General features: G+C 34.2%; 21 protein-coding genes, 2 long non-coding RNA genes and 3 pseudogenes across 34 annotated transcripts; 15 read left to right on the top strand and 11 right to left on the bottom strand.

The window, feature by feature from the left end:
- Nucleotides 1-5,683: 5,683 nt before the first annotated feature.
- Nucleotides 5,684-8,551, top strand: LOC110639105 (tyrosine-protein phosphatase DSP3). Its single transcript, XM_021789929.2, has 5 exons — nt 5,684-6,170; nt 6,533-6,626; nt 6,995-7,052; nt 7,203-7,246; nt 8,000-8,551. The coding sequence occupies exons 1-5, from the start codon at nt 6,016-6,018 to the stop codon at nt 8,252-8,254; spliced, it is 606 nt and encodes a 201-aa protein (XP_021645621.1). The 5' UTR covers nt 5,684-6,015; the 3' UTR covers nt 8,255-8,551.
- A 2,227-nt stretch (nt 8,552-10,778) lies between these two features.
- On the top strand, nt 10,779-11,455 carry LOC110639110 (protein METHYLENE BLUE SENSITIVITY 1). Its single transcript, XM_021789934.2, has one exon. The coding sequence runs from the start codon at nt 10,922-10,924 to the stop codon at nt 11,234-11,236; it is 315 nt and encodes a 104-aa protein (XP_021645626.1). The 5' UTR covers nt 10,779-10,921; the 3' UTR covers nt 11,237-11,455.
- A 13,463-nt stretch (nt 11,456-24,918) lies between these two features.
- On the top strand, nt 24,919-26,079 carry LOC110639120 (F-box protein At3g07870-like). The gene has a single exon (XM_021789950.1). It carries the CDS (start codon nt 24,919-24,921, stop codon nt 26,077-26,079), a length of 1,161 nt encoding a protein of 386 aa, XP_021645642.1.
- Nucleotides 26,080-26,364: 285 nt separating this feature from the next.
- Nucleotides 26,365-33,785, bottom strand: LOC110639121 (probable WRKY transcription factor 2; annotated as a pseudogene).
- Nucleotides 33,786-35,082: 1,297 nt separating this feature from the next.
- LOC110639106 (GCN5-related N-acetyltransferase 1, chloroplastic) lies at nt 35,083-35,978 on the bottom strand. The gene has a single exon (XM_021789930.2). It carries the CDS (start codon nt 35,808-35,810, stop codon nt 35,247-35,249), a length of 564 nt encoding a protein of 187 aa, XP_021645622.2. The 5' UTR covers nt 35,811-35,978; the 3' UTR covers nt 35,083-35,246.
- Nucleotides 35,979-36,541: 563 nt separating this feature from the next.
- Nucleotides 36,542-39,486, top strand: LOC110639123 (pentatricopeptide repeat-containing protein At1g62930, chloroplastic-like). Of its 2 annotated transcripts, XM_058128854.1 has the most exons (3): nt 36,542-36,706; nt 37,686-38,255; nt 38,414-39,486. In XM_058128854.1, exon 3 carries the CDS (start codon nt 38,420-38,422, stop codon nt 39,314-39,316), a length of 897 nt encoding a protein of 298 aa, XP_057984837.1. In that variant the 5' UTR covers nt 36,542-36,706; nt 37,686-38,255; nt 38,414-38,419; the 3' UTR covers nt 39,317-39,486. The 2 variants fall into 2 exon arrangements, with proteins under 2 accessions (XP_057984837.1, XP_057984836.1); XM_058128853.1 differs by having other exon boundaries at nt 37,686-39,486.
- A 3,620-nt stretch (nt 39,487-43,106) lies between these two features.
- Nucleotides 43,107-44,495, top strand: LOC110639111 (pentatricopeptide repeat-containing protein At1g62930, chloroplastic-like). Its single transcript, XM_058128855.1, has one exon. The coding sequence runs from the start codon at nt 43,159-43,161 to the stop codon at nt 43,849-43,851; it is 693 nt and encodes a 230-aa protein (XP_057984838.1). The 5' UTR covers nt 43,107-43,158; the 3' UTR covers nt 43,852-44,495.
- LOC131169587 (pentatricopeptide repeat-containing protein At1g12300, mitochondrial-like) lies at nt 43,970-44,552 on the top strand. The gene is made up of 3 exons (XM_058128772.1): nt 43,970-43,983; nt 44,061-44,147; nt 44,246-44,552. The coding sequence occupies exons 1-3, from the start codon at nt 43,970-43,972 to the stop codon at nt 44,550-44,552; spliced, it is 408 nt and encodes a 135-aa protein (XP_057984755.1).
- A 2,129-nt stretch (nt 44,553-46,681) lies between these two features.
- On the bottom strand, nt 46,682-48,637 carry LOC110639107 (putative 4-hydroxy-4-methyl-2-oxoglutarate aldolase 2). The gene is made up of 2 exons (XM_021789932.2): nt 48,471-48,637; nt 46,682-47,323 (listed from the first exon to the last, which is right to left on the bottom strand). Exon 2 carries the CDS (start codon nt 47,321-47,323, stop codon nt 46,823-46,825), a length of 501 nt encoding a protein of 166 aa, XP_021645624.1. The 5' UTR covers nt 48,471-48,637; the 3' UTR covers nt 46,682-46,822.
- A 531-nt stretch (nt 48,638-49,168) lies between these two features.
- On the bottom strand, nt 49,169-52,564 carry LOC110639102 (isopentenyl-diphosphate Delta-isomerase I). The gene is made up of 6 exons (XM_021789927.2): nt 52,241-52,564; nt 51,250-51,305; nt 50,740-50,831; nt 50,280-50,382; nt 50,037-50,174; nt 49,169-49,749 (listed from the first exon to the last, which is right to left on the bottom strand). The coding sequence occupies exons 1-6, from the start codon at nt 52,516-52,518 to the stop codon at nt 49,496-49,498; spliced, it is 921 nt and encodes a 306-aa protein (XP_021645619.2). The 5' UTR covers nt 52,519-52,564; the 3' UTR covers nt 49,169-49,495.
- A 2,513-nt stretch (nt 52,565-55,077) lies between these two features.
- On the bottom strand, nt 55,078-58,130 carry LOC110639099 (receptor-like protein EIX2; annotated as a pseudogene).
- Nucleotides 58,131-58,729: 599 nt separating this feature from the next.
- On the bottom strand, nt 58,730-59,638 carry LOC131169646 (uncharacterized). The gene is made up of 2 exons (XR_009140535.1): nt 59,600-59,638; nt 58,730-59,507 (listed from the first exon to the last, which is right to left on the bottom strand). It is a non-coding gene; the product is annotated as an uncharacterized LOC131169646 (long non-coding RNA).
- An 835-nt stretch (nt 59,639-60,473) lies between these two features.
- Nucleotides 60,474-63,261, bottom strand: LOC110639100 (putative pentatricopeptide repeat-containing protein At1g12700, mitochondrial). Its single transcript, XM_021789925.2, has 2 exons — nt 60,905-63,261; nt 60,474-60,641 (listed from the first exon to the last, which is right to left on the bottom strand). The coding sequence occupies exon 1, from the start codon at nt 63,020-63,022 to the stop codon at nt 61,265-61,267; it is 1,758 nt and encodes a 585-aa protein (XP_021645617.2). The 5' UTR covers nt 63,023-63,261; the 3' UTR covers nt 60,474-60,641; nt 60,905-61,264.
- Nucleotides 63,262-63,824: 563 nt separating this feature from the next.
- Nucleotides 63,825-68,175, top strand: LOC110639101 (uncharacterized). Its single transcript, XM_058128852.1, has 8 exons — nt 63,825-63,989; nt 64,607-64,630; nt 65,169-65,274; nt 65,373-65,441; nt 66,136-66,629; nt 66,989-67,250; nt 67,525-67,733; nt 67,851-68,175. The coding sequence occupies exons 1-8, from the start codon at nt 63,985-63,987 to the stop codon at nt 67,915-67,917; spliced, it is 1,236 nt and encodes a 411-aa protein (XP_057984835.1). The 5' UTR covers nt 63,825-63,984; the 3' UTR covers nt 67,918-68,175.
- A 1,153-nt stretch (nt 68,176-69,328) lies between these two features.
- LOC110639137 (riboflavin biosynthesis protein PYRR, chloroplastic-like) lies at nt 69,329-72,955 on the top strand (annotated as a pseudogene).
- Nucleotides 72,956-81,865: 8,910 nt separating this feature from the next.
- On the top strand, nt 81,866-87,892 carry LOC110639138 (probable protein phosphatase 2C 33). Of its 3 annotated transcripts, XM_058128851.1 has the most exons (7): nt 81,866-82,522; nt 82,940-83,358; nt 84,816-85,205; nt 85,299-85,416; nt 86,713-86,936; nt 87,049-87,550; nt 87,637-87,892. In XM_058128851.1, the coding sequence occupies exons 2-6, from the start codon at nt 83,104-83,106 to the stop codon at nt 87,538-87,540; spliced, it is 1,479 nt and encodes a 492-aa protein (XP_057984834.1). In that variant the 5' UTR covers nt 81,866-82,522; nt 82,940-83,103; the 3' UTR covers nt 87,541-87,550; nt 87,637-87,892. The 3 variants fall into 3 exon arrangements, with proteins under 3 accessions (XP_057984834.1, XP_057984833.1, XP_057984832.1); XM_058128850.1 differs by having other exon boundaries at nt 81,867-82,522; nt 82,945-83,358; nt 87,049-87,892; XM_058128849.1 differs by having other exon boundaries at nt 81,867-82,522; nt 87,049-87,892.
- A 1,267-nt stretch (nt 87,893-89,159) lies between these two features.
- On the top strand, nt 89,160-91,616 carry LOC110639140 (uncharacterized). The gene is made up of 5 exons (XM_021789970.2): nt 89,160-89,363; nt 89,706-89,932; nt 90,318-90,398; nt 90,505-90,855; nt 91,229-91,616. The coding sequence occupies exons 1-5, from the start codon at nt 89,213-89,215 to the stop codon at nt 91,364-91,366; spliced, it is 948 nt and encodes a 315-aa protein (XP_021645662.1). The 5' UTR covers nt 89,160-89,212; the 3' UTR covers nt 91,367-91,616.
- Nucleotides 91,617-91,904: 288 nt separating this feature from the next.
- LOC110639139 (aspartic proteinase 36) lies at nt 91,905-99,310 on the bottom strand. Its single transcript, XM_021789969.2, has 11 exons — nt 99,112-99,310; nt 98,752-99,007; nt 98,039-98,168; nt 97,632-97,879; nt 96,584-96,808; nt 95,545-95,707; nt 95,374-95,447; nt 94,955-95,045; nt 93,905-93,980; nt 93,289-93,360; nt 91,905-92,142 (listed from the first exon to the last, which is right to left on the bottom strand). The coding sequence occupies exons 2-11, from the start codon at nt 98,973-98,975 to the stop codon at nt 91,994-91,996; spliced, it is 1,452 nt and encodes a 483-aa protein (XP_021645661.2). The 5' UTR covers nt 98,976-99,007; nt 99,112-99,310; the 3' UTR covers nt 91,905-91,993.
- A 1,937-nt stretch (nt 99,311-101,247) lies between these two features.
- Nucleotides 101,248-103,218, top strand: LOC110639141 (thioredoxin F-type, chloroplastic). Its single transcript, XM_021789972.2, has 3 exons — nt 101,248-101,698; nt 102,527-102,626; nt 102,766-103,218. The coding sequence occupies exons 1-3, from the start codon at nt 101,337-101,339 to the stop codon at nt 102,898-102,900; spliced, it is 597 nt and encodes a 198-aa protein (XP_021645664.2). The 5' UTR covers nt 101,248-101,336; the 3' UTR covers nt 102,901-103,218.
- A 951-nt stretch (nt 103,219-104,169) lies between these two features.
- LOC110639098 (uncharacterized) lies at nt 104,170-107,230 on the top strand. 7 transcript variants are annotated; one of them, XR_009140529.1, is made up of 3 exons: nt 104,170-106,243; nt 106,810-106,880; nt 107,036-107,230. XR_009140529.1 is itself a non-coding variant. In XM_021789923.2 (2 exons), the coding sequence occupies exon 1, from the start codon at nt 104,265-104,267 to the stop codon at nt 106,206-106,208; it is 1,944 nt and encodes a 647-aa protein (XP_021645615.2). In that variant the 5' UTR covers nt 104,171-104,264; the 3' UTR covers nt 106,209-106,243; nt 107,036-107,230. The 7 variants fall into 7 exon arrangements, 2 of the variants coding, with proteins under 2 accessions (XP_021645615.2, XP_057984831.1); XR_002491841.2 differs by having other exon boundaries at nt 106,810-106,893; XR_009140528.1 differs by having other exon boundaries at nt 104,170-106,666; nt 106,810-106,893.
- Nucleotides 107,231-108,713: 1,483 nt separating this feature from the next.
- Nucleotides 108,714-116,609, top strand: LOC110639096 (biotin carboxyl carrier protein of acetyl-CoA carboxylase 1, chloroplastic). 3 transcript variants are annotated; one of them, XR_009140526.1, is made up of 7 exons: nt 108,714-109,127; nt 111,625-111,938; nt 112,027-112,354; nt 112,455-112,526; nt 114,820-114,885; nt 114,992-115,110; nt 116,594-116,609. XR_009140526.1 is itself a non-coding variant. In XM_021789918.2 (7 exons), exons 1-7 carry the CDS (start codon nt 108,957-108,959, stop codon nt 115,013-115,015), a joined length of 882 nt encoding a protein of 293 aa, XP_021645610.2. In that variant the 5' UTR covers nt 108,716-108,956; the 3' UTR covers nt 115,016-115,274. The 3 variants fall into 3 exon arrangements, 2 of the variants coding, with proteins under 2 accessions (XP_021645609.2, XP_021645610.2); XM_021789918.2 differs by lacking the exon at nt 116,594-116,609 and having other exon boundaries at nt 108,716-109,127; nt 111,625-111,678; nt 111,772-111,938; nt 114,992-115,274; XM_021789917.2 differs by lacking the exon at nt 116,594-116,609 and having other exon boundaries at nt 114,992-115,274.
- Nucleotides 115,927-117,529, top strand: LOC110639097 (uncharacterized). The gene is made up of 2 exons (XM_021789919.2): nt 115,927-116,545; nt 117,012-117,529. Exons 1-2 carry the CDS (start codon nt 116,036-116,038, stop codon nt 117,069-117,071), a joined length of 570 nt encoding a protein of 189 aa, XP_021645611.1. The 5' UTR covers nt 115,927-116,035; the 3' UTR covers nt 117,072-117,529.
- A 2,000-nt stretch (nt 117,530-119,529) lies between these two features.
- Nucleotides 119,530-120,593, bottom strand: LOC110639125 (pathogenesis-related thaumatin-like protein 3.5). The gene is made up of 2 exons (XM_058128687.1): nt 120,503-120,593; nt 119,530-120,375 (listed from the first exon to the last, which is right to left on the bottom strand). The coding sequence occupies exons 1-2, from the start codon at nt 120,546-120,548 to the stop codon at nt 119,690-119,692; spliced, it is 732 nt and encodes a 243-aa protein (XP_057984670.1). The 5' UTR covers nt 120,549-120,593; the 3' UTR covers nt 119,530-119,689.
- A 2,824-nt stretch (nt 120,594-123,417) lies between these two features.
- On the bottom strand, nt 123,418-124,888 carry LOC110639127 (pathogenesis-related thaumatin-like protein 3.5). Its single transcript, XM_021789954.2, has 2 exons — nt 124,752-124,888; nt 123,418-124,340 (listed from the first exon to the last, which is right to left on the bottom strand). Exons 1-2 carry the CDS (start codon nt 124,807-124,809, stop codon nt 123,631-123,633), a joined length of 768 nt encoding a protein of 255 aa, XP_021645646.2. The 5' UTR covers nt 124,810-124,888; the 3' UTR covers nt 123,418-123,630.
- Nucleotides 124,889-125,702: 814 nt separating this feature from the next.
- On the bottom strand, nt 125,703-127,984 carry LOC110639128 (pathogenesis-related thaumatin-like protein 3.5). Its single transcript, XM_058128686.1, has 2 exons — nt 127,309-127,984; nt 125,703-126,443 (listed from the first exon to the last, which is right to left on the bottom strand). Exon 2 carries the CDS (start codon nt 126,345-126,347, stop codon nt 125,733-125,735), a length of 615 nt encoding a protein of 204 aa, XP_057984669.1. The 5' UTR covers nt 126,348-126,443; nt 127,309-127,984; the 3' UTR covers nt 125,703-125,732.
- A 165-nt stretch (nt 127,985-128,149) lies between these two features.
- Nucleotides 128,150-129,974, top strand: LOC110639143 (uncharacterized). The gene is made up of 3 exons (XR_009140414.1): nt 128,150-128,756; nt 129,713-129,787; nt 129,897-129,974. It is a non-coding gene; the product is annotated as an uncharacterized LOC110639143 (long non-coding RNA).
- Nucleotides 129,975-138,422: the final 8,448 nt, after the last annotated feature.

Genomic DNA, 138,422 nt, shown 5'->3' with positions numbered 1-138,422 from the left:
AAAACAAATTTTATCTATTCCCATGTTAAGTATGTTTCAATCAAAATTTTTCCAAAGCTAACTTTATTCAATTCATGACAAAATAAAATCATAACTAATTTCATTTTCTAAAACTAAACTCATTCATACCATAACACATTTCAATAATTGTTGAGATAAATTCAATATTTGATAAATATAATACAATAAGAAATGAAATCATTTAGTCAAAAGACATATGAAGAAACATAACTGTCACGACCCAACCTATGGGCCGGACCGGCATTAGGACCTGGGCCAGCCTAAAGCTCCCGAGACTCGTAGTAAGCCTAACTATTCATCAACCCAACTCTAAGGTCCATTTGGGCCCAATTTCAAGAATTCAACCGGATAGAGTCCGACCATAACATGGACCATTTAACGGAGAGTTTTTTGACTCGCCCGACCGGTAAACACAATATATAATAAATTGGGGAGCTCAGCTCACCCTCCTCATAATCAAATTATCATAATTCAAATGGGAGCTCAGCTCCCTTATCCAATCCCATCATGCATGCTAAATAATAATTTTACATGTCCAACATAACAATTATATTACAGACCCAATTAAATAAATATTTCTAACACATGCGGAATTCTACGAGTTAACAGAATTATACAAACATTTAAACGACTTGCGAAGAAGAAAAGCAGGTTAACCACAACAATAATCCTCCTGTAGCTTAGAAAAATAATGAACAGGAGTGAGCGTTCGACTCAGAGAGTAAAATATTAATTTTAACCATAATCTCTATAGCTATTTAAAGCTAATGCATCCTGTGGAGTGAAATGCAAAATCATCAATATTTTCACATCATAACAGCAAAAAGGCAATTTGGAGCATCACACATCCAACACTGTCAAATAATACATATATGGGAGCTGATTCCCTATATAGCCTCTTAATCCAACCTCTGCCAGCGAAGATCTCAAGCCGGACTTTCGCTTAATAAACCAAATACGAGGTTCCAGCGAAGATCTCAAGCCGTGTCTACCTCGAAAGACCGGGTCCCAGCGAAGATCTCAAGCCATGTCTACCCGTCCTGTTCATATCCAACACCATACCACACGCACGACAACGCACGCACACTGCTCCAAATTATCACAAACAATACCTATGGCAATCATCAATTTAGAATGCAATATAAAACGTGCCTAGTGTTTAACTACATAGATATATACATATAAGTGATGCATGGGCATGCTTGAACATATAATAATATCTAAATTATAATTAAAATTAATATTTTACTCACAGACTTAACCGCAGTCACTGTGGCGGCTGGGCGGAGGAGGAAGGCTGTCCCGGTTCACCTGATAATTTTATTACAATTATTTAATACATTTGACTCAATACAAACTAAGAAAATACCAAAGATGTCCTAAGTCATGCCGAAAATTCGACAGAGTCTCCCCTATACCTAGGACCTACCTAACCTGCAAAAGGGCTTAAAACGCACTTCTATATCCACAAACCATACACCCACAAATCAATCACATCACACAGTCCCTCCTGGGCCCATCCAAACAGTCATCAATCACAATATGTAAAATTATAATTTAGTCCTTATAATTGACCCTTTTGTAAAAACTACTCAAATGAGCTCTAAAAATTCTAAAACTTTGCCCAGCGGTCCTTAGCAATATTACTAAACTAATGCAAAAGAAATCATAATTTTCTGAGCTACCATGAATATTTTATGGATTTTTAATCCAATTCAAGCACTAAACAATTAAGAAAAAGTAAGGTTCGGGTTTACCTATGCCGATTCCGACCTCGGGAATGCGTTTGGGACCTCTGACAATGGTAGGGTAGCCAAAATCTCGATCCAATTTCGAGACTTTTTCGGTAGCCTGTCTGTCTAGTCGGAAATTCACAAACCTGGGCAACCGTCGAATTTTCGCGAATTGAAGGTACCTACACGAAGTCCACAACACGAGAGTTAGTATATAATTTTTACGGAATTTTCTAAGCTCATTTAGTGCTCAGAAAAATATTACGAAGTTTCGTGAGACCCACCGAAAAACGGTGTCGGAAAATTTTGAAATTTATATTGCCGCGAAGCTCTCGACGAGTGGAGCGCTCCAGTACTCTCGGTTTTCTCGTGGAGTTCACGGTTTGCGAGAAATCTAGCCCAAAAGTCGAAATGGGCTAAAACTTCTCGGACAAAAATTGGACAAACTGCTAGATGAATTTTTGTGTTCTTGGTGTCTATGAAAAACTCTCGAGGTGTAGATATGTTTTGACACAAGATCCGACCTAAACAGTGGCCGGATCGGCCGAATTTTGGCCGGAAAGCCTAAACGGCATGCGTGCGCAGGGGGAGCTTCGCGCGTCATTTCCGGCCGCCTGGAGCATCGGCCGGCTGCAGGGAAGAGCTCGGGCGGCGCGCTAGCGAGGTGGGAAGGCTGGGGTGATGGCGGCGCGGCGTGGGGAGGAAGGAGGAGAGAGAAAATGGGAGAGAGAGGAAGAGGGACGGGAACGCCCGGGGAGGAAGAAAAAGAAGAAGAAGGCCGGTCCGATCGATCGGTCCGATCCAGTCCGGTTCGATTAGGTCGGTCCGATTCAGGATACAAAATTTTAAATTTTTACTCTGCCTTGGGACCAAAAACGAGGCCCAAAAGTTCCAAAAAAATTCTAAAAAACTCAAAAAAATTCATAGAATCTAAATATATTTTTAGTTTTACCACGTGGTCCTTAAATTAATTTTTAAAAATCATCAAAGTTTTATATTTTTAGAAAATCGAACCCATTTCTAAAATCTGAAAAATTTCAAATAATTTCCTAAAATTTAAATAAAATAAAATATTAATATTTACCCACAAAATAATAAATTTAAAAATTTGGGGTGTTACAATAACCAATAAAAATACTAGTTGTGCACAAACCTCTTTGTTGACTAGTTTACTCCAAATATCGATTTTTTTTCTTGAAAATCCATTTCCAGTATCTTTTTCAACTGAAACACACAATTTACAGTATTTCAGTATCATAACTTATAATAAATCCAATAAATAATTCATGTCTATTGAATTCTAGCCCTAATATACTTAAATTAACGTTCTTTAAAATTTGCATTTCGGGATTGCTATTCATGGCACTATTCAAGTCAAAATATTGACTTTCTCATGCTTCATAGGTATGTGAATTCCAATTACGCCCACATACCACATTTTGAGTGTCAAATTTGTTGGTCTTGGTTGTCATTTCAATTTCTAACTCTTCTAAGAGAAATTGCCATTTTTCAGTTTTGATCCCATGTTTTGCATTATTCTATTGGTCTGGTTATTGTAGAAATTTGGCTAAGTGTCCCTCATCAAAGTTGTTCCTTATTGTCTTATCTTTAATTCTCTTTTTGAATCACTCCATTTGGAGTTTTGTAGGCCAAGATATAGTCATTTTACTAAGGTCGGCTAGATTGTTGTTACCCAGAATTTCTGGGCTTGTTTAGGTTCTGGCAGTTTTGGACAACTAATTTTGAGTGGCAATTGCATTTGGTTATGGGCAGAATTTGAGTTGGTATTCTTCATGAAAGTTGCAGTGTTATGTCATACCTTTCCAATGCCACAAAAATCAGGTCATTTGAACCTGCCTAGGCCAAGTTATGGCCAAATGAATAAACACTGTTTATTTGGTCATTTTTGTACAGTGGTAGTGCACATTACCCGGATTTGACTTAATTGTTCACTATCTAAATGTCATTTTCTGGGCATGGTTTCTAAATGAAAATTATTTTTTATGTGTCTAATTTCATTCTCAATTGACCTCACACCAATTGGGTTGGTAAAATTTCAGTTTTGGTCCCTGAAAGGGACCTAGGTCAGGCTATCTAGTAGTGACCCCTCACCAATTCAAATTTGACTTAACTTCTCACCATTCAACACATTCTAAATTACACCATTTAACCATTTTAAATCTCACTTAGGTCAAAGTAAATTAATTTATGAAATTCTCAATTTTTCCCCCCCAAACCCTAAGGGTCAAGAACCCTAATTTTTCTACTTGATTAAATTCTTGCAATTGAAGTGTATAAATACCATCTAAACACTAAATTAAGTTTAATTACACTTTTAATTCCCTCAAAATCCATCAAACCCTGCCCTTTCTAATGTTGGCTGAAATTCCATTAGTCCCTTAATCCTATATTTTTGTTTGATTTTTACACAATTCCTAAGTTAATTCAATTATATGTGCATAAATTTAAAGAGAGAAATTGAAATTCACTACTAACCTCTTTCTTCAATTTCTCAAGCTCTAATTTTTTCAATTTCTTCTTCCTTTTCCTTCTTCAATCTTCTTTTCAAGTTGCAAGGGCAAGGTTTAATTAAGTGAGTTGGGAAATTATGGCTAAATTTGGTGTTTAATCAAGCTCCAAATGAGCTTTAATGATGGTTTGTGAGAGAAAGATGGGAGAGAAGAGAGAGATGTGGGAGACGGCACTAGGAAGAAGAAATGGAGATGTAAATTTTTTTTTTCTTTTCTTATCATTTTATGTCATTATCCCATAATTGTCATAATTAGAAAATATAAAATTATTAAGTCATACTTAGGTCACACTAGTGATGTCATAATTCTTATTTTAATTTCTTTTTCTTTTCCTTTGTTTTCTTCATACTTTTTCAATTTAAATTTATACTTCAAAATTTTCATTTCTCAGATTTTATTGGACAACTAGGTCAGAAGTCACCTCTAGGGTGAGTTCACCAATTTGTCCCTCGCCGATTTGATCCGGTTTATAAATAATTCGATGTTTTTCCTGGAGCCCTGACCTAATTATTTGACCTACTTATCAGCTCTTTTCTGTGATTTTCTTTTTTCCACTGGGATCGTAATAGTCTTTAGGACAGCGATGTCACAATTTCCTGTTCAAAATTAGAGTTAGGACTGACCTCACAGTTATTTCTCAGTAAAGTCAACCATCGCTGTGACCATCAGCTCATTTAACTTTTTATGCATTATTTTTCTTATTTATACTTAACCTTCTAGTCAACGCTATTTATTTTCATTCAGGGCTTTTCTAGGTGTCTTAACATGGTTCTAATCCTCTTAATTGTCCGGACCGACACTGGTCACCGGAACAGTAAAATATATCAGGCTATGCATATAGGGGTGTTACAATTTAGTATTTTTTTCAATATATTCTTCACTTATATTATTTAATTAAAAATTAAATAATTTATATTATAAATTATTTTTAAAATTAATAAATTTTATCTTTTTAATTTATATTAAATATAGACATATTAATAAGTTAATAAATAAATTATTATTTTAAAAAATAACATATAATTTAAAATAAATAAAAAATAAATATATTTTTATGGGATAAAGTCAGTAAATAAATTAGAGTAAATAATATAAAAAAGATTTCTTTCTTTAATATTTTGAATGCTTTAACGAGATTATGGAATATTATTAAAAGATGTGAATTTAATTAAGTACAATAAATTTAATTATTAAATTTTAAGAATTAAAAATTACCCGATAATTACTTAATAGTTATATTTTAGTAGGATTGGATGATGTATTGGTGTTTAATTTGTATGGAATTGTATAATTACTCAAAGAAGGAAAGGTAAAATTAAAAGAAAAGGATAACGGATAACACGTGTCAAAATCACAAAGGATGTAAAGAACATTCTTAAAACGGGACCTACGTCACGTAATCACTCCCATCCCATCCGATGAGCCGTTTCTCAAATCTCTTCTTAAAAACCATCCCTTTCCTCTTCCAACACTGAAACTTAATACATCTTCGACTTGGATTCGGAATCCCAACTGTAAAAACGACCTCGTTTCATTCACTTTCTCCCTCTATTAAAACCTTCTCCACCTTCTCTCCAACAATTGGCTTCTTCTCGTCTCATTGTTTCTGATTTTCTTTTGTCGTTTTTTCGAGGGCAAGTCTTCTTTTTGATTTTATATAGTTTTTGGATCAAAGAGAAGACTTGTTTGTTTTTCGTTCTTGGCCTGAAGAAAGAGGAGAAAAAACGAAAATGGGTTTGATTTTTGAAAGAGATGATGATAATGACGGCGTCGTTTTGGTTCCGCCGGCGAATTTTTCTAGGGTGGAAGACGGCATTTTCAGATCGGCCTTTCCTCAACCCCCCAATTTCTCTTTCCTTGAAACTCTAAATCTTCGATCCATCATGTAAGTAATTTCTTGCATTCATCAACTAAAGATAGGCTTTTAAAAAAAAAATTTTAATTGTTTTTTAATGAATTCCTTTTGGTTCGTGAGATCGGTGAGAGAAAAAAGCAAGAGCAAAAATTTGGAGTTTTTGTAGTTTATTGTCTTTTATATTTTATTTTTATTTTTTTTGAAAAAGAAAAAAGTTACTGTGTTTGGTTTTCGAGAAAGTTCAAATTTTCTTTTGGTTGATACTGATTGGAAAAAGTTTGAAAGAATTAAAATAAGGGCTTGATTCCATGTGTATATACTTTTTTTTTTCTCTCTTTACTGAATGTTTCAGTTGACCAATATGACTTGTTTGTGGTTGGAATTTGGAGCAGATACTTGTGCTTTGAGCCCTATCCACAAGAGAATATGGAGTTTCTTCGTGCTTATAATATTAAACTATTCCAGTTTGGAATTGAGGGGAAGACGGTAATTTTTTTTCTTTTCTTCAATTCTTCAGGGTTGAAAACACATAATATATGTTATGATCTCCACTCCAGCATGCCTCTATTGTGTACTATGCATTTGGTAATAGAGTATCAATGCTACATACGTAGCATTTTGCTGCTAAACAGAAGCCATATCAGAAATTTTGTGCTACTTAAATGCCTCCTTGAAAAAATTTTTGGTCACTTGGGTATTCTTTATTATAACTTCTATGGTAGTTTGGTCATGATTTCTTTATTCTTTGTGCTGATTGTATAATACTGTACTAACAGTGATTATGTCATATGGAGTCTGTTGTTTTTTTGCCCTCTGTTACTCATACTGTTGTCTATAATCATTTGTATCTGCAGGAGCCTTCTGTATCTATTCTGAGGGATACTATAATGGAGGCTCTGAAAGTCTTAATTGGTACTGAAAAATATTAAAAAAAAAATTATTTTCAATTTTCAACTATCAGCTGTTTAGTTTTCTTTATCTTTCTTTTTTTTTTTTCAAAAATTTTTTTTCAACATCTCTTTGCTTGTTATGTTTCTTAATTATGTTTCTTGGTGTTTTCAGATGTGAGGAATCATCCAGTTCTGATTCATTGCAAACGTGGAAAGGTATGTTCAATTCAAATTTGTGTTTTGTGACCTTTTTCTCGTTTTTTACTTCTGTATGTGCTTGATCCTTGTAAAAGTAGCCTAGCTATATGCAACATTGCTGCTTTCAGGATCAATATGTAAAATATTATCACTTATCAGCTTGTGATTAATCATTATATGCTTTTCGTATCATTGTGATACATGCTTCTGTATTGTTCTTCAACTTATGAATTAAACCTGAAGGAAGTTCAGTTATATAACTATATCTTGATACCCCTACAACCAATGATTTTCCTAAACGGTGCTAGTTGGAGAAGTGCTAACTTCAGGAAGAACAGGAACCTCTTCTTACAGGGTATTGAAATAAATTCATTAACATCTGGTAATATGACATTGTGGCATTCAGATAATGTACAACCAGTTTCATTTGTATCATGTTACCATGATTGAAGACCTCTCTAGGCCCAGTTACCCATATGCCTCAGGAATTTGTTCATTGGCCTAAACTAATAATACCTACTAACTCTATCTAATTTAAATATTTTATTAGGCATAACAGAGGTATCAGATCATTTATTTCATATATTTGTTTGGCCTTTTATCTATTGTCAACACTGTATGGTTGATATATCATCGTATATTTTTCTTGTGAAACTCTTCCCTGAGTTGCAATCTATCATCGTATGGATTGCTTACAGTTTGTTTATGATATGATCTTTATAAAAGGATGTTCTGACGTTATACGTTCTATTTTCATTTCCTTTCCTGCAGCATCGGACGGGTTGTCTTGTTGGTTGCTTTAGAAAACTACAAAATTGGTGCTTGCCTTCTGTGGTTGAGGAATACCGACATTTTGCTGGTGCGAAATCAAGAGTTAATGATCTAAAATTTATCGAGGCCTTCGATGTCACATACCTTAGACAGTGTCTTTACAGCATTATCTACCAGTACCATGGATATGGTTCAAACAAGAGGCGTTTGCTTTACAAGGAAGAGAATAAACAGAAGCAAATTAAGTCAAATTAGGAACTGCATTTTAGTTTGGTTCCTAACCATACGCAACCATTCTGTTACGTCATAGATAATCTGTGGCATGTTTTAGAATCTAATTGCATTTATATACAATCTTATCTCTTTGTTTCATGCCCCTTAATTTTTATTTATTTATTTATTTTTGTTACACACAAGGAGAGGCATTGCCAAATTGGCGATGACAGAGATCTAGTTAACCAAAAGTTCTGTATTATAATACAGATTTTTAAGTTAGGATTTAATCTCCATTTTTTTTTATGGATTTTACACTCTTAAATATTAGTTTCACAATTGTGTAGCCCAAAATTTTTTTTCATTTTTCCTTCTGTTAATGCTGTTTGTTGACCACAATGGTGGGATGCCTAAAAAAAAAAAAAAAAAAACTTAGTCAAGTCCAGCGCCAATATTTTGAATATCTAAATATTTACTTTAACAAGTTGAATTTGAGTTCTAAACCTTGATTTTTTTTTTAATCGAGTGGAGTTAACGGTCAGTTAAATTACTATTTAATTTTTCTGTTTCAGTGAATTAATTTGTTAGTATTTATATTTTAAAAAATACATCAATTAATTTATATAATTTAGTTTAATTAACTATTTTATCCTATAATTAATTTTAAACTTATTTTAATTCTTATTCCCTTATTTTTATCCTATCCTCCTTGATTTCTCTTCTTTTCTATCCACACCTAGGGGAGAGCAGTTTTCGGTTTAAACCGAAAAACCGAACCGAACCGATTAATTTGGTTTAATCAGTTCGGTTTTAAAATTAAATCGGTTTGGTTCGGTTTATAATTTTGATAATTTCGGTTAATCGGTTCGGTTCGGTTATTTTCATAAAAAAATCAAAAAAATCGAACCGAATCAAAATTATTAATATATATAGAAAATCAAAAAAATCGAATCAAATTGAATCGAACCGAATCGAACCGAACCGAAATCAAAGAAAACCGAACCGAACCTTAAGATTTTTGAGTTTTGATTTCTAATTTTTTTTGTTTTTATGTTTTTATTATTTAAATTTAATGTTAAAAATATGAAATTTTATAAATTTCGGTTTGATTGGTTTAAAACCGAACCGAACCAATATTTATCGGTTCGATTCGGTTCGATTTTCTCTTATCGATCGGTTCGGTTTTTAAAATTTTTTATTTTTAATTTTAGGTTTTATCGGTTCTGTTTTTAAAATTTTTTATTTTTAATTTTCGGTTTTATCGGTTCTGTTCGGTTCGGAACCGAACCGACCATTTGCACACCCCTATCCACACCCTTTCCTTCCTCATTATCTTTCTATTTTATATGAGTTCCCTATATCCCCTCTCTATATATATAAGTAATTGAGAAAAATTGTTTTGCAGTAGAAGAAACAAAAATAATATCTAAGAAAGTAAATGAAGTACTTAATGATAGAAATACTTAATGATATAATATAAAATAATCACACAAAATATATACTCCTTTTTAGTTAAGAATATGTCTTCTCAATGAATTTTTTTTAAGACATGCTAAAGAAAATACTCTCCTTTTCCCTGTAAATAGGCTCAGTTAAGGATGAAAGAGAATCTCCTCTTCTCTATCTCTACTCTACCTCTTCTCTTCTCTCTCTCTCTCTCTCTCTCTCTACTGTAGCTATACTAGGATTGACAACTGATCTAATTTTTATGGGTATTTAATCCGATCGAGCCCTAATAGGATGGATTTGAATATTATATAATGGGTCTGGAACGGGTTCGAATTTAAAAAATAATACATGTGACGGATTCGGGTTTTACATATTGAATATCCGTTACCCGAATCCGTTTATATAAATACTTAATTAAATATAAAATATATATTTTTTATAATAATATTTATAAATTTTTATATTTTTTATTTTATATAAAATAGAATTTAAATATTTTATGAAATTATTTAATTTTTAAAATATAAATTATTAATCAAAATAATTTTTTTATGTAAAATATTAATTAAAAATATAAAATTAAACGGATTCGAGTTTTTTTTTTTTCTGGTAATAATAATTGGATTTGGGACAGATTTGGATAATTGAGAATAAATTTTAATCAGATTTAGGACGAATTCAAGTTTTGATAATATTAATCGGGTTCGGACTCAGATAATATGATTTTCGCGAGTACCCTATCTGTTGTTATCTCTAAGCTATATCATATACCTTAATATTACTCTTTAACTAAGCGTCGAAAGATTTCATTAGAGACATTCTAAATAGATTTTTGATTATTTTTTTTTAAATGAAAAAATTTAATGAAAATAAAATATAAAATCTAAATAATAAATTTTACTAATATATATGAATTATATAGTAATTTTTCCTTTATTTATCTTTTCCTAAATTAAAGTTTTGATTTGTTAATCCACCTGATTTAGCAAAATCAGGGTTCTTATTTCCATGGCCTATGACCAAAAAAAAAAAGAAGCCAATTAAAACTCTCCACGTGGTCAAATTCACCTGAACTAAGCCCTACATATAATTCACCAATATAACAGATAAGGCTATATATAGTCCTACAACCAAACTCTCTCTCTTCCCCCTAATCATTCACGCTCAATCGATTGCCCAAATAGCTAGGGTTTTTCCCTCCTAGGGTTTTCGCTTTCACCCAAATTCGTCAACCGTCGTTTTTCCGATCACCAGTCAACCATGACAGGAAAGGCGAAGCCAAAGAAGCATACGGCAAAGGAGATCGCGTCAAAGGTCGACGCGGCGACGACGAACCGGGGCGGAGGGAAGGCGGGGCAAAAGGACAGGACTGGCCAAGACAAAGGAGGTCACGCTAAGTTTGAGTGTCCTCACTGCAAAACCACTGCGCCGGATGTGAAATCTATGCAGATCCATCACGATGCTCGCCACCCGAAGACCCCTTTCGAGGAAGATAAGCTCGTGAATTTACATGCTAATCATGTCGCCGATTCCTCTACGTCGCGTCCTGGTGTTAGGGGTAGCTTCAAAAAGTGAAGGGTGAGGACGAAGGTTATAAAGATTACAACTTCCCATGTTTTCTGGTTTCTTTTTTTTCTGGGTACTATTGTGTTTGTGTTTTTGTCTTGCTTTGTGTTGTTGGGAAGCTATGATGATATTAATTCTCAAGGAAGTTTCTAGCTTCTGCTCTGATCGTGCAATGTATATTACATATATTATTATGATATTTATGAAGCGCTTATTCCCTATGGTTAATTTTGTTGAAATTAATGGTTGTTGCAATTGAAGTATTTTGTTTGTAATTTGGTTGTGTATGCCTATAATTATTCTTTGTGGTAGGCAAAGTGGATTATGGTTTGATCTTCAATATTGATTTTCTGCGTGGAGTTAGAATATGCTTACTCTACTATGGATCTTACCCATGCGAACTAATAGGTTTTGGGATGAAGTGACGATCTGCATTAATCTTCTGGCTGGTAGACGAGGAGTGTGTACTTGGCAGAGCAGATTTTTACAGGCTGAACTGATATGAAAAGATCAAATTTTTATTTATAGCCATCGAGTGTTTAAGTGGCCAAAGAAACCTAATTGGGTAATTTGTATAATACCAAATTTCCGATTCAATTAAGAGATTATTTTAAGCAAATTGAGTATGCAATAGGGTGAGAACATATTTTTCAAAGTTGAATCTTAGATTTCAGAGTAAATAAACTAATGCTAATGAGTTACTTATTTGTCTAAGCTTTGCTGTGGATTTGTTTTTCTATGTGCTATCTGGATTATTTTTATGTTGGATGCGCTTTATCCATTGATGGTGGAACATGGTTTTCTTCTTGATTTTGGTTTCAAGTATGGTGATATTGTATTGCTGGCAATGTACAACAATGATTTTTCATAGCTCTCTTCTAACTGCTATGGTGGAATCTGCTTGATATTTGATTTTGTTTTGTAAATTGAGATAATTTGGTTCTCCTGGAACCTGGATGTACATCGAAATAGTCCTATGGGAATGATCATACTAAGTTTTGTGGTCAGCTAGCTAAGCTGCAAACCAAGATTGAAGGATTGAGATCATAATCCTAGAAAATGATGAATAAAAGATTAAAGCCCAAGTGCAGAAAATGCATTGAATTTTATTGTTGAGACTATGCTAGTAAGAGCTAGGTTTATTCGTGTAGAATTGTTTCTCTGACTTTACCTATTCCTTTGTAGATTTTATGTTTAGGGAATGAGGATGATGATATTATTTATTTGATTTCCTTTTGGCTATTGTTCATTAGTTTGTTTTTGACTTTTTATTCCCCTGAAGACTTTACACTAAATGGTGTAACTGCATGCATCATTTTTAAGTTTGAATATGGAGTATTTTATCCATGTTGATGATATAAAGTTTGATTTACCTCTCTTTATAGCTTGTTTCTTTACAAGTTATTTGGATGATACAGAGTATTTGATCTTCAATGTCTCTGTTTATAATCTATATTGTGCTGGTTTTATCTTGTGCCTAAACATGTTTGAACTGCAATGTAGCTCATTCTATACAGAATTAATTAGCCAATCAAATTTATTTGGTAGATTGAATAGAAAATTTAATTGCATTATGGTGTATGAACATAGCATAAAATGTGTAACGTGTTGCAAGAACATCCATCTGACCCAGCAAAAATTCCAACAGAAGAAACCCACCAACGCAAGTGCAGAGAAGCATGGAAGCAAGTAAATAACGTGCTTTTATATTGACTTGTTGAATTCAGAGTTTCAATTTTAGTTAGTTTTATCAGTTGATTAAATCATCACAGACAACATATATTTCAGATTTACTGGAAAAAGATTAATAATGAGGATATTTTGTTTTCTATGGAAAGCCTTTTGACAGTTTGCATGAACACCGTTTAGAATCAAGACAATGTACAGCCCAAGATATGACAGACTCAAAACAAGTCAATCAGCTTATTAGAGTTGTTTTTAAATAATAAATTATATATCTGTTATTTCACTCTACAAATAAAATGAGTCAAATGTCGTGGTCTAACGCTATTTTTTTTTTTAATTTTTTAAAATTAAGGAGAACAAACCTTATCAATTGATTGTTGCCTTATCAAGTTATTTAAAAATCACGTAAGTGATGAGCAGGCCTAACTAGTAGGCTAATAAATACCTGTAATTTACTATTAATGAAGCTAAAATAATGAAAAAAAATTTAAATTAAAAATATAATAGAAAGAGAGAGAAAAAAAAAAATTAAATTAAGATAACAATTTTATATATATGACTCGGTTATTATATTTTTTTATCAGGAGAAGGTTTATTGAAATTAATGAAAATATTTAAATTATTGTACAAAATTGGCTAAAACTAACGATATATAAATGAAAAGATTTTAATAATTTATCAATGGATGAATTTTGTAACACTCCAAAAATTTTAAATTTATTATTTTATGAGTAATATTGATATTTTAATTTTATTTAAATTTTAAGAAATTATTTGAGATTTTTTTTGGATTTTAAAAATTAGGTTTGATTTCCGAAAATATAAACTTTGATGATTTTTAAAAATTAATTTAAAGACCACGTGGCAAAACTAAAAATATATTTGAAGTCTACGAATTTTTCTGAGTTTTTTGAAATTTTTTTGGAATTTTTGGACCTCGTTTTCAGTCCCGAAGCAGAGTAAAAATTTAAAATTTTGTATTCTGAATGGAACCGGCCGAATCGAACCGATCGGATCGGATCGGACCGGTCGAATCGGACCGGCCTTTCTCCTTCCTTTTTCTTTCTCTCCCGCGCGCGTTTTTCCTCCTCTCTTCCTCTCCCTTTTTCTCTGTCCTCCCTTCTCCCCTTGCCGTGCCGCCGCCTCCCCAGCCACCCCAGCTCGCCGGAACGCCGCTCCACCCCTTCCCCACGGCAGGCCGACGCCCCAGGCTGCATGAAAACGCGCGCGAACGCCCCCTTGCGCGCGCGCGACTCCTCGTCTTCCCGGCCGAAATCCGGCCGATCCGGCCACCAATCGGACCGGGTCTTATATCTAAATCCATCTACTCATCGAGAGCTTTCCATAGACACCAAGAACACCGAAATCCATCAAGTGGTTTGTCCAATTTTTGCCCAGGAAGTTTTAGCCCATTTTGATTTTTGGGCTAGATTTCTCGCAAACCGTGAACCCTACAAGAAAACCGAGAGTACCAGAGCGCTCCACTCATCAAGAGCTTCGCGGCGATATAAATTTTAAATTTTTCCGACACCGTTTTTTGGTGGGTCCCACGGAACTTCGCAGTGTTTTTCTGAGCAATAAACGAGCTTAGAAAATTTTGTAAAATTTATGTACTAACTCCCGTGTTGTGGGCTTCATGTAGGTATCTTCAATTCGAGGAAATTCGACAGTTGTCCGGGTCTGTGAATTTCCGGCCAGACAGACCGGCTACCGGAAAAGTCTCCGAATTGGATCGAGGTTTTAGCTACCCCACCATTGTCAGACGTCCCGAGCGCGTCCCTGGAGTCAGAATCGGCAAAGGTAAACCCGAACCTCGCTTTTTCGTAATTTTCTAGTGCTTAAATAGGATTAAAAATCCATAAAATATTCGTGGTAGCTCAGAAAATTATGATTCTTTTTGCAATAGCCTAGTAATATTGCTAAGGACCGCGGGGCAAAGTTTTAGAATTTTTAGAGCTTGTTTGGGCAGTTTTTTGCAAAAATGATCAATTATAAGGACTAAATTGAAATTTTACATATTGTGATGGATGACTGATTTGATGGGCCCAGGAGGGGCTATGTGATGTGATTGAGTTGTGGATATATGGGTTATGAATATAGAAGTGTGTTTTGAGCCTTTTGCAGGTTGGGTAGGTCCTAGGTATAGGGGAGACTCTGCCGAATTTTAGGCACGACTTAGGACGTATTTGGTCTTTTCTTGATTTGTATTGAGTCAATTGTATTAAATAATTGTAATGTAATTATCAGGTGAGCCGGGACAGCCTTCTTCCTTCGCCCAGCCACCACAGTGATTGCTGTCAAGTCTGTGAGTAAAATATTAATTTTAATTGTAATTTCAATATTATTATATGTTCAAGCATGCCCATGCATCACTTATATACATATATCTATGTAAATAAACTCTAGGCACGATTTATGTTGCATTAATAACTGTGAAAGTGCCATGTATGTTGTTGTGGTAATTTGGAGCAGTGTGCGTGCGTTGGCGTGCGTGTGATGTGGTGTGGACTATATGGATAAGACGGGTAGACACGGCTTGAAATCTTCGCTGGGACCTGATCCTTCAGGGTAGACACGGCTTGAGTTCTTCGCTGGGACCCCGATTTGGTTATTAAGTGGAAGTCCGAGCTGAGTTCTTCGCTGGCACAGGTTGGATTTAAGAGAGCTGTATAGAAGATCAGCTCCCATATATTATGATTGATATTACTGGGTGTGTGAGTGCTCCAAATTGCCTTTTTGCTGTTATGATGTGAACTTATTGCTGATGCTGCATTTCACTCTACAGGGTGCATTAGCTTTAGATAGTTATAGAGATTATGGTTAAAATTGATATTTTACTCTCTGAGTCGAACGCTCACTCATGTTCTATATTTTTCCAGGCCACAGGAGGATATTTTTGAGGTTAACCTGCTTTTCTCCTTCACAGATTGTTTATTAATATTTGTGTAATTTTATTAACTCCTAGAATTTCCGCATGTGTTAGAAGTATTTATCTGATTTGGGTCTGTAATATAAATTGTCAATTTGGACCTGTAAACATATTATTTTATGCATGTTTGATGGATTGGATGAGGGAGCTGAGCTCCCATTTATATTTTATGACATTTGAGTATGTGAAGGGTGAGTTGAGCTCCCCAATTGATTATTTATTGTGTTTACAGGTCGGGTGAGTCAAAAACTCTTCATTGAAAGGTCCATTTTATGGCCGGACTCTGTCCGGTTGATTTCTTGAAATTGGGCCCAAATGGGCCTTAGAGTTGGGTTAAGGAATAGTTAGGCTTACTACGGGCCTCGGGGGCTTTAGGCTGGCCCAGGTCCTAGTGCCGGTCCGGCCCATAGGTTGGGTCGTGACAAATGTGGTATCAGAGCTTAGGTTCCAGATTCATAGGGAATAATTGTCCAAAGTGTTGGGAAGGGTCTACTAGGAGTCACATGCGGAAAAATAGGGTCCACATTCGTCTTGCATTGTCATCTTTGCTTCTAGTCTCTGCTTCATATATTGTGTATAAATATGAGTCTATAGAGCTGTGTAATGTGCAGTTTTGAATTTTGTGGGCTAATGCTGCTGAATTTCAGGAAAATGCGTAGAAGCAGAAGAGCTGCCACTGCACCAGAACCAGATGTGCCTAACGAGGTGTCAGCACAAGATGAGCCGCCTGCCCCGAGGAGGCGGGGTAGGAGGCCTGGAGCTGCTCAAGTAGAAGAGCAGCTGCCACCAGTTCAGGATCAGTCTTTTATGGCACAAGGTCCCATGGACCCCATGGCAGCTACTCTAGCTGGGTTGCAGAGAACCATCGATATGATGGCACAGTATATGGTCCACCCTTCACGGCAGCAGTAGTCCACAGCACCAAGAGGAGAACCTTACAAACAGATAATCAATTTTAAGAAGTTGGTGCTTGGTACTTATGATGTGTCAGACGATGCATATCGATTTTTGGATTCCTGCAGACAGGCAGGAACAAAGTTGCAGTTGACTGATAGAAGACTTATAGAGTGTATGCAGCATATCATGGGCCCTATGCCTAGACAATGGATGAATGACTACATATTATCTCGGATGGAGGGTTTGTCGTAGACTCAATTTGTGGAACTGTTCATTAATCGGTTTGTGCCAGAAAGCTTCAGAGATCAAAAGCAGTGGGCCTTTGAGGCCTTAAGACAGAATGGCAGGTCTGTAGATGAATATGCTACAGAATTTCTGGAATTAAGCAGATATGCCCCTACAGCAGTAGCTACAGAAACTATGAAGGTGAAGAGGTTCCTAAAGGGGCTTGACAGGAGGTATGCAAACTTGGCCATGATGTCTGATCAGTCTTTTGATGTGGTGGTTGATCGAGCCAGACAGATTGAGATTAGCTATGCTGTGGATGACAGCGGAAGAGCAAAGAAAAACAGAGCAGAGGGTTCTTCAGGTGTTCCCCACATGGGTACTACGGATAGTGGTGGCCAAACTAATTACAGAGGAAGAAGCAGGAATAAGAGAAGTGGTTTTAGACACAAATCCCGAGGGTTCAGACCAGGGTACGGATCCAGCAGTGGTCATAGTTCAGAGTATAGCAGTTCTGGGTCTGGTTCAGGATCTTCCTTAGCACCTTGTGCACAGTGTAGAAGAGGACATTCAGGACCTTGTATGATGGGTTCAGGAGTATGCTTCAGGTGTGGCCAATCAGGTCACTTTGCTAGGGAATGCCCCGTGTTCAACAAGTCACAGATGGGGTCACAGGGTTCTGTTACAAATGTTCCTCGTCAGTTGTATCCGGGTGCTTCCAGCATGGCAGGCAGTCAGTTCAGTGGCCAACAGGGCCGAGGACAAAGGGACGTGGATTTGGAGGCAGATCAGAAGGTAGAAGTCAGTATCAGGGTTCTGCCACTCAGGGTAGGGGTCAAGCTCGGGTTTTCACCCTGACCCATCAGGATGCTCAGGCTTCAAATGCAGTTGTGGCAGGTATTCTTCTGGCCTGTTCCTATGAGGCTCGTGTTTTAATAGATCCGGGTGCTACGCACTCATTTGTCTCCCTGTGTTTGCCATGAGATTGGGTAGAAACCCTATAACCTTAGAATGTCCTTTGTCGGTAGCTACCCCACTTAGTGACAATATAGATGTAGATATGGTTTTTCTGGGTAGCCCAGTAGTAGTGAATGGAAAGATCCTCCCAGCAGACTTGGTTCCTCTACCAGTGATAGATTTCGATGTAATTCTGGGAATGGATTGGTTGGCAACTCACTATGCCACTTTAGACTGCAGGAACAAAAAGGTGTATTTCCACATACCTGGTGTGGAAGAGTTTAGCTTTGATGGTGATAGGAGCGTGGCTCCATATAACTTGGTGTCAGCAATTAGTGCCAGAAAAATGTTGAGGCGTGGATGTCAAGGGTATTTGGCATTGGTGAGAGATACATCTGTAGAAGGTGTCAACATAGAAAATGTTCCTGTTGTCAGAGAATTCATGGATGTCTTCCCTGAGGAGCTTCCAGGGTTGCCACCAGGAAGGGAAATAGAGTTTTGCATTGATGTTGTGCCGGGTACGAACCCCATTTCAATGCCACCTTACAGGATGGCACCGGCAGAATTGAAAGAGCTAAAGGAGCAATTACAGAAGCTTTTGGACAAGGGTTTCATACGTCCGAGCACTTCACCCTGGGGTGCTCCTGTTCTATTTGTGAGAAAGAAAGATGGGTCATTGAGGTTGTGTATTGACTATAGACAGCTGAACAAGGTGACTGTGAAGAACAAATATCTACTTCCTCGGATCGATGATCTTTTTGATCAGCTCCAAGGGGCTAGATTCTTTTCCAAGATAGACCTGCGATCAGGCTACCATTAGTTGAGAATCAGGAATGAGGACGTGTCCAAAACGGCATTCAGGACAAGATATGGTCATTATGAGTTCTTGGTGATGTCATTTGGACTCACTAATGCACCAGCAGCCTTCATGGACTTGATGAACCGGGTGTTCAAGCCATTTTTGGACCGTTTTGTCATCGTATTCATAGATGACATTTTTGTATACTCTCGGACCGAGGAAGAGCACGTGTGGCACTTGAGGATGGTGTTGCAGACTTTGAGGGAGCACCAGCTATACGCCAAATTTTCAAAATGTGAATTTTGGCTAAAAAGCATCTCATTCTTGGGACATGTGGTTTCTAGTGATGGCATTCAAGTGGATCCCAAGAAAATTGAAGCTGTAACTGATTGGCTTAGGCCTACAACAGTCACTAAGGTGCGAAGTGTTCTGGGTCTAGCTGGCTACTATAGGCGTTTTGTGCAAGATTTTTCCAGGATAGCGGCTCCCCTAACTAAGTTAACCCGGAAGAATGTTCCATTCATTTGGACAGATGACTGTGAGGAGACTTTCCAGAAGCTTAAGGAGTGTCTAACCACCCCCCCCTGTGTTGACACTACCTATGAGTGGTGAAGGATACACCGTGTACTGTGACGCCTCCAGAGTTGGCTAAGGGTGTGTTTTGATGCAGAATGGAAAAGTAGTGGCTTATGCTTCAAGGCAACTAAAGAGGCATGAGCAGAACTACCTCACCCATGATTTGGAAATGGCGGCTGTAGTCTTTGCACTAAAAATCTGGAGACACTACCTGTATGGTGAAGTGTGCGAGATATACACCGACCATAAGAGTTTGAAGTACATCTTTCAACAGAGGGATTTAAACTTGAGACAGAGGAGATGGATGGAGCTTCTGAAAGACTATGATTGCACCATCCAGTACCACCCTAGGAAGGCCAATGTTGTAGCAGATGCTTTGAGCAGAAAATCTTCTGGCAGTTTGGCGCACATTTTAGTAGAGAAGAGACCGTTGATTCATGAAGTACAGGAGTTGATGGATCAAGGTTTAATCCTAGATCTTTCAGATAAGGGGGTATTGTTGGCTCATTTTTCAGTGAGGCCAGACTTGCGAGACAGAGTTAGAGTTTCCCAGCAAAGAGACCAACAATTGATGAAGATCATAGAAAGAGTACAGCAGGGTGAAGGTGGTGAGTTTGGATTTGCCAATGATGGCGCCCTAGTGCAAGGTTTTAGGATATGTATGCCCGATGTGGACAACCTCAGGAATGAAATCATGTGAGAGGCACACTATACACTGTACAGTGTCCACTCAAGTTCCACCAAGATGTACCATGATGTGAAAGATAGCTATTGGTGGAATGGCATGAAAAGAGACATAGCAGGTTTTGTATCCAAGTGCTTGACTTGTCAGAAGGTGAAGTTTGAACACCAAAGACTGTCAGGGAAGCTGCAAGAGCTCCCTATCCCAGAATGGAAGTGGGAAATGATTACTATGGATTTTGTGACTGGGTTGCCTTGTACCACGCGAGGATATGATTCCATATGGTTAATTGTAGACCGCTTAACTAAATCAGCTCACTTTTTGCCAGTGAAGATCACATATTCTGTTGCACAGTACGCCCGACTCTACATTCGAGAAATAGTTAGATTGGATGGAGTTCCTGCTTCCATAATATCTGACAGAGAACCCCAGTTCACTTCTCGGTTTTGGAGAAAGTTGCAGGAGGCACTTGGCACACAGTTGAACTTTAGTACTGCTTTTCACCCTCAGATAGACGGATAGTCCGAAAGGACAATCCAAACACTGGAAGACATGCTTCGCATGAGTGTTTTGGATTTTGGAGGTCAATGGGATGATCAGCTAGCTTTGGTGGAGTTTGCCTACAACAACAGTTATCACTCCAGCATAGGGATGGCACCCTATGAGGCACTATATGGAAGAAAGTGTAGGTCTCCTCTGTGTTGGACGGAAATGGGAGAAGCAAAGGTGCATGATGTAGACCTAGTGCAGTACACTTCAGAGATGGTTCCCTTAATCAGGGAACGACTGAAAACAGCTTTCAGTAGGCAGAAGAGTTATGCAGACCGTAGACGGAGGGATGTGGAGTTTGCAGTAGGCGACTATGTATTCCTGAAGGTTTCTCCAATGAAGGGAGTCATGAGATTTGGAAAGAAGGGCAAGTTGGCACCTAGGTATATTGGACCTTTTGAGGTTACTGATAGAGTTGGAGCAGTTGCCTACCGGTTGGAGCTACCACTCAACCTTTCTCACGTTCATCCCGTATTTCACATCTCCATGCTCAGAAAATACATTCCAGATCCTTCTCTTCTCATGTACTACAACAGGATGTAATAGAGCTAAAAGAAAACTTGACATTTGAAGAGCAACCTGTAGCCATAGTGGACTACCAAGTGAGACAGCTAAGATCAAAACAGATCTCTATGGTTAAGATTTTGTGGAGGAGCCAGTCAGTGGAAGAGTGCACCTAGGAGTCAGAACGGGACATGCGTAGCAAGTACCATTATCTGTTTAATGTGTAATCATGTACTTTATTCTGCCTTGTGTAAAATTCGAGGACGAATTTTCTGTAAGGGGGGAAGAATATAACACCCCAAAAATTTTAAATTTATTATTTCATGAGTAATATTGATATTTTAATTTTATTTAAATTTTAAGAAATTATTTAAGATTTTTTTTGGATTTTAAAAATTGGGTTCGATTTTCCGAAAATATAAACTTTGATGATTTTTAAAAATTAATTTAAATACCACGTGGCAAAACTAAAAATATATTTGGAGTCTACGAATTTTTCTGAGTTTTCTGAAATTTTTTCAAAATTTTTGGACCTCGTTTTCGGTCCCGAGGCAGAGTAAAAATTCAAAATTTTGTATTCTAAATCGAACCGACCGAATCGAACTGGACCGGATCAGACCGGCCTTTCTCCTTCCTTTTTCTTCCTCTCCCGCGCGCGTTTTTCCTCCTCTCTTCCTCTCCCGTTTTCTCTCTCCTCCCTCCTCCCCTTGCCACGTCGCCGCCTCCCCAGCCACCCCAGCTCGCCGGCGTGCCGCCCCACCCCTTCCCCGTGACCAGCCGACGCCCCAGGCGGCCGGAAAACGAGCTCGAGCGCCCGAAAACGCGCGCGACTCTTCGTCTTCCCGGCTGAAATCCGGCCGATCCGGCCACCAATCGGACCGGGGCTTGTGTCTAAATCCATCTACTCGTCGAGAGCTTTCCATAGATACCAAGACCACCGAAATCCATAGAGCGATTTGTCCAATTTTTGCCCGGGAAGTTTTAGCCCATTTTGACTTTTGGGCTAGATTTCTTGCAAACCGTGAACCCCAAGAGAAAACCGAGAGTACCAGAGCGCTCCACTCGTCGAGAGCTTCGCGGCGATATAAATTTCAAATTTTTCCGACACCGTTTTTCGGTGGGTCCCACGGAACTTCGCAGTGTTTTTCCGAGCATTAAACGAGCTTAGAAAATTTCGTAAAATTTATGTACTAACCCCCGTATTGTGGGCTTCGTGTAGGTATCTTCAATTCGCGGAAATTCGATAGTTGTCCAGGTCTGTGAATTTTCGGCCAGACAGACTGGCTACCAGAAAAGTCTCTGAATTGGATTGAGGTTTTGGCTACCCCACCATTGTCAGACGTCCCGAGCGCGTCCCCGGAGTCAGAATCGGTAAAGGTAAACCCGAACCTCGCTTTTTCGTAATTTTCTAGTGCTTAAATAGGATTAAAAATCCATAAAATATTCGTGGTAGCTCAGAAAATTATGATTCTTTTTGCAATAGCCTAGTAATATTGCTAAGGACCGCGGAGCAAAGTTTTAGAATTTTTAGAGCTTTTTTGGGCAGTTTTTTGCAAAAATGATTAATTATAAGGACTAAATTGAAATTTTACATATTGTGATGGATGACTGATTTGATGGGCCCAGGAGGGGCTGTGTGATGTGATTGAGTTGTGGATATATGGGTTGTGAATATAGAAGTGTGTTTTGAGCCTTTTGCAGGTTGGGTAGGTCCTAGGTATAGGGGAGACTCTGCCGGATTTTCGGGGACTTAGGACGTATTTGGTCTTTTATTGATTTGTATTGAGTCAATTGTATTAAATAATTGTAATGTAATTGTCGTGAGCCGATGCCTTTCTTCCTCCGCCCACCGCCACATTGATTCTTAAGTCTGTGAGTATGAGTAAAATATTAATTTTAATTGTAATTTCGATATTATTATATGTTCAAGCATGCCCATGCATCACTTATATGCATATATCTATGTAGATAAACTCTAGGCACGATTTATGTTGCATTCATAACTGTGAAAGCGCCATGTATGTTGTTGTGGTAATTTGGAGTAGTGTGCGTGCGTTGGCGTGCGTGTGATGTGGTGTGGACTATATGGATAGGACGGGTAGACACGGCTTGAGATCTTCGCTGGGACCCGGTCCTTCGGGGTAGACACGGCTTGAGTTCTTCACTGGGACCCTGATTTGGTTATTAAGTGGAAGTGCAGTGAGTTCTTGTTGCACAAAGTTGGATTTAAGAGAGCTATATAGGGGATCAGCTCCCATATATTATGATTGATATTACTGAGTGTGTGAGTGCTCCAAATTGCCTTTTTGCTGTTATGATGTGAACTTATTGCTGATGTTGCATTTCACTCTACAGGGTGCATTAGCTTTAGATAGTTATAGAGATTATAGTTAAAATTGATATTTTACTCTCTGAGTCGAACGCTCACTCCTGTTCAATATTTTTCCAGGTCACAAGAGGATATTTTTGAGGTTAACCTACTTTTCTCCTTCGCAGGTTGTTTATTAATATTTGTGTAATTTTATTAACTCCTAGAATTTCCGCATGTGTTAGAAGTATTTATCTGATTTGGGTCTGTAATATAAATTGTCAATTTGGACCTATAAACATATTATTTTATGCATGTTTGATGGATTGGATGAGGGAGCTGAGCTCCCATTTATATTTTATGACATTTGAGTATGTGGAGGGTGAGCTGAGCTCCCCAATTGATTATTTATTGTGTTTACAGGTCGGGTGAGTCAAAAACTCCCCGTTGAAAGGTCCATTTTATGGCCGGACTCTGTCCGGTTGATTTATTGAAATTGGGCACAAATGGGCCTTAGAGTTGGGTTAAGGAATAGTTAGGCTTACTACAGGCCTCGGGGGCTTTAGGCTGGCCCAGGTCCTAGTGCCGGTCCGGCCCATAGGTTGGGTCGTGACAAATTTAATTATTTTTAATTAAATAACAATATAAAAAGTTTATGATTAAATTGAAAAAAATAAAATGTTTGGTTAAAATTGATAATTGATATAAAAGTTTTAATTTTTTTATCATTTAGCCTATTTAAAAATATATTAATTATCAAGAACCAATTAAATTTAATCATTTATTATTATAATATTAAATTATCATGAATATTTTTGACAATTCCAATATTCCCCACTTCCCATATTTATGAGCTCTTAAATAATAACATTCATCTAATCAAAGTTAAATTAAGCTGCTATTTTCTATTTAAGCGGAAATTTATATTTTTATTTAAAAAATTACGTTGAAAAGGAGTAATCTAAGAATTTTAAATGCATGAAAACTCTAAATATTTAGAATTTTAGTGGCAATAATATATAATTTTTGTTATAATTAAAATTTTAGTAGAATTTGTAACATTGTAAATAATAAAAAAGATTAAGGATATTTTGATAATTCTATTGTTTCCTCTTCTTATTTTTATTTGTTTTATAGATAAAATAAACTTTATAAAAAAATTATGGCAAAGACTCCCAATTATTGTAGTTGTAAAATAGATAAAACTGCAAGAATTAGCGACGCTAATATTACATTTAGTGACAATAAACAACGTAGCTAATGAATATTGTTTCCGCTAAGCGTACTTCTGGGACTTGATATATTTTTAGCGACGGAGCAATTGCATCGGTAAGAGTTGACTATACTAATTTTCATTAGTAAAATACTAACTAATGCATATTTATTAGATAAATTCTTTCTTCCCGAAAGATTTCTTTTCAACGTCTCTTCCAACTCCTAATCATATTGGGACTCTGTAATTTCTATTCATTCAATGTTGAGAATTATAATGGGAGTGAAATTCTGATCCTTATAAAACTTTGTAGAAGACACTCATCGAGCTAAAACGATCTGTAGCCAGAAGCTGAAAGCAGAAACCATGGATTGCTATATTTCAAAACTCTCAAACGACATCGTCGAAAGTATCTTCTTCAAGCTCCCAACCGCAGCTCTGTCACAGTGCAGGGCGGTCTGCAAGTCATGGCGCAACATTATCTCAGACCCTGATTTTATTAAACTTCATTCCTCTTCTTGTTTTAGCCTCCTTCTCTTGATGGAGACCGTCACCAAAGGGCTGACGATCCGTACTTCAACCGATGAAATCTTTCAACAAACCAAGAAGATGGAACTCTTCTGCCTTGAATTTCTTGCAGGTTCTTGCCACTTGGGTTCCCTACCGTGGCTTGGACCCTTATTGTTCGTCAATTCATGCAATGGCTTGCTTTGTCTTAGACAACAATTTCCAGGTATTCTCATAATAAATCCATCGAAAGGTGAGTGCGTAACTCTTCCATGTAGAAACAGATGGTGTTGGGACTTGACCGATGGTGTACTCGGGTTCTGTCTCAAGAGTAAACGATATAAGGCTATTGAGATTTCTTGCAGATTTGGTAAATCTGGAAGATATTGGGAAGCATACGTATACACTCTTGGGACTGCTGATTTTTGGAGAAGCATTGGGGCTGCTCCTTCATATGAAGGTATCTATAGAAGAGATTTTTCAAAGGTATTTGCTAATGGATATTTGTATTGGCTTGACAACTCCCGTGAAAGGTTTGGTGAAGTATTGAGTTTTGATTTTGAAAGGGAGAAATTTGGATCTCTCTCATTGCCTTGTGTGGATATATGGGAAGGCATTGGAGATTTTGGAGACTCAATCTATGCATGCAAGTATGGTAAATATGATGACGATTATGTCTTAGAGATATGGTTGATGAAAGAATATGGCGTGAAGGAATCATGGGCTAAATTGCTTGTGTTAAAATACCATCGGGACTGCGGTAGTTTCTTTCATCTTGAGGTAATAAAGGCTTTGGAAAATGGGGACTTATTGTTGTATAATGGGTTTGATTTCGTTCTATATAACCGTGGGAACAACAAGTACACAAGACTGGATATTCCTCAAGAGGTTCAATTGCATTTTGATGGAAAAAGACTTGATTTAATTGTTCCCAATAATCCAAACGTTGCTTCACTCAAAGACGTGGTGGTGGGAGACAACTTGAAGTTTTTTAAACTCAAGTACAAGACAATGATTTGATATTCCATGTCTTTCTTTGATTATTTAGGTAATTTAATTCATCGAGTAAATAAATTTCTATGTTTTATACTCATTAATATAAGTGAGATTTACATTACATCAATTACTGTTGATATTTTATATTTATTCACACGTGATATTTATTTATTGATTTTCTATGATATACCTTGAGTAATTAAATATTTAGGAAACCCACCTGTAATACTATTGTTGAATTTGAGGAAAAAATGCATAAGAAATGAAGAAATGGTAAATTATAGATTTTACTATAACATAAGGTCCATTTTTAAAATTGAAAACTACGTAAATAAATAGAAATACCTATATTCATTTTCTATACTATATATATGAGAAATAAGTTTACCATAAGAACAGAACTGCAAGAGAAAAACCTTTAATCATTGAATCTTTCAATTCTTTTTTATTTTCCTTTTACCCTTTGACACTACTCTATGAGAAGGCAGGCAAAGCGCAAGTTCTATGATGGGAAGTTATCCGTGATGTGTTGATATAGTGATGATGATGACTGAGATGCATTTACATGATCAGTTCTGGACTGTCCAGTATCATAAACATCATCTTCCCTTTGCTCTATTTTGGGCTTGACCAACGGCTGCCTTGAGCGGAAGGGTTGACTCTGGCATGCCAGAGAAAGATTAACAGATGCATGGATACTTGATGGCAATGAAATTTTGAACAAGTGAGGCAATAGAGCCAGAGTGATGGGTAGTACTACGATTGAACTCAAAAGAGCTATAAGGTATGGTGTGTTTAAAGGTTGGGAACTTCAGTGGATAAATGGATGCAGCTCCAAGCTTCGTTTCATTACTGAAATTTCCAGGAAAACTGGGTCTCAAATAGTCATTGTTAAATGCTGTTTTTCTATCAAAACCAGGTGCAAAATCTTTAATTTGCGTCTCAGGTTTGGTGTTTCGGGTTAATGCCAGGGCAGGCTATGAATTGACAATAACCTGGGTTAAATTGGTACTGCCTGAGTTCACAGAGTTGTTTCTGGCTGCTGGCACTTTATGATCGTGTTTCCCCTCGTATGTTGTTATTACATATTTCAGATTGTGGGAGGCTCTCTCCACATGTTTCCTCACTGAACATCCAGCACTTGTGCATTTGTAATAACTCCTTTCAGGAAATAAGAGACGTTTAAAAAAAATTTAAAAATAACGGCCCCCAATAATAATAATAATAATAATAACAACAACAACAATAATATAACATAACCATATTCTTAGATGAAATATACCAAAATTTCCACTCTCAAAAGTCCTATATGTATCCAATAGTAACCATATTTGCACCTCACCAATGACCCAAATTCAATAGAGGTCCACACAAGAATCTCTACTCCAGTCAGTGCCATCCATTTTAATTGAGAAAACATGCTAGATGAATGCACAAAGACAAAACAGTATAAAATATCAATACCTAGGGTTTGGATTCCCCTTGACGACTTTTTGACCATACATACTTGCTCTGGCGGTGCCCATCGTGAAGCATGTCGACTTCACTTTCTATCTGGACAACTACTCTTGGTTCATGGACAGTTCTGGATGCGAAACTTGTTTCCACCAAGCAGCTCTCTATCTTCCTGAAATGTGAAAAAAGAAATAAATAAAATATAAAGAATTTATCATGTTGTTTTGCACAGCAATAATCACCACAGCACACAGATAAGTACCTTCTTTTTTACTCAGATTCCTCGATATCAGCATCAACTCCAATTGATATGCTTCCCTGAGTGGCCCTATCATCATCATCATCATTGCTAACAAGTGTGGAAGAAAGCTCTGAAGTTTCTGCCTATTCAAATGTGCCCATAGATTTGCCTTGGGTGGTTGATAGCAGATCAGAAAGCTTATTTACAACAGATGTTGAAGATGTCCTTTCCATACCATCAGCCCTCCGATCAGAACCAACTTTAACATCCTTAGGCCCTGGTGATGAATTTTTCAACACAGATCCAACTTCAACTTTGATGCAGGTTTCACTGCCTTCATCTCAGGCACAGATCCATCTCTGGCATCTCATCAAAAGAAGAAGTTGTTCCAACTTGTGCACGGTGATTAGGTTGAGGCTTAGGGTGATTATGGGCACCTTTGTAGATGACTTCCATTATTTGATCATCAGGGGAACGCTCTATCTTTTTCCTTACCTGACAATATGGATGAGTACACTTAGAGTAGCTTCTTGGATTTTCACTGCATTTCGCCTGCTTCTGCCCATATTTTCTCCAATTGTATCCATCCTCTAAATTCCTTCCAATTCCTCTAGCAGGGAATGTCCCTTTCTCTTCCTCCTGAGGATCGTGGGTCCCAACGTTTTCCCTGGGGACGAGTTCCATTTGTAGAGACGTTTGATTGCTAGCCACATCAGCATGATCCATCTGAACATCACTGAAGTTGGCATTTGCAATCATGCCATTTTACACTTTCATGTCAGTGGCAGAATCTCCAGCACAAATTTTTGTGGTAGTGTCCTTTAAGAACTCAAATGGGAATTCAAAAGCCATTGATGATTCTACTGCAACAACTGCTTGACAATCAATATTATTTTCCTGTCAATAAGGGGGAAAAAGCGACACATAAATCTCAATTAAAACATTGATTACATCATATGAAATAACCTAGCATAATAAAATCGTGCCCATGATGCTATAATAGGCAAGGCTACTTCATGTAGCAACAATCAAAATCTCTAAAGCATGTGGATTCATAAATGTCCACTGGAAATATAAGTCACAATGTGAAAAGCTTAAGGTAATAACCATAATATGGCTGTAAATCATTGATCTTGTTAAGTTGGTGTTCTGACAGCACAAATTCAAAATCCACAATGCTGAACCAAAATACTTGTCGAAGTTAACAAGAACCTGATTTTCTAATATAGTAAAATCTGGCACAGGACCAGGACCCTTGTGAGGCTTGAATCTGAAGGAACTAGCACTGCTGCCCTTGTCCACATCAGCAGGAATCACTGTATTCAGAATTGAACTTTCATAATTGAGATGTAATAACAGAAAAGTTCCAGTGGTGGGAGAAGGCTGTTCCTCCCAACCCCCACCCCCCAAAAAAAAACCACAAGAATTTATATCAACCACACATAAGATGGAACTGGAATGAACAACATAGGGTCATCAATAAAATGGGCAATAATTTGGTAATTGGAATGAATGATGACAGAACTAAATCTATGTCATAAACAAACTGAATTCCTTAGAAAACAAAAAGTCCACCGGAAACAATATATTCAGTTATTATCAACCGTTAAAGTCATTCACCACTGCTCTATTTGTTGTTTTGCTATGCTAAACTACATAATGAAACACTAAATCCTAGTCAACTGCTATTTCAAATCTATATATGCATGAAGGACTGCTTAAAATTCACTTGTCAATAAGCTGGAAGTGTATTTTCAACATACCATGTAGACTGACCACATTTCACCACGAACTCAGAAAATTAAAACTGAAAAATGAAAGTTAATGATTGATGGCCGACAATTGTAACTCATTCTGGATTCTACAAAAGGATCAGAGGCAGCACAGATAAGCACCACCAAACAGTTGTGGGTTCAGGAATGAAAACTAGAACTGGGGCATGAAACAATAATTCATATGACGTAAAATGAAGTAGGCATTGATGAATTGCAAACCTAGAACTTCTCATAGATAAGTTTCAGCTAGCCCTTGCCCGGTAGCCTTTGGTTTCAAAGCAACCAAAAACCACAATAAGCAACAGAAACGTGGATTTTATTTAGACACGATGCACGCCATTTAGACAGTAGTTTTAAATTTATACAACTCAACTCAACTCAACTAAGCCTTTATCCCAAAAATTTGAGGTCGGCTATATGGATTCGCTTTTTCCACTCTGAACGATTTTGAGTTAAATCCTCAGAAATGTGTAATGCTTCTAAGTCATGTTGTACTACTCTCCTCCAAGTCAATTTAGGTCTACCCCTTTTTTTCTTTCTATCCTCTAGCCTAATGTGCTCTACTTGTCTAACTGGAGCCTCCGTATGTCTACGCTTCACATGACCAAACCACCTCAATCTCCCTTCTCTCAACTTATCTTCAATTGGCACCACTCCTACCTTTTCTCTAATACTTTCATTACGGACTTTATCTAGTCTAGTATGGCCACTCATCCACCTTAACATTCTCATCTCTGCAACTCTTATCTTAGATGCATACGACTCTTTCAGTGCCCAACACTCACTACCATATAGCATAGCCGGTCGTATGGCTGTACGGTAAAATTTTCCTTTTAATTTATTGGGAATCTTACGATCACATAGAACTCCCGTGGCACGTCTCCACTTCAACCATCCGGCTTTAATCCTATGACTAACATCCTCCTCACATCCCCCATCTACTTGAAGGACTGAGCCTAGATATTTAAAGTGATTACTTTGAGACAGTGCCACTCCATTCAAACTAACTCCTTCCCTATCACCAGTTTGGCCTTCACTGAACTTGCAATGCATGTATTCTGTCTTCGTTCTACTTAACTTAAAACTCTTTGACTCTAGAGTACTTCTCCAAAGTTCTAGCTTCCTATTGACTCCTTCTCGTGTCTCATCTATCAGAACAATATCATCCGCAAACATCATGCACCAAGGAATACTCTCTTGTATATGTTTCGTCAGTTCATCTAAAACTAATGTAAAAAGGTAAGGGCTTATGGCTGATCCTTGGTGTAATCCAATTGAAATCGGAAAATCTCTTGTGTCCCCTCCCACTGTGCGCACAATAGTAGTTGCTCCTTCATACATATCTTTCAATACTTGTATGTACCTAATAGATACCCTCTTTTGTTCTAACGCATTCCATAAGACCTCTCTTGGAACACTATCATAAGCCTTCTCCAAATCAATAAAAACCATGTGTAGATCTTTCTTCCCATCTCTATATTTCTCCATCAAGCTTCTAATGAGAAAGATCGCTTCCATAGTTGAACGACCAGGCATGAAACCAAATTGATTGAGAGAGATAGAAGTATCATGACGTAGTCAATGCTCCACAACTCTCTCCCACAACTTCATAGTATGGCTCATGAGTTTAATTCCCCTATAGTTTGAGCAACTCTGTATGTCTCCCTTATTTTTAAAAATAGGTACTAAAATACTCTTCCTCCATTCATCAGTCATTTTCTTTGAGTTTAGAATCTTATTAAATAATTTAGTTAACCATGCCACTCCCATATCTCCCAAATACTTCCACACTTCAATTGGTATTTCATCGGGTCCACAGGCTTTACCTACTTTCATTCTCTTAAGTGCTTCCTTTACTTCTAAAGATCTAATCCTTCTAGTATAATTTACATTCTTTTCTATTGTTCTATAATCTATATTCACGCTATTTCCATTTTGAATATTATTAAAGAGATCATTAAAATAATTTCTCCATCTTTCTTTAATGTCCTCATCTTTCACCAACACTTTTCCTTCTTTATCCTTAATGCACCTAACTTGATTGAGATCTTGACATTTCCTTTCTCTACTCCTTGCTAATCTATAAATATCTTTCTCCCCTTCTTTAGTTCCAAGTTTCTCATATAACTTTTCAAAGGCCTGTGCTCTTGCTTGGCTAACTGCCTTTTTTGCCTCTTTCTTTGCTATCTTGTACTGTTCATATGCCTCATTATTATCACATTTAGGTAATTTCTTATACCATTCCCTTTTTCTCTTCACTGCCTTTTGTACTTCCTCATTCCACCACCATCTCTCTTTTGAGGGTAGTCCATGTCCTTTAGACTCCTCAAGTACTTTTCTAGCTACTTCTCTAATCTTTGATGCCATCTGTATCCACATATCATTGGCCTCCATATCTAGCTTTCATACTTCGGACTCAAGAAGCTCATTTTTGAACTTCACTTGCTTTACTCCTTTGAACTCCCACCACTTTGTTCGAGCTACACTATTTCTTCTGACCTTACTTGAATTGTTCCTAAACTTGACATCCAAGACCACCAACCTATGTTGACTTGTTAAAGCCTCTCCTGGAATGACCTTGCAATCCTTGCATAGAGCTCTATTTGTCTTCCTGGTTAAGAGGAAGTCGATTTGGCTTCTATGTTGCCCACTTTTGAAAGTCACTAAATGTGACTCTCTTTTTATAAAGTAGGTATTTGCTAGTATTAGGTCGTATGCCATAGCAAAATCCAGGATGCTTTTTCCCTCCTCATTTCGACTGCCAAAACCAAAACCTCCATGAACATTCTTATAACCTTGCCTATCACTTCCTACATGTCCATTCAAATCTCCACCAATGAAAATATTTTCTTCATTCAAATCTCCTACTCTTTTCACAGCTACTACTGCGTCTTTCAATGTCCTGTCTATGATTATACCCACTCCGTTCTTGTTTCTCTCCTTTCCGGTAAACCACAATTTGTACCCTGAATTACCCACTTCCTTACTTTTCTCTCCTACCCATTTAGTCTCCTGAATGCAAGCAATATTCACCCTTCTCCTTTCCAAGGTATCCACAAGCTCCATTAATTTTCCTGTAAGTGATCCAACATTCCAAGTACCAACCCTGATCCTCCTCCTATCCTGCTCCTTCCTAATTGGTCTCCTTCTATGATATCTTCTATTATTTTCTATGTCTATCTTGTATTCTGTTCCACTATTTATTCTATTATATGTCCTATGGACTAACTTCTTTACCCACACCCGTCCATGATGTGGGAACCCTTGCTCACTTAACACCACACCCGGGCGCCGGCATGGCGCATCGCTTTCGGTGAACGCCCTACACCCTTGCATATTTTTATCACTACACCCGGGCTCCGATGTAGCGCGTCGTTAGTAGAGGACGCCCCAACGTTTATATCATTTGAATCCATATCATAGATCATAGGGTGTGACGAAATTTTTACGCTGGTTGTCACCTACCGCAACCCTCCTCCTTTAAATTTATAAATTTCTGTTAATCTTTTATCAACACTACTCAGGAAAACTTCATTCTAAAACCTAAATCACACAACTAGTAAGACAACCCACTTGCTCTAAATAACTTACTAAACACACAGGTGCTTATACAAAGAAGTTTCCCTCTGATAAAAAACAAAGGGGAAAACAACTACGACCATAGCCAGCAGATTCAAATGACATTGTTTTACACGTTAAATTATTGCGACCTCAGATTTCTCCCCTCATGCAAGCACACAAGTAATAAACAATCAAAAAGAATACTCTTTTACCAAACACTCCTTTTCCAAAGACCTTCAAAATTGAGCTCAGAAATGCTAATAATGAAGTTATTGAGTCAGAATTCAAACAATGATATACCAATGGTTATATTAATAAGTTTTCGTTTCAATTAAAAATCTTCCATTTAACTGCATTACCAAGAAAAATTGCAAATCAAAATGATCGGCCAAAAAAAAAAAAGAGAACTTTATCTGAGAATTAGGCAACATAATCGGCGAATCGAGTAGCTCAGTGGGGCTAATCCCGGGCGGAGTAGTTATAGAAGGCGACCCAATTGCCGGCGAAGCCAAGGGACTAGTGGTCCGAAACCTGGCAGTATTAATCCTATCCGCTTTGAACCCGCATTTGGCCGCTCTTCTCTGGGAAATGCTTCCTCTGATAGCATTCTCCGACGCATCATCGGAACTGATGGTGAAAATTCCATTAGTAAAGTTGTCCTTATGAGATGTTTTGGAGGGAAGCTGTAGCGGTGGTAGAATGGGTCCATGGGAGTGTCATTTTGAAAAAAGAGAGAGAAGCTAGAGTTTATGGAGGCTTGTTAATGAAGTTTCTGCTCATTTGATGCTTCAACTAATATCGGTTGCTAATCAGTTACAGCATCAATAACAGATCAACATTAACCACTCACTAATCATGGATTATTTACTAATAACTATCCACTACAATGACTATAACATAAAGGACGTTAAACAAAGGAAAAATAAAAATTAAGCTTAATTTTAAATTAATTGACATCCATTCTATCATTCAATTTTATTAAACTATAAAGATTATACCATCAACTTTCTACCTCTTATTAATTTTCCCTCAACGTTAAAAATTGATATTTCACAAATAAAAATATAATGTAAAACACTATGTAAATGCTACATAAACATGACCTAGTTAATAATTACATGGCTTAATTTTGCAATGATATTGTAATTAATCTATTTACAATGATTAATGGAGACATAGGGTGTCTAATTAACGGACAAGAACGTAAAATTCTGAAAAAAAAAAAAAGAAAGCTAAAATTTAATATGCTTATTATTTTTCATAGGAAATTGTACATAGAAGCGCTAATCACCTGCCCCTCTTATGTGAATATAATATTTTTCAGCCAATGTTATAACAAGTTTGTATGTGCCAACTTTCCAGGATTTCTATCTTTCGCTTCCTTGCTCGTCCCTTCGGTCAGCTGGTTTACTTCCTGTATCAGTTATCCTGCACCTTTTCCCAGTTTCAGTAGTGGCTAGTGTTGCATTGTTTGAATTTCAAATTAATGTCAGCATAAGTCACATTTATGTGTTCAGGGAAGAGTTCCTCCTGTATCTTCTGACTAGTTATCACCTGTGTCCTCTTCTATTTTGTGGCCTCCCAGTACTTTCCAGGATCTAGCTGCTCTTCTCGAAGTACAAGTCCTTTTACTAGCAGGCTTTTGCAAATATGAATTATAAATTATTTGTTTAGGGCCTATGCTAATACAAAAAAAAAAAAAGGATAATGCTTTAAATTAAACCACATATACTGTTGTCTTCACCCACTAATCTGCAGCTGAAAATTCTGATGGCTTGGAAAGCACTGATGGAAAATCTTAAAGCTCTCTCTTCTCCAACTGGCTTTTCCAGTCATGGAGGCTGTGGAAAGCGTGAAATGACCTGATCTTGAATGATAAACAATGGGGAACGCCAGATATTATCAATAATGCAATCCATTAGGAAGATGGATTTATCAGTTGTTGTTCCCATCCAAACCTCACCTCTAGTTCTGCTATATCAATCATCATCTATCTACAGTCAAAAAAGAGAGATGTTCTTACTTTGTTCTGATTAATATAGAGGATACAATGCAAACTTGTTCTTTTCAGCCTGCTATATATTTAATTTATAAACCAATGTGTCAATTTGTAGCACTAAATAACAGAATGATTAGGTAAAAAACTCAAGAATCAAATGTTACTTTCTTTTTTTCTGTTTTCTGGAATACACCATCCCTCGGATCCCATCCGGATCAGCCACAAAACCCAAGGGTCTATAAAAGCCAAGAACCCGGGGCTCTGAATACAAAGCAATGTTCACAATCCCCTTCTTTAACAGCTCCTGTACAAGTCTCTCCATCACAGCCTTCCCTAATCCAATCCCCTGGTACGAAGGATCCACCACCACGTCCCAGATGATGGCATTGAAAACATTGTCCCCTGTAGCTCTAGCAAATGCAACTGGCTTCTGTGTTTTCTTGTGCTCCACCCAGAGGAGCGAGTTCGTGTTCTCCAACGCCAGTTTGATCTTCTCCGGGTCACGCTTGGGGAACCCGACTGCCACGAATACAGAGTTGAGGTGGTCGAGATTAAGGTTGGAGATGGTGCGACGGAGGAGGAAGCCTCGGGACTCCAGGTCCTCGTCGGAGATGGAGCATTTGTTAGTAATGGTGGTGGCGGTGGGGGCGTAGCTGCGGAGCCGAAGGGGAGTTTTGAGGTGGAGAGAGGGTAAAGGATTAGAAATTGTGCCACGTAGAAGCATTTTCTGGTTCCTTCTTTGCTATGTCTCAAGGGGGCGTTAATGGCAGTTGAGACTGGCTTAGGTAGTGGCGGGAACCTGTGGTTGTGGTGTTACCCTTATCTTCGTGAGGATAGCCTTTTAGCTGTCACAAAAGGTAACTCCAGTTTCCCCGTTAAGTTTACAGCAGTTCATGTGCTTTGTCCTTTGTAATTAGCATTTGGTAGGTAATGTTGTTATCTTCAGTTACGGTTGGAACATAACTGAAAGAAAATTATATGATGATATTTGCTTATTAATTATAGAATGATGAAGTTGCGACTTCAAATGGGAGATAGTCCTAATTAAGTAATTAAGTAGGTCAATTTCAGTATTATGTTTAACTTTTTAATTTTTTTTATACGAAATTAAAATTGTATTTAAGAAATAAAATTTTATTAAATAGAATTTATTTAACTTAAATGATATTTTATTAAAATCTTTTGTAAATTAATGATATATTACAATATATTTTACATATTATTCATAACTTCTGTTTGAAATTATTTTTAAAATTGTTTAAAAAAATAAAATATAAGATACATGATATATTATGAAAAAAAACTAATTAAATATATATATTGAGTTTATATTGTATTGAATTTAAATAAAAATTTTATGAGAAAAATAATTTAGAAATAATTAAGAATTTTTTTCAAATAGAAATAAATTTATGAATATATATTAGTTATTTATGTAGTTCAAGAATTAAAATATGAATAGAAATGACGCAAATAGAACTGCCCGCGACTCTGTGGCCACTTCCGAGTGAAAGTTTACAACTTTACGGAGATCGAAGATGACGATGACGGCGAAGCTAAGTTCTATGAAAACCATGTGTTTAGCTTCAGCTTTCAGGAGCTTCCACTTTCGACAATTGGGTACCATTCAATCTCCAATCCTATTATTTACTTATTCTTTCCATTCTTCTTCTAGTTCTAGATCTACTTCCTCTCACACGCATCAAGATGCAAGCTTCATATCTAAATTGACGAGAATCAAGCTACATACACAATTAAGGATTTCATCCAAGGTCATTTCATCCAAGGTCCAATTACTAGAGCTAGAGTTAAATCACTTCAGAATTTAATTTGTGAAATCATAAGGAGCAAGGATTATAAGCTGGAATGGCATGAAGAAAAATGTAAAGGATTAAATTTGATGAAAATTATGCTTAGAAGTGACCAGGTGTCACGTGGAGCATTAGATTACATGGAATAACCTGTGGGCATGCATGCACCAGATCCAAATCCAACTCATGTACATGTATCTGCTGGCACATTTTTCAAGGAATATTCCATCTGTTATAACCACTTCTCTTTTGGACTTAAATGCCCTTATTTGCTGCTGCATTAAATTTGCTTTTTGTAAGGAGTTTTTAGTCTTTTGATAGATTAATTTTTGTTTGGACTTAAAACTCCTTACGGCTGTTACTAAAGTAGGGATATTTTTGTCTTTAGTTTTGAAGCCAAGAGGCTATAAATAAGTGTAATGAGAGAGTGGAGGACACACTTGAATATTAATGAGAGATTGTTTCTGCTCCTCTAGTGAGTAAATTGACTGTTGCCTTTGTTATTGTGAAGCTCGTTAACTTGCGGAGATTCTATCTTACAAGGTTTAATGTGCATAATATTCTTGGTTTATTCATTCTCCATATGAATTAGGTCAAGAATCCCATTTCTGATATTTTCTTTGAATTAGACAACAATCTGATTGTGCTGGTTCAAAGATTCAAATTCATACATATTGATTTGGTTGATTTGGTGCTTTCCATATTGTTCATTTAATTCTTGAACGTGGGTTTTCAAGTTACCAATTACTCGAAGGTTCACATCATAAATTCTATTCTGCTTCTTTTAGGGACGTTGATGATGCCTTCGCTACCTTTAATCACATCATTCTTATGAATCCTCTGCCTTCTATTGTTCAATTTGGTCAATTTTTTTCTGCTCGTCAGAATGAAACAATACCACACCGTCCTTTCCTTGTCCAGAAAAATTGAATCGCTGGGATTCTCACACAATGTTTATTCTCTTTCCATCTTGGTTAGTTGCTTTTGCCGCTTACACCGTGTGGATTTTGGCTTCTCAGTTTTTGGGAAAATCCTCAAATTGGGATTGGAGCCCGACATTGTGACTTTTACTATCTTAATTAACAGGCTTTGTATAGAGGGTAAAATCAATGGAGCAGTAGACTTTCTCAATGATATGGTTGCAGCAGGTTATCAAGCTAATGTTTATTCTTATAATGCGATATTAAGCGGTCTTTGTAGATTTAGGAAAACAAACGTGGCTATTGGGTTAGTAAAGAAAATGGTTTAGAGAGGTTGTGAGCCAAATGTGGTGACATACACTACAATCATGGATGCCCTTTGCAAGGATGAGCTTGTTGCTGAGGCTTTAGACATCTTCTCTCAAATGAGGAACAAAGGTATTTATCCCAATGTTGTCACTTACACATGCCTAATTCATGGTCTTTGCAGTTTAGGCAAATTGAATCAAGCTCTTGCCTTGCTGAGTGAAATGGTGGGGCAGAACATATCACCAGATGTTTATATCTTCAATATTTTGATTGACAATCTTTTCTAGGAAGGAATGGTTTCAAAGGTTCAAGGCATTTTTGATATGATGGTTCAATGGGGCATAAAGCCTAATTTGGTCACTTACAATTCATTGATGGACGAATATTTTCGGCATATCCAAAAAGATGAAGCGAGAAAAGTATTTGATCAGATGGTAAGCAATGGCATAGCTAATGTCATCGGCTGCAACATCTTGATTAATGGGTATTGCAAGAGCAAAATGATTGATGAAGCGATAAAACTTTTTGATGAAATGCCTCAAAAAGGTTTAGTTCCTAACTCTGTTACATATAGTACTCTTATAAAGGGATTGTGGGGAGCAGGGAGGCCTTGTACTGCACTAGATTTTTTCAAGAACATGTGCTCTCATGGTCAGCAGCCAAATATAATAACTTTATCAATTTTGCTCGATGGCTTGTGCAAACAGGGAGATGTTGATGAGGCTCTTACCATCTTCAAAGCGATGGAAAAGAGTCAGTTGAAGCCTAATCGTGTAACCTATAATATTCTTATCAATGGAATGTGCAAGGTTGGGAAGCTTAATGATGCTAAGGAACTATTTTCTAAGCTTTTCGAAAAAGGTTTACAGCCTAATGTTTATACATATACTACAATAATAAAAGGATTTTGCCAAAAAGGGTTACTAGATGAAGCATACAAGGTATTTAGGGGAATCAAAGAGGGTGGACATTTACCAGATGCTTCTTGTTATAATGTGATTATTCAAGGGTTTCTCAGGCATAAGGATGTACCAAAAGCATCGCAACTTATTGATGAAATGGTTGATAAGGGATTCTCTGCAGATGCCACCACTGGCAAATTGGTAATAAAAATATCACGCAATGGCGATCTCATTCTGAGAAAACTAAAAAATCGATCTGAAGGTTCTAAAGATGGGAACGTGAAGTGAGATTTTGAGAGGTCTTTGTTATGTTGCAAGTTATTGGTACGTTAATGATCAATCTATTTTATGAGTACAATTACAATTCCCCTAGTCAGTTGCCTTTGCTTTTTACAAGAAACTGCTTATTAGTACTAACATCATGTTAACGTTGATGAATTTGTTTTATTGCATTGTTATTTTGAGTATTATATACTTTTCAGCTGAATGCTCCTTAGCTTCTTAGGATGAGCTTGTGTGCAAACTTTTCCAGAATTTCTATCTATTTCCTCGTTGAATTAAATCCACTTTCAGCCTAGTTATCTTATACCTTGCACCAATTTCGGTAGTGGCTGGTGTTGCATTGATAGAATTTCAAATTAATGAAAGTAGCCACATTTATGTGTTCAGGGAAAAGTGCCTTCTGTATCTTCTTGCCTGTTATCACCTGTGTCCTATTCTGTTTCATGGCCTCATAGCCCTTCCCCCTTCATTTGCAGCATCTAGCTCTTCTGCTTCAGGTGCAAGTGCTTGTTCTACCATTTAATATAAGGATCTGCCTTAGATTTTACATCTGTTGATGATATAAAATGAGAATTCTGTGTATTTGTAATAATGAATAGGCTGGCATGAATTCCAGTAGTATATAGCATGAATCTGTATGACTCAAAAACCCATCATAGATTAAACCAATAATTAATTATTGTCTGATTATTGTACAGATTATGTGGTAAAAGGTTAGGCTTTTTTATTTATAGCTTATGTATCCTGCAGCCAGCAGTTTTTTTTTTTTTTTTTTTTGTTAATATTTTGCTGTATGGTGATGTTTAGTTGAAATTTTAATATGGGTTTGATTGGAATGTGAGAACTCAAAAACATATATTTAATTATGGATATTGAGTAAATGGACAGTTATTCCTAATACATCACATACAAAAGCAACAACCCAAGCAAGTGTGCATTGGACAACTTTTACCATATATGAAGTCTCACTATAGGACTTTGCCTCAAAGCATTACAACTTATGGTTGATAAACAACTTATTTGATGAAATGGTTGATAAGGCGACAGATGCAAGAGGTTCAGTTACTTTTGCTTTTTGCAAGAAACTGTTTATTAATGCTAACGTTATGTTAAAATTAATGAATTTGTTAATTTTTTTTAATTAAATATTATTTCCTTATGTATAAAAATAATTAGTGACAAAGTTCTTTTTTTGGGGGGGATAAGTAAAGGATTTTTTTATTAAATATGACAATAATATTGTAACCTCACATCAAACTTTATAGTAACACTCTATTCAATGGAGAAACCAAAAACATGCGAATGAAGCTTACAAAGAGACATCAAACTGGTGCGCCTTTTCTGTGGCTTAATTTTTAATCGAGAAGAAATAGTTTTTAAGCAACCGCTCACTCCAAGAACTAATATGAATAAAACCGCAAGCTGGTTGAAAACTCGTGTCAGTGCATTAATCATACCAAACACCCAGTATTTCATGGAAAAACGAGGGATACTCTGGTGAAGTTTCTTTTTATAAGGGAAGTTGAGAAAGGAGAAGTTACTGTTATTCATGACTGCTTAGAAAACTAGCTAGCTTACAGATTTACCAAAACTTTGCCTTGAATTTCCTTGGAGTGTTGGGCTGCTGAAATTTTTGGTTTGATACCGCAGGCATGTTAGCTGTCATATTGAGTTCTGGTTATCATATTTATTTTTGCTATTTTGTTCTACTCAACCAGAAATTTAGGAAAGAAACGTGGGATGTGTAAGTCCAGAGTGGTGGTTGATTGTGAACAGTAAAAGTAAGTATAATTTGATGTACAGCCCTCACGTAAATGGTCAATTTGCTGTAATGAAAGAAGTGATTCTCAGTTGAAATTCTTTGTTTTCTCTGCGTAAGGTATGTCCAGTCTCCCATGAGGTATACAGTAATTAGGGAAAATTGAGAGGCCTCTCAATGTGAGAAAAGAGGATGTGTTATGGCCAGATGAAAGATGGCAACTGGCAGAGCATGGCAGCTCATGTGCTATGTCCTTTGTAATTAGTATTTAGTAGTTAATGTCGTTATCTTTCATTAACGGTTGGAACACAACTGAAAGAAAATTATATGATGTTTGCTTGTTATAGAATGATGAAGTTGCGACCGCATGGCTATGTGATTGTTGAATTAGTTAGGAAAAGCAATTCATGCTAAGTGAGTTCTCTCTTAATTTCAAGATTTTATCAACATTTTTAGCATATTTACTTGCACTAATCATCCAATTATGCCTCTAGATAAAATTAAATACTATAACCTAAATTCATTTCTGGTTCTTGGGAGGTCTGCAGAGATTGATCCATTACTGGTCCTATATAATGGGAAGCCGTAAAAGGGTTTACCAGAGGCAACAAGACATTAATGAAATGGCAGATATCAGCTGTTGTCTATTAATGATATGTTATGGAACAAAATACTTAGATTTGCTCCAAATGATGCAAAGAATTATAAGTAATTTCTACTACTTACTTTTATCAGATTTAATATGATAAGGACATAATGCAACCTGCTAACATAAACTTCAGCAATTTCCCATCAAAGGCTTGCCTCTTCTAACAAAAGAAAAGTCAAATATTTTTTTTAAAAAAAATTGATGGTGTGATGGAATTTGGGTATTGCTCTTTAAATGTTTAATTATAATGTATGAATTAAAACATAAATGTTAGATTATTAATTGAGTATTGCACTTGAGAAGTTGGTAAAATGAATTGTAAAAAGAAAAGAGATAAATGAAAATTATATATTACTAATGGACTTAAACTTATACAAGTTGCAGGTTTTTAAAAAATTATCATTTTTTTTAATTTTTTAAATTAATTTTAATGTGAGTAGTAACAATAATAATAATAAATTTAGAAAACAATCAAGATGACAGTAAAATAAAAATAAAAATAAATTTAAATTTTTATATGAATATATAGTTACTTATGTAGTTGAAGAACTAAAATATCAATAGAAATTGAAGGGAAAAACAAGGCGAGTAAGCATAGGAGGAGATAGATCCTGCATTACTGACCCCATTTTTGGACCAAAACAGAACTGTCCTCCACTCTGTGGCCACTTCCGAGTGAAAGTTTGCAACTTTACGGAGATCGAAGATGATGATAACGGCGAAGCTAAGTTCTATGAAAACCATGTGTTTAGCTTCAGCTTTCAGGAGCTTCCACTTTCAACAATTGGTTACCTTTCAATCTCCAATCCTGTTATTTACTTATTCTTTCCATTCGTCTTCTAGTTCTATATCAACTTCCTCTCACACGCATCAAGATGCAAGCTTCAGATCTAAATGCTTCTTTTGGGGACGTTGATGATGCCTTAGCTTCCTTTAATCACATCATTCTTATGAATCCTCTGCCTTCTATTGTTCAATTTGGTCAATTTTTTTTCTGCTCGTCAGAATGAAACAATACCACACAGTCCTTTCCTTGTACAGAAAAATTGAATCGCTGGGAATCTCACACAATGTTTATTCTCTTAACATCTTGATTAATTGCTTTTGCCGCTTACACCGTGTGGATTTTGGCTTCTCCATTTTTGGGAAAATCCTCCAATTGGGATTGGAGCCCGACATTGTGACATTTACTACCTTAATTAACGGGCTCTGTATAGAGGGTAAAATCAATGGAGCAGTAGACTTTTTCAATGATATGGTTGCAGCAGGTTATCAACCTAATGTTTATTCTTATAATGTGATAGTAAGCTGTCCTTGTAGATTTGGGAAAACAAACGTGGCTATTGGGTTACTAAAGAAAATGGTTGAGAGAGGCTGTGAGCCATCGATGTCCTTTGCAAGGATGAGCTTGATTCTGAGGCTTTAGACATCTTCTCTCAAATGAGGAACAAAGGCATTTCACCTAATGTTGTCACTTACAGAGGCCTAATTCGTGGTCTTTGCAATTTAGGCAAAATAAATCAAGCTCTTGCCTTGCTAAATGAAATGGTGGGGCAGAATATATCACCAGATGCTTATATCTTCAATATATTGATCAACAATCTTTTCAAGGAAGGAATGGTTTCAAAGGCTCAAGGCATTTTCGATATGATGCTTGAATGGGGCATAAAGCCTGATTTGGTCACTTATAATTCATTGATGTGTGGATATTGTCTGCATTGCCAAATGGATGAAGCTAGAAAAGTATTTGATCAGATGGTAAGCAATGGCATAGCTGATGTCATCAGCTACAGCAGCTTGATTAATGGATATTGCAAGAGCAAAATGATTGATGAAGCGATGAAACTTTTTAATGAAATGCCTCAAAAAGGTTTAGTTCCTAACTCTGTTACGTATAGTACTCTTATAAAGGGATTGTGGGAAGCAGGGAGGCCTCGTACTGCACTAGATTTTTTCAAGAACATGTGCTCTTATGGTCAGCAGCCAGATATAATAACTTTTTCAATTTTGCTCGATGGCTTGTGCAAACAGGGAGATGTTGATGAGGCTCTTACCATATTCAAAGCGATGGAAAAGAGTCAATTGAAGCCTAATCGTGTGACCTATAATATTCTTATCAATGGCATGTGCTAGGTTGGGAAGCTTAATGATGCTAAGGAACTATTTTCTAAGCTTTTCGAAAAAGGTTTGTGGCCTGATATTTGTACATATACTACAATAATAAAAGGATTTTGCCAAAAAGGGTTGCTAGATGAAGCATACAAGGTATTTAGAGGAATCGAAGAGGGTGGATGTTTATTAGACGCTTATTGTTATAATGTGATTATTCAAGGGTTTCTTAGGCATGAGGATGTACTAAAAGCATTGCAACTTATTGATGAGATGGTTGATAAGGATGTACCAATAAACAAAGGATTTTGCCAAAAAGGGTTGCTAGATGAAGCATACAAGGCATTTAGAGGAATCGAGAGGGTGGATGTTTATTAGACGCTTATTGTTATAATGTGATTATTCAAGGGTTTCTCAGTCATAAGGATGTACTAAAAGCATTGCAACTTATTGATGAGATGGTTGATAAGGATGTACCAATAAACAAAGGATTTTGCCAAAAAGGGTTGCCAGACGAAGCATACAAGGTATTTAGAGGAATCGAAGAGGGTGGATGTTTATTAGATGCTTATTGTTATAATGTGATTATTCAAGGGTCTCTCAGGCATAAGGATGTACCAAAAGCATTGCAACTTATTGATGAGATGGTTGATAAGGGATTCTTTGCAGATGCTACCACCACTGATTTAATTTACATTTATCGCGCAATAACCATCTCATTTTGAGAAAATTAAAAAATTGTTCTGAAGATTCGAAAGATGTAAATGTGAAGTGAGATTTTGGCAATCATCACCTAACTAATAGATGCAGAGGTCTTAGTTATGTTGCGAATTATTGGTACGTGAATCTATTTCACGAGTAAAATTACAATTGTCCTTGCAGTTGTGTTTGCTTTTTGCAAGAAATTGTTTGGTAGTACTAACATCATGTTAACATTAATGAATTTGTTTTATTGCTATGTTATTTTGAAAGAGTCAAGTAACTCCAGTTTCCTATATATAGTGAGTAGAATGGCTACCCTCCATAAAGGTTTCCAATTCGTTAGTAAGATGTTTTGGTTGCTGGCTTTGTCAAGCTGAACAAAATTTCAGTTGATGTTTTGATAGTTATTTTCTTTTTTGTCTGAAGATTTCACATCTTTGAAGTTTCTACAAGCTCAAACACATTGGCTGAAGCCTTCAGACGTCCTCATATTACAAAGTAATGAAAATTTCCATTTATCAGAGGAACCACATCCAAAGACACCTAGTAATCATTTCATATATATTTTAACTTTTATTGATAGTTTTATTCACGGTTCTTGGGTAGAAGTATTTGGTAAGCATATGAACGACTTAAGATTTGCCCTTTTTTTTTTTTTGGCCTACAGAGGTGCCTTTCACTTTATCTAGTGAGAATCTTGCTCCTACTACATTACGAGCTAATTGTTGGAAAATTATTTCTCTGCAATGCAACATTATGACCCACGGGCTGGGGAGAATTGGTTTCATGAGAGAGGGGCTGAGTGGGGAAATTCTGGTTAATCGTTTTATTTTTTTGACAAAATTAAAAATTCATGCTGGAAATGATAAAAGCACTTAAGTTGATATATATATATATATATATATATATATATATATACCATCATCACATGTGTACGACTTTAGTTCCATTTTTAGTATTAAATATTTTTCAGCTGAGTGCTCCTTAGCTTTTTAGGATGAGTTTGTGTGCATACTTTTCTAGAATTTCTATCTATTTCCTCTTTGAATTAAATCCACAATCAACCTAGTTATCTTATACCTTGCACCAATTTCAGTAGTGGCTAATGTTGCCCTGATAGAATCTCAAATTAATGAATGAAAGTAGCCACATTTATATGTTCAGGGAAAAGTGCCTCCTGTATCTTCTTGCCTGTTATCACCTGTGTCCTATTCTGTTTCATGGCCTCATAGCTCTCCCTCTTTATATGCAGGATCTCGCACTTCTGCTTCAGGTGAAAATGCGTCTTCTACCATTTATTATCAAGGATCTGCCTCTGATTTTACATCTGCTGATGATAGAAAATGGGAATTCTGTGTAATTGTAATATTGATAGGCTGGCATGAATTCCATTAGTATGTAGCATGAATCTTTATGACTTAAATACCCATCATCTATAAAGCGAATGTTTAGTTATTGTCTGATTATTGTACAGATTATGTGGTAAAAGGTTTGGCTTTTTGTTTATAGCTTATGTATACTGCAGGCAGCAGTGTTTGGATTTTTTTTTTTTTTTTTTTTTTTAACTTTCACTATGGGGCTATGCATTTAAGTAGCAAAGCTTCAAAATCTTGGATGGATTAAAGCATAAATACTATTGGTATCTGAATCTATTTCAATATATGTGTAATTATAATGCTGCTTGTTAGTTGTTTTTGCTCTATACAAGAAACTGTTTAGAATTGGTCACAAAAGGCATATTATTAGATTTTAATGTACATTAACATTATTGATTTGTTTTAGTGCAAAATTGTCCTGAAAGAGTAAAGCATATCTCCATTTCACTCATTTTGATTATTGTCATAATATGATTACTCAAGGTTTCTTCAGCAAATGGATTTACCAGGGGCAAGAAGACATTAATGAAACGGTAGATATGAGATGCACTGCTGATACTTGAGCTGTTATCTAGTAATGATATGCTTTTGAAAGAGACACTTAAATTTACTGAAATTTTCGTATTTAGACTGTTTATTTTACAGAAAATACATTTCTTTTTTGTGTTTGGGACATTCCAGATAACTTCATTTAATTGAAGAATAGGGCCTTCATTCTGCAAAATCAAGAGCCACATTTGTAGACACCAAAAAGAGCTTTCAATTTAGTCTAGAAATGCCAAACAGAACACCATACTTCATTCTTGCAAATTTATAGCATTTTACACAATTTTCTAAAATCAAGCACCAGCTCAAGAGGACAAGCTTACAAATAACCATTATAATATAACTTAGTTGCCATGAATGGCTATCTTTACTCAGACAGATAGCTCAGTTCGAGAAATAAGGATCCCATCCGTGTCTGCATAAAGCCATTCACCATCACAGATTCTTGTCCCTTCAATGGCTATGGGTACATGTTTCTCCCCCATCCCCTTCTTATTGGCTTTCATAGGATGAGAAGCTAGAGCCCTAACTCCAATATCACATCCATTAATCTCATCGACGTCCCTAATGCAGCCGTTAACCACTATACCTGCCCACCCGTTATTCTGAGCTTGTACAACAGGATTTCCTCCCAATATTGCACATCGCAGACTGCCACCACCATCTACAACAAGAACTCTGCCATTACCTTTCTCCTCGAGAAATTCACGGATCAGAACATTGTCTTCAAACACCTTAAGGGTCACTACTGGACCAGAGAAGACTTGGCGTCGACCATAAATCTGGAAAATCGGCTGGAGTGCCCGGAGCTCACCACTCACAATTAGTTGTGGATTTGCATCACAAACTTCTGCAGTTGTGACCAGTGCCATCTATACCCAATGCATCCATAATAGAAAGCATCAAATGTATTAGAATGATAGTGGGAAAATTCATATTTCACCATCTTAAACCAAAGGATAACAAAGAATTATCAAAAATATTATCAAATAAATCAATACAATTTTTTCAGTTACAACCATAAGTGCAGTACTTAAACCCCAAGACACTAATCAGAAGTCTGAATCTAGAGCAATTATACCCTCTAGTGCTTTCCTGATACATCCAATAAACAATTTTAGTTAAATAAGTTCAGAATCTCTGCTGCTATGCCACACACAAAAAAAGACAAGCTTTGGCCTCAACTCTAACAATGAAACTGGCATAGCAAAAAAACAATCTATTCAATGGAGAACCCAAAAACATGAGAATGAAGCTTACAAAGAGACATTAAACTGGTACACATTTTCAGTAGCTTAATTTTCAATTGAGAAGAAATAGTTTTAAGTAACCACTCACTCCAAGAACTAATTTGAATAATTCGTGCCAAAGCATCAATCATAGCAAATCCACTATATAAATTATAGATCTTACTTCCAGAAAGGAGCTACATCCAAGAAAAATACCAAAAGATATGAATGCATCCTATCAAGCAGCAAAGCAGGCAAAAGAACCAAATCTTCTTCAAAGATTTACTCCCATATTTCACAAGATATATTAAAATCCACAAGTCAAAGTTTCCTTTCACTTCGTCATTGATCCTGCTTCATTTGACAAATTATCTAAGCCAGCTCAATCTTAAAGTTCTAGTTGCTACTTGCTATAACAACCCATGACTCAAAAATCTAATTACTACAAGTCCAAAATATTAGACAAAAGAAATGTAAAATATGAATATAAACAAGAAATCATAATTATGCCATAAACAAGACAACCTAATCATTCAATCCCACTTCATTTAATTCACAAAGAAGCACAACAGCATAAAGGATATCAACCCACTAACTCATGGAAAGTAAATTCCCGCAAATCTAATTCACTAATTAGATCCAATTTGTTCATGTGAGCAAGATTTTAGTTATGGTTTAAAAAAAATAATAATTTACATTTAAAAAATAAATAAAAATAAAGAACGATCACAGAGCGATTGAATTTAGCTAGTATCTTGAATCTAGTCTGATCGAAAGGCTCAAACTTTACCAGCGATTGAAGCACCAAGCGCTCTCTCTCTCTTTCTGTGTGTGTGTGTGTGTGTGTCTTCTCCGTAAATCTAAGGATTATGGAGAGAGAGTCTAGAGAGAGAGAGAGAGAGAGAGATGATCTCAAGAAGGGAAGTGAATTAAAAAATGCGGTAGAGCGCGTGAGGGGAAAATGATAGTTTTCTTTTATTAGCGAAAAAAGATGGTATTTTTTGAGGAAAAAATAAATAAATAAAAGGACTTATTTATTTTATGAATTGTAAAAAATTGTAAATTACTGAAACTTTATGAATTTGGATATTTGTTGTTTAATTTTGATTATTTTTATGTATAAAATTTGTTAATTATAAATCTTTATTACTATTTAACTTAAATTATACTTTAAAAACTTTAAATGTTTTAACATTTTAATTTTTAAATATATTTAATTTTTAAATATTTTCATTTAAAAAAATTATAAATGAGTAATCTAAAAGAAAAATTGGCATAATACATAAATAAATGATTACCTCATACCATAAGTGTAAAGCATTTAAAAATATTTGTCATTCATTGATTAATTGTTAATCAAAATCAATAACTTAAAAAAGTATTTGCTTTTCTGAAATCTCGAGTTCGTACACCAATGAGAGGTAATCACTGAAAGAAAACAAACAAAATCAAAAGTATAGACATTGGTATTCAAAATAAGCCAATTCCTGATTGAATAGCCAAATCCAACTTGATTCATATCAACACAAATAACAATGTCCTTACCCTGAAAAAAGATTTCCATATGACAAGAAAAGAAAATCCTGAATATAAAGGATGTGCAAAGCTCCTTATTCAGATTTTAAAACATGGAGAAGCAAAATCTACATTACAAAGATCCAAACTGTTCAGCTGCTTTCAGATGACATCTCTAAATTTAACATGACCAGACTAAGAATACTGAATGCCGCAGCAGCAAAGAAATGCTAACTTGGAACTTTTATTTAGATAAAAGCTACAGGTGATGACACGATGAAATTTTGTCGATTATACATCTCAGGTTAACTTGTGAATCGTTTTCATGTCAGCTGCTTCCTTGAGTGTCCCCTTTTCAACGTGTTCCCACCATTTGAACAAGAAATTGTCCACAACTAGTCTAAACCAAGGTGACAACTTTAAACCTTCCTCACCAGCATCCGCTTTCTTCAAAAGCTCCTTCAACTCATCCCGGTTAACATATTTTATATCAGCGACCTCATCAGGGTTTGGATTAACATTAACATCACGAACTATGAAGAGCAGATAATCAACTGCAAATTAATGAGAAAAATAGAGAGTCAATGAAATTCTGGATGAAAACAGTAGCAACTTACATTCTTAAGTATTATCCTGATAAATGAAGACAAGCTATGACACATTAATCATATAAAGCCTACAACATGAAGATGTGAAAGCCCCTGCATATTTTCAGTAGGAATTCAGGGACCACAATGTGATTTCCAAATCAAAGATCAAATAAAACAACTTGAAACATGGCAGGATAAAATAAAAGCAGAATAACAAACAGGTGTAAGATAAATCAAATTTAAAATATTACGTTCATGCTCTCCCCATTTTCCATCAGAAGGCGCCTTGTATAGCATGCGTCCCAGTGGGGTAAACTGATCAACTGGAACATCTTCAGCAGGGATACCAAGCTCATCCAAAAGCTTCCTTTGTGCAGCATTTCTAACACCTGATAAAGGGCGTGAAAAAAATGGAAATGAAAATTATTACTGACCTCCCATCAAAAGCAAGTAGAGTGGGTTTTTCATAGGGATGTAAACATAGAAATATATACCAAGAGCATCCTCATCAATACGCTCAGATTCACGATACAGAGGATGACTGCAGCAAGTGTTTGTCCATACAAGGGGGAATGTTACCTTTGTAGCAGAGCGTTGCTGTCAAGAAAACAAAGAAAAATGTATATTACCTCAACATCTTATTGATTTTCACAAAATAATTGCCAACAAAACATAACTACAAAATATGGACAATCTTCCAGCACCAAAAGCAGATTCTTAGCATAAGAATTCCTGAATTCTTTTAGTTCTATCATGTGGATGTTCCAATCCTCAGGTCTCAAGTTGTCAAATAGCTTATGCAGTTTGCACAAATTCTTCCATACAGAAAAACACACTTAAACAGCATATCCTTTTCCCCTCCAGTTTCTCAATCAATTGTTCAAAAAAAAAGTTCCAGAATCTGAACCCTCATACACAAGCAACTATATTTTAACTTCCATATTGATCACATACCTGAAGGAGTAGCTCATATTTTGAGTTAAAGAGAAATACGCTAAAAGCTCGGTGTAATGAGTTCCCCTTCAAAATATTTTCCCATAAATGACCTGCAAATTAAGAAAGCATCAAATCATGACAAAACCAAAGTGACAACAGCTTTTTAGTCTGTGCCCAAGGTACCCATAACACATGGTACAAAACAGCAAATTTATGCTTCCAAACCAAAGATATGAGGTAATAAGAGTAGCAACCCCTTGAATTACTTGAACATAGAGCAACAAAACAATGGAATTCGAAAATTTAAATAGATTTCAACTTCAAGATTTTCTTTGTTTTCAAGAAAATCGATTGTTTGGATTGCTTTAACTAGCAAGATAACTGTAGTATTATTACATTAAGCAGAACATCCAAACTAATAACAAGATATAAAAACAGGTTAGCTAAATAACTAGATATTAAATCCCCAACAAACTGTGGCATAAAAAAATAACTTACAAAGAGCCATGACAGGAAAATTTCACTTACAACTATATTTGGAAGCATGACCAACAGCACGATCGTTCTCATCTACTAAAATGCATCTGCAAACAATTAAAACAGGATTTCAGAGGCTCAAACCACAAGTCGTACAGTTTGAGAAGAGGGGGGGGGGGGGGGTGGTGAACAGACAAAATAACAAACGGTTGAGGGCCTTTTCCTTTTCCTTTTCCTTTCTGTTACTTTCATTAAACTTGCAACCGCAGTAAAATGACAAGAATCACACATTTAGAAAACTAAATTAACGAACGGCATGAGCCCAGATGTGTAAAAGTGGATCCATATTTTATCCAAAAACACGGGACTTAAAAAACAAACTGTCTAACAAACTCTATTGTCTAACTAAATCAACCGCTTGCAAAATATAACAAGAGGCAAGAGATCTCAAATCTTATTCCTCTATTATTGCTGTTATCCAATAAAAGATCAACCTTTGAAAAGAGCCATAGATTCATTCAACTAAACTCAGCCAGAGATTTTTCTTTTCTTTTCTTTTCTTTTTCTTTTTTTTTTCTTTTTTTATTGTTGAGTAATAAAAAATTGCAGATGGTAAGATCCTTCATTTTTACTTGTGCTACTCAGAAACCAAATTGAACCCAGAAAATGAAATAGAAAAATATAACTGGCAAACAATAAAAGAATGAAAATTAAAGATATAAAAAAAAAACATTTTTTTCTCACTAAAAACTCAAAACCTCTAATCAAACTTTCGACATACAAAGTCAAACCAACACTGTAACACAAGGAGAAACATGTGAAACACAAGGAAACAAAAGAGTTCAAAAGAAAATGCACATAAAGAGATACAGAGTCTCAAAATTCCAACTTTTTTCCATATCAGTTTTGAAATCAATAAAAACAAAGAAACAAAATAATCAATAAATCTACATGAACAGAAAAACCACAAGTATCACATCAAATTAAACAAACAGAAACTGCAAAAACCATGTAAAGAGAAGACGAGAAGTAGGGAACAGACTCATCCTCAAACATGAGGCGTCTCTGGACAGCATCCATGCCAGTATCAGGAGCATCACCCATGGTGGAAGTAGAGGTGGTTGCAGGTGGAGGAGACGAAAATACCCTGGAGAAGGAAGACGAAGAAGAAGGCTTAAGAGCGAGAGGGAATCGAAGGAGAGAGGGAGGAGCAAAATGGGAAGAGAGGAAGTGAGAATAGCGAGGAGAAGCTGAGGACGGAAGATTGGAGGAGAGCCTGGTGGTGGTGGGTGTATTTAGAAGGCGAGAGGCGAGAGACATTTTATTTTATTTTATTATTATTTTGGTTTTTATTCGATATATGGATATGAAGCTTTGGAAGTCTCCGCCAACCCAATGTTGGATGGCTATTAATTTATTTGCTATTCCTTATAAATTTTTTTTAGTTACCATTTTTTTTTTTTTTTGTACATTTCACTTCGAAAATTCGAGAACTCTTTTTCCTGTTTACAATCAAGAATTTTACAATTAAATAAAAATTAAATATAATTTTATGAGGATTTAATTAAAATTTTTTATAAATAATTTATTTAAAAAATATTTTTAAAAATTAACTTTAATATCATAAAATTAAAATTTATTAATCGGTACAATTAATCGGTACAATTAAATTTAATTGTCTCCTTGGAATTTAATAGTTTTAAAAATAATTTTAATATTAATAACTTATTTATTTATTAATTATAAATATTTCATTACAATAGGTAAATAATTTAATTAATGTAAGGTTTTGATTTATTAATAAAATTAATATGAAACGTAATGAGTGCAAATTTATTAATAAAATTAATATTATATCTACTGACTTTGTATTTTAAGACTGTGAGTAGGGGCTGAGGGAGAGAAACAAGTGGAAGTCATAGCCCTTTATGTATATAATTTCTATTATTTTATTATGACATAGGTAAAATTATCTTGATTATTTTTAAATATATAATATTACACCTTTAAAATATATAAATAATAAGTGTAATTAATTATATTATAAATTAATATTACATATGATATTTATCCCTTTTATTATAAAGTCTCATATTTAAATTAAAAAAAATTAGTTGCATAAAAAATAAAATTATATAAATATAGTCCAAGCGGAGTTGTATGAATAATTATTTGGTGGAGCCAGTTGTCAGTTGTTAGTTTTTTTGTCAAATTGTACTATTTGATATTTAAAGTTTGTTACTTTTTGTACTTATTTTACAGTCATTTATTTTTTTAATGAATTTATATATATTAAAATTAGAAATTAACATGATAATTTAATTTGATGAAAATGATAAATTTTCATCAAATATAAAGAATAGAGTTAGCCACAGTTTGGTTCTATGGCAAAGAGATTAGAATCAAACTGAGAGATTTTATAGTTTGGATTTTAATTTCAGTTAAGTCAGACTTTGATTAAAATTAATTATAATTTTTTTTTATATAGAAAAATATGAAAGCAACTCTCCAACAAAACATAATCAATTTGGTCAGAAAATATAGAGGTATTACTTTGTCAACCTATTTTTTCTCTTTGATTTGGTCCCTTTTTCATTAGGATTAGTTAGGTGCCCAAGCAATTTGTGAAGTGAATTTCAACCCTTGATTGATTCCCCTGAACTAAGAATTTTAATTTAGACTTCCAAACGGCCATCCAATGAGTTTTTCATTTTAGGTGTTCATGAAATATTTGGTCAATTTTCTTAGAAAAAAAAATAAATAAAAGTTTGGTCAATTATAAGAGAAAGAGAGAGATCTCAAAAGAAAGTGTTTTTGGAAAGATATTAGCTTTTTCACTTCTCCTGGTTTCTTTTTCATTCTGCTAAGCCTCCACCTGTCTCATGAAAAATATATTTATATTTTTTAATATTAAAAAAAATAAATTAATAAAAAATATTTTTTCAATTAAAAGAAAAATTAAATTATTTTTTAAGAAAAATAATTTTTTATTTTTTAAAAAAAATGTTAAATTTTAAATTTTTTATTTCATTTCATTTTTTTCTCCATTTAAACACTTATTTTTGAAAAAAAAAAATTCTAAACACTTAATAATTTTCCTTCTCTTTTTCTATCTTCCCTGGATTCTCTCGAAACAAACAGGATGTTAACTTATCTTAGATTTTATCTATAACCCAAATTTTCTGTTTAACTTTAGTGGTGATTGTTGGAAGATTGGACTAAAGAATACAAAACAAAAGCAGTTTACAAGAAAAGGTGGAGACAAATCCTTTTGAAGACACCCACGGAAGCTGGGCTCTGTGCTGAAGTTCATCCACGCTTTCCTAGCCTAGAGGCAATTGCCACCACTATCTTCTAATAAAGAGAATTACTAATTATTCTATATATTTTATTAAAATTAATTATTTAATTTATTTATTTTAAAAATATTTTACTTAATTCTTTTATTTTTAGTGTGTGAATTTTTTAACTTATTCCGTTAATTTTTCTGCTAATCAAAGGAGAAAGAATAATAATACCCAATGATTGAAAAGTTAATGAATTTAAGATTACATGAATTAAATAGTTATATTATTTAATTATAAAAACTAAATAATTGAGTTAGAAAAAAATTATTTTAAAATAATAAAAAGACTCAATAATTCACCGGCTTAAAAAAATAAAAGAATTAAATAATATATATATTTTTAAAATAGATGAATTAAATAATTAATTTCATTAAAATACATAAATTAAATAATAAGTTTAAAAAAATATACATAAGGTTAATAATTTTATAAATTTTTATCCATTTAATTTTTTTTTACTCAATTACTTTTTTTCTTTATTTAATTATTTAAATTATTCTATTATGTAGAGTTTTGCTTTGATAAATTTAATCTTATTCAAATGCTTGCGTATTTATAAGTTCACTTGTTATGAGTTTCGAGTTCAAATGCCCAATAAAACTAGATATTTCATAACATAGAGATGGGTTTAGTGCTGCTAATCTACAGCTTAGATTGGTTTCTCGACTCAAAATTTAACTAAGCTAGACAATCATCTAACGCAGACGTCTTGCAACGCTGATTTATTACAATCAATTTAATGAAGAGATTCATAACAGCTATGGATAGCTCCAAAGCTTTTAACATATTATGGAACACCTTCATGCATGCGTTCTCAAGTTCTCTCCATGCACCCTCAACTGTCTTTTCGCTTCAACAACCTCTTAATCGAGCAATTGAGACCCAGAAAAACACAATGACCTCGTCTTTCTTCTCATCAATGAACTGGAAATAAGCAATCCTCCGTGACTTCTTCACTATTAGAGTTCCGCAGACCACCCAAAACCCTACAGGAAATCCTATTCCTATTCCTATGCCTATGTAGAACCACAACATTTCAATACTTTCTTCTTCTTCATCTTTGTTTTCCTCAGGAGAGAGAGGCTCCTCAGTTGATGTTTCATCTTTGTCATCTCTTTGCACTTGGTGGGCAGTGGCGGACCACAAAGTAATGGGTTACCTTCGTAAATGGAAGGATCATTGAAGGTCTCAAACTGGTTAGTTTTTGGGATTTGACCAGAAAGATTGTTATATGAGATGTTCAAGTGATTCAGAAAAGTGATGGAGGCCATGCTTCTAGGGATTACACCAGAAAGATGGTTACTTGAGAGATCAAGAGTTTCAGTCTCTGTAAGTTGCCAATATCAGCCGGAATTATCCCAGTCAAATGGTTCATGGACAGGTTCAAGGTGATCAATCTTGAAAGATTTGTTAATCCATTAGGCATCTCTCCGCAAAGGTTGTTTCTTGAAAGATCTATGCTGTTCACAAGATAAAGGGTACCCTCATAGAAATATGCACGGTTTTTGTCCACTAACCACAATTGCCCCTCATACCAGCTGGAGTCAAGAACTGTAGTCATCCCACTCAAGTTTCCAACTCAGTTGGGGATATGCCCGGTGAAGTTATTCTGCGCTAGGTCCAGTATGTCAAGTAAAGGAAGACTGCATAAATTCAACGGAATTTCTCCAGTAAACAAGTTTGATCTGAAGCTTATAATCAACACAGATGGAAACTTCTCTCCAATCCATGCAGGAATCTTTCCTGAAAATCCATTGTCTCCAAGATCAAGAGTTTCAATGTGTGTACAGTTTTGCAAGGCAGAAGGGAGTTCCCCGGAAAACTTGTTGTTGCTTAGCCTTAAGAATCTTAGTCCACTAAGAGAACCAAAACTGATAGGTAAGCTGCCTGATAAACTGTTGTTTGAAACGTCTAGAAGGCATATATATGGCATACCATTCCAGATTTCAGGAAGTTTTCCAGACAAATTGTTGCTAGAGAGAACAAAAGTAAGCAAATAGCTTAAGTTCGACATCGAGAAGGGGATGGTGCCATTAAGAGAATTATATGAGATGTCTAAATCTCCCAACAAGGGCATTCTTTCACCAAAATCTCAAGGAATTGGTCCGGAGAAGAAATTATTATCTAGATGATATGAACTAACATTTGATGAAAACACTGGCAGAGGACCTGTAAAGTTGTTATAATTCGAGAAGACAATAGCTTGCTGTCGGAACCTTATTGTGCTTGGCATTTCTCCAGTTAACAGATTATGGCTGAAGTCTAGTACATCCAAGAACAAATCCAACTCCCAGAACCATTTTGGTATTGCGCCAGAAATCTTAGCATCCCACACAGCGATGTAGCTTAGCATGTTCTGATTCCTTAGCCACTCGGGAAAGGTGGGGCCAATCATGCATGCATGGAGGTCAAGGTAGATGAGTTTAAAAGGAGGAATCCAATTAGGATTCACATTGAAAACCAAGGTGATGTTTTTTGCCTCCTGAACTATTGTTAACTCCTTCAAGCCTGTGAGATTTGAGAAATGAGCTTCTGTTATGACACCTTCCCATTGATTGTCTGAGATATCCAGTACAATCAATGAAGAGAGTAGTCCTAGACTGACAGGAATTGAACCTTTCATCTGATTTTCAGACAGGATGAATTCTTGTAAGGACGACATGTTACCAATGGATTCTGGAAAGGAGCCAGAAAAGGAGTTTCCCATAAGCTTAAGAAGTTTTAAGCTCCTTAAGTATCCCAAAGAATCAGGAAGAGACCCACCTAGCTTATTGTAGCCCAAATGCATAGACTCTGATCTACAATTAGTGCATTCAGCCAAGCTCAAGATGAAATCATTTATCTCTCCACTAATCTTATTAAAAGAAAGATCAAGCACATGCAAATTGCAGAGCTTTCCTAATTTTCCTGATAACTTGCCTGAGATGAATGAATCCTCAGACAAATCAAGATGTTCAAGGGAGTTTAGTCTTGAAAAATCATCAATTTCACCTTGGAGATTGTTTGAGCTGACATCTAGATAAACTAGATTACTCATGTTGAAGAGCCAAGGAGGTATTGTGGAGTTAATATCATTGTTGGAGAGATCAAGAACCAAAAGGGATGTAAGGTTGTGACGTGGAACAGAGAGAGGAAGATTGGAAAGTCCACAAGTTGGCAAGTGCATTTCTAAGAGTGAAGGGTGCAAGTTTCACAACTTCAAGCCAATAAGCTTGGGCATTGCTAAGATTGATATTTCCCATATTTAAGTACTTCAAGGACAAAAGACTTGACAGCCAATTTAGTTCAATCTCATTGAACCTATAAAGTTTGAGCTCAGATCAAGATATTGCAAGCGTGAAAGGTTTCCTGGAAAATGTTAGTAAAGTTGCGCATGATACTTTTCTAGTGCTTGTTGAGTGTTGAGAGTACCCAACTAGCCATTGTTAAACGCAAGTGGATGTACAAAACCAGAGAAGAAAGAAAAGGGAATGCAAGTGATCAACTAAAAAATAATTTGGCTGCTGATTTTGCAGTCCTGATACCATTCACATTGACTTAGGATCTACCATTCACAGTTTCACGCGATCTATCTGAAAGCGCCATGGAAAAATATATTTTCTAAGTCTTGTGATTTCTTTATTATTTATTATACGCAGAAAAGTTCTAAATAAGGAGAAATTATGTAACGAAGTCATGATTTCATTTAGGATAACTTATATGAAATTATAATTTAATATTGTTTTAACATCTCCACTTTTTTTTCTCTCTCAATGACTGTTATTTTCTTCTAATTTTGAATGACTTTATTTGTTTATTTGTTACAGCCTATTTGAAAACTAAAATTTTATTGAATTGATTTCTTTTTTTATCAATTTTTATATTTGAAATAAAATAATTTCTCTTTTTAACTTAAAAAAAAAATATTTTGAAAAAAATATAAAATTTTGTGAGAATTCAATTGATTTCTTTTTGTACAAATAATTTTTTCCAAATAAAGCCATAATATTCCTGCAGGGAGTCAAAGGTTCATGGTATAATCTCCAAAATTAGGATAGCTAGAAGGGAAGCCTACCAATTACAGTTTCGCCTAATCTTTGGACTTATTCTCTTCAGAATTCTAGTTCTTTTAGTTCTTCACAAATATGATCCTTAAACAATGGAACATGTAATTAATTAAGAAAAATAAGAAAAGAGATTCATGCTAAAGGTACACTATTCACAGTCATCGTTAAATTTATACCAATAAAAGTCGGCTTTCATAGAAACTGTTACAAGTTACAATTAAACAAAGAATTCTAAACCAGTGATAGAAATGATACCATCGTTTCCGCCAACGTTAACCATGCCACTAGGGGTTTCACTTTGAGGATCACACAATAAGTCCACAGTTATACAGTCGATGACATTGCTTGTCACTTCCTCTCTCTACCATTTTCTTCAACAATCAAATAGCAATGTTGGTTTTCCCAATTTTCCACAGACCATTCACAATTGCAGAATAGGTAGAAACATTAGACTTGATATCCTCTGGTCGCCGTCCCATCAAATAATTCTATTGCTTGAGCAATTTGATCTTTACACATATCCAATAATAATATTACAATGTTGAGCTTAAAGGATTCTCCCCAGTACAGAGAATCCAAAGCCCAGAAAGTGCAAGTATCTTCCGCCTTAAGAGAAGAGATAAAATCCTTTTTGTTTTCCAATCGATCAAGATGTAAAGACTATAATTATTATGCAGTTCTTATCAATTCCATTCATTTCAACGGCTGGAACTCGAATTTGTCAAACCAATCTTTAATAGAAGGGCATGTAATTCTAAATAAATAATAAGGTAGGAAAGCAAATCATACCCATTTCCACTTCTTGTTGAAAATGAAAGCTCCTCAAAGCTGAAGCCGGAGCAGCTACTAAAATCATATCATTATTATGATCATTGTCTTTGATCTCCATCCAGAAAGTAGAAAACTGGCACTCACGCTGCTAAAGGAGATATGAGTAAGAGTTGGAATGAAACAAACAGAAGAGATACTAACCCATTCTTTGACTTAAATTAATAATATTTATGTCACCTTGTCTTTAATTTTCTGAAACACTTTTGTGCATGAAAAGTCCGTAATGAGAGTATTAGAGAAAAGGTAAGAGTGGTGCCAATTGAAGATAAGTTGAGAGAAGGGAGATTGAGGTGGTTTGATCATGTGAAGCGTAGACATACAGAGACTCCAGTTAGACATGTAGAGCACATTAGGTTAGAGGATAAAAAGAAAAAAAAGGAGTAGACCTATATTGCCTTGGAAGAGAGTAGTACAACATGACCTAGAAGCATTACACATTTCTGAGGATTTAACTCAAAATTGTTCAGAGTGGAGAAAGCGAATCCATATAGCCGACCCCAAATTTTTGGGATAAAGGCTTAGTTGAGTTGAGTTGAGTTGAGTTTTGTGCATGAAAAACCATCAGTATCAACTTGTAGAAACTATTTATGAAAGTTCCATGAAAGTTCTGCAACAATAAAGGCCTAAACAGGTCTCTGTTAGGGCATGCTAAGAAGGAATTTTTTTCCTCCATTAGTTTTGAGTTCCTGCACGCATATCAATTAAAGACATAATAGCAAAGAAAACTGGGTAGAAGTTCAAAACTTTATATTAGAGACTCAAATTCCAAAATAAGTATAGAAGAGACGCACATAGAAAATAATTAACGATAATCACCATGTCCTTTGTAGATTTCTATGCATGCTGGAAATTTGAGCTAAGTCAACTTGTACAAAATGATTTTAAGGGTAAGTGCAAGCATAGATATTATCAGTACCAATGTTATAAAAAAAGTCATAAATATTCAAAGTTATTGAATTATTCCATAAAATTATTTGGCCATTTTACCCAGAATTTGTGCCTCAGTGGATTACCTGGACATTTTGCTGCACTAAATGAATATGCATAGGAATACTTGAGAAACTTGTTTATTAGGAGTCGACGTTGATGCAAATCAACAAATATGGAATATACCAAATAATGCAGGCATATATTCCACATATGAAATGGCCACAATGCCACAAATCGATAAGCCTCAAAATCTTGGGAAAAGGAATCTCTATTGATAAATTTGCAAAAGCTGTTAAAAAAAAAAGCGGGGAGAAAACAGTAAGATATTAGATGTAGACAATGCTCAGTAACTTTTTCTATTAATAGAGTTTGGATGCTATATCAATTGGCCCTTTGCATTTAGGAAACACTAATTCATTGCAGTGCTATTGTGTGCACAACCTCTAACATGAGGTGTGTGTGCTAGTCCTAACAAATTTCTCTACAGAGCAAAATCAACTAATTAGCAGCATTGTTTTCATGTTAAAAGAGATTGAAGAAAAAATAACTTACAGAAGATTGAAGCTCCTTGCAATTTGTTGCTTTCGTTGAAGAGGCGTTAAATATGAATGTCTCACTTCACCTACCTTGTTCAACATGAGAAAACCCTACTAGCTTTTCCACAACAATATCATCACTAGAAAAAGCTCCACTACCAAGCCTGTTGTGGTTGCATTTGCAGAAGTTCCCTTGCAAACCATCATGAATGAATTCTGCTGCCTTTTGACGCACCATTGTAGTGAAGAAATCCTTGGATAATCACATTATAAGGGCAACTATTTAGTGTGCAGCCATCCTCTTCCATTTTAGAGGACCTTGTCTGCTTCATCTAGTAATACTTCTTAGTAGAAGCTATTGATTATCATAATATGTTCAAAAATCAGGCTGCAACCCTTCAACTGAAAGACCAGAAACAAGTTCCTTTGCAGCTTCAAGCCTGCCAGCTTTGCACATACCACCAATCAGGATATCATAGATCACGTGATTAGGCTTCATCTGGCTCCTTTTCATATCTTCATATAGTGTCAATGCCTCATCGAGATGCCCTTGTTTGCAGAAGCCATCAAGCAAGGTTGAGTATGTTATTATGTCTGGAGGACAGCCATGAGAAATCATTTTCCTGAAAAGCTCTTCTGCAGTATGAGGCCTCCCTGCCTGGCATAAGCCCCTTATGAGAGTAGTATAAGTAATAGAGTTAGGAATTAACCCTTTGTGAGGCATTTCATCAAAAAGTTGCTTTGCCTCTTCTATTCTATCAATCTTACAGTATCCTTTAATCAGGATGTTATAAGTAAGAACATCAGGTGCACAACCCTTGCTGACCATCACATTAAATAATTTTCTGGCCTCGTCAATTTGGTTTTGAAGACAATTTCCATCTATCAATGAATTGTAAGTAACAACAGTGGGCTTTACACCTCTGTGGATCATTATATTGAAAATACCTAGAGCCTCTAAGACCATTCCTTTCTTGCAAAACACATCAACTAATATACTGAAGGTTACAACGTCAGGAGTGATGTTTTGCGTGAGCATTTCATTCAACAAAGTTGAAGATTCCTTCCATTTGCTTGAACTGCAAAGACCATGGATTAAGGAACTGTAAGTGATAACATCAAGCTTCATGCCCCTTTGAATCATTTTACCAAAAAAACCTTGTGCCTCCAAAACAATTCCTTCCTTACAAAGTGTATCAATCAATATACTTAAGGTAACTACATCCGGTGTGATGTTCCACTCTGGCATTTCTTTGTATAGTGTTGATGCTTGCTTCCATTGGCCCAAATTGCACATACCATAAATTAAGGAGTTGTAAGTGACAACTGTAGGTGAAATTCCTCTACTCTTCATTTGAGAGAAGAGCTCTAAAGCCTCAATAACTAGCCTATCCTTGCAAAGGCTGTCAATGATCGTACTGTATGCCACCACCTCTGGCTCACAACCTCTCTCGACCATTTTCTTCATCCAACCAATAGCCATGCTTGTTTTCCGAATTTTACATAACCCATTTACTATCATTGTATGAGTATATACAGTTGGTTGATACCCTCTTGCCACCATCTCATCTAATAGTTCCACTGCTTGAACAATTTTACCCTCTATACATAGTCCATTAATTAAGGTATTCAACGTTACAACCGTGGGCTGAAATCCAAACTTAATAATTTTCCCTAAAACTGAGAACCCAAAACCCACAAGGTGCAAATGGCAGAAGCAATTAATCAAGATGGTCAGAGTATATACATTATATGAGATTCCTAGCAATTCAAGTCTTTTAGACAGGGAAACCACAGTGGCATAATGCTTCATTCTCACGAGCACAGAAAATAACTGATTAAATTGCATAATAGAAGGCAAAGGATTCATACGAAGCATATGATCAAAGGAAGCTAAGGCATCATCTACATTACTAAATGAACCATGTTTGCATTTATCCCTCAGAAAATCGACAAAGCTTGCATCTTTATATCTAGAAGTGGAAGTAGAAGAAGAAACACGGGCGATGGAATTGGTAAACAACAAACTTGGCAATTGAACCATACGCATTTCTATATCTTGTTGAAAATGAAATCTACTAAACGCTGGAGCTGAAGAAACAATGGCCAAAATACTTCGCCGCCTCAGTAGCATCTTCTATGTATCTCTCTACGAAGACAGGCTTGTGCCCATTGCTGCCGCCGGCAGTAGCAGCTAGAGCGAGAGAGATGAAAGGAGAAGAGAGCAATCGGAAAATGTTAGTTACCGTACTCTCCCCCTCTATAGATAAAATTAAGGGAGTAGACCCTAATTTAGGGCCCATAATTTTGGGTCAGGCCTCGCTATGGGTAGACCTGATCAATGGACTCCGATAGCTTATGACTGTTTTGTATTGTCTTTGAACATTCGATAGACAATGTCATGAAAAGGTTATATTCAGAGGAAAGGTCTCTAATGCAAGAAGAAGAATTGAGGTCCAAATATTTGCCGATAAAACTATAACTAAGGAATTCGGTTATTTAACTAATTTAATTATCAAATTAAGATAATTAAACCATAATTAATAAATAAAAAATTTTAAATTTATTAATAAGAACCAAATCAAATTAACTTAATTTTCTCTAAATAATTAAATTTTATCAATCTCCATTATTTCATCTTAATCGTATGATGCATACCCTACTAATGAAGTAATTATATCTTATAATAATAATAATAATAATAATAATAATAATAATAATTTTATATAAAATAGATGACATTTTTCTATACTCAAAATTTAAATATATATGAGATAATAAATTTTATAATTATTATTAAATAAAATAATTGTATTATTAAACTAATAATTTAACGTATGATATTTAATGAATTATTGGTTGTCTCCAATCTCTCTTTATCCTTCAAAAGACCCTCGTGATTTCAAAGCATTTACTATTTTATTTTTAATTATATTTTCTCTTTCTACTTTTTTTCCGCTCTCCAAAATAATATAGTCCAAATTTCCCATTTTCTACTCCCTCTCTCCCCCTCTTCTCAATTCTCTCTCTAAAAATCGCACTTTCCCAAATCCAAGAGACACTCTTCGCTCCTCCGATCCCTTCTCGTCTTGGTTTATGAGGTATCTTCGCTCCTTATCTCTTCTTTATTTCCCTTCACAGATCAATAGGTATCCTTATTTGCCTGTACTTGTGGATATCTTGAGCTTATCGTTGCAACTAGTTCTGGATCTGGTTCTTTGCGTTGCGATTTCCTTAAAAAGATCAAGTGTTAATGTTTTTCATTATAATTTTTGTTTCTTTCCTTTATTGGTTGGGGTTGGTGATAAATTTTCTTATTTTGTTTCGAAAGTTTTGTGTTCTTTGTGATATTATTTTTCTTTGATGATCATATTCACGAGTTATTCTAGAGTTTGATTAGTTGGGTTTTTAGAGCGAAGAAATGAAATGGGATTTTTTTTTTATTTAGCCGAAAATGCTAATTTTGTGCTCCTATCTGATCCATTATTTGATTCGTGAAATTTAGCTAAAATGATTATGGAATAGGAATTTTATTATTTTTCTGATGTTAATTTTTATCATAATCTGTATTATTTCTTTTGTTCGTTTTGCAAATTATCAAAATTTTGATCCAATTTTTGTGAAGACACCTGCTTTGTTTAGTCTCCAAATTATACGAAAAGGTTGACAATACTTACTGATTGCCCTTTTCTTTTATTTTTATTTTTTTTACTTGCAGCTCAAAGGAGAGACCCACTCTTGGGTAAGTTGTTATTACCTGTTCAGTTCTGGTTTCTTCTTCGAAATTCCTCTTATGTGATTCGATCACGGGCTCCCATTTCGTATATTTCATTAAATGTAGTAGCTTATAAATATTTGGTTGTTTCTCGGGGAATTTCACCTTTTTTTATATTTTAAACGAAACTGATGATGATATTGCTGAGAAGCATGGAAAATTACGTGTCTTGTGGTTGTGGCTTTAACTTTTCTTGTCATACTTTAGCCATATTGTTGAAACAGGCACAATCTAGTTGGTTAATGAATCATCAAGAGTATTGATTTTGTTGAATGATGGATTCTGTCACATTGAATCAATGGTTATGAAATTTAAATATGTAATGCTTATTCCCAAATAAAAAGTAAAATGAGTTTGCTACTTTAGCACTTTTGGTTTGTGTTTATAACACAACAACGAATCAAGGATATGGTAGAAATTAAGCAAATATGTCTTGGATGGATTGAGTTCTCTATTTTTATACTTGCATGAAATTTTTTTACTCAAATTTGTTGTCCATGTACAGTGGCACGCGGATTAAGACCCGCAAACGGAACATTGCAGCGCCACTGGACCCTGCAGCATTTGCGGATGCAGTGGTCCAGATTTATCTGGATAATGCTGGTGATTTGGTAATCTTTTCACAATGCATTCACCATATTTTCAGGTATTCTTTTGCAATGTTCAGGTGGTTAATCTTGTTGAAGTGAACAAAGTTCATTATGTGCAGGAACTTATTGCTAAGAGCGTTGAATCTGCAGACCTTAACTTCTCAAGATACGGTGATACCTTTTTTGAGGCAAGTTCATTTGTTTATTATATAAGTTTCAAATTGTCAATTTCTTTTATTTAAGATGTAGATTCACATGGAGAGAGAATTGAGATCATTTTGAGAAAGCTAGATTTGAAGCACATCTAATTGGCATGTAATAATGCTGAGAATAGCAAATTTTCCTTTGTGGCGTACTCATAGATGTAAAAAGCATCATGTAATCGAAACTCAAAATAACTGACAATTTTTATCCTAAATTATATGCATTGTCTTTTGCGGTAGTGGAGCTCTGTAGCATCATGGTTCACATGATTCTGTAGGCTAGATTTGAATTGGAAGTTAAAATTGATCATGCTTTCCTCAAGTTGGATAATACCATCTGGAGAGATGGTAAATAGTAGTAGTTAGTCATATTGGAATGTGAGTGCCTTATTGATGCTGGTGCTGCTGCTTTGGTTGTCTCTGCTTTTACCAGCTTTCTGGTGATGTACTGAAAATGTGATTAGATACTTATCATTCTTTATATGTGTGTATGTGTGTGTAAAAGTTTAAATTTTGTTGTTAGGTACTGGCTGTTCTTTTTGTGGGGATAGATATGTGCAAACTTGTTGATTTTCCGATATCACTTGTGCTTCTGGTTTTGTTTTCCCCTGTTCTTTTCTTTTCACAGGAGGCAAATACCTCAAGTTCTACAAGAATCTAATTCATTGTATATGTGCAGGTTGTTTTTACAGGAGGCCGTACACAACCTGGCACAACAAAACCTGATGAGGGGGAGCGCCATCCTTACTCTATAATAGACTGTGAGCCTAAGCGTGAAATCATCTTACCATCTGTAATTTACATACAGAAAATTTTGCGCCGCAGGCCGTTCCTCATAAAGAACCTTGAAAATGTTACACGAAGATTCCTGCAGTCATTGGAACTTTTTGAGGAAAATGAAAGGAAGAAGTTGGCCATTTTCACAGCACTTGCATTCTCCCAGAAACTATCTGGGCTCCCACCAGAGACTGTGTTCCAGCCTTTGCTCAAGGATAATCTTGTGGCCAAAGGGCTAGTTCTTTCTTTTATAACAGACTTCTTTAAGGAGTATCTGGTTGACAATAGCCTTGATGATTTGATTTCAATCCTTAAGCGGGGTAAAGTGGAGGACAATCTTCTGGACTTCTTTCCATCTGCAAGGCGCTCTGCTGAATGTTTCTCTGAGCATTTCACGTGAGTTTTTTTCCTTACCTTTGAATCTAATTTGCTACTTGATGGTCTTCTTACAGATTTTCTGTATACATATTTTTAAAGTATTTTTCTATGTCTGAAATGCAATTTGACTATTTTTTTCAATACTTCTTTGAAGTCTGTACAATTTGTGTGAATTTTTGTTGCATTATGTACCTGTATAAAATTTGTACATTGTTGAATGCTTTTGCTTTGCTTGAGTTGATTATCATTTTGGCCAGTCATATGATGCTGACCTTTACTTGGTTTATGAGTTACACCTTCCATCATGTTTCACGATATTTTGTGTTGTTGATACATAGCCTGGAAGTTATTGATGTCTACTCATTGTTGATTTTCAGCAAGGAAGGGCTTGTGCCTTTGGTTGAATACAATGAAAAGAAAATATTTGAGGTAAAACTGAAGGAAATGAAATCTGCATTAACAACCCAGATAGCAGAGGAAGCTGATATAGCTGAAGTTATAGACACTGTCAAGCAACAGGTTAAAGATGCGAAACTCCCAGACATTGAGGTTGTGCGTGTATTATGGGATGTTTTAATGGATGCTGTTCAGTGGTCTGGTAAGAACCAGCAGCAGAATGCAAATGCAGCTTTGCGCCAGGTATGATTTTGGTTCTCTATCTCACACACATTTTTTTTTTTTTTAATGTTAATGCTGTTTCAGTACACTCTGATGAAATGTAATAGAAGGAACTCTGAATTCCATGATCAATATTCCATTATTGTCTGCCATATGTTTCAGAGTTTCTTTGTGAACATGTGGCAAGTGCAGTACAGTAATTCATTGTTTAGCTGCTTGTGACAGTTTGGGAAAAAAAAGAAAAGAAAAGAAAAAAAAAACCACCTTGTTGAGGGGACTGCTTTCTATGATGCAGGTGAAAACATGGGCAAAACTGTTAAATGCCTTCTGTACCAATGGAAAGCTTGAGCTGGAACTATTGTACAAGGTTCAGATGCAGTGCTATGAGGATGCTAAGCTGATGAAGCTGTTTCCTGAGATAGTGAGGTCTCTCTATGATCAGGATGTTCTGGCAGAAGGCACCATACTTCACTGGTTCCGCAAAGGAACAAACCCAAAGGGCAGGTATGCAAGTTTATTACAATCGTTATTATGGTATTTAAAAAAAAAAGGCAGTATTCTGGTATTACTTAGAAATATGGGATATTACATTTGTGTTTTGATATTTTGTTGTGGTTATAGGCAAACCTTTGTGAAGGCCCTGGAGCCCTTTGTTAATTGGCTGGAAGTGGCAGAGGAAGAGGAATAATTGCAGCTGGTCATATGACATTCAGGCTTGTTCCATTTCCTGTTTGCTATACATTCCCGAGATATTAGCTATTTACTCATAAAGCTCTAGCTTTCATAATATTTGTTGTGTTGTGTTGTGATGATGAAATGATAAAGCCATGTATGCTAATTGCTCCCCGCCTTCTCTCACTTGGGATTGTTTCATGTATGGCAATGGTGTTTCCGTGTTTATGTTGGTACTTTGAGTAAATTAATCGCCAGACTAGTGTATTGTTTATTGCTTGGTTGCCTTGAGAGGAGAGGCTGCAAATTTCAGCGACCCAAAAACTCCCGGTTTGTTGGGAAAGTATATAATCGTATGCTGCATTGAGCTCTGTTATTGGTGAAACTTGCATGGACATATCGTGCGGTGCATGTAGGGAATTAGCGATCAATAATAAATTTTTATAAAAAGAAATAAAATAAAAATGAAATTAATTAATTAATTCTAACTATTACAATTGGATATCACGAATTCGTGCTCATAATACAGCTCTTAAGAGTATTGTTAATCTTGATTTATATGATAAAATCATTATTTTCATCATAATCTTGACTTATCTAGTATGGGTATTATAGTTTAAAAAATTATGTAATTCATTTTTAGGCTTAGTGTGTTCTGTGAGAAAAAAAAATATTTTTTATGAAAATATTTTTCAGTTATTTAAGTGTAATGTTAAATTAAAAGTAAATATTATGCCCCAGTTGCTTAATTTTATTAGTGTTTTAATAAAAATTATTAAATTTTAATATTTTTTATAAAATTGATTAAACTTTATTTTGATTTAATAAAAGTAATTAAAGACTTTCAGCTGCTAATGTAGAAGAAGAAATGGGGAAAAAGAAGAGGTTTGACGGTAAGAGGATAGTTGAATGTATTTTACACTGCAAAGACAGCTGTTTAATTAAAAATTTTTAATTTTTAGTTATAATAATTTTTATAAAATTAAATTAAAATTTAGTGAATTTTATAAAAAAAAATTATAAAACAATCATAATGTTGAGTGAACATATGTGATAATTACTTTTAAATTAATATATGTATTTTCACATTTTATATTATATATATGTGTTTTCATATTTTAATAAAATTATTAAAATTTAAAAAAAAAATCATTTATTCTTTCTAAAATAAAATGTTATTTTTATTAAAAATAACTTAATATTTTTAATTAAACAATATTTTTTATTGTTCGTTACTTCAAAATATAAAAAATATAAAAAAATATTTTTTCAAACAAGAATAAACAGAGGCTAAATCTCATTAAGAATTGATTTTATTTATGATTAATTTTATAAAATTAAATTTAACTTTTATTCAAATTAAATACATAAAATATGAAAGCTAATTAAATTTTATAAAATTTCGTGAAAGACAATTCGGATCTTGAATTTGATTTTTTGACTGTCAAACCAAAACCAGAGCCAGAGCCCATTTTCTCGGAAGAAACTTCTGTAATTGGCCTGTTTTCTCTGACGACCCATATTATCTTCTTCTGAGGCCGTCGTTGACGCTGTCTTTCCATGAACTTCCAAGTCCAAATAATGGTTGCAACTTCTAGCAAACCAGACTTACAGAAGGCAATTCGTGGATAGATAGGTTGTAGAATGATCAATTGAGCTTAAATTAATCGCACAAATGGTCTTCTCTCAACTGCTTCCGCTCCTAACCTATTATCTGCTGCTTTATTTCCAATCACTTCCACTCCAATGACGCCGCCTTTATCCGACTCGCTGCCAGTTAGCCAACAAGTCTGCCGGCTACACCTCCCCTGACCCGAATTTCGGTTGCTTCGTTGCAACTTTAACTGGAAATATCGCCGGGCAGGGTTATCTATGAGCGCAGGGGACTAAGCCTGCTGAGGTTCAATCGGTGGAGGCTGCTGCTGGTTGGAGCAAAGGCGCTACTGCTTATTTGAATATGGAGCCCGGAGAGACCACGCTGCTGTCTCTGTTCTTGTTGAGATTTCCTCATAAGCTTCTCATTTTCTCTTCCTTTGAAGTAAATTATAACTGACATGGCAGCAGGAATCCAAGGAATTGATTTTTCTAACTGCGGGGCAGAAGTGATGCCATTATTGTTGGAGGAAATACTGCTCGAAGAGACATTAAGTATGATACATTATTGACACTTTAATTGTTTTCATGATGTGATAATGTCTTGTTCTGTTATGATTTTTGCTGCGAATTTTATTTAGTTATTTATTTTGAGTAAGACCCTCAATTGACTGCTAGACATTGCGGTGGGCATATGCCTATGCGGATTGTAATGTCACAGACGCTTGATCTTCCTGAGGAAGCAAATCTTTGAGATGTGTCTGACGTTTCTACCATAGTTGCAACACAAGGAGGTGAGAGGAGGAGTTTCTCGAAACTACTTGCATCCAAAGGATTTGAAGTGGTGGAGTTTGATGTCTTAATTCCTAGAGAAGTCATGGAATATTTTCACGATTTTGGATATTTATCCGTTTTGTGGGAGTGTGGAGGGACACTTGCTGCCTCTGCTATTTCAGCTGGTGTTTTATACAAGATTTATTCTTTAGTTTTCTACTTTTAATTTTTAACTGTTTTGGGAATATGTGATATGAGATGTAGGTGACTTCCTTTCAGGATATTTACTTGTTAACTGGAAAAGTTTAATGGAGTGATGTCTTCATTTTCATGCAGATATAAAGAAAATTCAAAGTCAGATTTACTTGACATTTCATTAAAAAAAATTGAAGTTTGTAACTCATGCTGGACATGTGTTCATCTTATGCTCATAACTTGCAAATAGGTTTCACTTCAGTTAATGCTACTCTTTGCCATAACTTCTCTGTTGCAGGTTTTTGCATTTGTCGCTCCAAAGATTATTGGTGAAAAGAGTGCACCAACTCCTGTGGGTGAACTGGGGATGGTTGAAATGTCACTAGCCTTGGATTTAATTGATGTTTGCTATGAACAGGTTGGTGATGGTTCTTTGTATTTTCTGTCCATGAATAAATTGTTTTTGTCATGTCTTTATGTTGGAGTTAACTTTTCTTGTTTCTTTCTGTTTTTGGTAATTGCATTGCCTACTATTGTACTGTGTGAACATAAGCTACAAAACCAACCTTGGCTCTTCAGTATTATATTCGTAGTGCAGAATCAGTCATACCTATATGTAATGGATATGTATATCATGTACCATCAAAGTATCCATTTGGAAAGGTTCAGTGAGGAATTTAGACCTAACTGTTGCACTGGATTTCTGTCTCCTAATTTGTCCCCCCATCCCCTGTGTTTAGTTGGTTCTATAATTTCCTAGTGGTTGGTTTCATTCTCTGATCTAGTTTCATACTTTTGGAATCAGCCTCTAAGTTGGTTATTTGATTTTCTTTCCTAATCTGAACTGGCTTAGTCCAACAGGATGAAGACCTGCTTTTTAGTTATTGTTGGGAACATGGATCGTTTATAATTTTATGATTGGCACTCAAAACTTTTTGTAGGAGATTGGATATACTGTTTTGGATAAGAACCAGGGGTTGGGATGACATGGGATTCGTAGATTTTGATGAATATCTGGCCATTTTTTATGAAGACATAAAAGCTTTACATATATGTGTCTTCTGGTGAACATCTTTATTAGCATCTATGCTATTAAAAACTGGGGAACTTTTACATTTTGGACACAGTTCCTGGATATTCCTAGTAGTTGTCTGCTGCTTCATAATTCATAAACATATTCTTGAACTTTCTGTGTTTCATGAGGAAGTCATAGTGTTTTTTTTTTTTTTTTTTCTCTATCCAAGTAACAAATAAATAATGGTGCAAGTCACAGGGAACCAATTGAATCTGATCAACTTTGCATGTAAACTATAATTCCTCATTCAGCCACAATACCTCAATTTCCATTCTTATGGGAAAAATTGTTTTTCCAAAAGCATTTGATAACTATTATTCATTTATTGGGTTGGTATTTCTTACCAAGTCCTTTTATGCCTAGGATGGCTACTTGACTATAGAAAGTTTTCTCTATTAAAACTGTACAATTCACTGTGTCTTGACTTTTGACATGATAACTGAGGGGAAACAAGCCTTAACAATTGAAGTGAACATAACATTAAGCATCTGCACATTTTTGCCATATTATATATGTACAGATTGCTGCCCTGCTTCATAGGTGCACAATTATTCTCCTGGGGGTGTGGCTGCTGAGGGGCTGAAATATAAGGAAAATAATGATAGTGGATGAACCAATGGAAATAATTTAATGAATATTCATTTTGCAGATTTTGTTTCTGCCATTTCATTGTGGTTGTATTGTATTGTGGCACTTGAACAGGTTGGACCAGATATTCTAATTGTGGATTTCTTCAGCCTATCCCGGAACTGACTCCAGTTATCCCATTGGAGGATAAGCCTTTTGCAATTGATTCTACTGTCACTCCTTATGAATCAAGCATCATATTCTTCTATATGACTTGGTATCCTTGTGGGCCTTTTTCTAATTTTTCTCCTTATCCAATTAAAATGGATGATGACGATGGTGATTATGTTACATGGCCAAATGCAGAGCATTGCTACAAGGTATTTGATTTTTATGCATAAATTTTATTTTTTCTAGCAAGAGTTGTGAAATTCTATTGGAAATTTCTGAATTTTAGGCACACAAGTTTCTGGGGTGAATGATCCTGCAGCAAAAGATTGCATTGAGAAGATAAAGTCAGCAAAAAGTCCAGAGGAAGCAGCATGAATTGGGAAGGTCAATCCAGAGGCAGTGTTCTGATATGATGTGTTCCTCTTGTTTTGGTGGAAATTCAGATTGGATTTTTCACATGGGTAGAATCTATCTTTTTCTTTTTCGGCTAGAATGTTGGCTACTTTAGTGAATGTTTGAGAATAGCATTGCATGTCGAATGTCAATATAATCTAGGGTTATAATGTTTTCTTTCTTTTTTTTTTTTTTTTTTTTTTGAGAAATAGGGTTATAATGTTAATAATACAGAAAATTTTGTGCCTTAAATTGTTACATAAATGATATCGTGTTTTCATATCCATATTTGTTGCATGTCTCACTTACTTAATACAAATCATGCACTGATTAAAATGACTCTATTGGTCATTGCAATATTTGTATCAACTGGTTTTTTTTATCAGAAGATATGGATCTTGGGAACTATATTGCTCACTTTTAATCTCTTATACTCCTTTTAATTTGACAGAAGCTAACAGTTCATGTGATGCGTAGGTAAGATCTGATTGGGATAACATCAAAATTGATGTCATGTACAAAGCATTAAAATGCAAGTTCTCTATTTATCCTCATTTGAACTCTATGCTGCTCTCGACTGCTGGATCTGTTCTTGTTGAAGCTTCCCCACATGATCTATTTTGGTGTGGAGGCCAGGAAGGTGAAGGCCTAAATTTTCTGGGCAGGCTGCTCATGCAGTTGAGATCAGAGTTTCTTGGTGAGTGCTTTACGTCAAGTGAAAGCACTTGCTTAGCTCTATAATATATATGGATGAAAGAGTCCAGTCAGTACTGAATATATGCTATTTGTTGTAACATTAATTTTGTGGGATGAGTGATTCGTTCAGAATAAAATCTTCATAATACACAGCATTTTGATCTTAATTTACCCTAATAGGATTGATTTAACAAATGAGGGATTTTGTTGGGATTATTGGGGTGGTGAATACATCAGCAATGACATCAATAAGATCTCTTTTGAAGAAAAGCTGAAATAGTGGCGTCTAAAAGCCATAGCTGTAATATTTTTGCTACTTTTTCTTCCTTTAGACAATCTAAGGTGCAGAAGCATAAGACTAGGAAGGAGTTCACAACTGAATCAAGGGAGACATTACAAAAATGTGGACCAAAATTTTCATAATCTGGAGGCTACTAGATCCGAAACGTGGCAAAATATCTTCTAATTGAACTAAATCTTGATAGCTGCTATAAATTATTTGAAGGCATGGACCACAGAAATAGAAAAAGAGGCTATGACCTACCCTCCCTGCACAAGATAGGTGAAACCAAAAAAGTTGTCAATGAAATCTATAGATATTGAGTGCCATTTATTAGATAAAGTACTACGTCATTGAGGGTGTTTATTAGTAACAAGACTGGCGATTAGGAATTAATGTTATGCAAAGCTGTTGGCAAAAAGTGGTTCCTTTCCACATGAAGACAACTGAATGAATCTTCCTGTTGAAAATTAGTGCTGATTTTGTTAGGCTATTTACTTTTTTGGGTTCAGCTAGATGACAAAGAACATTACAAATGCTTCTAGGAATCTAAATTAAAGAACTCTATTTGCATGGAAGTCTCTTCCAAACTGAAGTTTAGAAAAAGATGAAGGTTCCCTTTTGGATTATGAGCTAAAAAAGTGCTGTTTAGAAGAGCATTATTTAAATATATTTTAAAAAATGGTTAGAAAATTTAACTTTAAATTGATTTTTAACAACTCTAGCTAACATGTTTAAGTAATTTCTTTCTCAACTCAAATAACAATGAAAACATCTGTAGTTATTTGAAGAAAAAATACAATAGAAAAACTTTAATGTACTTTAACTTAAATTTTATGACTTGTTTGGTTCATGAAATGAAATAGGGATCACTTATATTTTGAATTTGTGTCATCTTATTTTAGAAAGTATCTATTTTATGTAATAGTTATTATACATTTTAGAATTTAATTGAAAAATTATAGTATAAACCATAAAATGGTATTTCACATTTAAATTTGAACCAAATTTAAAAATAATTATTCAACATGAAATAGTTATTTATTGCATGTTATTTTGTGAATCAAATAAAGCTTTAAAAATACTCCTGAAAACAAATTACCCAAAATAATGCAAAAGTTTCTTTAGAGTTTCAAGAGATTGTCAATAAAATGTTTAATGTTCATGATGAGAAAAATATTTCAAAATGTTTAATCTAATTATTATTGAATAAATTTATCAATCCAATGGAAAATAGAAAGAAAATGAATGAGTGAGTTGGAATGGTTGTTATAGAAATTCAATCATTGTCAACATTACAATTATCAAAAACTACATTAAACAAATAAAGTTCTATTACACTACAAGCATTACCCTCCAACAATTAATCAAAACCAGAAAACACAATGAGTTCAGTTTTAAAATGGAATTTGGAGTTGTGGAAAGCTATTTATGACTTGTTGTCATCTCTAATCAATTATATATAGCGTAGGCTTTGAATATTCACTACTTTGTTTAATATTTTAAGTAATTGCAATGGATTCCTTTAACAAACATGTTAAGTGCCTTTTAAGTCATTGTCATACTTTGCTATTATATACAATTCATGACATTCAAATTATTACATGCTATGGGCCAGTATTCTAGTTATTATTATTTACCATTAGACTAACAGTTTAGTTATTGAGTATTAGTGCAGTTCTAATTATCAAATTGCCTGGTGACTTAAGATTACACTAATTATATAATTTTTATTTATTTGTTTGAGCAGTTAGAAATTCTTTTTTAACTTTTAGACTTATAATTACTAAAATTGAAGTATTTTGTTTACACATTTTTTAGATAAAATTTTCAAAAGTTAAAACGGTTTAAAATTATAATAGTTTCACTTAAAATTGAGATTTTGAGCAGTTTCTATTGTTGACTGTTACAGCTGACTTTAATTGCTAAATCAAAAATATAATATTTTAAAATGCTGTAGTTTGATTTGGAGGTGTTATGAGAAAATTGTGCTCTGATTTTTTCTTAACAAAATTTTAAAAATAATTAGGGGCACATGATTTGCATGTTAATTACAAATCTTCCCCATGAAGGAATTTGTCCTAATCACGGAAGTTAATTATGTTTAGGGCTTTGAGAGTGACTGCATACCATTTAAAACAAAGGATCTTGGCCCCAGTTTGTCAAAGAGCATTATATTTCCCTGGTTTGACACCTCTGGTAAGTTACCTATTGCTAGCCATAAAGACAATATGGTAACATCTCTAAGTTTGGTAGCAGGAAAAACACATGTTGGACCGCTTACTTTTAATACTGTGGGCAAACCTCTCTCTTTCTTTAATTGATATTGAAGAAAACAGGTGGAGGAAGGAAGAGAAGACTTGGAAAGCCACAATATCTGAAGACTAGAGGAAGAAAAAAGTGAGTTAGTTATGGCAATATTTACAAAATCAGTACATCATCTGAGAACTGAGAAGTAAGAATCTTGCTGCTCTAGCCCTTTAGAAAATTACTTAGATGCATGTAGTTGCTAATATATTTAAGTACTATAAAGATCAACAACTTCCTTATCATATCATATTATGGTGGGCTGAAGATCTTTGATAAAGTATTCATTAATCTTGTTATATCTCAACCTCAAATTGAAATGAAATTATTACATAGTATTAGAGTTGATGCTCTTCATTTCACGCGTCAATCATTAACTTTTTAATTGCAATAAGTTGGCTATACAACGAATCAAAAGAAATCATTGGTGTTAAAATTAAAAGATTTAGGCTTCATTGTTTAGTGGAAAATAATTTATATGTGAAAAATATTTTTCATAGAAACTATTTTCTAAGACTATTATTTGATTGCAATGTTAAACTAATGATAAGTGTTTATATCATCTAGCATAAGTGTTTTCACGTTTTAATAAAATTATCAAAATCTGAAAAATAACTTTTTATTTTAAAAGATAAAGTTATATTTCTTAAAAATGACTTAATTTTCTAATTTTTTCGTATATCCAAATGCTAGAAATGCAAAAAATATTCAAAAAAAATATTCTATGCAAAACAAAAGGATGATCCAAGATTGGATGTATCTCATACTTGTGGGCTTTAAAAAGATTTGATGTATTCAACTTTACTCTATTTTGCAAAAAGACTTATGGGTGGCTGGAATTCATGATCTGCAAATCATAAATAGAATAATTTTACCATTATATCAAAATTACCCTTTAAAATTAAGAGACATTAACCGAAGAAATAAGTACTTTGTAATATAATTTCAAAATTCAAAAATTTAATCAACAACTTACATGACACGTATATTTCTTTATAATTGAAATTTCTTAAGAATATAATCATCTTTTGTCACTGATACTTACAAAGTCCTCTCCCAGACAAGTTCTAGTCACAATTAAACTTAACTGATAACCTATAGACATGACCCCTACTAAACTTGAAGGATCACCAAGTCTTTGTTTGTGTCTTCCTTGGAAATTAAATACAAGAAAAAGATTAATGATAACCTTCATTTCCTGAAGAATAACAATGATTAGAGTGAAGAAATGAAGCTTACAAGTCATTTAGGCTGCACAATATTTGGGTATTGTCTAGGTGTTACCAAGACGGCATTTAGACAAATACCTACCAGAAAACGAAATTGGAAGAATTATGACTCATCAATTATATCACTCCATTCTTGGACTTGAGTGCCTTTAGAGTATGCCCTCCGCTGCTGTGACTCTGACCCGCATAGGAATGACGTGGCCCTTCCATTTCTAAGGAACATGATGATGTGTACCCATGTGGGAAATGCACAACTGGTATACAATTATATGGTTAACAGCCCTCGAGCTAACGTATATTTATTATTATTGTTTTAGAAATCTGCATTAAACTCAACCGATACTAAGCATAGTTATGGTGATGGAATGTTTTGTGAGCTGTGATGATTTGGAAAAAGAAATAAATAAATAAAAAAGTCATTAATTCCTCTAAAGTTGTCTTTAAGAGTAATGTTAAAAGTAAATAATTAAATAAAGAAGTTGGTTATTCATTGCTAAAAACAAAAAGGAAAGTGATGATTAAGCATGGATATCAAAAAAGAACACATAATTAGATTAAACAATATTTAATTATAAATTCATGTGTTTCACGATTCAAGTTAAATAGTAATAAAGTCTAATTAAATGATGTATGATTGTCAATTAATTAATACTAAATTCAAAATCAAAATCAAACGAATTTTGATTAGGTTTTTTTCAAAAAATATATATATATATATTCTAATCCAATTAGGTAAAATGAATTCTTGGAAATTTTATGAATGATTATGATTTTAAAGAATAATTTCCTTTGGTTTGCAAAAATGATTATGATTTTAAAGAATAATTTCCTTTGGTTTGCAACTTCAATTTTGACACGCTAGTCAATTGAAAAACCTCTTCACTGTTTAAGGAGAAGGGCTTACAATTAGAGATTTTTTTAATTATATACCTCTTAATAATAAATATTTTAAAAAATTAATAATTAAAGAAATTATATTTATTGAGAAAATAGAACTCACTTTTCCATTGAAAATTGAAAGAATATAAAAATATAAATCAAGCTATGGATATTACATGATTTTAATAATTGATTTATTTTGTTTATTAATATAAAATATAAGCCCTGATTCTCAAAACCATCAATTGAATTGAATTTTTCTAGTTTTTAAATATTAATTAATAATTATGTTAATTAAAAATCAAATCAAAATCAATTTAAATTAAAATATTATGTAAATATGATAAGATAAATTAAAAAAAAATGCTTATATAATTTGACTATAAAATATATGTTTATAGATAAAATACGAGTGAAAATTTTACATAATAAAATAAATAAATTGTAAATTTTCAAAATCTTTAAACTTCAATTTGAAAAGTTTTTTTTTTCAAAATTTACAATACATTATTGTAAAATAAATAAAATTTATTATTTATATTAATAAAAACCTTGTCAATTTGATTTCTTTATTATTATCATAAATCTCAAAAAATATTAAATTGAAATTAAATCAAATTATATTTTTTGAGAAAAAATTATATCTAAAATAGAAATTTATATTAATAAAATATATAATATTTATGTTGATAAAAAAAAAAATCTTCATCTACACATGGAATAATTAACTACTAATTAGGCCAAAAAAAAATCATAATGAAATAAACTAACCAAGAACTTAGTCCCTTTAACCAAAGCCATGTTTCCATTTACGAATATGTTTGAAATTGATATTAAAATTATTGTTGAAAAATATTTTAATATATTAATTAAATAATATAAAAAAATAAAAATTAAGATATCGTGTGTTATATCCCATGGAAGAGTAGTCAACAACATAATTATTTGATTGATGAATCCATATCGAATGATAATAATCCCTGTTTATATGTATTTCATTTTCAATTTCATCATAAAATCACCAAAGGCAGACTCCATTATACCCTTATCTTACTATTACCTTTTCTAAAATTTATTTATTTTTTTTTAATTTAAGGATCAAGATTTTTGTATATAATTTATACGAGAAATTTTTTTTATATGATTTTAAATGTTTGTTATTTTTATATTAACATGATAATTTTAAAATATTGTTCTCTACATTAAGTTAATATTTTCTCTTCAAATAAAATAAGTGTCCAAATTTTATTAAAAATAAATATTTTTTTAGAAAATATTATTATTTAGTTCATATATTTTGAGTCTGTGAGTTGTTTAATTCTTACTGTTAATTTATCTATTAGTCAAGTTAGTTAAAAAAGAGAGAATAATTATAGATATGAACATAATAATTAATGGATTTAAAAGTATGAAAATTAAATAGTTGTATCATTCAAATTACATGAAATGAACAATTGAGTTAGGAAAAAAAATTTCACGAGGAATTAAAATAGTTCACTGACTAAAAAATAGGTAGATTAAATAGTATATTTTTAAAAATAAAGAGATTAAATAGTTAAATTATTTATTTATTTTTTTATTTAATGAATCCCTTTATTTACTCATTATAAAGTTTATCAAAATTAACTTACTTTATATAGGTAATTAATTATTATTCAATTTATTATTATTTTTAAATAAAAAAAGTAAATTAAAGTATATTGATATGTAATTGAAATAAATATTTAACATAATAAAAAAATTAAGAAATTATAAATTAAACTAAATTAAAAATCATCCACATATAGGTGTGGGTAATTGGTGTGCATGCTCAATCATCTTTTGCTTCGTGAAAGGAACAAAATGTTGGTGTTGGATTGTAATTAATGTTAATGCATAAGGGATTATAAATTAAATTATAAACTTTGTTGAAGGCTGTTATTCAAGCCATCCCTTCTTATGTGATGACCATTTTCAAGCTTTCAGCGTATTTGATTTGTGAATTGCAGCAATTAATAGCGTGTTTTTGGTGACGTCAATCTATGGACAAAGTTAATGTACGTTGGACAATTAGAATAAACTTTCGTGGAGTAAATGTGAGGGTGGAATGGGGTTCAAGGATCTAGCTCTTTTCATTTCTGCTTTGGTTGCTAATCAAGCATGGAGATATCTCAAGAATTCGAGTACGTTGTGGGTGAAACTGTTAAAAGGTGTCTGCTTTCCTTTCTTGGAGAGGTAATCAACCATCTTCGGGTTGGAAGAGTCTTCCTGATAATATGGATGTTTTCAATAAAGGATTGAGACGGCACATCACAGGTCCTGCATTTGTTAATGTGTGGGCTGATCCAAGGTTCCATCTTTGCCTCAATTCTTGACAAGAACCCCCAAACCTCCAGATAACCCAATCATGTATGTGTCTGACCTTATCAATGCTCAAACGCACAAGTGGGATTATCATATTTTGAGGCATTCCTTCTCTATTTCTGAATGCGAAGAAATTCTAAAAATTTCAATTGGGAAAGTGCAACGTGATCCGGAGTAATCCGTCCTTTGTCAAGTCCATTTACTTTATGTTAAAGAAATGGCAAGCCGAGACATCTTTATTGAATGATCCATCTTCATCATCAATGCCGTTCTCTCAGTATTGGAAAAATATATGGAAATTGTCAATTTCTCCAAAAATCCATAACTTTCTACAGAGGCTAGTACTAATTCTCTTGCCACAAGAGCTAACCTATTTCATAGGAATTGCTCTAATTCCCCAGCTTACTTGTTATGTGGATATTCTCAAGAAATTGTAGAGCATTGTTGTCTCCTAATATCAATGGTTTTAATTCCTTTGTTGGCTGGTGGCAATCTGTATTTGATCTTTTGAATGATAAGGAAGGGAGACTTGTTCATTTAGTTGCCATTTTATGTTGGTATATTAGGAAAGCTAGAAATGGGCCTATTTTTGAATCTTTGGTTCCTAATTTGATTCAATCTGTTGCTAAAGCTTAGAATGTCGTTGAAAATTTGTTCTTTTTGCCTCTAAACAGCATCATTCTCTGCCTTCAGCAGTAGGGTCTATATCTAGAAGTTTGATTTAATGGTGCCTCCCCTTTAAGGATTTTGTGAAAATAAACGTTGATGCTTCCTTTATTTGAGATCCGCCTTCTTCAAGTTATAGGATTATTGTCAAAAACCATCTTGATAATTTTGTTAATGGTAATGCAGGTATCCTAGCCAGTAGTATGGCTCTGAGATTTGTTTTCCAATTTGCTAAGAGATTTATCTCAGTAGTGTTTGAGACGGATTCTCTCATTCTATCTAATCTGTTAATGTCTGTAGGCCATGTTCCTTAGGAGATTGAAGCTATTATTGTGGATGTTATTCTATCTGGTCCACTTCCTTGTGCATGGAGGCTAATATGTGTGCTTATTGATTAGTCTGTAATGCAAAATTATGGTTAATTATTGTTAAGTTGTATGTTCCTTCTCTGCCTTGAATGAAATTCATCTATTTGTTAAAAAAATTATTTTAATTTAAAAAAAAAATCTAATTAATAATAAGCTTTATTATTTAATTAATAAACATTCTTGGTTCCCCTAAATCATGCAAATATAAAATGCAATTTTCAGTCAAAGTCGCATTAACAAACTTCAAAGGCTTCAACATTGATTATATATATATTTATATATATATTAAATGGTCCCATAAAATTTATACTTCCACTCCATCCATCATTAATTCCACTCGCATTTTTATTATTATTAATATTATTAAAAAAAATTGTATGGTTGATAATCCATAATTAAGAAGTTACTAATAACACTCTGTTTATCCAAATATCCAGATTAGGATAGGAAGAAATCTCTCTCAGAAAATCTCGCCATATGAAACTTTGCGAAAGTGACAGACAAGGGAGAGAAGAAGAGAACGTACTTCTCTTTCTCTCTCTATAATTGTCTTTCCTCCGATCTCCCTCTATAAGTAATTATTTAGAGCGGTTTTTGTGCAATTTTCTTCTTCTTTCTGGTGTTGGCGGTTCCTATTATTTCTCCTAATCGATTTCTGCTGCCCTTCCCATTTCTGGTTCCCTTACCCACTTGCACTCCATCTTTCTCTACAAAATCCCATCTCTCTTTCCAAATTCTACTATCTACCCATTTTGTTTTGTCTTGCTTTCCTTGAGCATGGTATTTTTATGCCAGCATTGAACTTTCTTCTCTGTTCTGAACAATTTTTTGTTGTAGCTTTGTTTTTCCCATTTCTATTGGTTTTGCTTCCATCTCTATCAATCAAAGCTTGATCTGGACAGGAACTGCTGTTTTGAGTGCTCCAGTGAAGATTTTAAGCTCAATTTTTTGTTGTATTTGCTGAAAATTTTGGGATTTGGATGAACTTGCTGGGCAACAATCTTGGAATAAATGCCTTTTTGATTTCGTATCTTGAAGGGGATTTTGTTTTTGAAGGAGATATTGCATGTTAAATATTTGGAAAGGTGTGCTTTTTGTTTGATAGATCTGATCTTTATGATATATATTCTTTTTAATTTTTTTATTATGAATTTTTGAATAAAAAATGGAAAAGAGGGAGTGAAGATTCTCGTCTGTTTTATCCGCATGAACACAAAAGGGTCATTAAAATGTGCTTTTTTTCCACTTTCTGTAGCAAGTGAAAAACTTTGTCAATTTCATTTCCGTTTTTGCTTCTTGGTGGATTGCGTGATTCAAGCGTAGTAAAATCTAAGCTACAGGTTGATCATTGATTATTTTTTAAGAATTTGATGCCTAATTAAGGAAAAGTCCAATAACTAGGCTTTCAATTCCAGAGCTTTCTGATTCTTATTCCATTGATTGATTTTGTAGGCTGTGTATTCCAAAGGTGTATATTTTCTGACTAATTGTTATTTTATCAGTATAGGGTGAATTTGGTTGATTGATACCATCATTGGCCTGTAACTTCAAAAGTACATTTCTGATTCTTAATCAATCAGTTCTTACGGATCCCTCTTCTGAAAATAGTGGGTGCTATTGTCTGGCTGGTCTGGAGTGCTTATTAGATATTATCAGGGCCCTCAGGATGGGGTCCTGCTTGTCTGCAGAAAGTAGGAGCCCTCGTCCTGGAACGCCTTCCTCTCCTGCTTTTGGGATCAAGAAGAGGAAGAACTCGAAGAAGCGACCAGGGTCACGGAATTCTTCTTTTGACTATAGGAGGGAAGAGCCGCTTCATAGGATTCCAGGGAGGTTGTTCTTAAATGGGTCGAGCAATATTGCTTCACTGTTTACCCAACAAGGCAAGAAAGGGACCAATCAGGATGCCATGATTGTTTGGGAGGTTAGCTTTTTCTTTACATACTTTGCTTCATTTTCTTGGGATTATTTTATCACTGAGATGGTCTGATGGGAAATCAAATAGATTTTTTTTTTTTTTTCTGTGTTTCATGGCTAGCTTTACATACTAGCTGCTATAAAAATATTACGTTTCTTGAATAAGAGTTTGCTTTTGATGCAGTTGGTAATGTAGTCAATCTACTGGTAGAAATTTTCATGTTGCTTCGTTTTAATTGTCATCTGATCCTCAAATTTTGTTTTTTCATTCCTTGAGAAATTATTTATTTAGCTAGAGGAAATTCCGCTTTCTATGTTAAAGAAAAACACAGGAGTTCCATATTAATTGCCTCTAGTTTTTCTACTTTTTTTTTCGGATATTACCAAAACTTTTTGCTGCTGCACCAAATTTTGATTTTATGGTGACTTTCTGAACCCTCTTTCTTTCTGGTTTGACTTCCTTTCACAAATTTACCAAGGAAAGATTTGGTTCCAACTTATTTTATAAAATGAAAAGATTTAGTTCACCTCACATATCAAGTTCCTGCCACATACATAGAAACCCAAATGATTTATTATTTATTTATTGGAAGGGATTTCTCTCTTTATTTATTCATTTTATCCTGTTACTCCCTGTATTAATTTTTTTATTAATTTTTATTTTCAATTTTACCTTTATCTCTACTAAACACTATACTATTTCTACAATTTCCTAAAATCCATCTTATCACTTCTCTCTCTCTCTCTCTCTCTCTCTCTCTCTCTCTCTCTCTCTCTCTCACAATATGTTTTTAGTGGCAGATTAATGGAGAGGAATTGTTTAGGTTGGAGTAATTAGGCGAGATAAAGGGTAATTTAGTCATATCAAGGAATATTTTGTTATAATATAGTTGATATAACTGTTTCCTTAATCACAGTGTAAAAACCTTAAACAACATATATAAGTGGACAGAGTGAGTATATCTTTGTGGTTTCTTCTTGCAAACTGATTAGTGAATTAATTATTTTCTTGTTGCGATTGTGTTTATTGGTTTCATTTCATATGGTGCATGGAAGAATATCCTACAGCCAGTTCTGCATTTAGCGTGTCAAAGACACTTGAGTTGCTGACACTAATTTTGAAATTTAGCAATCTGTCAGAATGATGTTTGTATAATACAATGATGTAATTTTAAATTTTAATTGATAAATTAAAAGCAAGTGATGAGATTGAACCGCAAGTCTCTTCATTATTCACCTGTGATGAGCTTATCATGTTGGCAGACTTTCACAAATTTATGGTGATGCATATACGTTTTTCATGCTTCCCAAATTAAATGATTATATAAGCTATTAATATACATCACTTTTCTCTGTATTAAAACGTAATGTTTTGTGTTTTTCAAAAAAAAAAATGTTATTTATCACAATGTGCTTGCATTTGAAAATTTTCTTATTCACCATGTTAAAAGTGTGGATTTCCAGAACTTTGGATTGAGGACAGATACAGTATTTTGTGGAGTTTTTGATGGCCATGGTCCTTACGGTCATATGGTTGCTAAAAGAGTGAGGGATCACCTTCCCCTGAAACTAAGTGCTCACTTGGAAGTCAATAAAACCAGTGAAGATGTTCTCAAAGAGATTAGCCTTAGTACTACCGGAAGCATGAACTCTGAAGACACTGCATTTATATCTGCTGATGAAGAATCTAGGGCCTCTGTTGATCTTGAGGAAACTGAAAAGCATCCAGAGATTTTTCAGACACTGAAAGAGTCATTTCTCAAGGCTTTCAAAATCATGGACAGGGAACTGAGACTACATGCAAATATTGATTGCTTTTGCAGCGGTACAACAGCAGTTACATTGGTCAAGAAGGTTTCGATTACATCATTGAACTTGTATTTTGTATGATTGTAAAATTCTGTGATGTATCCTTCTTGATAATGATTGCTTTGTCTGTTTGTATAGGGTCAATATCTTGTCATTGGTAATGTTGGGGACTCCAGGGCTGTACTGGGTACAAGGGACAAGGACGACTCTCTTGTTGCAGTTCAGTTGACTGTTGATCTTAAACCAAATCTTCCAGGTAGCTCCCTACCCCTGCTTTTTCCATGATAACAAGTTCTTACCAACTTCTCTTTTTATACTTCGTATAATCATTGATGTGCTGTGCAAAAATAGTGTATTCACTTGGCAGTTGGCAAGGAAGAAGGCATTTTAATCCATTAAGCACAAGGGGCAAGATACATGCACAGGCTAATATTAACTCTTTTCATGACTAACAATCTAGTTTTTCTTTTCTATGAGTTTAGTTTTCTGATGTGAAAAATGTACAATTTCCCTTTGTAATTTTTCTGCTATTTCCCTTGGCTTCTAAATATGTATCACCTGTTCTGCCGAACAATCATAGTGGAATAGGAGGATACAGATTACAGACCCAACTTTTTAAGGGCCTGAAAAAAGAGACCAGATATTCATACTATCTTGGTCATTTCTGATCAAATCACCATCCTGGTCAGCACATTAGATGAGTAGAAAGAATTAAGAAACCAGTCCAGGAATTTCTTGATTCCACTTTCTCATATCTGTTGTCCTTCTGTCCGTATTATCCATTGAGTGGCTATAAAATGGATTTTGTTCTCTCATTTATTCATTTTCTTGTTCCATTTCTTTTCCTTCTGGTTTCTATAGAACTAGAATATCTACGCAGGTGGTAATGTACAAAATGTTTGAAGTATCCTAACTTTCTAAGTCGTAACCTGCATGATACCCCTTCATATTCCTATATTCTGAATGCAGCCAATATTTCTTTGATGTTTTGTATTCCATATATTATTGCTTTGTGTATTTGATTCACTTGATGAGAACTTCAATATATTTCAACATTTCATGATTTTGCCGGGAGAAAGAGCAATTAGGCTAATGAGTGTTTTCAAGAGTAGATGATGGAGCAGCATGTGGTTCAAATTAATTATGATGATGGTCAGTGACCTGGGATGCATATGCACTGACAACCATGATAGCTCAGGCAAGGTCAATTATAATAGTGATTCTAAATATAGGTTGTAGGATGGGTGGGAACTTGAGGAACTGGACAAGTCCCGGCACATTGATTGGCAAGGGGGTTATTTTGACAATGGTTGGCAGGAGGCTTAAATGAGGTCAGCAATGGTGAAATGGAAAATATGGGTTGGCGATTAAAGACATGTATAATTATTTTGTCGCTGTCCTAGGTGAATGGTTTTTGTTTACCAGGACAGAATAAGGAGAGGGAAAATGAAACATTGACCGACTGTAATATGATTTCTTGCTACATCTTGTGGTCCACCTTCTTAGCTTATTCTAATGATTTTCTTCTCTCTCACACTATTGGTTCTTACAGCGGAAGCGGAAAGAATACGGAAGTGTAAAGGGCGTGTTTTTGCTCTTCAGGATGAACCTGAGGTAGCTAGGGTCTGGCTACCAAACAATGACTCTCCTGGCCTTGCCATGGCACGAGCGTTTGGTGATTTTTGCTTGAAGGATTTTGGCCTTATCTCTGTGCCCGATATATCCTGCCAGCGCCTAACTGATAAGGATGAGTTTATAGTTTTGGCAACTGATGGGGTAAGAATTAGACTCTAGTATAGCATGTAATCCATTCTCTCAAATATTGAATGAATTTAACATTCTGCATTTTCATTTTGTTGGGATGTAATTGTGTTTTGATTTCTTGTAGATTTGGGATGTTCTCTCAAATAAAGAAGTGGTAGACATTGTATCTTCAGCCCCATCACGTTCCTCTGCAGCAAGAGCCTTGGTTGAGTCAGCAGTTCGAGCATGGAGATACAAGTATCCAACCTCCAAAGTTGATGATTGTGCTGTAGTTTGCCTATTCCTTGACACTAACAATTTATCAACTGCATCCAACACTACAAAAGAGCAGCCTACTTCAGTGGATCAAACTGACCTTGACAGTCAGAAAGAGGATGATCCCTCTGGTGCAACTGGACTGGGCCGTTCAGGTACCGTGCGGAGTGGGAAAGAGGTACTCTTAGATGGAAGTGCAGATGAGGATTCCTCAAAGCAAGATGAAATGCAATTAGAATCTGGGATAGAGTGGTCTGCCCTAGAAGGAGTTTCTCGCGTCAACACCCTGTTAAATTTGCCAAGGTTTGTACCTGGAAAGGAGGATAAGAAGGCTGCCAGAGAGACAAAGACTCGGAAATGACAAAAGAAAGGTTTTGTTAACCTGAACATTCTTAATTAATTTCTATTCTTTCTTTTTCCTTATTTCTGTATTGGTTTTTTTCGTTTTTCTTGACAGAAGGGGGGAAAAATATTTGTAGGGCCATTAAATGATAAATTTGGACAGGAGAGGTGGGCCCGGCTAGATTAGTGTCTGGGAAATCATCCTCTCTCTCTCTAGTGTGGGTAGAATTGGAATTTTTGTAAATCCAACTCTCCATCTATTTTCTTTCTTTTTAATTTTGGTTTTCTAAATGCAAAGTGTGATGTGTAGTTTTTTTTATCCATGTTGATAATAATTTTGTGAAAATGAAGCATCATCCTTCAAGTTTCAACTTTTTTCATCTGATTTTTCTTAGATGTTGTCATGTTCAGATGTAAACTCTTCATGCATTTCCTAGAGCATACATTTATTTATTTTTCCTAGCTCTTGTGGATTCTGTTTTTTCGCTAATGTAAGAGGAGAAAGCAACTGCTTCATTGGTGTTCTTGATACCCCGAGTGGCCAACCTGAGGTAGAAATTGATTGATAGAGCGAATCATATCAGTATATTAGGTTTAAGCGGGTGGCTTTTGATTAAATTGTTACAAATTGGTGAATTTTAACATAAATTTATATATCAAAGCCATACCTTATAATCAACCAAATAAAATTCACTCCACTGTGTTTTGAAAGCAAAATTTCATTGGCTGAAGAGCATCTTTTGGAGCTGCTTCACTAATGAGCTCTGCAAGCTCAAGAGCAGGCAAACTGATACAACCCGAAACAAGTATAATTTACAGATGTTGTCCATGACCAAAAGCTCTCCTTGTACGACAGAATTGGTTGCTTTACCAATTGCATCATCATTGTTATATTTATGGAGCGTGAGAATAGAGAGAGGTGACAAATTTGAGTGTGCATATAAGCAGAGGACCTCTCTGTGATTTCCGACATAGAAGGAAGGGTGAGAAATCTGAAAATTCACAGGAGTATTAAGCACCTTTTCCAAATGCTATTATTATAATACTTCCTGCATATGAAAAGACATCATTCACAAGCATTTTTCTTTTAGTAATTGAAATTTAAGGTCATCATAATGCATTGAGAAATTAAACTATTTTTACTCTTTAGACACTTCATAATTTATTTACATGTTCATTAATGCTTTATTTATTTTCTTCAAATAAGTTCCAATCATTTTTTATTTTATTCTTATTGGTAAAATTTTTCTCTTCTCAATTTTAAAAATTAATTCAACATGTGAGATTATATTTGAATTTCTTTTATACCTATTATTAATAATAATATTATCGCAATTTAAATTATTTACAAAATGAACGGTATAAATGTTATTATATATTATATAATCATTCACTTAATAAAATTGAAAAATCAAAATTTTTTATTAGCCCTTTGAATAAAATTAAATATATAAAAAGAAAAAGGCGATGATGCCATTTCAAGATTTAGAATTGCAGTGATTAGTGGGTCTGAGTTGATGTGGCAATTCCAATGCCTATAACCTGAGAACGAGTGGCCAACCCAAAGTACACAATATCGCATGCCTTATCCCCTCCCAAACCAAACAAAATCACAAAAATAAATAAATAAATAAAGTTCTAAAACTAACTCAAACCAAGACCACACCCTTCAGCAAACAGAATGGAAAGAGATGAGCTCCTCTGCTTCATCTGCTGTGGCAACCTTCTCTGCATCATTTGCCACTACTGGTGGTGGTTTTCACCGCCAGAGCCGCCACAGTAAATGCATAATCACCTCCAGGCCTTTTACATCCTCTCATCACCACTCATTTTCATTGAGAGGTAATCTTACCTTTCTCTTTTCTTTTTATCTAATATCATTTCTAATTCTTTTCTGTAGCAAATTGAAAATTTTTGCCAAGAATTGAACCTTGCCTGCTGCACTATCAGACTAGTAATTCCTGTATAGAAAGGAGTTGTTTTGAAGTAGTGTTAAAAATGGAAAAGTAGATATAATTAATGGATGTTTTGAAGGAATTAATTGGCTTAGCTAAGCAGAATGAAATTTCTCGATTCTTTGATAGAAAACATGAGCTTGTTACAGGTTATAATGGCTTTGCTTATATAAGGTAATCCCTGAAAATTGAGCTATGACCTTGACTAAATGGCTCCTGGTGCCTGCAGTTACAAATGACTCTAATAGGACCGAACTGTCTCCTGATCCTGCGATTGAAAGGTCAGAAGCTGATAAGATTGTTGATGGTATGGACTTTGGAGAGCTTTGCAATGAGTTTGAGTGTATTAGTAGCCCTTTGGTGGAATCTACAGCCAGACAACTTGCCCGGGATATTCTTGAACTACGCCAAGGCAATCGTGCACTGGGAACCTTTGCAGTTTCTGTCAGATACAAGGTATTTCTATTTGCTTTCTTCTCAAGGTATTTCTATTTGCTTTCTTCTCCTGCGTATGATTTATGCATATGTGTTTTTACACCAACTTAGTTGGTGTCTGTTTCAGCTGTTGGATATTAAAACTATCAAAACTGTAGCTATTGATCATTGGTCATCAACATTTGATCACTGACCAATGACCACTAACAGCTGACTGCAGCCGCTGAACAAAACAGGTCCCTAGAGAACATAGAAATTGAATAGTACTTGTCAATGCTCTTTCTTTGAATAACTGAGCTAGATTTCTCTTAGATGTGTGGCATTGGGAAGGAACTAGAAGCTAATTTCCAATTTCGACATGATTTCATACTGTTCTCTTGGAGTCCTACTTTCTTAGTAATTGCAGGATCCGGTCAGGAGTTTTACTGGTCGTGAGAAATACAAGAGACCTCTATGGGTAACTGGTGCACTAGACAACCCTTCTGTGGTGAGGATAAATTCTTCACATCTTTCCAAATGGCATCACAACTTTTGACCCTTTTCGTTAAATCTTTCATTTTCAACTGCTGGTGACTCTCTTCTTGTTCTTGCAGAGCGTTCAAGAAATGGTGATGTTGTCCACCAGTGTCCTGAGTATCAAGTGGACAATAAAAGGGAAGCCTAAATCTCTTGTAGCTGATATAGGTGGAGACTTGATAATAAAAGTGAACTCCAGGTTCACTTTGAACCAGATTAGTGGCCAAGTGATTGAGCATCAAGAGTTTTGGGATTTATCAGCTTCATCACCTATAGCTGAGGCATTCTTCTGGGCATCTCGACGTTTGTTTGCTACAATTGAGACTGGAAAAGATTTGGCTGATCTTCTCAAGAGCTTGTCAAGACGTCTTCCAACCCAGAAGGAGAACTTGGAGATTTATCCCGACCCTTCTGGTGATCCAACAAAGGTGAGCTCTATAACAATCTAATTGAAGCTTCTCAAATTAAGAAAGAAGAAAGAAAATAAAGAATCATGTCATTTAGGAATAGAAGGGTTATATATGGTTCTGGTAATTGATCTTTCATCTCCAGTGAGATTACTCAGTAGCATTGGAGTATTTAGGACAATGAGGTCTTGAGTTCCAACCTCAGTTGGGACTCAAATGAACAAGAAAAAAAAAAAGACCTCCGTCCATAAGAGCTTAAATTCTTGAAAGTAGCCGCAATGAAGTAAAGCCTGTTACTCGTATAGGGATAGAAGGCCTAAAAGAACTGTTATTCCCATTTGTTTCTATATTGAACTGTGCTATCATTTGCTTATGAAACACAGTTTTTTCAAAGGGACGAAGGCTTCCAAAGAGATGCATATCAGATTGCACTATTTCTTGCGGTCCTCTACTTCGTCGTACAGTTCTTGAAGACAACCTTGTAAAGCCTGTCCTGTCCTCTCCTCGTTCTGCAATCCATCTATCATTGTAATTAATGTTGCAGCAATCTTCTATTGTATAGTTTCCTACCGACTATATTGCAGTACAACCACATTAAAAGTTTTTTTTGTTTTTTTTTTCACTACTCTGTTCTTTCCAGGATAGAACAGAAGTGGACGGTTTGGTTTTGATTTTTCTTTTTTCCTTGGTTTTCTGACTTCATTTTGTAAGAATTTTATTGTTTTTAAATCTGTATTTTTGAAGTTTTAATATAACATAGGCAATAATTGCTCCTATAATAATGCTTTAACCTTAGCTTTAGGGTCAAAGGTCAGCAATAAATCACTTCTGAAGAAAACAAGGAAAGAGGAAATTGACCTGCCAATTAGAAAGGAGAGCTTGCATTATATTTTCTAAAAAGCATTTGCCCCTTTTGATGCAACCAACTTGAAATTACTAATGATTTAATTCCCAGAAAGGATCTCAAGACAAAAGCAAAAAAATACAAAACTTTTATTCACTGCAAAAGATATAAAGGGATATGTGCGTGTGAGCGTGTTTGTGGGGTGGAGGAGGAATGGGTGAAAGTGTTGTCCTCAAGAATTATGCTATACCAAGGAGACTTCTGATTACATTATTGTACAGGCAAATCAAATAATGTTGCACCACTTTGTGTAGTTTATGAAAATCTATGGAATACAGCAAACAATAATAACAAAAATGTTAGAATTCTTCCGCTCATCAGGTGGGAAGCTGCAGAAACATTGTGAGCCCCAACAGAATACACTGAACCAGAACTATCATCCCTCACTTTGATGCTTGAAGAGCCTAAAATAACCAAAAACATGCAAAGAGCAAGGCAAGAATAAATCCTTGATTCATTTATAATTAACTGTATGCCAGAATGTGGAGGAAGACTGAATTTTCATTTGATATATGTCAATCTGTTGAAAGGAAAATTTTATCGTACAACCATACTACCGGCCATGTTATATGGTAGTGAGTGTTGGACACTAAATAAGTCATATGTATCTAAAATAAGAGTTGCAGAGATGAGAATGTTAAGGTGGATGAATGACCATACTAGACTAGATAAAGTCCTTAACGAGAGTATTAGAGAAAAAGTAGGAGTGGTGCTAATTGAGGATAAGTTGACAGAAAGAAGATTGAGGTGGCATGATCATGTGAAGCGTAGACATATGGAGGCTCCAGTTAGACAAGTATAGCACATTAGGTTAGATAATAGAAAGAAAAGAAGGGGTAGACCTAAACTGACCTGGAGGAGAATAGTACAACATGACCTAAAAGCATTACACATTTCCGAGAATTTAACCCAAAATCGTTTAGAGTGGAGAAAGAAAATCCACATAACCGATCCCAAATTTTTGTGATAAAGGCTTAGTTGAGTTGAGTTGAGTTGTATATGTCATTAAAACAAACAGGAAGAAGGGAAAAGAAGGGGTGAGGGAACTCAGAAATAAAGTTGTGCGCGACAATAAAGAAGATAATTAAGAAGTTATGCCAGAGTGCGGAAGAACGGAAAGGGTGACCAAAAAAGGTATTACGTGTAAATTAGGATAATTAAGAATACTGAGAAAACAAAACAATATACATCTGCCATACAATTGTAAAAGAATCTGCAACTCAGCAACTTTGAAAATGTAAACTATTGTCAACTATTGTGAAATCCAAATACAACCAATCAGTTATCGAGTTTTCGCAAATCCAAAAATATGAAAACATTAAAACACAGAAGAACACTTTGAAGAACCCAAAGAGTTGAATGCACAAATATTAAGCAAGGAAGAGACACTAGTTCTTTGTCTGACTCCATGAAGTATGAATCAAATACACAAAAGAAGAAGAAGAAGCAAGGAAGAGACTCTAGTTCTTTGTCTGACTTCATGAAGTATGAATCAATACACAAATCAAGTCTACAAATATAAAATAAAAGAAACACTATATTGTACTCACAGTTGTATTCTGTCCATCCAATTGCCTGATTTTCAATATCATATAAAACAAGCTTATTCGAAAGCACCAAATCTGCATTGAAAATAATCAGTAAGTCAAAATTTTAAATTGAAGGTTTTATTGTTATTTTCAAAACAATGAAAATGAAAACAATTTATTATATCATCTCCTCCAGGCAATTCAGCACAATTCAATTAAACATCCTCTTCCAGCTTAATTAGCAAATCAATATATGTGCATCAGAACCCAAAAGATAACAACAAGGCTTTGGGGATTCTTAAAAAGAACAAGAGTGAAATTTAAAAGTATTCAAATTGTCCTAGAGACTGACACGTATTTGCATTTTTTAAGCCTGTCTATATTTTTTTAAGCCTGTCATCAACTAATTGTAAGATCAGAGATGCATGGGAGTGTTCAGCTTTTCATTAGTCATTGCAAGACAACTGCTGTCGATTGTCCCTTGGCCTTGCTAAGATGTAGAATCCATGGCCTTAAGATATCTAGTTGTGCAGTTCCGGACTAGGATGAGTTGAACTTTAATCTGAGGTTGTTCACCATTTCACCATCTACATTATGTAAAATGAAAAGTACCTAAATTTAGAACGGGATACCATACCTCCTAAAAGAGTCATATCCCTACCATCCTTAGATTGCATTCCACTGTTTTGCCAACCAAAACACCAAATATCATCCTGTGGAACGTCATGAAAATAATGTTATTATTTGGCCAGAAAAGAAGTTATTATAACAAAAACCCAAATCAAAGAACTATATCATGAAGATTCAAAAAAATAATGCACCAAACTTCTTCCTTGAAAAAAAATCAGCCCTTTCAGCATTGTGGAACATAATGAAAACACTGAATAAGGACAACAACTTATTAAACATTTGGAACAAAAAGTAGCTTGGACTTTCATTTCTTTGAAAGCCTTTCGCCCTCAGGCCTCAATGGCTAAACAAGTACAAAACCTTTCATCCATCACCCTAGATTAATATTTATTATTAAAATGAGGTCTATATTTCATTGATATATTTAGCAAAATTCATAAACTCATTCAATACAAATGCTTCATTTCTGAAGAGACTTAGTAGGTCAACACTCAATACAATATCAAGGACGCAGTTTCCAACAGTGTAACAACTGACAAAATTTAGATCCAAAAATGACAACCAGTTTGGGATAAGGTTTAATTGTGTTGAGTAATTAAAACAAATGCTTCATTATAATCTATCAAAAATGTGTTAGCATCCCCTTTGTAATAGCTATTAGAAAAAATGTTAAGCAGCTGATATTTGCTAACAATTGACTAAAGGCAGACCATGTGATGCGCCTTCAGAAAGATTTAAAATCTGCATAATTTGTCCATCTATCTAGCAATAAACTTTAACAATTCCAAAAACATGTTTATCCTAGGAGTTGTTATTTATAAAATGAACCCATACTAACATAAAAGGATGACTGAAAAGAAAAAGTTTTTATAAATAATAAAATTAATATTACAGAGTATTTACATCAGTTATGCAACATAACCACCACAATATCTGGCGGGGGAGCATTTATTCATGCTAAATATTATAAATGACATGCGGAGAACCTTAGATAAACAACCATACAACAGAGCACTGAAAATGATGATTGTCATTAACCTTAAAAATGTTTACTTACACGAATTTGGAACAGATAGTCATGAGGATAAACGCTCAAAGTAAGTGAACCTTCAAAATGAAACTTAACGACTGGAAATCCATCATCAACACTGCAAGAGTATGAGAAGCAAATTATATTTATGATAATTTCAAAATTAAAGGTAAAATGCACTTAAACTAGTACTTAGTACTAATAGCAAAAAAAGTTTAGGAAAATAGGGAACATAAAGAGCAGAAAACACTGTTCTAACTGAATTATTCCCTGTCACGACAAGGTGATATCCACAGCACTCACCCCATGAGGACTAACCACTAATAAACATACATGGATAGTGACAGATCATACATTTACCATAGCCAAACTCAAATAACTTTTCAAATTTAACAGCAGGTCCCAAAATAGAAACTTTATAGGAGTAATTGCACTTGACACCTTACTTTCCACTGTACTGAAAGCACATAAACTGCTCCTCAACTGTATGTAATTTCAATCCAGATTGCTGAGCCACAATCTAATTCAACAGAACAAAGAAATTTAGTCCAAGTACTAGACACAGTAACAAACAAACTTCAAATGGAAGGAATTAGAATATAGATTATATTAGGTACCTTACTCATCATTGACTCATAAACTGTCTCGGGAAGATATGCCAAGGTGGTGCCACTGTCAATTATTGTTCCTTTCCGATCTCCAGTTTGAAATATATCTGTTGGAAGTTCCAGAACATTACCGCCCACCTCTATTTCCTTCATAACAACATTGTAATGTGGCCTAAAGTATATTGCGAAAAAAAATATCATTAACCAAGATATGACCTAATTAAGGGGGAAAATGAAAAGAAAAGGCATTCAATAAGAGACAAGAAAGATTAAAAATAAAGGAACAAGTGAGTGAGGAAAAAACAATAATGACCAACTTCTTTCCACTAAAAATTAATAAAAGTACTCACTTTAGAGGCATTGACACTTTGGTATGCACTTATAGCTGATCAAATTTTTTATAAAATGCCTTAATTGACCTTAGGTGAGACAATACATGCATTTTCTTCTCATCCCATCACAATGACAAGAACACATCACCAATGTTTGGCGAAGTCATCATGTAAAATAATTTTTACAATAAATTAAAAACAACGTAAATAACTCTGAAAATGTTAACCAAATTTGCCATTATTTTAAATTATTCATTTGCATTCTACATAAGTTCAAAAGAAAAACAAAAATTAGAACCACTTCAATGTAAAGGGGGGAAAGCAATCTAAACTCTAATTTTTCTTCAACGAGAAATACATGAGCAATAAGAGGATTCAGATATTCCCATGTTTGTGCCATTTTTGGGCACATTCACAAGAACTTTTTTTTATTAAAGGAAAGAGTACCACAAGAAACTTTTGGAGACTTCTGTGACTTTGTGACAGATTTTTATATCTCCCTTTCCTTTATCTACTTTATGTCAGTTTTATATTCTTCCATTTACTTTTCTTTTTATTGATTCCTCTATTCACACAAATAAGGTGGTGTTGTCAAAATCTATGCAGAAAGCTCAATCACAATATGAGAAAAAGGTTGGCAAGTTAATTGCAGCCTCAGATAATAAGGGCAAATATTGCCCAAAAAACAATAAGAAAGATAAGATAGTGTCACATACTGATTTGCTACCATTGGAGTTGTATTTACTTTTGGTGAGACTACCTCCCCAATGGCAAAGATTCCACCTCCATTTACATTGTCCAGGCAATGTGCAAACATTTTTTTAACCTTTCCTGCTGCAGCAAGTTGTGAAATCATAGATGAGTTTGCTTGTCCAAAACCAAGTATTCCATCCAGAGCTTCACTGGATGTACCCAACTCTCCTGATTGTTTAGCTCCACACCTGTCCCATTAGAGTAATTTGATATTGAAAAGAAACAGCAATTCAACAATATACATTTTTTAACTGAAAAACAAGAATTAAGCACATTTTCACATGCACACTTTCACATATCGAACCAAGCACTCATGCTCTGACGAGACAATCTTTGTTCTAAAGGGTAATGCTAGATTTGTGCATATAATATATATATATATATATATATATATATATATATAGATAGATAGATAGAGAGAGAGAGAGAGAGTGAGGAAGAAGAAGAGGAGATGGAGGGGAGGAGGGTTGTGTATGTACTCCACTAGATGTCAGTCCATTTCTAGTGCAAACCTACCTAACGGAAACAGCATTAATCAATTTCAAGAATACAATATATTACCAATTCAGCATCTTGACTTTTTTTTACCCAATATAGCTCGACCATACAAATAGTTTAGGTGATTCAAACTTGTTTTACCTAACAGAAGTTATTGTCCTGCAACCAGAAATACAGTGCTTGCTAGTATGGAAATGTTAGTGTATACACAAACATGCCAAAACTAATAGCTGGCTTTATATTATATAAGCATGAAGCATTGTTAGTTTTATCATTTATAGCTAGTCAATGCACCTAGGAAAATAATTTAGGTCATAAGCAGGTGTGTTCATTGTCCTTCCTTTCGAATACCAAGGCTTAGGCTGTAATTTAATCAACACAAATTACACCACAACCATATGCTTCATTGTTGAACATCAATTTCAAAGTTCTTCAAACATCTAAAGAACACAAGTATTGTTGGGTTTTTTGCAAAACAAAACTAGGCAATATACTGTGATCATTGCAACTCACCCAAATACAACACTTCCATTTGCTGATGCTGTTTGAAGATTTCCAGTCACTCTTTCAAACTGCAAATTGTCCCTCACAAAGAATCCAGCTGTTGCACTTCCATCACCATAAACAACACTGTATTGGCAGGGCAAGTCTTTTGTGCAACCTTGAAGCACACCGTTGTATGCAGCAGCACAAAATTCATCATCACAATAAACCCTTGTTGCAGAAGCAGAACTCTTTGGATCATACAATGTCAATTTTACCTGTTATAATGTAAAACCATAAAGAAAGATATTCCTCAAACAGAGCGTCAACATAAAACTTCGTAAACAACCAGGATATTGAACTTTAAGATATTATTTGCAAATTTATGCAAGTATTCAAAATTTACAGAGATTTAGTTTAGTTTTAAAGAAGCATACACCAAGATCACTTTTTGTGGGACACTTGTCGCAGTTGACACAATTCACCCAGAGAATGTCACTTCCAGTATCAACTTGCACATAGTAGTCCCTTGGTGGATTGCCGAGGCCAATTTTAGCAAAATAAAGGCTAAAGCAATCAATGAAGAAATCATATAAGCACCCGAAAGGAAATATAAAAAATATGCATATGTTTATGGGCAAAAAGACAATACTACTCCATCCATTTTGGGAGTCTCCAAATATCGTTTCTTTCATTTTCCTCCTTCTCAACAATGAAACAGGATAATGGAATTTACATTAGAGAGGAAAAATATGACAGCACATCTAACAAAATTTAAAAAAACAAATTAACAGATACAGAAAGCAGGGATATTGGATACAAAAATGAAATAAAGTCATGAACATGACAATATATCAAAGAAAAACCAATATGAAAAAACAATGAAAACCTTTCCCAATTCACTGCAATATTAATTACAAGCATAGCAAGCAGCAAAAACGAATCTAGAATGAAGCTGAAAATTGGATCTATCATCAATGGCAATTGCATATATAAGCAAAAAAGTAACCTCACCCAACAATTAATATATCAAACATGCCCAATAATTACCGTAATAAATTATTAACGACCCCTCCACATATAGAAAAAAAATAAAAAAATTATAGCAGGAATTGATCACATAATAGCATATATTTACATAGAAACTGACCCAGCTTCAGCAGGATGGCCATTCCCACCTAAAGGGAGATCAACAGCGGAAAGAATTCTCCGGTGACGGCGAGCATCATGGGCTTTTAATGCGGAGAGACTGCGTTCTCTACCAGCAAACTTATGTTGGACCTTAAAAACAACATTCCCAGAAGCTGAACACACAAAACCCAATTGAAGAAGAACCACCACCGTTAAAACTGCCAGCAAACTCCTCAGATCCATGGTCAACCACCGCCACCAAAGTCTCAGGTAACCTTATTAAAAAAAAAAAAAAGAAAAAGAAAAAGACCAAGCTAAATAAAATAAAATTAAATTAAGCTCGTATTTTCTTTCAGCCTTTTGTTATCGTCTTCTTTACCTCTCTCTCCCTTTCGGGTGCTAAGAGAAAGATATTAAGGTGGCGGTGCTCAGAGATTTCACATGTGGTTGAAAGAAAGAAAGAAGAGAGAACACAGCATGACAAGAAGAAGAAGAAGAAGGAGAAGGGAAGACGAAGGAAAGGAGAAGAAAGGAAAGGTTCAAAGTGCGCGTTTTCAACGGCAAACGACACGTCCGTCCTTAAGATGTAAATGTGAAGAGAAAAATATAGTAAACAACGTTAGACGTTGTCGTCTTGGTTAATTATTATTTTAAATTAAATTAAATTAAATTATTTTTGTTTGCGTGTGTGCTTATCTTTGTGTCGCTGTCTCCATGTGGAATTGCAAAGCGAAGTCCTTTTGGCATCAGCGTAGTTTTATTTCTTTCTTCCTTTGTTTTCTTAAATATGGAAGTTTGATCTTTGACCTTGCCTCCCTATTTCTAAGGTGAAAATTGAGTTGATATGATCCATTTTTTAGATTATGGCTTCCCACAATCCATAATTTTGTTTAAAACTAAAAGTCCTAAATTAAATTGGAAGAGGTAATAATAAATCAGTTTAAACTAAATTAAACTATCGATTTTAATTTAAATTAATAAAAAGAGAAAAATTCTAATTTAATTCTGTTTAAATTAATATATTATTGATGAATTGCTGATGAAGTTATTACATCAAATTATCTTATAATGAAATATTAAATATTTATAAAAAAAATCATATATAAAAGTAATAATTACATGTTATACTTGAATTTATATGATTTTTTAGCCATAAAAAGATATATATTTTTTCAAAGCAAAGCAAAAAGTAAACGCATAATTGAAATTAAAAAAAAAAAGTCTAATTCTTCTTTAAGAGAGGTCAATAATTCTAGCCCCCACTTCCTCTCTCTCTCTCTCTCTCTCTCTCTCTCTCTCTCTCTCTACTTTTCTCTTTTTTTCTTCAGTTTATTGATTTTATTTTGGGTCACTATCAGCCTTTTCACAAGTTAATGATACTCTCCATTTTTTATTTTTAATAAAAATAAATGTCTTAATTTCTGCCTTTTTAATCATAGTCATTTTCTTGTGATTTTTTTTATTATTTTGATTTCCTTAATGTGAATTTTCTTTGTTATTTTTTATTTTAATTATTTTTAAGAAAATACAATATTTTTAGCACTTTTTTATATATAGTTTTAAATTAATATTTATTAATTTCTCATTTTTCCAAAAGAAAATACTATTTGATTGATTTGATTTATTATTTTTAAATTATTTGGCAAAAGAATGATGGACAATAAATAATCCAAACAAAAGGGAGAAGAGTGGGGCACCATTTATTAAGTTGAAATTTATGTCACATTCCAATTAGTGCTACTTTAGGGAGACAAGACAAGGTAAGGATCGTGTAATGCATTCGTTTGGATACAAACTTTATTTATTTATTTATTTTTTATTTTTAACATTAGATAAATTTTTTAATCAACAATACAAATAAAAGCCAAACTATATAATTGTTAAATAATTAAACAATACATTAAATTATTTTTTTATATTTTATTATTTCACCCTTCACTTTTTTTTTTAAAAAAAGAAATTATTCTTATTGTCACTCTCCTTCTCTTTCTGTTCTCATTTCTCTCTCAATTTATTTATTTATATTTTTTTTATTTTAAATTTTAAAATTTTCATTTTCACATAATATTTATGGTCAAATGAACATATGTCAAAAATCAAGTAATCTACGTGAACTTAAGACCATCAAAATCAAAATATTTTTATCATTAATGAGCAAGAACATTGAATGACTTAATTAGCTTTTCAATCTAAATTTAAATTCGAATTTAAGCTTTTGAAAAAAGAAAGTACTTATATTATCATAACATGACATGAAAAAGATAACAAAAATGGGCCGAACCCATTTTGCAAATGAGTGAATATCATACAAGATAAAAGTCAACTTTGTTGACCAAAAAAGACTTGACTGTGGGAGGCCTAAATTCGTCATTTTAATTCCCTCAGTTCTCTCCAGCCTCTCATTTGCCTCTTGAACCGACAGATATACCCCCCAAGATTTGAGATTTTCTCCGAAAATCACAAGGCTATTTTCGTCATTCCATAATCACAGCCACCAAATATCTCAGTTTGTTGTTGTTCTTCTCCTTCCTCCCTGTCCTCTCTGCAACTCCTTGAAATCTCCACCACCATTTTCTCTCTCAAATTAATTCTCTCTATCGCACGATGTCTTTGATCCAATTCTCAATCTCTCCTATCACTTCTGTTCGCTCCTCGCCCTCCTCCTTCCCCAGCTCCCCATTGCACCCGATCGTGTCCTCCTCCGTCACCAAAGACTCATTCTCTCTTTCTTCTTCTTCTTCTTCTTCTTCTAAGCTGTTAAACTTTAGCTCGAGAAGCAGATTTTCACTGTCTCTGAAGGATGATGTGAAGAGGAACGGTTGGGCTTTCACGGTGAGGTCGAGCTTGGATACTGTGGGTCCTACAGCTACTGTGGGACAGGTTACTGAGGTCACCAAGGATACCTTCTGGCCCATCGTCAAGTCCGCCGGCGATAAGATTGTCGTCCTTGACATGTACACTCAATGGTAATATTAGACGAGGTTTTGTAATTTGTAATTCCATTTCAGTTGATTTTGTTGTGGAATTTTTTTTCTTTTGTTCATTAAAAAAAAAAAAAAAAGGAATGACAGGTAATTTTCGAACAAAACTAAGTAAACGGCGTGTCGTTATGCAAAACTACCTGTCGAAAAGTAACCCTCGTAGAATTTCATTCCTAGCTCCTCTCCATGTATAGTAGTAAGTAGACGCAGGACGAGCTAATTTTGCAGTGATAATATGGGAAGAGCTTTGCTTTTCAAATTCATGAAAGCTTTAAATTCCACTCAGTGACTGGTTTGGAAACATTGTCTGTCTGGTAAAACTCTACGCTGCCCAAACTGTTGAAACTTTGTTGGTGTACCTCGGAAAATAGTAGGCATGAGTGATGGGTTCAATACCTGGAACACACACATCTGCACTCTTTCAAACGTATTGAATTCTGATAGTAATTGTTAAGCATGGTAAGAGGCAATAAGGTAAGACCATTAAAACACATGCCATCGAGACTTTGGAAGCTTTTCTGTGATTAAAGCTTCCCATCCTATGCAACAGTTCAGTAAACTTGATCTTTCCTCTTCATGATTAGGATAAAGGATCCCACATTTATATTCTTGAATGATTTCAACTTCTGGCAGCAGGACATCTCCATATATTTTTGAATAGCCCTCTGCACATATTTCAGGATGCCAATTGTCAAGCCAGGAAAATTTTAATTTCCATTTCCAAATGTATGAAATGCAGAAGATATAACCTTACCTCTAATTCAATTATTTGGGAATTTTTCTTCATTTTGTTTTCCTTTTGGAGTTCTTCAGGTGTGGACCTTGTAAAGTGATAGCTCCCAAATTTAAAGATTTGTCAGAGAAGTATCTTGATGTTGTCTTCCTAAAGCTTGATTGCAACCAAGATAACAAGGTTTTTAATTTGCTTTATCTGCCTTATTTAAACATGGATGACATTATAGAATAAGTCTTGCATTATTCTAAGGTATTCCCTTTTACCTAATTTCTTCCTCGTATTATTATTTGATTGCTAATCTGATAACTGTTGGCAGCCATTGGCAAAGGAGCTTGGCATAAGGGTGGTGCCTACTTTCAAGATTCTCAAGGACAGCAAGATTGTAAAGGAAGTGACGGGGGCCAAATTTGATGATTTGGTGGTTGCCATAGAGGCTGTTAGATCCAGCTGAATCTCCTTTCTCCTGTAAAAAAAGTAAAATACTTGATAAGTACCAAGGACCAATGGGCGGCTCCAAAATCTGAAAAATAATGATGTCTGCTTTAATGTATCCATTGAACCTTTTCCCTGGGAATCCATATTGGTTGAGAACAGGTAAAATGAGATTATGTTCTGCTTCAGGGAGAATAGAAATGAGGTATGAAAAAAAAAATCATTTTAATTGTTTCCGTTTCCCTGAAGTAGTAGTATCCATGAAAAAAGAATGATGTAAATGCCACTGAAGCTATTGTGAATCGATTTTAATTAACTGAATAGAATTTCTTTTGCATTTTGCTATTGCTAGTTGAAGCTACTTATTGGTTTTTATTTATTTATTTATTTTTATAAGAAAATGATTTAACTCTTTTTAAGAATGTGGTTGCGAGTGGTAAAGAAGTAGCCCTTTAAAATATCATTATTGTTTTATATGATATTGAAAAAAAAAAAATAACTCCTAAGTCTTTAATATGTTACTGTTTACAAATGATTGGGACATTTGGAGTTTTCAATGTAATTAAGAAAATAATTATATAACTTTATTTTTATAAAAAATATTAATAATTTATTTAATTATTTATTTTTAAAATATGAAAAAATAAATATCAACATAATAAATAATTAATTGATTTAATTAAGAAAGAAGTGATAATATTAATTTTAAAAAATTATATAAATATTTATTATATTTTATAAAAATAAAAAATAAAATTAAAAAAATAATTAATCCATCTTATATTTTAATTGTGATAAATAATTTTAGATAAAATAAAAAATTAAATATAATTATAATTTATGAGCGGAGGAAGTAATTACATTAATATATAAAAAAAATAAAAATTATATATTTTTATTTATTTAAAAATGTTAATTAAGAATTTTTTTAGATAAAAGTACATATAGGTAATCATATTTCACATGATATATAATAATTAATACTTTTTTATTCATTTATTTCAGAGAATTTTGATATAATTTATTTTATTTATTTAATTTTAATTGAAATTCAAATAATTAAATTCCACTATAATATAAATATGTTAGATTCCATAGATAATCAATTTTAATAATTTAAGTGAGATTAGTGTCTTGAATGGATTTTATATGAATATGAAAAAAAGTATATATTGAAAAATTTTAATTAAAAAAAAAAAGAGACCCACTTGCAAGAACGGCTAGGGGCCCATACAAGATGGGTTGGGCTCCGACCCATCTAGAGAGGGAGGGTGTATCTAAAACCCTAATCGCCTCTGTGGTAAATGCTAAAGACTAACGTCTCTGTCTTTGCAAATCATTCAATCCAGCTAAAGGGATTGTGCAAAACCCTAATTTTTAGCGATGGGGATGAAACTGTTCGACGACGAAGACGCCCAGAACGTCAACATTTCGAAGATAGAAATCGACAAGGAATTCGCCCGTCGATATGAGCACAACAAGCAGCGCGAGGCCCTCCAGAGATACCAGGAGCTCAAGAAGAGAGGCCAAATCGAAGAGTCGGGTTCAGAATTGGAATCGGAATCATCAGACGAAGAAGACGATGCCGATATCTCTAAGCTGAGCAAAAAAGAAGATCTCAAGAAGCTATTCGAGAATTTAAACAAGGTAAGGAAAAGAGACGATTCTGTGTATCAGAATGCCATTCTTTTTGAGTCTGAGAACGATAGTGATGACGAAAATGAAAATAGGGAGCGGAAGAAGAAAGCTATGTACTTGAAGGATGTGGTGGCCCAGCAACTGATGGAGGAAGGGCCTGAATTTGAAGAGAAAGATGTGGAATTCACTAGGAAGAAGACTTACAATGAGGAACAAGAGGAATTAAAGAAAGAATTTTTGGATGCTGTGAAAAATGCAGAGGAGGATGGTGGAGGGGATTTGTTGAAACCAAAAGAGAAGAAAAATGAAAATGATGAGGATGCTGATGATGATTATGGAGAGTTGGAGAAGGAGTTGGGCGAGTATTTTGGTCCAGAGGGGGAGTTGGATGAGAATAACAAGTTTTTGAAAGAGTTTTTTGAGAAACAAATGTGGATTGATAGGGAAAATAAGGACAGGAGTAGTGTTTTGGAGGATACTGAAGTGCATGACTTGTTGAAAGATGAGGAGGAGATTGAAAGGCAGGAAAAGTATGAGGAGAGTTATAATTTTAGATATGAAGAGAATGCAGGGGATAAGGTGATGGGACACTCAAGAAAAGTGGAAGGGTCGGTGAGGAAGAAGGAGAATACGAGAAAAGAGCAGAGGAAGAATAAGGAGGAGAGGATGAAGATTGCTGAGATGGAGAGGAAGGAAGAGTTGAAACATTTGAAGAATTTGAAAAAGAAGGAAATGAAAGAGAGGATGATGAAGGTAATGGAGACTGCTGGGGTTAAGAACGATAATGATTTTGCATTGGATTTGGATAATTTGGAAGAGGATTTTGATCCAGCAGAGTACGATAAAATGATGAAGAAGGCTTTTGGTGAGGAGTATTATAATGCAGATGATGTGGATCCCGGATTTGGTAGTGATAATGATGATGACAGGGCTTCTATCGAGAAACCAGATTTTGATAAGGAGGATGAGTTACTTGGACTTCCTAAGGGGTGGGATGCAGTTGAAGATGCCGATGGGTTTTTAGCTGCAAGAGAAAGGTTTTTGAAACTAAAGGCTGAGAACGGAAATGATGATGATGACAATGAAGAAGAGGAAGAAAGAGGCGATGGAGAAGAGGAAGGAGGAGGCAATGAAGTAGAGCACAATGAGGAAAGTAAACGGAAGAGGAAGCGTAAGATGTCACTGGTGAAGAAAGCTAGGGAGGAAATGTTAGAGGAGTATTATAAATTGGACTATGAGGGTACAATTGGAGACTTGAAGACAAGGTTTAAGTATTCTAAAGTGGATCCTAATAGGTATGGATTAAAGACGAAAGAAATATTGATGTTGGATGACAAGGAGTTGAATCAATATGTACCCATTAAAAAGCTTGCTCCTTATAGGGAGAGGCAATGGAAGGTGGCTAATAACAAGAGACACGAATTTAAAAAGAGGACTAGGGAGCTTCTCCGGGGCGGATTGAATCGTCAGGGGACCAATAAAAAGAATAGATCAAAGGGTGATGGTGATAAAAAATCAATTTCAGTTGTGGGTCCTCATCAAGATGGGAAAGCAGCATTGGAGGATTCAAATGTTAAATCAGGCAACCTATCTAAGCCTGCTAAAAGGAAGCGTCGACAAGCGAAAACTAAGCTTTCACAAGCTCGACTTGCAGCATACCAAAATACTAAGGGCAAAGAAAAGCACTGAGCGCAATCCATAACTAATGGAGATGTGCCATAGAGGTAAATTCTAAACATGGAATGTACGTTTATAATCTTTATTATATAAGTTTCTTTCTATTTTTTTTTTCTTTCTTTTATTCATTCTGGCTTAGGTTTAGGCATGCCCTCGTTGTAAAAAGCTGTATCCTTGTTCTGTTCATTGTAGCAAAACTGAAAGTTTTTGTTAAAATTTATGAACAATCACTGGAATTTGGGGTGGCTTCTGGTAGGTTTTCAGGACAAGAAACAGAGCCTTGCTCGAACCTTTTTGGTTTTGTGAATATTTGTCACTAGATAATTAAAATTTTAGCATCCTATTGTTTTTGTTAAGGCTGGTATTTGCAGAACTTAAACTCAAGGCTATTGTTCTTGAACTGGAGTTGAGCTTTTTTTTGAAGACTGAGGGACAACTGATGCATTGTGTAGTTTAGTTAAGCAAGCTTGGTATGTGTTACACTGCATCACTTCCTATGGTCAATAACATTGCTGCTTCTGTTAATTGCCCTTGAGATGGCAACTTGTGTCATCTGTCAAATTGTAAGTAGTTTTCTTATATGTGGGAGGTAAAACTTTTGTTTCTTTATAAGGTATACCCTGCAAGAAATTTCTGCAAGTTTGAGGGCAGCAAACCATCCAACCTCCGGCAGAGAAATGAGAGTTCCTCTACTTTGGTTAGCTATAGTCTATTTTCCTGAGTTGGTTGGTTGTTATGTCTTCATAATCCTCCTATGGCTTCCCCACTTCCTCCCAGAATGACTAAAATTTTTAGGCCTAAAACTGCTGGACTAATTGATACTTGCTGAATATGAACAGGTGGTGATCTGATATGTATTGGGGACTGCTAATGCTCGAAGATGTCATGTGGGCTTCAAGATAATTAGATAAATATGTTTTTGTATCTTCTTTCTTTTATATAATTTATCAAGAAATGCAAGATTTTGACTTTGTTACGTTGCCTCAATTCGGTGCATCCTAATGAGGAAATATATACTTGGTGCTTGTCAACCAGTCATTGCTGTAGGTTTTTCCCTCCTTCCCCCTAATTTATTTTTTTTTATTTGTTTATTTTTTGGAGAGAGGGTGGTGGGTTTAAGTCAGTTAAAGGAAGAAAATCCAACATGCTTTTTTCACCTCATTCCTACTATCAGGATGTGCCAATGTGTCTGACTGAAGTTATAAGAAATGCTTGCTTTTCATTTTTTAACGTAAATGCATTAGAAATGCAACCATTATTCTTAAGATTGCTAAGGAGCAAAAACCACAAAGCAGTGAAGAAAACACTGCCCAAAAGGAACAAAAACTGTGACCATTATTCTATTGTTTTAAACAGTGAAACTCATTGAGCGGGGTTGAGAAGACATTGTTAATCAGTCCATTGAAATTGTTATTTAGTTTCCTTTTGCAGTGTCTCAGAACCAACACTCTCGTTTACAATTTCAACTTCACCATCTTCACTACTCTAGTGATCAAAATCCCTTGGTTCAAATGAACCACTTCTTGGAAACTTGACTTTTTAGAGATAAATTACTACTCAAAGAGTTAAAAAAAAAAAACTTTAGAAAGTTTCCTAGTTCACTTATTTTCAACTAAATGATGTCTCGATGAACCATAAAATTTAAAAAAAAACACAAAAAAAAAAATTTGATGATTTTTTTTTAAATTGTAAAAATGAGGGCTGGGTGTGACGGTTATAGCACCTTTATGCCCGAGATTTGGAGTCATCGATTAACGTCTTTAATTTAATTTAATTCCTAAGAAAGGGATCCACCACTGAATTTGAAATGATACCCGTGAAATGATTCATTGAATAACTCGTCGTAGACTTTCACTTGCACTTCTAAGCATAAACAATATTTAATCATCATGCTCTCAATGTTAGTGCGAGAAGCCAAAATCGAGGTGAGACAGAATTATTTCACTAAGTTAACCATCAGGTCACTACGCTCGGTAGTGTTACCATCAATATGACAAAAAGATATAGCTAAATTTTAGACATCAATTTGCTCATATTGTTTGTACAGAAGTAACATATGAACATAACAACAATAATCATATTTGTCTATAGGAGTACGCATTTGTCAATCCGTTTCAGTTAGGATTGTAAAATTAAAAAAGTAAATAAATTAAAATTTATAATAATTAATAAATTAAATAAAATTAATTTAATTTAATTCAATTATCATTTTAACCTTAATTTTAGATTTAATAACAATTATTTCAAAAAAAAAAAACTATTAGGTTATGTTCGATTCTAATTTTTTTTTTATTTTTAGAAAATTATATAAAACTGAATATACTATACATAATTAGATCAAAAATCTGATTTATCACTTAAAGAGAACCAAAAAATTTTGTCACATTAAAACTTTTCAAATTTTTTTTTTTAATTTAAAAGGTTGTGGAAATAGAGTTTTATATTACATATATATTTTCAAATTTTATTTGTTTTTTTGTTGAAATTGAAAAAATATACTATATATATAATTTTTGCCAAGCAAGCAGAAAACCTTCGGGGACCGGTGGTTTCGTCACCTCTTATTGGTTTCATCGATCCTCAAACTCTTAACTCTCGAAGAGAAATAGGCCTTTTCCCTGCCTCCTCTCCTCAGGCGGATTCCTCAAAACACACGCACACACCCTCTCTCTCTATCTGCGACTCTTACAAATTCAACACTGGACCTTCTTCTCTATCAACACTCACTCGCTAAGGTTAGCCTAGAAATCACCGAAACCAATGGCGTCTTCACTCTCCACAACTGCCTCCGCTTCTGCTTCTGCTTCTGCTTCCGCTTCTGCTTCCACCGTCTCCAAAACCACTGTCAATTTCCCTCATTACAATACTTACGCCCTCTCGCGGGTCTCTTTTCGCCTCTCTCCTGCACAGAAGCTCCGTTTTTTCACCAAGGTTTTATTTATTTTATTTTATTTTATTTTTGTTGATTTCAGGCGAAGTTAAATTCTTCGCTGATTCTTGTTTCTGAATTTACCTATTTGTGATTTACCTGGTTTTGTTAATGCGTGGAAGGGAAAGAAGTTTATGAGCTGAAATTAGTGTGATCTAAGAGCTTTTGATTTGTTGATTTTTTTGGATTTTCCAAGTTTTATATTAGTTTCTAGCTGATAATCTTTTGTAATTCTGCAAATTACAAGTAAATAGAATGCAATTCTCTCTCTCTCTCTCTCTCTCTCTCTCTCTCTCTCTCTCTTTTCTTAGCTATTTGTTTTGTGGCTTACTTGCTTGGGTGCTAATAGAAATATTGATTATTTAGAAATAAAAATTTTAAAAAATGCTTTATTGAATACAAAGATTTACATAAAGAAGTAGGTACAATCAATTTATAAGATAAGTAGTTAAGGTTCATTGGAGGTCCATTGCCATGTTTCATTGAATTTATATCTGAGCTGCTTCGATGAAATTTCCTTGCTTGTTCCATTTGATATAATGTATCGTTGATTGAATTATGATAGACTTTTAGACTGAATTTGGTTGATTGTTTTTTCTTGCTCATCATAAATTTAATTGTGTTATCATATGGAACTTGTTCTAGCATATATGATTTTCTTTTGGAAACATTAGAAATATGGGCGGGTGGGGTTGAGGTTTTGCATGATAACAGTTAACAGGACAACACATCACACAGCGAGTTTGATTTGCTGTCATCTTACTATGAGAAAGGTGAAATAGTCTGACACCATTGCCTTTTCAGATGACACGAATATTGGCCGATTGTGATGTGGCTTACTTTTAGCGATGTTTTGATAAGGATGGAAATGCTTATATTAGCATGTATTTACACCTGTTCCTACTTCCCATTCAGTATTTGGTTTTCGGTTAGAAAAATGGTGAACTTGGAAATCATAATGTATTATGAAGTTTTATATTCTAGATTTAAAGGGTTTCACTTTTTTTCTTTTTGTCTTTTAGAATACAAAATGTACCAATTTGTTAATTAGTCTGTTAGTACCTTTTATATGTGGATTCAAAATTCACCCAAATACAGCTTCACTGCTAGAGCCTTGCTCTGTTTCTCTAGCATGATAAGTTTTACATGATGAAATATCTTCTATGGATTATTTAGATCAAATAATAAGTTGATATCACTTGTAAATTCATTAGACTTCTCATTTCAATGTTTTAGTTGTTGTTTTAAACCCTAGAGACTTTTAAGCAGCATACGATTATTTTGTGCTTGTTGATATGAAAATTCATATTGTTCTTCTTGATGAATTTGGTTTTGGTATCTATTTATTCATTTCCAATTTGGAGGCTGTTTGATATTTTTGTGTAGTGACTTAAATGATACATCCATAGGTAGGTGTGAATTTTCCAATTTTTATATCTATGCTTTTTATTTCAAATATATAACTTATTTCTTTACCATTTATTATCAAAATCTCATTTTATTTGATGGAAAAAAATTCTTGTAAGAATTCTGAAGCTTGTTTAAAATCACACTTGGATTAGAAAGTTCACAAATATTTAGTTGTTTCCTAGGACCATAATCTGGTTTAAATTGCTTCTTTAAGCTTTCCACTCAATAAAGAGGCATCTATTTAATGTTGATGAAGATTTGGGAATTGCTTATAGGCTTTCACCAATGTGCTACAGACATGAAGTCCAACTCTTAACATTATAGGGTGATGCTATATGCAATGATCATGGTTGAATTAACCAGTAATTGTTCCCACTTATCAGAGAGCATGCCAATTTCATTGCCACATGTTATGCACTAAATTGACACCTTCAGAATTTTCAATCGCATCATTTATGTGCCATGAAAGATTTGAACCAATCCATTATGAGGTGATATGTACTAAATGAACTTTATATACTTCAGTTTGCAGAACACATAGCCTTGTTTTTGAGTTTTGACTTTGGCAATGGTTTTTGGTATCATCACTTGGATTGGAACATTGAAAGGCATGTATTATTATAGCCTGTCAACTTCATTTTAGAGTGGATTTTGTTTATTTTTACTTATAAAGCCTTTTTGTCAAGTTATGACTTGAAATCCATGAGTATTTGTTTATTGGAAGAAATACAAACAATTCTGGAAAGAGGGAGAATTTGTGGCTACGCTCTTCTGCTTGCAGATGAATTAAAATTATCACTAGAATAGTCACTTAAGCCTGAACATATCAGAAGTACTCTCCCTCTCCCTTTTCCTGTCCCTCTCTCTCCCTAGCATAATTGTCAATTAACTGAATGTGAAATTTGGAACATTCTATGTATTTTTCCCCTTATTCTATGTGTGACAATTTCCATTTATGCAGAATACATTTGCCAACCTACAGAAATTTATTGGTTGCAACATTTATTTATTTATTTATGTTTAATTGAGAAAATTCAAACTTATGTTTCTATTCAGCATGGAAAGACTGAAAATGTTCTTGCAATGTAGGGTCTGAAGCTTGATCGTAACAGTTCCACTTTTGTGAAAGCTCAGTTGAATGAGGTAAGGTTCTTTCAGTGGTTTTCATTTGATGATATGTGTTCACATTTTCATTCCTCCCTGGACATGCTTTTGGGGTTTTCTGTTGCCTTCAAGGTTGCTGTGGATGGATCCTCAAATGCTGCTGCCTCACCTTCAAACAAATCAGAAGTACCATCACAGGAAGGAAAGGATGCTAAGCCATCAAATGAGCCTTCACCTCCAACTTTGGCTACAGAGGAGTCAATATCTGAATTTATTACACAAGTTTTAAGCCTTGTGAAGTAAGGGAACCCAACTTGCTCTTTTTACCATCCTACATTCATTCTGAGAATGTTACTGTAACTATTTTATGTTTTATCATCATTGTAGGCTGGTTGATTCAAGAGATATTGTGGAGTTGCAGTTAAAACAACTTGATTGTGAACTGATAATTCGGAAAAAGGAGGCCTTGCCTCAGCCACCATCTCCTGCTTCAGTGGTTATGATGCACTCACCTTCACCTTCACCATCACAACTAATGCCACCAGCCCCACCTGCGGCTTCCTCTACAGCCTCTAGTCCAGCTTCCACTGCTCCACCCCCATCACCTGCACCTTCTGCTGCTAAATCACCCAAGTCATCACTTCCACCATTTAAATGCCCTATGGCAGGCACATTCTACAGAAGTCCTGCTCCAGGTGAACCATCTTTTGTGAAGGTAAATCATCTATACTCTACCTTTCTTGTCATGAATGATGCTAACTTTATGATTGAATTGGCATATTTACTTTTGCGTTATTTTCATATGATTGCTATAGGTTGGAGACAAAGTGCAGAAGGGACAAGTCGTGTGCATCATTGAAGCCATGAAATTGATGAATGAAATAGAAGTAAGTTACTTTGCATTTAATTTTTATTGGAGATTACTATTAACATTTTTATCCTTCATAAGTTGATTTCTTGTTAATTTATGCAGTAGTTTGCAAGTGTTGTTCTTCATTTGTGGTTCATTCTATTTTTTCCTAGGCTTTGATGCTAAGAACAGTCCTATTCATATCATTATTTCTACTCGATAAAGATAAACTCATGACAAATAGAATATTTAGTGATACCAGATTAAAGTTAAACATAATCCTAATTTTGTTTTTGTATATTGTGAGGGTAGAAGATATAAAGATGTGGCAGGATTGACACGTTTGTTTAGTTTCAATAGCATGTATCAAAATGTAATTTTACATATATATATATATATATATATATAATAAAACCGAAAATCGAAAATTTTAAAGATTGATAAGAGAAAGATCAAACGAAATTTATAAAATTTCATATTTTTAACATTAAATCTAAATAATAAAAACATAAAAACAAAAAAAATCAGAAATCAAAACTCAAAAATCTTTAGGTTCGGTTTGGTTTTCTTTGATTTTTCGATTCAATTTGATTCGATTTTTTTATTTCCTATATATATTAATAATTTTTTTGATTTTTATGAAAATAAACTGAATAACGAAATTATCAAAATTATAAACCAAATTTAAACCGAAAACTGCACACCCATATATATATAGGGAAAAATTACAAAAGTCTCTCTTTCTGTCTAAATTGGTGAGATGATGAGGCCTTGGGGGTTCTATGGAGATAGATAAGTTGGTGGCAGGGGTGAAAGAAAAATATTAGATGCAGATGCAAGTTGTCTTAAAGGTCTCTTGAAGTTTTGATAGCTCTCCTTGAAGCCTAAGTTGACAGAATTTACTTTAAAATTCAGACAAGTGTTGAATATATTGGTTTTCTTGGCTCCAATGACATAATTTGCATCATTAACTATGAATAGAATAACTAGGGAAGAGGAATTGCTGCTTTTTCTTTTTCTTTTTTTTTGGATAACTACTTAAATTTATGATAACTGAAATTCAAGAAACAAATAATCATCCAAAGTGAGACTGACAGACTCTGGTAAGTTTTATCTATTAAGTTATATAGAAACTTACAGCCTGCCCAAAAAAAGAGGGACTAATTATTTCAAAATGTGATAAGTTTCGAACTTTTATGAATATTAAAGTTCATAATTGCTGCTAAACTTCACTTAGGACTTCGATATGCTGTCCCCATTTAAGAATTTGATAGGTAACGTCAATTGTCATTCTGTGTAATAACTCAGTTGCATTGAAATTTATTATCCTTCTACTTTGGATGGAGGTAGCGTGCTTTCCATTTGAAGAATCATTATGTAGAAACTTAATGTCCTTCTAGTGTATACTATAGGAGAGCCTGTGGAATTCTGAAATAATATGGTTATCTTTTTTTGGGAGTTGTGGGAATCATACAGGAAAGGTTTAGGATGCAGCTATTACGGCTTAGGAAATTGGTTGGAGGAGAAAGAGTTTAATTTCACTATAAATCATATTAGGAGAGATCATAAACGGCTGCTCAGTATTCACCTAGATTTTAGGCAAAGATGAATAGAGTAGAAGAAAAGACATAAACAGAGAAAATCACACTACACTAAGAGGAGATGGGGATGCTGTAGAACTACACCCTAGAAAGCAAATAAACTTTCCAATTTGTTCAATAAAGCATATCCTAAGATGCAATGCTACCTTCTGTTGTGGGAAGTAGGATAAAATCGAAAATCGAAAATCAAAAATTTTAAAGATTGATAAGAGAAAATTTGATAAATTATCAAACCGAAATTTATAAAATTTCATATTTTTAACATTAAATCTAAATAATAAAAACATAAAAACAAAAAATTAGAAATCAAAACTCAAAAATCTTTAGGTTCGGTTCGGTTTTCTTTGATTTGATTCAATTTGATTCGATTTTTTTATTTCCTATATATATTAATAATTTTTTTGATTTTTATGAAAATAAAAATTATCAAAATTATAAACGATTAAATTTTAAGATTGAAAAAACTGCACATCCCTAGTGGGAAGAGACTACTTCACATTGAAGCATTTCACAAGTTCGCTGCGACCTACATGCTTCATCAGCAATATTTGTACAAATTGAGGCTAATTCACTAAAATGAAAACTGCTATTAATTGGGGAGCAAATTTCAAAGATGAAAAGTAATTAGCAGTTGAGCATTTGTTAGTTCATGATACTTTATTTCTTTATTTTTTTGAAGCATCTCTAGTTGATTTGCTGATTGTGCTTGAAATGTAATATTCTCTTTAGGCTGATCAGTCAGGGACCATAGTTGAAATTCTTGCAGAAGATGGCAGGCCAGTCAGTGTTGACACAGTAAGTTTTCTCAGAAAAACCTCATCGAAGCAGTTTGGATTGCTACATATTTATGATATATTATCATTTTCTCCCTGCCTGATTTCTTTTGTTGTTCTTTTGACAGCCTTTGTTTATGATTGAACCCTAAAAGCTCGACGGTTGATCAGACGAGTAGAGGTTATAGATTAGAAGGCTGAGTGCTGTTCTTGGTAATGTTGTGAGATGCGGCATTGTTATTGTATTGGAGTGTTTTTGTTTGGGATGAGTTGTTAGGAGCAACAAAAAAATTTACTGATTCTAATATGATTTTTTTGTTAAATTTATTACTGCATCTAAGGAATAACTTATTTTTCCATGTTTGGATAGTATGTATGTCTCATAAATCAGTTGTTAGTTGTTTGTTTCCAGTTTGTTAGTATTTTTTTATTTATTTTTTAATTGACTTCAATTAGAATTTGGGCTTTACATCCTGGAAATGATTTCAGTGAAAGGTTATTTAGCTCAATTATAAATTTTCCCTAGAGACAGTTCAGTTAATGTCATTCTAACTGTTATTGAATCCTTAACATTAGCATCATAACCTATTTCATTTGAATATAATACAAAAAATAGGATATTTTACAAATTAAAATTATAAAATAATATTAAAAAATAATTAATATCAACGTGTAAAAGCACTATTATTAAGCCACCATTTACTATTTATGATATCCTCATTCTTAAAAAAAAAAAAAAAGTTTTCCCGATTTAATAGAAAATTAGAGATCTTAAGTTTCTATTGATTGGAAATTGGATAAATTAATTTGATTTTGGCGCACTGTAAATGTGAATGAGGCGGAGAAGGATGATGGTGGGAAATCATATCAGAAAAAATAAAAATGCTATATATTAAGGTAAATTACGGAAAGCTCCTGGGCTTGGGCCCTGGCCCTTTCGTTATCCTCCTGACTGTGAATCCACGCTCCTCTAGAACGCGTGACTCAAACATTTAACAAAAAAGCCAAAAAAAAAATTAAAAAAAAAAACTCCGCATAAAAACACTCTGGATATTCTCTCCTCCTCTTCAACCTCAAACAATCCAAACGAAGAGACCAATCTCTCTCTCTCTCTCTCTCTCTCTCTCTCTCTCTGGGGCTGTTCTTTTGTCTGTTAAAAGGAAAATCCCATAATGGGTCCCTGTCTAAAATCCCTCGCTTTCCCCCACTTTCCCGCAGTTTCCGTCACTTTCTTCCTCTATCTTACTACTCTCTTCCCATTTTCCGCTACATCCCAGCCGTCCATCTACGACCATCTCCGCCAAAACGGCCTTCCCATAGGCCTCCTCCCCAAGGGCATTACCGAATTTTCAATCGACCCCACTACTGGTCACTTCCAGATAAACCTAACCCAACCTTGCAATGCCAAATTCGAGAACCAGCTTCACTACGATTTCAACATTTCTGGGCTTTTGTCCTTTGGGAAGATCGGTGAATTATCCGGTGTGTCGCAGCAAGAGCTCTTCCTTTGGTTTCAAGTTAAGGGTATACGCGTCGATGTCCCCAGCTCTGGTTTGATATACTTTGATGTTGGTGTTGTGGACAAGCAGTTCTCTTTGTCCTTGTTTGAGAACCCTCTCGAATGCACTGCTTCTGATCCTAGTGATGGGCCCGTTGATTCGAGGGGATCGGATGACTCTAAGGTTCGTCTCTATCGTCTTTGATTGTTGTTATATTTACTCTGCATGATTTAGAGTGTTTTTGTTTTATATAGAACTATGACTTTAATTGGGGGTTCGCAATTGAGCTTTTCTGATTGATTATTGCTCATAAGGAGGATTGGATTTTGTTTTGGGATGGAAAATAGATAAATTTTATTGGGATTTTGATATTATACCCTTCACCCGTTGGACATATTCCCCTTTATACGTAGAAAGCAATAAAAACATGAGCTTTTCGTATAAATTTGGAGCTTCTGGGTGCGTATGAAATTTATTGCTATAGTTTTCTTAGTTAATATGGTGTCCTGTGAATGCAAAATCTCAATTCACGTGAAGAATGTTACTTTTAAAGTATTGTTGATGTTGCTTAATTTTGATTGATTTATCCATCCTATTTGCTTTCATTAGTTGTCGGATGTCCCTAATATTTACTGTTATCTGATTTCAGATTCAGCCAGGAAAGCTTGAATTTGAAACTGGGGAAGGGGACTTGAGGGCTGCTTCATAGATTGTGGAGGCAAATATACTTCTAAAGGCCTAGATGTTACCTTTGGGTTCTTTTTCTTGCCAACAAACACTGCTGGGGAGTTTTGCTTGGCAGATCCTATGTTTTTGTATGTGTGCTTGTTTGCTGTCCTGTACAGATTTTTTGGCCTGATACTTCTGTCTCTGCATTGAGAAGTATAACAGTTTTGGCCAAAAGAAGAGGAAAAAGAACAGATAATAAGCATTGGATCTTATTTTTCATGAAGATGATAGTGAGATGAGGGGCCTTAGTTTTGGCTGGTAAGTTTGCTAGAGATTTGTACTGTTTGTTGTTGTCATACTACTATACATTCAGATGTATGAGCGTGTTGCAATTGTGTTGTTGTAAATGGAGAGAATTGTTTGTGTTTGTAGATTGTTATCATAAGTGTCAATCATACATAAAAGATTATTATGGTAAACTAAACTACCTTTAAATTATGTCTTTGTGTATGTTGGCAGTGTTAATTCCTTCAACTTTTTATTCTTTTATTGGCAGTTATATTTATCTGATTTCTTAGTCGCTTTTTATTATCATTTTACTTTTGTATTTATGCATATAGCTATCACCAACCCCCTTCCTTACTGCCTGCCTCGCTGCCTCTCTCTGTAGTCTGTACCATCTTTTAAGGAGCTTGATCTTTTGAAAGTTGACATCAAGTTGCATATATTTGTGTTTGCGGACCTAATGGAATAAATTGCAACAAATGATGAATGAGAAAAAAAATATTACCCTTAGATTGAAACAAGGAATTCATCAGTTGCTACAACAGAATTGGAGGATGTTTGTCGAGCTTATTTTTATAGAAAAAGCAAATGGGTATGCAGATTTACTTCCCCATCATCCCTCATAACTTCAACATTGGGGTGCACTTTCTCATTGGCCTTCTGATTAGGATGGGGGATGCTTTAGTTATAGATTGGAGTTGGATGGCCATGCCATGTGAGTGCATTATGTAGCTGGATTGCTGCACACAGAATAGACCAAAAAAAAAAGCACTATCATCAGTGTGGAGAAAATAGAAATGTCTTTAGGATGTCAAGAAAACTAAAATCTGTGAAGCAAAAAAAGATTAATAGAGAATGAAATAAGGTTGCTGAAAGTTTTTTTTTCTTTGCTAGGATATAGAAATTATAGTTAGTTAAGTTGATTTTTGGTTCTTGGGTGTTTTCATCAGAACAGAAATGAATGGCTGTAGATTATGTCTTTTGTTCAGTAAAGTTTGTTTTCTGAACAGAATAAGGTTTGATCTAGATTATGTTGTTGTTCTGGTTGGCAAGGGCATGATTGATCATTCAGTCATGCTATTGAAGATTGGGATTTCTGGTTGCAGTGTTATATACTTTTTAGAATGCTATTTGTTTGATAACCATTCATTCTGCCAACAACCATTGCTTCCTCTAGTAGATAAGTTTTGATTGGGATAAAAATGTTTTTGACTTTGACATAACAAGTCATGGATATGGTGATTTACATTGCAGGTCTGGAAGAGGATAGTCTTGTTTGTATCTATGATGCTTAAACGCCTGCCATCCCTAATCATTTGATCTGTATATTTTGATATGCAATAAATAGTTGGACAGTACTTAAGATCATTAGTGAGGCATGCAGAAATGGTTGGAAAATACTTGGCTATTATGGGTGTATTGCACTAAATCAATAAACATGCACAGATGAGTGTAAAATACTCAATGCTACGTGGCAATCATTTATTGATCACTCATCCTCTAGTTTTGTGATGTCGTTAAGAGAAAATGACTTTGTTATTGCATACACTTTTCCATGGGATGTTATTACATGGAAATGAATTTTTTGTCCCAAACAAGCCCTGAAGCTTTCACTATGTGACCGCTTGGGTCTTATTCTATGAGACACCAAGCAATTGGAATGATTAGAACACTGGAAAATGCTAAAATAGTCTGGATTGGTTACTTCTGCCCCATCTATTATGAAGCTGAGGATGATGCTGCCCATATGACTGCCTTTTCATGTCTTCTTTGTAATAAGAAGCATCATCTTCTCGACAAAATTCAACTATGTTGCAATCATCAACATTATCGACCAAATTGAAGCTAATCAAATTGCTGTGTGACAAAAGGTAAAACACCACTCGAGTTGTCTCAAATATTGATGATTAATCGTGTATTTGCTATTATTGTTATTGAGCCTTGACGTTAGCTTAATTGGTAAGTGGCTTGGTTTTCTACTTCGTTGATTAAAGATTAAATTATTGAGTTAGACAATCAGATTGTATTATGTAAAAATTGATTTGTGATACCACCTTATCGCAATAAAAAATAAAATAAAATATTATTTTTAGTATATTTATTAAAAATAATTATAATTTTGTGAAAAATGATTGAAATAAAAATATGATAAGTCATAATTAACCATAATTAATGAATAAATTTTAGAAATTAAATTAATCGTAAACTAATAAAGGCTTATTAGAAGCCACTCCCAACTCCAAAGCACTAACAGGTTTGTTTTCCAAGGGGCTCCATGCCTGGAGCAAAGGTGCATACACGCCGCATACTTTTTATTCATCCTAATTCATATACGAGTAATTTCCATATGAAAATATCATTAACATGAAATTTTCAACAGAAAATAATCAAGTAATTAGGCGACGTATCGCATACAGTGTAAACAAATCTTTCATTAGGATGAGTATCAGCTATGGGACAAGTATTCTTGAAGGCGATGGAGTATTTTGTGTGATTACAAACCCGCTTATTGGCATATTCACCAATGCAACAAAGTTCAGGCTTATGGAATGCAAGGCAACCACTTCTACAAGCCACAATGTGTCCCTCGTTTCTCACTTGAAGCTCCCTAGGGCAAGTATTGCTCAAGTCTTGTGGAACACATTCTATAGTTTCACATAGACTTGAATCAGGGCCATTTGGCACTATAGAAATTGGCAAGTTGAACCCATTAATGACGTCAAGTTTATATGTATCATCTCCAGTTATATCATTCATGTTAAGTCTTGCAAATGTGGCTGGTTCTACTGGTGAGTTTTCCTTGCTACATGCGAGTTCGCCACCACAGTCACCGGAGAAGCAAAATCCGTGGCCGGAGGGATTAAATGAGCAACCATAACGAGCCCAGATATAGCCTATCCATATAACTGGTGTTTGAAGATTTGCTGATGCTCCAGGTTTTAGCTCGAAACCACCGGCCCATTCTTCAGAATGGCTCGACACAAATGTTGTGGCTCGAAATCCAGGCCATATAGTGGTGTTGCATCTGTTTTTCAAGGTAATAACCCTAGCATCACCTCCTGAAAAAAACCATTAATTAATCAAACATGTCACTTTAGCCTAATATGGCCTATATAAATATGTATAGAGAGAGAGAGAGAGAGAGAGAGAGAGAGAGAGAGAGAGGGTGAATAAGCCATAATGTACTTGATAAAGAGATGAAAACCAGGAGGAGAAAATGCCAAAGTGCCATCAGAAAGATAATAGTGTGTGTTGGTACCCAAGTAGTACAGAGTAGTGATATATTGGTGGATATATATAATATATATTTTTGCATTAATTTGACAAGCCTGTAGAATTGCCAAGAACTTTTTCATGCCAATGGAATGATCAAGAGCTGGCAGGATTTACGGCCAATTGGTTAATTCTGCTGTAAGAAATTGAGGGCTTGTGACTTTAATGGTAACAGTTTTATATCTCTAACATATTTCAAGCTTATAAATACGAATTCCAAAAGTAATAATTTTATATCTCTAATATATTTCAATACATAAAAACTTACTAAGTTTGAAGCGTGAATAAGTATATATCCGTTAATTGTCTTAAAGCTTTTTTATTTTAGAAAAATAGAATATTTATCAATTCTGAACTAAAAAAATTATGTTTTCAAGATGAATTTGAGGTCACATTTCTCTTCTTTCTCTTGCTTTTATAGCACATGTATTGGGTATAAGATATTGATCCCAAGCTTGTTTATATGAAATAAATAATTAAATATATGGTATATATTTTACAGTAGTATTTATAAATTTTAAATATTATATTTTAAGCATATAAAATTTGAATATTTTACAGAATTACAAATTTTTTAAAATATAAATTATTAATAAAAATATATTTTTATACAAATTAAAATTAGTCAAATTTAAATATTCAAGTAATGATAATAAGTTTGAGATAAGTATGAATAGTATATGATAAATTTTAATCAAATTTGATATAATTTTCAATATTAAAATTATTAATCAGACTCGAATAATACAGTTTTTATGAGTATTTTATGAGAGCTTCTCTCATATTACAAAAAAACAATTGAATATAACATTTCAATGGGAGCAATAACTAATTATAGATGCTAATTTCCCATAAGCACTTTCTACTTTTATTCATTTGTTTTTGAATGATGGATATATCATCAAGTTTCAACAAAAGCTAATTAAATAATTAGGTACTGTATTGCACCAGAACATATCTGATATATCAAAAGCATAAGTAAGAGATGTAGGACAAGCGGCCTTGAAGGCCATACTGTAATTTGTGGGCTTGCAAGTGGCAGGGCTATTATTATCATCACTGTTGCAACAGATTTCAGGCTTGTCAAATGCCAGGCAAGCACTCTGACATCCTACAACCCTTCCTTATTTTCTCACTTGTAGCTCACTAGTGTACAAGGCAACTTGCAGCTGAACATTCACTGGAACCAGGTCCATAAAGCATTATAGAAATTGGAATATTGAACACACCATAAAGGTTAATTCCATATACATCAACCATGCTATTGAGGAAGAGTCAGGCAGATGAGACAGGTAGTTCAGTGCCAGGGTGTTCACCAGAACATCTTAGAAGGCCACCTCAGTCACCTGTGATGCATGTTCCATTGCATGAGAGATCAAATGAGTAACCATTACGACCCCAGAAAGAGACAAACCAGAGTTCTGGTGCTGTAATTATTTGTTGCTCGTGCCGGTTTTAATTCGAATCCATCCTCAGTTTCTTGAGGTTGATTTGATGACATTAGTTCAAGAACTCCAGGCCATATGGTGGTGTTGCATTAGTTTTCCAGGGTAACAACCCTAGCATCAGCACCTGAAAACCAATATGAGCAAGTAATTGCTTGAGCAAACAAATTAAAATCAATGGGTTACATATATTGAAGTAAATTTATAAAAGGGGGTTCAGAATAACCCAATACCAATCAAAGAGAACAAAACCAGGAAGAGAAAAATGCCAAGTTGCCATATCAGAGGGATAATTGAAACTAATCAATGAAGATAGTAGTGATAGCTATAAATAATGGCTTTGAATTAATTAACAGGCTAATTAAGAAATCATGCCAAACTTATTTCCTGCCAATGGAAGGATTGGCAGGATATTTACGCCCACGGCATCAGAGATTGTATATTGAATCAATAGAAAATCACTATATTATTGTCATTTTAAATAGTATTCACCTTGGATGGGTGCATATACTGTATCGTAGATATAAGAACAGCTCATATAAGTAATTAGCGTCTTATTGCGACTCTTGAAATCAATTAATTTTGTTAACTAATCTGGGGCTTCTATAAATATAACTAACGTAACAACCATTTGTCACAGTAAAAATTCAACCATTACTAGAGCTTATTTTCAGAACCTATATATTATATATCCATATGTAAAGAATTACTCTAATTAATAATATTACAGATGTGTGATTTTACTGTATTTGAATTAACTAACAAGCCAAGATAAGAGCCAAAGATTTTTCATGCCAATGCAGTGTTCAAAATTGGGGTCAACTGGTTCATTTTTCTGGTTAAATTAATTAACTTAAACAAAATTAATGAAATTTGTTACTCTGTTGTTTTTATAAATATTAATTTCCACAGAAAAATACCCACCCTAAAAACCATGTAATAGAGAAGGAGGGCAATTGCCTCCTTCTCTTTTTTTTTTTTTTTAAATTTCCTTTATTTTTCTGTAGATCTTAAAATTAAAAACTCAACATTTGTCTCCCTTCTCCTTTAAAAAAAATTTTTTTTTAAAGGACTTACCCTTTTTAATTTATTACTCTTATAATCAGCTCCAGAGATATTTATTAATTTTAATATTCAATGTTTATAAAAAAAAAAATCAATTATAGAGACATATATTATTGAATCTTTTTAATGCTATAAGGCCTTTTATTTTTATAAAAAAATATTAAAAATTTGCCTCTTGAATTAAAATCTTGGCTTCACCCCTACCCTAAATTTGCTATATATATATATATATATCGCGTTCAAAAACAGCAGGCAATTGGTATTTGGTAAATTGAAGGTGTTTTAGTTCGAACTGGGATGAAGTTTGTGGCTTGCTTGGCCACATTTTAGTACCCCACCAGTCACTAACATGAAGTTTCAACAAAAGCTATTTAAACAATATCTTACTACGTAGAAAAGTCACATTTTATTTTAGGTTTTTTGATATATTTAGCTCCAACTAAAACTTGGACTCTGAAACCTTATTGAGCTAAAGTTACAGTCGATTTATATAATTCATCCTACTATATTTATGTGTAAAATAATTAAGTTTCAACAAAAGCTAATTAAGTAATTATTAGCTTCCGAGCACCTTAATACTTTGGAGAAATCAAAGGTAAGAGTAGGAAGAGCTGTAGGACAAGCAGCCTTGAACACCTCCGAATAATTTGTAGGCTTGCATAGGTCATCGGGAGGTTCGTAGTAAGAGCAACAAAATCGAGGCTTAATAGTATAGAATCCGAAGCAAGGACTCATACAAGCTACAACGCGACCATTTGATCTCAGTTGCAGTTCATATGGGCATGTCTGGTTCAACTCTGTAAAGCAACTTGAAGCCTCACATCCACCACCACTGGCATCACCATAAGGCAATATAGAAATTGGTATGTTGAACCCATTAGCTACGCTAACTACATAATAGTCAGGAATATGATTTTTACCAAGGTTGAACAGAGCATATGTGACTGGTCGTGGAGGGATAAAGCTCCGGCCAGGGATTTCATCTCTACAGCTTAATTTACCGTCACAGTCGCCGGTGACGCATGTTCCATAGCCAGAGCTATTAAACGAGCACCCAGTACGACCCCAGATAGTGGCATAATATTCTGCTGTGAGATTCACTGATTTACCAGGACTTAACTCCAAACCACCATCGATATCTTCTTTTGCAGGATCGTTCGATTCAGCTCCTATTTGAAATCCAGGCCATATGGTGGTGTTGCATTTATTTTGCAGGGTAATAATCCTAGCATCATCAGCACCTGAACAAACATTTTTCAAAATTTTTACCGTTTATTAATAAAAAAACAAAAGAGAAGCCCTAGTTATTGTCAGGAGTGACATGGTTGATGCATTTGGTATCTATTTTGCATTATTGTTGCTATTGATAAAAAATAATATTTTAAATATATTAGTCAGAAAATATTTTAAAAATTAAAATTAAAATTGACAAATTTTGACAATAAAAATATTAAAATAATAATTTTTTAAAATATTTTTTAGCTAAATATAAAATGATATTTTAAAAAAAAAATACAGATTTGATTTTCTAATTACAATATGAAACGAACACTTAAATTATTTGATTTATATGGATCCTATCAACAGTTTGACTAGCATTTCTCTTAAAACAAGATACGTAAATGAAAAGAAGAGAATTAATCATCCAATACCTAAGAGAGAAATGAAAACCAGGAGGAGAAAATGAGAAAGTGCCATCAGAGAGATCATTGAAATTAGAGTAGAATAGTGATTATACCCAAATATATAAAAGCTTGGAATTAATTAACAAGCCACCAGAAGTTGCCAAACTTCTTTCATGCCAATGAAATGTTCAATAACTATGCAGGATTTATGATCCCAAATGGTTGATTAATAGGGTACGTAATTCTGGTATAGGAAATTGAGGGTTTGTGACTTGTGAAACAAAGTCAAGTTTGTTATATTGCTTCTGCAAATGTAAATACATATATATATATATATATGATTACTCTAATTGATAAATTCTGCATATATTTTTTATTTTGTCGCATTTAATTTCTTGGGTATAATTATATGGTTTTCATTTGGCCACTAGCTAGAGAAACAAAACAAGCCTTGCAGACCATATTTAGATTTACAAGTTCGTAATTAATTATTTTCTTCATTGATATGATCTCATTCTTGAAGCCTATTTAGTTATTCTCTAATTTATTGGACATTTAAAATGCAGGGAGTGAGAAATTATTAGGTTTAGAACTCATTATTTTTCAATTTTTAGATTTATAATTAAAAAAATTATTTTTTGTTTACGGAATTAATCAATTATTATCCAATTTATTAAACCCATTAAAAAATAGTAATTAATGGACAAGATTTTTTTATAATTAATTAATTTGTATAACATAATTAATAACTCATATATACAAATCTCTTAGGTAGAAAATCACAAATAAATATAGAACAAAATTTAATTAATTTCATGTGTAATTAATCACAAAAACACATGTATAATAATTGTCTTTCATGTTAAAAATTACAATTTCTACCAGAAAAATACAATTAATTATATATAAAAATTTTATTTTACCATACATAGGAAAACTACATTTATTTTTTTCATCCTAGTTTAGTTATGTGTAATTTGTATATGAAAAAATCATCCACATGAAGTTTCAACAAAAGCTAATTAAGTAATTAGCATCATCGCACCCAAATCTCATCCAATCAAGAGTACTGTGAACAAGAGCTGTAGGGCAAGCAGCCTGGAATGCCGCTGAATATCTTGTAGGCTTGCAACTTTCATCAGTGGGAGGATCCTCAGGGAAATGAGCAACACTTGGGCAACAAAATTCAGGCTTGTTAAATGCAACGCAAGGACTTTTACGTACTACAATTTGTCCATTTGAACCATTTGATCTCACTTGCAGCTCACTTGGGCAAATCTGGTTCAAGTCTGTGAAGCAACTTGAAGCATTACATTGACCAGCGCCAGCTGGGTGCCCATAAGGCAATATAGACATTGGTAAGTTGAAGCCATTAGCAACACTAACTGCATAAAAATCAGGGAGGACATTATAAAAGTTTAGCACAGCATATGTGACTGGAAGTACAGGGATCATGTTCTGGGTTGCTTCGGCACATCTTAGGACGCCACCACAGTCACCGGTAACACATGTTCCGTGGCCGGAGTGATCAAATAAGCACCCATTACGCCCCCAAATAGTGGCATAATATTCTGCTGTGACATTCACTGATTCACCGGGTCTTAACTCGAAACCACCCTCCATGTTTTCGACTTGGATCCGATGCAATTCCTACTAGGAATCCAGGCCATATGGTGGTGTTGCATTTATTATGCAGGGTAATAACCTTAGCAGCAGCACCTGACAAGCATAAATTAAGTTGCCAAGCTTTATTAACGACTATGCAAACAAAAAATATGAATGAGAGAGAATAGTTCAATACCTAAGGCTAAGAGAGAGATGAAAACCAGGAGGAGAAAATCACAAAGTGCCATCAGAGAGAGAATTGAAACTAGAGTATAGTATAGTGAATGATACCTAGATATAATAGCTTTGAATTAATGAACAAACCGCTAACATTGCCAAACTTCTTTCATGCCAATGGAATTGATGAACTGTCAAGATTTGCGACCAGCTGGTTGATTAATAGGGTACGTAATTCTGGTGTTAGAAATTCAGGGCTTGTGATTGCAGAAGCATTCATTAATCTGTTGCTTCTACAAATATTATAAGCATCTATCAACCATAGTGGTATTAAGGCTTCATTTGAGAAAATCACCATTTTAAATATATTATGTCGAGGCTATTAGAAATTGATTCATATATATATATACTCAAAATGCAGGTTAAAAACTCAATCTCAAATAGGCCCTAAATATGCAATTTTTTTTTTGGTTCCAACTCATCCAGCTTTGAGTCCAAGATTCTTCGATATCAGACTTCGGCAGGTGAGGATTTTATGCGGTTCAATTTGCTAACCCTACAGGAAGTATATTCTTCTCCAGAAATTAGTTCTTGTTCAAGTTTAGGAGACGAAATCAATTATAGGGAGAGAGAAGGTTCATCTTCAAGATTCTTTTCCTCTGCTCCAGAGAATCTTGTTCCTTTTGGCTCGCTTCATAGATGGCTGGTTATTGACTCAAGCTTTTGAATGGGTCAGAAGCACTGGTTGCTTGACCACTATATGATGCAGGACGATTCATTAGCACTTGAAGATAATTCTTACCTCTTTAAGAACTTTCAATTCCATCATTTCAGCTGATGAGAAGTTCTTTAGGATTTGGAGATTTAGTCAATTGAGCCAGATGTAAACACATCAAGGTGCAGCTTAGACTGTGAAAAGTATAACATAAACACACTGAAGGAAATCAATAAGGATTAAATGGAGTAAAAAATGATAAACTAAAATCACTAGAGATGATAATAAATACAGTCCAAACAAACAGGTGTTGTGGCCGAACCACAACCTAGCATGAAAACAGGGACAGGGAAGAAGAAGAGCAGAAGAGGAAAAAGAAGAATAGAAGAGGGTTCATCTTTTGCCCGATCAACTTATGGTAGCTATTAAATATTGTTGGCAGACTGATGCTGCTCTTGTCCAAATCATTGCAGACTTGCGACTTGCAGAGAGATCCTAATTCTCATTCTTCTTATACTTGGCATAATAGTCAGTTGAGAAGGAAGGGTGGATTTGTCACCAGCAACTCTATGGAATTGAGGACTAAGTTAATTGAAGTATATAATGATTCCTCAGAAGGTCATTTAGGAGTTACTGTGACTGGAAAAAAAGGCTTGCTGCTGTTGTGTATTGGAAGGGATTATGGAAATCTGTTGGGGAGTATGTACGAAATTGCTCTGTATGTCAGCAAAAAAAGATATGAAAACATTGCTACACCAGGCACTCTTCAACCATTGCCTCATCCCAAGGGAACATTTATTGATATTTCCATGGATTTTATTGAGGGATTACCTAAATCCCAAGGCAAGTCTGTTATTATGGTGATAGTGGACAGTCTCACTATGTATGCACACTTTGTGGGACTTGCACATCCCTATATTGCTGAGGGTGTAGCACATGCATTTTTGGACAATGTTTTTAAGTTGCATGGGTTGCCTTAGACAGTAGTCAATAACAGAGATGTTGTATTTACCGGTACTTTTTGGCAGGAATTTTGCAAGCTACAAGGGGTCCCTTTGCATATGTCCACAGCCTATCACCCTCAGACTGATGGCTAGACTGAGGTTGTGAATAGGTGCTTGGAAAATTATCTCAGGTGCACGTTGGTGATATTCATCACTTGGCTGCAATTGTTGTCCTTAGCTGAATTCTGATATAATACCTCATGCCATTCAACAATTCAGATGTCCCCATTTGAGGCATTGTATGGTTTTAAGCCTCCAATGCACATTTCTTACATGCCTAAGGACTCAAATGTAGCTGCTGTGCACATTTACTTGATTGAGAATTAGTGGAGATTTGCTTGCTGCCATGGAGATTTGCTAATGAGGCTTCTGCCTTTTTTTTTTATTTCCTCCAACTAGCAGTTTGGTGGTGACGGTGGGTTGGGCTTCATCGACTTCGCATTCTGTCTGAAGCTGGTCCGCAGAAAGCCTTGAACTTCGTCATTTCTTGGTCTCACAAACTGACTACCCATGCAGTTCAAAGCATCTAAGGTCTCATCTTTATTTTATATTATTTGATTAATTCATGTTACCTCTGTCGGTGTATATTCTGCATCTGCTTTGTGTCTAATCCCTTGTCCTTCTCAAAATTGATTTTCTTCTATTTCACTGTTAAATTTAACAGGAAGTTTTGATGATTGGAAAGTATAATTATCATTGAAATGGGTAAGGAGAATGTTACATTAATTCATAAAAAATTATGGCTTCGTGCTTCTCTTCTATTCATAGGCCATTTATTTGTCATAATGCAATGAGGTTCATAAGTTGCCTACAAGATGTTCGCATAATTGCCTCGCTGGGGTTGATGATGTCTGCTGAGTTGTGTAGAATTCATTCTGTTTTATTTTACTGAATTAATGAAACTCTCTTTGGTAACTCTAAAAGAAAAATGAAAAAAAAAAAAAAAGAAAGGGTGAGGAAAAGGATATATAAAGGGATCTAAGTTGTTCCATTTATTAAATAAAGGGCAATTAATGTCTTTTTCCTCCACTAAAAAACAACTGCAATTCCCTTCAATAGGGAACATGATTATCTTCTTTTGAAGCAAAAGCAAAAAGTTTGATTTAAGGAACTCATTTAAGCAAGAAATCTTGCATGTTGCTGCTCTACACCTTTGCTGGTAGTGTAACAGTTAAAAAGCACAAGATCTGCTTTCTAAAGCAGTTTAAAGTCTTCATTAAGCCACAATATATATGTACTTATTTATTATCTGGTATCTATGCTTCTTCCGGTTTTTAGTGTTTAAATGCGAAGAAAATTAACTCAACTCAACTCAACTAAGCCTTTATCCTAAAAATTTTGTCACCTACCGCAACCCTCCTCCTTTATCCGGGCTTGGGACCGGCTAAGCGCAAACTACTTAGGCGGAGTTGAAGAAAATTATATTACTAAAAATATATTTATTTTTGTTATTATACTTTGTATCTCATTCTTACGTGCATGGACAGATTTCTGTCTTGCAATGTTCTTAACAAGCAGAAACTTCAACTACTGGTTGGTGTTTCCTCAACATTCATTGCATCGTAATAACCTGACCTCTTTCAATTTGTTGTATTTTTCTATTAAGGCTTATTTTTCAACTGATTTTTGTAGAGTTTGCTCACATTTCTCTATTGTAATTGCAATATGTAGAAAATATGAAGAAATCAACGCTCCAAATGCGGAAGACTTTTGCTATATAACTGATAAAACATACACCAAAGAAGAGGTAATTTCTTCCCTCCCTCCCTTTCTATATTATGCACCCTGCTTTTCGTTTTATCTTCGGGTTTTATTTTTATTAATGTGGTTCCTTTTCACTTTAATTAATGATGATTTGTCGGTCATTTATGAGGTTGTGAAGATGGAGGGTGACATACTCAACTCATTGAAGTTTGAATTGAGCAGTCCTACAGTAAAGACATTTTTAAGGTAAGAGAACTGTTGTATAATCTTTATTTGCTCATATTTTGGGATCTATAAGGCTTCTTGGACTAAATTTTACTCTTTGCAGCTTTGGATGTAACTGTTCTGATGGTGTTAAATTGGTACTTATATTACCAATTACTGGAGAACTTGGATGCTCTTAATGGACTATTTTTCATTTATCTAATGGCATAATTTTTTTATTAATTGTGAAAATGCATCAGATAGAGTCCATATGAATTTTTTTTAATAAGAATAATTTCTAATTCCATTTTATAAACATGAGATGATTTTATGCATTGGGGAGTTCTTTGACAATTCTTGGTAGAAGAGTGAGTGAGATGATTTTTATCATTGACTTATTCCCTTAGTTTGTGGTTTGCTGCAATAGGTCACCATATATATATATATACACTTTTGCTTATATAAGTGAGTTTGACATGAGTTACTTTGTAAGAAAAAAAATTGTCTTTCCCTAAAAAGTTCTCTATTATCCTTCTTGTATAACTTCTTTTTGTTGCAAAAAATTTGCTTCTTTTATGCTTAAAGAGTTGTTGTGACTTGCGAAAACTATTTGTCAAAGCGACTAATGTTTCATATTAAATGACCCACAAGGATTTATTGTGTTTCATATTGATATTTTGCAGCTCAGAGATTCAGTTAAAGATGAAATAACAGTAAACCAGCGAATGATTCCTTCAGTCAAGTCCTTAGTGGCTCTGAATAGTGCTTTAATCGATATCGAGGATATTGACCTCTATATATAATGCTTCTTTTGCCCATATTAGATTTTCCGTTCTTTCTTCCTGAAGATCTTAACAATTATGCATTATTGAATTATTTATCTTTTTCCCATCTAAATTTGGAGATCTGACAGCTACAATTGCTTAATGTCACACTTGCATACTTTTTTAACTACTGCAACTTCAGAAAATCAGGACTGGGCTTTTCCTGTTAAAAACATCTGCTATTTGATTTTATTCTCTCTTTTCCCCACCTCCTTAAATGAGCTTCTGCAATATTAGTTCCATAATTAGTGAGCACGCTTATCCATAACAAAATGCCCTTACTTGCTTAACAGATTATTACTGTTTGCTTATTTATGGGGTGCTTGCTTATTACTTTTGATATTTGACTCATTGAGATTAGAAATTTTGCTGCAGCTCTCAGATGCTCGTAGCTTTGGCCATGAGGATATTTGCAAGCTGCTGGAAAATCGGGGTGGAATAGATCCAGAATGCAACTTTTCATTGAATAGGATTATAATGGAAATTTTTTATTTAATTAAATATTTAATTTTGAATTATAATTTTATAATTATATTTAAGATATATATTTTTATTATGTCCCGCTTTACACACATATATATATATAAACTTAACTCAACTCAACTAAACCTTTATCCCAAAAATTTGTGGTCAGCTATATGGATTCGCTTTTTCCACTCTAAACAATTTTTGGTTAAATCCTCAGAAATATGTAATGCTTCTAGGTCATATTGTACTACTCTCCTCCAAATTAATTTAGGTATACCCATTTTTTTCTTTTTATCCTCTAACTCAATGTGCTCTACTTGTCTAACTGGAGCCTCCGTATGTCTATGCTTCACATGACCAAACTACCTCAATCTCCCTTCTTTCAACTTATCCTCAATTGACACCACTCCTACGACTCTTTATCTAGTCTAGTATGGCCACTCATTCACCTTAACAGTCTCATCTCTGCAACTCTTATTTTAGACGCATACGACTCTTTCAGTGTCCAACACTCACTACCATATAACATAGCCGGTCGTATGGCTGTACGGTAAAATTTTCCTTTCAACTTATTGAGAATCTTGTAATCACATAAAACTCCCGTGGCACGTCTCCACTTCAACCATCCGGCTTTAATCCTATGACTAACATACTCCATCTACTTAAAGACTGAGCCGAGATATTTAAATTTATTACTTTGGGACGGTACCACTCTATCCAAACTGTTAGTAGTATGCCCTAGACTATATCATTAAATATGTATCTTGTATATCTTTTATTAATAAAAGGCATTTTCATTTTTTCGTTTACATAATATATTTATATGTAATAGAAAATATCCATTGATATTTTATTAGAAATTCTATTCTTAAGTTGTTAAGAATATGAGTGATAGTATTTCTAGCACAAAGTATCATAAATAGGTTCACAATCGAGGATATTTCACAATAAGGACATGACTTATCCAGTAAGATTGTATTCATATTTGTTCTCAAGTTATTTATATGAGATATAAATAAGATGGAATTGTGAGTCTCATGCCATATAACAAACATGATAGGCACTTATACATGATAAGTAGGCCGAACCAGTGATATTTATGACAAGCACATAGAATTTACTCTTGTCAATGTATTATCATAAATCATATCAGTGCATATAATCTTTAGACCTGAGATAGCACAATTATCTTGTATATAGGTTGTTTGAGTTTGATACTGCTTTCATACTTGTACTGTGTATGGGTATATAGGCATATGTTGGCTCCTACTAGTTATATATGGAGGTAGGTGTTGATCAAGATGGAATTTGTTTCTCTAAGTAAATAGAGATAAAATCCTATGTTCATTTAATTATTCTTGATGTTTCAAGTTCCTGGCCATGACAGATAGATTTAATCAGAAAAGAGTTTCTGATGAGAAAAATCTTTTTAATCAAGAACTGGAATTAAAAGATAACATAATATTCATAGCAAATGGGGTTCGACGTAAACCATGGCTCCAGTTCGAATTGGGATTTTGTAACAGAGAGATTCTAGTGCATGGTAACATATGATTATAGGTTCATTTAAGATAAACCTTATTACTAATTGGGTGGCCATGGCATGCTATGCTAGGTGTTAACCATGGTCTATGAGGTGCATAAAATGATTTAGAGAAATTATTTATGGTAAGAAAGAGTTCTGATGATATTAAGAGTTGATATCATGTCTCATTGCCAATTAGTGATGAGCCTAATAAGTCACACACATACACAAGTAATCACCATATTAAATATGATTTAATTAATTAATTAAAGAGTTTAATTGATTAATTAAATAGGTTTGGTTTGCAATTAGATTGCAAAGTCCCTAGTATGGGTTGAAATCAAATCTAGGTTATTGGATATATAATATAAGTTGAATTTATATTTAAAGTGTTTAAATATGGATTTAATTAATGAGAAATTAATTCATAAAGATTAATTAATTAATTTATATTTGATATAAATTGATTAGAAGAAGAGAAATAATTATTTTGAGTTGAGAACTCAATTAAGACACAGGCGTATTTTGATCATTTCACAGGGTGACATGTGGCACCATGAGATGGTGACACATGGCACTATATATAAACTTAGCAAATGTCTTTTAATCATGTAAGATGATTAAATTCAAAATTAAATATTGATTTGACACTTAGCACAATGTGATTGGGTTAATTAAAACCTAGAGCCAATCAGAAGGTGATATGTGACAAGGATTTTAAGTAGTGACCTAGATATATAAGTGTAAGGATGAAAGAACAAAATATATAAGCTGCTGTATTCCCTTGGTGCCGCCACCCTTGGAGTGTTCTCCCTTCTCTTCTTCTTCATCTCTCATCAATTCAAAGAGATTAGCAAACAATCTCTTGAATTAAAAATGCGAGAAATCATTTCTAGTGTCATGTTTATATCTGTAATCTCTTAAAAGGCAAAACTTATTTTTCTAATTCATAAAAAAAGCTTTAGAAGCTGTTCAAGGGCTGCCATAGGTTATCTTGGTGTGGACAAGCTAGAGGGACAACATCTAGTATCCTAAGACGCATCCCAAAGGTGCCAAACACACTACAGTGCATTAAAATGTTAGTGTACTTGTTCTTGATCTAATCTAGGATTCTAATGAATTAATCTGTTAATTCTAAAATCTTAAATGGTAAATATAGATCCAAAAATATATTAAAATAGTTTTAATATGCTGTTTATCATTGAAATCAAATAGATAAAAATAAATCTTGCATGATGCATGTGACCCTAGATGAAAAATTTTGAATTTCAATGATCTAAACTTGTGTTTTTCATGCTTCCGCTCCTTCACAAACTAACTCCTTCCCTATTACCAGTTTGGCCTTCATTGAACTTGCAATGCATGTATTCTGTCTTCGTTCTACTTAACTTAAAGCCTTTTGACTCTAGAGTACTTCTCCAAAGCTCTAGCTTTCTATTGACTCCTTCTCGCGTCTCATCTATCAGAATAATATCATCCGCAAATATCATACACTAAGGAATACTCTCTTGTATATGTTACATCAATTCAGCTAAAACTAATAAAAAAAGGTAAGAGTTTATAGCTAATCCTTGGTGTCATTCAATTGAGATCAGAAAATCTCTTGTGTCCCCTCCCACTGTGCGCATAATAGTAGTTGCTCCTTCATAAATATCTTTCAACACTTGTCTGTACCTAATAGATACCCTCTTTTTTTCTAATACACTCCATAAGACATATCTTGGAACACTATCATAAGCCTTTTCTAAATCAATAAAAACTATGTGTAGATCTTTCTTCACATCTCTATATTTCTCCATCAAGCTTCTAATGAGAAAGATGGCTTTCATAGTTGAACGACCGAGCATGAAGCCAAATTGATTGAGAGAGATAGAAGTATCATGACGTAGTTGATGCTCCACAACTCTCTCTCACAATTTCATAGTATGGCTCATGAGTTTAATTCCTCTATAGTTTGAGCAACTCTGTATGTCTCTCTTATTTTTAAAAATAAGTACTAAAATACTCCTCCTGCATTGATCAGACATTTTCTTTGAGTTTAGAATCTTATTAAATAATTTAGTTAACCATGCTACTCCCATATCTCCTAAACACTTCCACACTTCAATTGGCATTCCATCGGGTCCACAAGCTTTACCCACTTTCATTCTTTAAGTGTTTTCTTTACTTCTAAAGATCTAATCTTTATAGTATAATTCACATTCTTTTCTATTGTTCTATAGTCTATATTCACGCTATTACTATTTTGACTATTATTAAAGAGATCATTAAAATAATTTCTTTATCTTTCTTTAATGTCCTCATCTTTCACCAACATGTTTCCTTTTTTATCCTTAATGCACATAACTTGATTGAGATCTTGACATTTCTTTTCTCTCCTCCTTGCTAATCTATAAATACCTTTCTCCCCTTCTTTAGTTCCAAGTTTCTCATATAACTTTTCACTGTGCTCTTGCTTAACTAACTGTCTTTTTTGCCTTTTTTTTTTGTTATCTTGTACTGTTCGTATGCTTTATTATTATAGGTAATTTCTTATACCATTCCCTTTTTCTCTTCACTGCCTTTTGTATTTCCTCATTCCACCACCATCTCTCTTTTGAGGGTGGTTCATGTCATTTAGACTCTCCAAGTACTTTTTTAACAATTATAATTATTTTTGTTTTAAACTATATATGTAAAATTAAAATAAATTTTAATATTATAAATTTGTAAATATTTAAAAAACTAGTTTTTTAAATTAAATAAATGAGATATATTTTAAAATATATTATAATTTATTGTTGTAAATATATATACTACATATATTATATGTTAATTATAGACAAGTATATAATTATATAATTTTAAAAAATATATGACAAAACACGTAATAATAAATTTGATCTTTTCATAATTATGTGTAAATTTTTGTTTAATTATTAATAAAAAATAACAGTGGTATTTTAAAACAATAAATTGATATGATTCAATTTTTATAATATCTTTTTTTTTAAAATTTCAATTCTTATCGATTAGGTTTTGTCACGACCCAAAATTCTAAATCGTGACCGGCGCATAATTTAAGTATTCTTAAATCATGCAAGCCTTATCAGAGTATCTTGAATGAATATATTGTCACTTACTAATCCCAAAAATAGACAAAATTCAATTAAACAAAATGCTGAATAAACATCATAAATATCCCATAAGTAAATTGCGGAGTCTCTACAGATTTCAATAAAAACTTAAACTGTACAATAAACTAAACTAATTATTAGCCTAAGAAAACATAAATTCGGGCATACCATGAGAACAAATCAAAGTTGTCCCTCTCCAGAAAATAGACTGAATATTTGGATCACCGCAGATTCTCTTGACCAAACAGATAATGCAGAGAAAACGTGGTTTGAGCTAGATGCTCAGTGAATGATAATTATAGCACACAACGGAATAGGAACAAGCAGACGCTTGATTAATTTCACAATAAATTTTCTATTCAATAAAATCATGCTTATGCTGTCAAAATCATTAATAAAATAATTTCATAAAACATATATATAAAATAAATTCATTCAATAAAAATTTTATGGTACAGTGCACCAGGGTGATGATACCCCACATCACCAAAGGCCAGATGGTAAGCGCGCTACCAGATATCAGATACCTTCCTTCTCCTTCACAGATATTAATGCATATGATACTAATGCAAACCATAAACTGCAATGATGCATGACTCGACAATGCAACCTAATACCATGATAGTCCACACGACGGGGCCAAATAACAGAAACAGATACTAGGCACAGGTACCAATTCAAAACAGAAAATCAATTTGTACAAATCAATCAAAATCAATAAAAAATTTCAGATAGCAAATAATAACTGATAGTGTAATTCCAATAGTGTATTTCAATAGTTTCAGAGAGTCAATAAAATCAAATTAATTTCAAATCAATTCAATAAAATCAAATCAATCTCAAATCAATTCAATAAAATCAAATCAATCTCAAATCAATTCAATAAAATCTAATCAATCTCAAATCAATTCAGTAATACATTAGTAAATTTTATAGTCAAATATCAATCAATGTAAATACATTAAAGGCCTGTTCCCGGAATCCTAATGGGTCTAATGCAGAGATAGTTGGCAAAATCAATTATTTAATCAAAATCGAGATAAAATTCAATAATAAAATAAAACTCTAGAAAATCACATATAAAATCATTATTAAAATATTGATTTAAAATTTCATTTAATAACAAACTTAATTCTAAGAAATTTTAAAAGGGACAAAAATGGTGCCATGTGCTATAATTACCAATCACTTGGAACCTCCAAAATAATAGCTAGATTCAATAAAAGAGAGACAATTTCAACTGACAGAATGAATATTTGAATCTCCTACATACCCAAAATATAAAAGAAAATATTAAATAATAATAAAATAAAATAATTTTAAAATATATATATATATTGGGTGGACGGATACAAGGTTTATACGAACAGGGATACAAATGGTTTATATGAACAGGGGATACAAATGTTTATATATATATATATATATATATATATATATATATATATATATATATATATATATATATATATATAAAATCTAAATTTAAAGTTATCGTTTCACAGTAATTATGATCAACCCAATTCAGTGTTAATGATAAAAAATAAATAAATTTTTTAGGGTAGTTGTAACAAATTAATAAAAGAAAATAAAATCAAATTCACCCATTATTGAATAAAGAATGAGAATTTTTACATTGAAAACAGAATCAAATGTGATGCATAGAGAAGTAAAAATTTAGGGATTCTCTGTTGAGAGTATTTGATAGAAAAAGGAGGTGACAAACATGTTTTTGAGAGCAAAGTTTAGCAGAAGAGATGATTAGGGTATATATATATATTTCAAGAGTTCTATTAGGTGTAGAATGGAAATAGAGTTATTATTGAACTGGGTTGTTCAGATTGCAGATATATATTTAATTTCAAAAATAATATATATATCTAAAAATAAATAAGCAGACCATTTAATAAAAAATATATATATTTTTATAAATATATTAAATTATTGTTAACTAATTAAAATAAAATAATAATAAATAATAAATGTATATGGGTTTTCACATACTTCCCCCCTTAAAAAAAATTCGATCCCCGAATTTGAATAGACAAAATTCTAACCTGAAGAATCAAATAAGTGAGGATATTTGGCTCGCATTTCAGATTCTGCCTCCCATGTAGCCTCACTACTTGAGTGATTATGCCACAAGACTTTGATTAAAGCCACTTCCTTATACCGGAGTTTTCTAATTTGTCGATCTAAAATCTTTACTGGTTGCTCCTCATATGACATATCATCCCTAAATTGCATGGTTTGAGGCTGTAAAATATGAGATGGATCTAGTACATACTTCTTAAGCATCGAAATAAGGAAAACTGGATGTACATGTGCAAAACCAGGTGGAAGGGCTAAACGGTAA

Source organism: Hevea brasiliensis, chromosome 10, assembly GCF_030052815.1.
Source record: "Hevea brasiliensis isolate MT/VB/25A 57/8 chromosome 10, ASM3005281v1, whole genome shotgun sequence".
In the NCBI taxonomy this organism is placed as follows: domain Eukaryota; kingdom Viridiplantae; phylum Streptophyta; class Magnoliopsida; order Malpighiales; family Euphorbiaceae; genus Hevea; species Hevea brasiliensis.
The sequence above is the reverse complement of the archived record's forward strand: the minus strand, read 5'-3'. Positions and strand labels throughout refer to the sequence as shown.

What these genes read in the sequence shown, in the direction of transcription:
- LOC110639105 (XM_021789929.2), top strand. Translation starts at nt 6,016, where the DNA reads ATGGGTTTGATTTTTGAAAGAGATGATGATAATGACGGCGTCGTTTTG. An exon ending in CTAAATCTTCGATCCATCAT is followed by an intron (nt 6,171 to 6,532) that starts GTAAGTAATTTC and finishes AATTTGGAGCAG; the next exon opens with ATACTTGTGCTTTGAGCCCT. An exon ending in TTGGAATTGAGGGGAAGACG is followed by an intron (nt 6,627 to 6,994) that starts GTAATTTTTTTT and finishes TTGTATCTGCAG; the next exon opens with GAGCCTTCTGTATCTATTCT.
- LOC110639110 (XM_021789934.2), top strand. Translation starts at nt 10,922, where the DNA reads ATGACAGGAAAGGCGAAGCCAAAGAAGCATACGGCAAAGGAGATCGCG.
- LOC110639120 (XM_021789950.1), top strand. Translation starts at nt 24,919, where the DNA reads ATGGATTGCTATATTTCAAAACTCTCAAACGACATCGTCGAAAGTATC.
- LOC110639106 (XM_021789930.2), bottom strand. Translation starts at nt 35,810, where the DNA reads ATGCTTCTACGTGGCACAATTTCTAATCCTTTACCCTCTCTCCACCTC.
- LOC110639123 (XM_058128854.1), top strand. Translation starts at nt 38,420, where the DNA reads ATGGTTTCAAAGGTTCAAGGCATTTTTGATATGATGGTTCAATGGGGC.
- LOC110639111 (XM_058128855.1), top strand. Translation starts at nt 43,159, where the DNA reads ATGAGGAACAAAGGCATTTCACCTAATGTTGTCACTTACAGAGGCCTA.
- LOC131169587 (XM_058128772.1), top strand. An exon ending in AAAGGATTTTGCCAAAAAGG is followed by an intron (nt 44,148 to 44,245) that starts GTTGCTAGATGA and finishes AGGGTTTCTCAG; the next exon opens with TCATAAGGATGTACTAAAAG.
- LOC110639107 (XM_021789932.2), bottom strand. Translation starts at nt 47,323, where the DNA reads ATGGCACTGGTCACAACTGCAGAAGTTTGTGATGCAAATCCACAACTA.
- LOC110639102 (XM_021789927.2), bottom strand. Translation starts at nt 52,518, where the DNA reads ATGTCTCTCGCCTCTCGCCTTCTAAATACACCCACCACCACCAGGCTC. An exon ending in AATATGAGCTACTCCTTCAG is followed by an intron (nt 50,383 to 50,739) that starts GTATGTGATCAA and finishes TTTTCTTGACAG; the next exon opens with CAACGCTCTGCTACAAAGGT. An exon ending in AAAATGGGGAGAGCATGAAC is followed by an intron (nt 49,750 to 50,036) that starts GTAATATTTTAA and finishes ATTAATTTGCAG; the next exon opens with TTGATTATCTGCTCTTCATA.
- LOC110639100 (XM_021789925.2), bottom strand. Translation starts at nt 63,022, where the DNA reads ATGCTACTGAGGCGGCGAAGTATTTTGGCCATTGTTTCTTCAGCTCCA.
- LOC110639101 (XM_058128852.1), top strand. An exon ending in AAGGAGAGACCCACTCTTGG is followed by an intron (nt 64,631 to 65,168) that starts GTAAGTTGTTAT and finishes GTCCATGTACAG; the next exon opens with TGGCACGCGGATTAAGACCC. An exon ending in TGTTTCTCTGAGCATTTCAC is followed by an intron (nt 66,630 to 66,988) that starts GTGAGTTTTTTT and finishes GTTGATTTTCAG; the next exon opens with CAAGGAAGGGCTTGTGCCTT.
- LOC110639138 (XM_058128851.1), top strand. Translation starts at nt 83,104, where the DNA reads ATGGGGTCCTGCTTGTCTGCAGAAAGTAGGAGCCCTCGTCCTGGAACG. An exon ending in CAGTTACATTGGTCAAGAAG is followed by an intron (nt 85,206 to 85,298) that starts GTTTCGATTACA and finishes CTGTTTGTATAG; the next exon opens with GGTCAATATCTTGTCATTGG. An exon ending in TCTTAAACCAAATCTTCCAG is followed by an intron (nt 85,417 to 86,712) that starts GTAGCTCCCTAC and finishes TGGTTCTTACAG; the next exon opens with CGGAAGCGGAAAGAATACGG.
- LOC110639140 (XM_021789970.2), top strand. Translation starts at nt 89,213, where the DNA reads ATGAGCTCCTCTGCTTCATCTGCTGTGGCAACCTTCTCTGCATCATTT. An exon ending in CCACTCATTTTCATTGAGAG is followed by an intron (nt 89,364 to 89,705) that starts GTAATCTTACCT and finishes TGGTGCCTGCAG; the next exon opens with TTACAAATGACTCTAATAGG. An exon ending in CACTAGACAACCCTTCTGTG is followed by an intron (nt 90,399 to 90,504) that starts GTGAGGATAAAT and finishes TTGTTCTTGCAG; the next exon opens with AGCGTTCAAGAAATGGTGAT.
- LOC110639139 (XM_021789969.2), bottom strand. Translation starts at nt 98,975, where the DNA reads ATGGATCTGAGGAGTTTGCTGGCAGTTTTAACGGTGGTGGTTCTTCTT. An exon ending in GGCCATCCTGCTGAAGCTGG is followed by an intron (nt 98,169 to 98,751) that starts GTCAGTTTCTAT and finishes TGATTGCTTTAG; the next exon opens with CCTTTATTTTGCTAAAATTG. An exon ending in ACTCCAATGGTAGCAAATCA is followed by an intron (nt 95,708 to 96,583) that starts GTATGTGACACT and finishes AATATACTTTAG; the next exon opens with GCCACATTACAATGTTGTTA.
- LOC110639141 (XM_021789972.2), top strand. Translation starts at nt 101,337, where the DNA reads ATGTCTTTGATCCAATTCTCAATCTCTCCTATCACTTCTGTTCGCTCC. An exon ending in CTTGACATGTACACTCAATG is followed by an intron (nt 101,699 to 102,526) that starts GTAATATTAGAC and finishes GGAGTTCTTCAG; the next exon opens with GTGTGGACCTTGTAAAGTGA. An exon ending in ATTGCAACCAAGATAACAAG is followed by an intron (nt 102,627 to 102,765) that starts GTTTTTAATTTG and finishes AACTGTTGGCAG; the next exon opens with CCATTGGCAAAGGAGCTTGG.
- LOC110639098 (XM_021789923.2), top strand. Translation starts at nt 104,265, where the DNA reads ATGGGGATGAAACTGTTCGACGACGAAGACGCCCAGAACGTCAACATT.
- LOC110639096 (XM_021789917.2), top strand. Translation starts at nt 108,957, where the DNA reads ATGGCGTCTTCACTCTCCACAACTGCCTCCGCTTCTGCTTCTGCTTCT. An exon ending in CAAGTTTTAAGCCTTGTGAA is followed by an intron (nt 111,939 to 112,026) that starts GTAAGGGAACCC and finishes TCATCATTGTAG; the next exon opens with GCTGGTTGATTCAAGAGATA. An exon ending in AATTGATGAATGAAATAGAA is followed by an intron (nt 112,527 to 114,819) that starts GTAAGTTACTTT and finishes TATTCTCTTTAG; the next exon opens with GCTGATCAGTCAGGGACCAT.
- LOC110639097 (XM_021789919.2), top strand. Translation starts at nt 116,036, where the DNA reads ATGGGTCCCTGTCTAAAATCCCTCGCTTTCCCCCACTTTCCCGCAGTT. An exon ending in GGGGATCGGATGACTCTAAG is followed by an intron (nt 116,546 to 117,011) that starts GTTCGTCTCTAT and finishes ATCTGATTTCAG; the next exon opens with ATTCAGCCAGGAAAGCTTGA.
- LOC110639125 (XM_058128687.1), bottom strand. Translation starts at nt 120,548, where the DNA reads ATGGCACTTTGGCATTTTCTCCTCCTGGTTTTCATCTCTTTATCAA. An exon ending in GGTTTTCATCTCTTTATCAA is followed by an intron (nt 120,376 to 120,502) that starts GTACATTATGGC and finishes GGTTTTTTTCAG; the next exon opens with GAGGTGATGCTAGGGTTATT.
- LOC110639127 (XM_021789954.2), bottom strand. Translation starts at nt 124,809, where the DNA reads ATGATCTCTCTGATGGCACTTTCTCATTTTCTCCTCCTGGTTTTCATT. An exon ending in GGTTTTCATTTCTCTCTTAG is followed by an intron (nt 124,341 to 124,751) that starts GTATTGGATGAT and finishes ATGTTTGTTCAG; the next exon opens with GTGCTGATGATGCTAGGATT.
- LOC110639128 (XM_058128686.1), bottom strand. Translation starts at nt 126,347, where the DNA reads ATGGAGGGTGGTTTCGAGTTAAGACCCGGTGAATCAGTGAATGTCACA.